This window comes from Eulemur rufifrons, chromosome 15 (assembly GCF_041146395.1).
Source record: "Eulemur rufifrons isolate Redbay chromosome 15, OSU_ERuf_1, whole genome shotgun sequence".
In the NCBI taxonomy this organism is placed as follows: Eukaryota; Metazoa; Chordata; class Mammalia; order Primates; family Lemuridae; genus Eulemur; species Eulemur rufifrons.
Window position 1 is genome coordinate 86422319 of NC_090997.1, and position 144179 is coordinate 86566497.

General features: G+C 38.0%; 2 protein-coding genes across 6 annotated transcripts; one reads left to right on the plus strand and one right to left on the minus strand.

Annotated features, from left to right (window-relative positions):
* Positions 1 to 442: 442 nt before the first annotated feature.
* REPS1 (RALBP1 associated Eps domain containing 1) lies at positions 443 to 75557 on the minus strand. 5 transcript variants are annotated; one of them, XM_069489168.1, is made up of 20 exons: positions 75203 to 75556; positions 37154 to 37277; positions 35416 to 35612; positions 35134 to 35287; positions 34533 to 34657; positions 33859 to 34021; positions 33514 to 33577; positions 32209 to 32363; positions 21990 to 22111; positions 18679 to 18759; positions 13377 to 13464; positions 12568 to 12669; positions 10105 to 10174; positions 8696 to 8814; positions 7777 to 7841; positions 6120 to 6305; positions 4904 to 4999; positions 3505 to 3653; positions 2687 to 2792; positions 443 to 694 (listed from the first exon to the last, which is right to left on the minus strand). In XM_069489168.1, the coding sequence occupies exons 1-20, from the start codon at positions 75353 to 75355 to the stop codon at positions 626 to 628; spliced, it is 2388 nt and encodes a 795-aa protein (XP_069345269.1). In that variant the 5' UTR covers positions 75356 to 75556; the 3' UTR covers positions 443 to 625. The 5 variants fall into 5 exon arrangements, with proteins under 5 accessions (XP_069345269.1, XP_069345268.1, XP_069345271.1 ...); XM_069489167.1 differs by having other exon boundaries at positions 10105 to 10177; XM_069489170.1 differs by lacking the exon at positions 18679 to 18759.
* Positions 75558 to 103664: 28107 nt separating this feature from the next.
* Positions 103665 to 115928, plus strand: ABRACL (ABRA C-terminal like). Its single transcript, XM_069488438.1, has 3 exons — positions 103665 to 103789; positions 108413 to 108479; positions 115338 to 115928. Exons 2-3 carry the CDS (start codon positions 108419 to 108421, stop codon positions 115520 to 115522), a joined length of 246 nt encoding a protein of 81 aa, XP_069344539.1. The 5' UTR covers positions 103665 to 103789; positions 108413 to 108418; the 3' UTR covers positions 115523 to 115928.
* The last annotated feature ends 28251 nt before the right edge of the window (positions 115929 to 144179 follow it).

The following is a 144179-nucleotide window of genomic DNA, read 5'->3' on the forward strand; positions in this document are numbered from 1 at the left end:
TTTGTCACAAGTTGACATGTGAAAGAGGTCTGAAAGTACCATGTGACTCCTGAAAAATGTTGATTGCTGCAGAGAAGAACGACTTTTCTAGTAAATTAGCTTACAGTGAAAACTGCCTTATCCAATATAGTTCTTTAAAACCAAAAACTAAATAGGAAACTCATTTTAAAGATTTTTTTACAGAACAAACATAGATGCTTTATGTAAAATATTAAACCTAAAAGCGGACAAATTGACAGTTTATGTTTCCTTTTTGCAAAGATTTCTAAGACTGTGGCTGGCTTGAGATGTAAATGGGACGCCCATTCTGTAAATCAAACCAGTGTGTGGTTTTGGCCATATAAATATAATTAACCACTATTACGTATTCCTGATGCTATGGAACAGCAAGGGTAAGGTGTGCCAACAAACACAATATACCCTCCAGAAAAAGTCATCCTGACCCTTTTATTGTTGAAATTAAAAAATAAAAGATACTTAAATACAATGGTGAACATATAGGGCAAAACAGAATCATAAAATTTAATGTTGAATTATGCAGTGAGCTGAATGTTTGGGTCTCCAAACTGGCTTTGAACCCAAAATCACTTAAAAATGGTTGTGTTCACAGTTAACGGCAATTGGCTTATAGGTGAGAGAATGGTCGAAGTTGTTCCAGTTGAACTTCCAGGGAAATTCTCTCCTCAAGAACATCCTGAAAAAGATGCAAAGACCAAGTTATGTTTCAAAGTATATAATAATGAAGGCACATCTAACAACAGCTTCACTTCAAGAATACAATTTAAATTTGTCAAGAAAGTTAAGGGAAAGCTGTTTCAATTTTAAAAAGTGTACTTCACTTTAGATAGTTTCTTTATATATTTATAATATTGAAATATGATCCTATTAATTTAAATCTTTTTATTATATGAATGAGGGTAATATTTTTTGTCTAATTAAAATGCCAATATTTGCAATGATGGGTATTAATGTATATGAATTTTGCATTAAGTTTGCCTCTGAATTAACTGTAGATAAATTGTTAACATAGATTCTTTTCCCCAGTGATAACATCTGGTTATAGCAACTCCTGGATCTCATTTTGAATTCCAGCTTCACAAAGAATAAATTAATTTTGCATTCAGAATTTTTAATCACTATTGACTGGGGGCAGTCTTTTCAGATAGCCATCAAATTCTAACTTATTTATTTTCCTTTTATTCCTTTTCTCTATCATAATGATAGTAACTTGTTTTAACCAGAATTACCTCTTCCTATTTGGTACCTCACTTCCTGTTTTTCATTCTCAGAGTTCATGAGAAAAGTGATTTATAAAATAGCTTCTACATACTTATTTCAATGGTTTTCCTTAGTTCTTCAGAAAAACATGCATTAACAAAATTTGCATCTTCAAGGTATGATACTAAGCAAGCTTGTCCTTACATTTTGCATTCTTCCTTTACAATGGACTAAATTCATAATCATACAACAACTATAAACATCTTCTCCTTTGATCAAAGAGTTATGCAAGAATGTAATTCATTCAATAGACATTTATCAAATGCCTAACATATGCTGGGTTTTGAAGAAAGACAAGATAGCCATTAAGTTTATCTGTAACAGTCCCAGTTTATGCCTAATGTCTTGACCTAAATACTAATACAACTCTCCCTCTTTTCTCTCAAACGTTTCTTGGTTTGGACAATATAGTATATAGTCTTCTTAAACAAAAATGATCATGATTTACCCTCAATGAGTTCAGTTTAGTAGGATAGAGACAAATGTATCATAAATAATAATTCCAAGACAGTGTGATACACGCTAGATGAGGGATATGAACTAACTCTGCATTCATTTTTCATTTCCATGGACTCTGTTCCTCATCTTCTGTGGTTTAGAACCTTGCTATATTCAAAGTGGGGCCAACAATCTTCCAGCATCTCCATCACCTGGAAGCTTATTAGAAATGCAGAATTCTCAGGTCCCACCTCAGAACTACTAAATCAGAATCTGCATTTTAACATGACCCCAGATTATCTATATATACATTAAAGTTTAAGAATGACTAATTTATAAGACATAGTCCTTAATACTGTTGATGAACCGTAAGTGATTCTGGGAGTAACTTATATTCATAGGGATTCAAAGAAATCATAGTTAACAGAAAACAAACTCATTCCTCTCAAGTATTAGATGACAGTGGTACACAGTATACATAAGCAACATTTCTTTTTAAGGCTGTCTTTTCTTTTTCCATATGCAAGATGATTTAAATCGCCCCCACTCCTCTTCCTCTTCAGACCTGTTTAAGTCCCTTTCATAGAATCTGAGTTGTCTTTGATAAAAGGACAAACTAACCACAGTCAAATCATTTAGAAGCTAAAAAGTGTTAGAGAGCCATCTATGTGATCTCGGGGGTACCTGAGGTCACATTTTTTCTCTTTAGGTTCCTTTATGAAGGCACATTATAGGAATATTAATGCCTTATATATAGGTAGGATAAAGCAATGTATACCAAAATTGAGCATAAAACATTCCTTCTAGTACTAAAAGATTGAAAGCCTCATAAAACATTTTAGATACACATTTCTCTTGCTGCATGGAAAGTTTCTTATGAGCATAAGAATGGTTGGATCACCTCTAAGTTCCCCTTCAACTCTGTCTTAGGCCATGGAATGTCACAAGTAAGATTCAGAAAGTATTTTACCTTTAATTGTTGTTGCAATTCACTATTCAATCTGGCCAAAACTGTGTTGGTTTCCTTATTGCGTCTAATTGATGCCTGAATAGCTTTCTTATCTTTCCCAATAGATCTGAGAACATAAAGGGGGCAAAAAAAACATAACCTTCATTTCTTATCTTTAAAATTTTTCCATTCTTCCCTCATTTATTTCTAGACATGGAAAGCAGAGGGAGCATCTTTTCCCTTATTAGCACAACTCAATCTCACATGTTCAGTTTCAATGGTAAACCAAAAGTATCTAAGCTTAAGTTTATTATTGTTATTATTATTCTTTTGTAGAGTTACCTGAGTTTAAGTTAAATAGTCTAGAGCAGGCATTGGCAAACATTTTCTCTAAATGACCAGATAGTAAATATTTTAGGTTTTGCAGACCATACAGTTTCTGTTGCATATTCTAGTTTTTTGTTTCTCTTTTTTACAAAAAAGTAGAAGTCATTTTTAGCTCATTTAGCCAAATTTGGCCCATGAGCCTTAGTCTGCTAACTCCTGGTGTAGATACACCACAGTTAGAACATTAGTTTTGCTCTACACTATCAACTTTAAAAACGTCTGCTCCAGGGTCTGCAACAAGGTGTTAGAATGGAATTGAGCTTAACAATAAAGGGGAAAAAGTGGAAAGAATAATCTACCTACTCATAAATGAGAAAGCTCTCAAAGAACAGCTAAGAACATCTGCTCAACTAAAGAACTAGTCTGATCATAATTTCTTTCAATTTGATATTTTTAATTGTTATGCTTTTTCTTCCTAGCAATTAAATGTACTTAGGAATAGCTTTGATTACCTAGGAATAGAAGGTTGTGATGCAAGAACAGCAGCTAAGACACCTGTCTTTTGTGTATGTTCATCAACTTCTGGCCTTAATTCATCTTCTGATTTTAATCTTCTTCGAACAGGTTTAGGTGGTGGAGCAAGAGGTGTTGTGCCTTTGCTCTGTAAAACAAGAATTCCACTGATAATAGCGGTTTTTTTTTTTTTTTAGGACATTCACAGTTAGTACTTCGCCAACACTATTTGCTTTCTTTAAGCCATTTGCTCTTGAAAATTCAAAGTCACGTGTCCTACTTTAAAATAATTTATGTGTCTGTGGTAACAGCTAACCTAAATTACCGTGGGAAAAGATGTTTCTAGTTGACATCACTATCATGAATATATTAAATACATACAATATAAAAATGCTAAAATACATCATCTTACTGAATAAAACAACTTAAAGAGGTGGAAAGCTAGGCAACTCTTTAAAAAAAACAACAAAATAAACTAAGATGCACAGTAATTATAACTCTTGAAAATGAGTGGACATTTTGTTGGAAATTGTGAATGTGCCCCCAAAGGAATCAAATATGATGTTTTGGTATTTGCCATAACTTTAAATAAATAAAAATAGTCAACTGCCATCTCTTTAGTTAAGTGCCATTTTAATTTGTCGTGAGTTGACAAAAATAAAACTAATCATTTAAAATGATCACACAACTATTAATGTAGTAAAAAATATTGTCCAGAAAGTAGAATTTAAGCACCTTCAGAAACACATGCTGTTTTAATAACTATTGGGACTGTCTGGATGATAGAAAAATAAAGTTACCAAAATTGTTTCCTCAAGGGGAAAGTGTTCTGATATGTGTAATTTGGAATGCATAAAACAGATAAGGAGTAACAGAAGGAGAGACAGATGTAGTAAAGCAACCTATAGTAAAAATGTAAATGGTGTAATCAAAGTGGTGAGTTTGTTGATGTACAATGTAAAATTGTTTCAACTTTTATGGATGTTTAACATTTTTCATAATAAAATGTTGAGGAAAAAATTATACCTAAACAGTTAAAGAAAAAGATAAAAGCACACAGTACAACAATAACCTTAAGGGCTTGATCATTTTTCTCTATTATACTCAAGACTGCAATAAAAGAAACTGAATTTGACCTATAAAGAAGTTCTACTTTATATATGTGAAAGAATGCAATAACCACTTTAATTTTTGGGAACCTGTAGCATGTACTAAAATCGGTTATAGAATAACATGTCGATTAAATATAAGTAGAATGTATTCTGAGATAGACTGAACATATAAGTTAAAAGCAGTGAAATGGGTTAGACGATTTCTAATTGACCTTGTTTCTAAAAATTATCTCATGTAACTTTTTATATGTACAAAATTATCAATACTGTAAGACTTTCTGCATACCACATTGGCAGGAGCACTAGTAGCTGTCTTTTCTTCAATTTTACTATCTGTTTTGGCAACTCGAAGAGAACTTGCAGGATCAGAAGCTTTTTCAACCTAGAGATGAATATATTATCACTATTATACATAACATATAATTCTGTATAAATATAGACTGTAACAAATCAGAGTAAAATATTAAGAAAATATTCATTCTGACAAGAAATCTGAGATGAAGAGGAGACAGAACTTGAAAGGCAGAGAGGAGGGAAGGTAACAGACGTGTGAAGGAGGCACGGGTGGGCTGAAGGGTGCAGCTGCTGCACTGCACCTCTAGGTGGCTGCGCCGGGAAGTCCTCCTGTTGGGGCAGGGGTGCAGGGGTGCAAGCACCCAGGGGAGTGAGCACAGTACTCTGTACACCTGCACTTGCCCTCAAGCCCACCCCTGCCTCCCTGGGTATGGCTCATTCCCCTAATGAGCCTGGCAGAAAGTTACAGGTTTGAAAAGGGAGCTAGTAGGAAATTCTCCATGGATCAGATCCACATGAAACCTTTATCTAAATTATGCCAGTCAAATAAACATGGATTTTTGGAACTATTATAGAGGCTTAATATGGGCTGAAACAATCTGAATAGCAGTTTCAGAATTCCTCTGGGCCCTCCAAGTCCACATTTACACTCAGTGATTTAGGTCAGGGATTCCCGGAGAAGTTCTCGCCACAAGAACTACAATAGACTCTCCTGGAATGCTATCTGCAAAGATTAAATGTTGACATCCTGTAGTCTTTAAGTCTGCCTCTAACTAAGGCAATTTACTCTCATATAAACTGAATGAAGCCATGGTAACTACAGCCTCTTATCACATGGAAATCTTCACCAAATCACACAATCAGATGCTTAGCATTAAGATGAAACCTCAAGAGCAGTGTTTCAGCCAGGGCCAGGTGGTTGTGTCTGTGTATTCTCACACTGTATCTACCTCTACTCTGTACCTGATTCTGATTGCATTACACTGCAACAGGGAGGTGTCAGAGGCCAATTAAAAAGTTGAGAAGCACTGATCTAGGGAATATATTAATTCTAGAGGATTAATAATAAATCTCCTAGAAGAGGCAGCAGCAGACATTTTACTCACTGATGTCCCCTCTAATATCTGCTCTGTTGATAAGACAGGCTTACGAGCACGATGTGGGAAGAAAATGCCAGCAGAAAATTAGCCAAGCCCTTGAAAACTGACCGACAAGACCTCTGGGTGTTTCTCGGCTTCATCATCTTGTTCTTCATTTACATTTGATGCAGCAAATACTTCAAATTGGCTGAAATCTGCAAAATTTGGTTGTTCTGGTATCTGCTGAGGTGAGGTACTAGTGTGAGTTATGAGGCCATCAGCATCCACTGGGCGATGCACAACGGGACCAGGAGCCTGCACAATGGTTAGAAGAGAAGAACAAACATTTTGTGGAGTATCAGTTTCACAGAGTCACCTTCTTTTTCTTTGAAAATATACCATAAAGATGCTCTGTTTTATTATCTGTAAATACAGAGAGGTGTACTACAGTAACACTTGACTCTACATAAATGTTTAAACTGTAAGTGAAAAGCTAAGACACTCAAAAAATTAAGATGATAAACCTCTAATAGAAAGATCCTTGTCCAAAATTTTTAATGCAAAGAAAGTACACTGGAAGAGAGGGGAGGGACTGGCCCTACCCTAATTCTCCACTTGCATGTATTTTTTTTTTTTTTTCCTGAATTGGGCTACTGCACAATAGTCTGTTCCTTAAAAAGTTATTTTTTAAAATGTTTCACTATGTTTCTTTAAAAATTTGTTATTTTTAAAGTGTGAAAACCACTGCTCTAACTATTCTTCCAACATGTCAAGCACACTTCCCTTCAAGTCATCCTCTACTCCTTTGCCAGACCAATGCTGCTAAAATCTTAAGTCTAAAAACACATTTACTGAGTATCTAACTTTGTGGAGGCACTACGGATACAATACTGAGCAAAACAAATAAGGCCCATGCCCTAATAAAACTGACAGTCCAGTGCAGGATCAGAGATTAAGTAAACAAGGAATTAAAACAGAGTGTGAGACAGTTTATGACAAAGGAAGTAAAGGATACTAAAGAAATAAATCTGTAGGCTCTTCCCTTTAGAAATTCTCCATCTTCTCTAAGAACCACCCTACCCTTCTTAGTATGATATGGGAGGTGCTCGGCCTCGTCCCTACCTCTCCAGGGTCATTTTCCATCATCCCACACATCTACTTCAGATACACTGACCTAACTCCTTTTTTCCAGGAATATGCCAGGCTTAACACGTATCACCATGGCTTTTGGATGCCATACCTTCTGTTTGGAATGCTCTCTGCCCAGTAAATACCACTTTACCTTTCAAGTCCCTGCTCTAGTCTCACTTCCTTTATTTTACTTGTATCTTTTCAATGTGATCCTTGACTTTACTAGCTACTAAGGCTGTCCCAGAGCATTTTATAAATAAATACATCTACTGCAGCACTTCAGTTTTGACCTGGAAAGGATGCAGGTCATTCACACTTCCTTAACTGATACAGTAACACATCCAGAGAGAGACTATGAGTCACTGCTAGACCCAGGACATTAATGGACATCTATTTCCCAATCCATTGTTCTTTCCACTAAACTCTCTGTTATTACATTATCATTTCACTTTTAAGGTTCTTTCAAAAAAATAACTTGGATCATTCTTGAAATTCTTATCTTCCAAAATAAGATTTAGCTTCATTGAATTAAACGCTCATTAAGAATGACCATTAGGTAATTCCTGACCTTCCAAATAATTCGAGACTAGAATTAAACACCTAACAGACAAATTGATCATGGGGACATTTTGTAATGAACACCTTGGAGAATTACCTGTGAGGGCTGTGGTCTTGGAGGCACTGCAGGAGGATGGGCAACAACTCCAGCCTGTTGTTGTCCTGAGTGAATATACAAGTCTTCTTTTTAGTAAATATATAATCACTTTGCCAACAGAAGAAACAGGCTGAATGAATGTGACCACGTACTAAAGACTTCTAAGAATGTTTGATAAGTATTGGAAGGCAGATTCCATCTGGTTAAATGGTCTATATGTGATCTTATGGCTAAATCTCACGGCCTTTAATCAGGCCTCATTCCTCGTCACCTCTATTATATGAGGTCCTCTTGACATGCTCCTGCTTGTTTCCATAGAAGTATATATTCTGGGTTTTCTTCCCATATTTCTGACGTGAAGACTTCCAAATTTTCTCTTTCACTTAACACTTCACTCTCCCATTTCTATGTAAATGATTCTCAAATAATACATCAATCTTTCTCAGCTCAAAAGTCCAATGGCCTATTGATTATCTACCCTTTCCTCACCATTCCAAACATACAATGACTAAAACATAATAACATCATCGCCCTCTGCCCTAACTCTTCTATGTCAGTCAGCATAATAACAATACTGCCAGTTACTCAAAAATCGAAACCTTAGAGTAAGTTACAACTCTTCTTTCTCTTTCATCGGCCAAATTAAGAGCTATTAGTTTTACCTCTGATATCACCGCATCTTTCTTTTTAAATTTCCTGTGACATCTCTCAGATCCCATCTTTTATTTATACTCAAACATACTTTTAGGTAGTCATTAAGAGAAAAAATTCCCTCTCATCTGGTATCTTTTTAACCCCAAATTTTCCTTCAGATAAATATTTTTAAGAGACATTAAAAGAAATAAAAATAAAATGTTTTGTATGTGTCTTTGATTAACGTTAAAAGCAAATACTGTACATTATGGTTCTCCGCCCCTACCTGTGGTGACTGTGAAGGTCCGATTCATATCTAACGATGACGATCTAGAATGAGAGGGCTGTGGACGCGGAGGGGGAGGTGGTGGCGCAGTGTTATCAGGCGACGTTCCTGAATGAGACCTGCAAAAGTCACCCCATCACAACTGGTCATGCTACTTACATTGGAGCTTTTTTCAGTTTAGGCATTCAAACTTGGTTAAGCAGCAAAGTATGTTATTAGCATGATATTTTCTCAAGTAGGTACATAAGCATTACAGTAAATAAAGATAGCACTGTTGATGTGTGCTAAACAAGTGGCCATTCAATGTGACAAATAATTTTTTATAAAGTTCTACATTAAACAAAACTTCAAAAAATTTGAAAAGAAAGTTGTCCAACATGATGTTAATATAGACTACAAACCTAGCATAGTGTTTTCCCATTCATTTAAAAGTAATATTAGTCTGAAAAACTATCTTCAAAAAGAGGAACTCTACTTTCCCAAATGGTTAGCTTTCAACCTACTGCAGTCTGGAGTTTGGTAAACTGAGGCAGAATGTGGCACTACTGTGTGAGGTGCTCATTCTTGTGTCCCCACCGTTCATCCCATTTTAGAGGTGACTACACTCAAGTTCAACTTGCCCCAGAGATTCACTTCTTTGCTACCAAAGTCTTCCATATTCTGAAAAGAGGACTCTGGCAATCTGATTTTCACATGTAGGGATAAAATGCAGAATAAGCTCCAAATGACTGAAAATGCTAAGAAACACAGGAAGAATCACATGAAGAATCAGAAGGAAGACAGACAGCCTTCTGACTCTAAGCTCTTTCGAGATTCTAGATTACTCGTCTCTACATCCTGCAGGCATGTGGCAAAAGAATACATTCCACGTGCAAAAAGCGAGGAGAGAAAGACGCTTCTGTCCCGCACATAGCGTTTAGTGGATGGGAAAGCCCTTGCAGACAAATCTCTTGCCATCCTCCACCCTATCCCACACCTTTCGTGTTTGCGCCTGGGAGATTATATGTAATGCAGAACTTCAGGGTGGGTAGGCAGCACACAAATGGGCTGTGGTTCAGGATGGCATTTTAGAAGAGAATTCTTTTGGTACTTGCCACAAGGCTACATACATCTATCACTTAACAGACTCTCGCTATTTAGCTACAATAAGGACTATATTAAACATCTCTTGCCAAGGTGTTATCAGCTCTTTTTAGACCTTGCACAAAACACCATGAAGAAAATCAGGATTCCTTTTGTTTTTCTATTCAAGTTGGAAAGAATCAAAATTACTTGTCTTTTACATAAATCAATAGGTAATCTAATAGTGCTCGGAGAACAAAATAATTTGTGCTTGGTTCTAAGTAATTTTTAAACATTAAAATGCGACAAGATATTTCAACATGCTTTTCACTGACAGAAATACTGACCTTTGACGAGTTACATTGCTCCCGATCTGTTCTGGGTCAGAAGTAAAAGAGTCTGAACTACTGTAACCATCTGCTGATAAATGGGATACATCCTATTTAATAACAATCATTTCTTTACTTTTTGTTCTATCTACCCCAAACAAATATAACCGATATGCTGTTTCAAGTCAGAGACAGTCAAAGATTGGCTAATAGGCTAACAGTTCATCACACTGTTATTAATTTCAAAATATTAAATATCAATGAAATAAATCATGGCATATTTATACAGCAGATAGAACAATTTATAGTCCAGAAAAAATAATATTTAATGATACAGAAATATTCAAAATAAGGCACAGAATGGTGTATGTACTGTCCGTCCTCCATAGCTGTTGTTCTGTATCTGTAGGTTCCACATCTGAGGATTCAATCAAGCTCAGATGGAAAGTATTTGAAAAAATAAATTAACATATAATACTAAATAATGCAAATAAAGAACAATACAGTATAACAACTATTTACACAGCATTTACATTAGTTATCATAAATAATCTAGAGATGGTTTAAAGTATATGGGAGGATGCATGTAGGTTATATGCAAATTCTACACCATTTTATATCAGGGACTTGGGCATCTGCAGATTTTAGTATCCACAGGGGGTCCGGGAATCAACCCCCCACAGATATCGAGGGACAACTATATTACAATTTCACACTACATGAAAATATAACTTACATATGTACAGAATAAGAACTAAGGTTGACAATGAATTGTTTAATTACAGACATTTGTGGAATAGTGAGAATATGAATAATTTTCCTATTTTTGTTTATTTATTACATTTCTACAGTAAATGTGAATTACTTTTGTAATAGAAAAAAGATCACTTTTGAAGAACAAATTAGAACCATTTTAAATAAAACTAATTTTAAAATTTTTAATATGAAAAATTAAAAATTTCACATGGGAATAAAATGTGCTTAAACAATAATAAAATTTATGAAATTAGCCAGGGGTCCTAGATTTTTCTCCAGAGGAAACATCATTTTCAATTTCCTCGAAGTCTTACAAAGCAGAAGAGAATACCAGAAGTAGATTAAGAGTTGTGACAGAATAAAGAAATTTTAACATAGAAACTCCAGGGACAATTTGAAGGAAGACTACAATACACGTTTAAGAGTTGCACACTTAAGGGATAGTTATTTGGTTTCATTTCAAAATGTATCCCCCCTTTCCTTTTCTTGTAAATCACAGAATTAATTAGTTGGTATACAGATAACACTAAAATGAACCTATCTCCATTTGGATATTCTAATAGGCATCTCAAATTTAATACAACTGAAAGTGAACTGCTGTTCTTCCCCCAGAGTCCTGCTGCTATTACAGCCTTCCTCATCTCTCAGTTGTACAGGCCAAAAACCCTGGAATCACCCTTGACTACTCTCTCCCTCACATCTCACATCACACAGGTAAGCAAATCCTGTGGTCTTTTCCTACAAATGTACAAAATATAGCCAGATCCAACCACTTCTCAGCACTTCCACTGCTACCACTCTAGACACTAAGTGCCATCTTCTCCTGCCTGGATTATTATACCTATCTCCTAAATTTTCTCTCCCTGTTTTGATTTTCCTTCTTCTGGCCTACTATCATTAGAACAGCCAGTGTGATTCTGTTAAAAAAGAAGGTCAGATCATGTCATTCCTCCATTCAAATCTTCTAATGGCTTTTCATCTAACTCAGTTGAAGGCAAAGTCTTACACTGCTCCCTGTTACTACTCTACCTCTGCCTGCCAAATTTAAGGAACTCTATTTTAGGTATTTGCTTGCTATTCCAGTAGAAGCAAGTTTCCTGCCTTAGGGCTTCACATGTGCTGGTGGCTGTGCCTTAATTATCCTTCCTTCAGGATTCACACAGCTAACTTCCTCATCTCCTTCAAGTTTTAATTCAAATGACATCTTTTGGTAAGGCCTGCTGTGACCTCCTTATTTAAAATGGCATTCACTTTCCCCTTTCCCAGCTTTATTTTTAAGCACAATGTTAATTACTTTCTAACATAAGAAGAGTTACTTTTTATCCTCCTTTTCTCTTATCTCCCTTACAGAATGTAAACTCAACAAGAGCAAAGATTTTTCTGTTTTGTTTACTGCTAAATCCCCAGTGCCTAGAACAGAACCTGGCACACTGTATCCAATTAATATTGGCTGAACAAATATACAATTTCTTGTGAGAGAGAAACAAAGGAACTAGTGGAGAAGGGCCAAAAAACCGAACTGGCTACACTTCCGAAGGACAGAAAACAGGAGGCCTGCCTTGAAGCAAGTGGCAACAGGCAACGGCTCCTTCATACATAGGGTAGGATGTGTAAAACGGTTTGCTATCCTCTATCCAGTGAAGAAAGTAGTAACTGAGTATATATTTGAATTATTCAGATTCTAAATCCATACTAAATGGAAGATGTAATGCTACTTTTACTCACCTACAGTATTTCCAGAAGCAAACTTCACTGAAGAATTTATCTTATTTTCTTCTGAAAGGTCAGATGGTTTTACAAGTAATGGGCTAGTGGGATTAGTATGATCTAGTAGAGAATTAATAGGTAAAAATATAAAGAATACAAGATAAGACTTCATTTAGATATCCAAAGAAGTATTAGGTAAATCCATAAGATATAAGACAAAATAATATTTTTTAATAGAAACAAATATAAGCCTGTTCATATAGAATTTTGTTTTCTGCCATAATAGAAGATATTGTATAATGAAAAAGTTTCTCTGCATGTTTACATTTTGTTAATTTTATCACTATAGCACAATTAAACAAAACACTACACATACAGGCTGTAAGTTAATTTATGATGCTGACTTATACAGAAAATAAATCTACTTCTGAGAAACCCTAAAACATTTTGTCTAAAATGAGGAGAAATTCCAAGAATTCAAGCAACATATACAATTTCAAAGCCAAAATTTATTTTAATATATACCTCTTCAGTTAAAGTTTGGACATACTTTAAATTTACAATAGTACTATAAAAACCCTCAGAGTATTTAGAAATGTCACATTTTCAAATGTCCTTATTTTAAAACTTTATAATTTAAAATCAATAATTTCCTTTTAAAAACTGCAATATAAATAAATAAATATAACATGAACACACACATAATTGTAGAAAGTACTAGGTTAAAAAATAAGCAATTATGAATGAAATGTGAACCCAGACAAAATAATTACTTGTATATTTTAGTTTGATCCTAAATGAAAATACCCCAGCAACAGCTTCCTTACCACTGCCAGTTCTTTTAAGTTCCATTTCCTGCATGTGGATTTTGCTAGGAGTCATACGAATGGGAACTGGATGAACAATAGCAGTATCCTACAGATAAATGGGAGAAAATACAGAATTTATATTAAAAATGTCAAGCTAATACCATGACATGATCAAAACTAACAACACTGTGAAAACTGGTGGATAGGCTTTCTTAATCACACTAAGGCAAGCATAAAAATAAAATAAAATAAATTTTTAGCTCTAGAATTATACTAAAAAAATCAAATTTACAAGTCTTATAATCTGATTTATTTTATAAAAATTACATTTAAAATTGATTATAAAGATTTACATGAAAAATGCTCCTATAAAAATACAGTTCAAGACAATATTCAAAATCAAACTGAGAAATGATCTAATAAAATTAAGCAAATGTGAACCTTTGAGGTTAAAGTAGTACACTATTTCATGAGAATCCAAAGACTAAGTAACAGACTGAAAACTCATTTTCACTAAACTGTCCAAGAGAATTTAATGCTTTTCTTTTTATGTATAAAACAAAGTTAATGAGATGCCTGTTATATTGCAATAGTATGCACAATACATATTTCCTACAGATTAGTTTGACCTGTTTAAATTTGATTGTCTCAAAATTTAGCATAAAACTTCCACGAAGGAATCCATTTTTTAAGAGGAACAAGTTAAGACTCACATTCTAACATGCTAATACTTTTCTTAAAACTTTTTCATGACTATAATACCTCTAAACTTCACAAGAGGCAAGTCTACAAGTCTAGTTAGAGTAGTAAAAGAATTGGTAGTACAGACTTTTCAAAAGAATGAAAATGCAAAGGCAAGGAAGAGAGGATGAAGACAAATGATAGTCTCTCAGAAAAAGGAAAAGAGACAGGTGTGCCTGGGACACAGGTAGGACTGGCCTTGGAGACTGAGACCCCCAGGGAGAAACCAGAGCCAGATCAAAAATCTGGCTTAAGAGCAATAGATCAGCTGAAAAACACCAGTAAGGGGGCTCAGCTCTTTCTGTGAGAAGTCAGTTCCTACTTTGTATGTGCTGCTGCTAAAGACTGAACTTGAGTCCTTAAATTTCAGATATCTACTAAAGAGTTAAGCTTATAACGATTTAGTGTGGAGGATGATAATGACCTTTCAGTCTAAGTAGACACTGTTTTGGTGACAGTATTGTTCTAATACCAAGCCCTCACTAGAGAGAGTTAAGTTCCAGCATACTATCTTTTATTTGACCATTTTCCTTGGCCTACTTCTCATCATTTCTAAATTCCATCAATTTATAACAAAATGTTTATAGCTATTCTACTGATAAATTCAAAGTAATCTGAATTTCAGATTTATAAAGCTTATAACAGTTGGAAATATTAACTGGCATTTTTACATATTTGCAGTATAATAAAGAGAAGTCACAATAAAGACTACAAGAAAATCAGGAATGTTCTAAGACTTCTTTCTCCAAATAATTCACTTAAGTTTTCGGTACCAACAAATCCATTTTCTATAATACGCTTTAGTCACACAATTACTGGATACTGCGATGGCTTTAGTCCAATGGATCCTGCTGCTAAAACACAAGGCAATTCTTTGATGAGCCTGACATAGATGACCAGGTCTAATCTCACACTAATGCATGAGAAGCTGTGTTTGTGACTGTGATGTGCAGCAAGATAGAGGTTTGACTTTAAGTATTTTAATATCCAAATGAAGAACCACTAATGTCTATAAACCTCGGAGTCCTCTGGCACACAATGTCAAAGTAACACTTTCTTTGCTCCAAACTAGTAGTGTTCCCCACCCCTCCCCCGCAAAAAAAAAAAAAAATGAAAAGAAAAAACACTGTAGGCTCTGTCCACTTTCTACCTATTCAAATCACCCAAAGCCTTCAGGAAACACATTCCTAATCACTCACGGCATATCAGTATCATATATTTGGGCACCTGATTTTATACAGTTCAGCACTTTATTAAATATTGTCTCATGCTCATTTATCTACATTTTCTTCATGCCTTAAATCCTATCATTCCTACCGGTCTGAATCCAGCTCTGCCTACTTTTCAGTCCTGTGTCACCAATTTAGTTGAAGTACTTATCTCCTCCATCTCTCTTGATCTTGTCACTTGTTCATACTGTTGCCTGAGTGACCTTCCCAGCTATCCCTTCCTTGTCTCCATCTTGTCATGGTATTCTGTGCTAGCTCCTGGTCCCTATGAGATGATGTTCAGCTCCTTAGTCTAGCACACAAAGATCTTCCCAATCTGGCTTCCACTACATTCTTTAGCCTTCATCATTCCCCACTATACTGAATTGATCCTGCTCATAATATTCTACTCGGAATGCCCTGCCCCCGTCCACTTCAGCCAATTCTTACTTTCATTCAAGACTGAGCATACAAATATAACCTCTTTTGTGAAAACTTTCCCAAATATACTGGGCTTAGTGAGCCAACTCTTACTCTACCCACAACAAGGAAAATTATCACAATTGGCTTTGTTACAATCATCAACTTTTGTAATAATTAAAACTGCGGTGCACTTAAGGCTGGAATCTTGGTTTTAACATCTTTGTACGCCTAGAGAACATCACAGGTACCTAAAAGGGGGCACCAACAAATCAGATGCATTGGCTAGCCATAATCAGTCATCAAACTAACTCTCTTTTCATACGCTGAATTGCTTACAAGTTCTGCAGCCTTCAAGACCAGGCATAAATCATGGCAAAGACCAGTATATTACACTTCTCATCAAGTCTAAAATTTCCCTGGTATTCTGATTCATGTAAAACTACCAGAGGTAGATTCTACCAGAAACTACTAACTTATAAGCAATTCAAGACAGAAATGAGTTCCTCAGAATCTCAACTTTACCAGAACTCTGGAAGCCTGATAACTAATCATTCCAGTTTGCAAGTGATGTCACCGCACTGTGTAATGGTAAGTGCTACAAAACCAGTTTGGAACTTTTCATAGACTTTTACTTTATTGAGCAAATGGCTACTTATCCACATTTAGCTTCCTTTAAATATTCCATCAAATATTTCCAACACTGTCAGGTATGTTAAATTTGTATTAGAGCTGTAGTATTTTTTTCTCCTAATCCGAATGGACCATATTTACTTACTTATATAATCCTTATTTACAAAGAATCATCTGAGACTGTGGCTATAGGCTGTGGCAGTAAAGTTCAGACTTAAATTTGCCACCACAAAAAAAAAAAAAAAAAAAAAAAGGTATTTCTAGGTATTAGATTATAAATATTTAAGAATGTCAATTTAATCAAATTCAGAGATCTAAATCTACGCTTAAAATGTCAATTAACCATTATTTTCCTAGAGCCTCCGGCCACACTAGAGATAACAAAGGAAAGTACTGAGCCATTTTATTTTATTTATTTATTTTAGAGACAGGGTCTCCCCCTGTCACACAGGCTAGAGTGAAGTGGCACGATCAGAGCTTACTGCAGCCTTAAACTCCTGGGCTCAAGCAAATCCTCTCCCCTCAACCTCCTGAGCAGCTGGGACTCCCAGAGCATACCACCACACCTGACCTAGGCCATATAATTTCAAACACTGGAACTGGCATTCATAAATTTGGATACTATTTCCAAGAAGTTCAAAGAACATCACTGCTATTCAGCCATATATTTCTCTCATTTCCTGCTGGTCATGAGTCAATTTATTTTGTTTCTGAGTTCTAGATTTTTTTATATATAATGTTATTGCCTGGCCTGACAAAAAATCATATTGAGTGACTGTTTCCATTATCTTTATATTTTAAGAATAGAGAGTTTCTTCATTGCTACATCAAGCCTTTCTTCCCATAAAGTGCTTTCATAAGTATTTTAAATAAAATTAACTTGACTGTCTAATAACAAGGAGATAGCAATAACACAGAGAATTAAAACTTAAAGATAACTTAAGCTTATCAGTAAAACTTTAAGCTTCAAAAAGGAAACTCAAAAGTAAAACTTTTAGTTCATAGAATACTTCTTCCCAAGAGACCTTAATTATAGCTGCTGATAAGCAGAACTTCCAAGTATTGCCTTTTATTTCTCCAACATTTTCCAGAGATTAAAATCAAAGATAAATGACTTAAATGTAACAGGAAAAGAGACGCAAAAGGCAAAGATGATCTACATATTAATTGGCTCTTGATAGGCTTAACAGATTATAAAACAAGCATTTAAATAACACCCATACATTATCTGTTGTAATTCAATAAATAAAACAGCATCCTCTATATTTCAAATAGATACAAATTTTTAAAAATTAAAAAACACACCATATCCATTAATTTAAACTGCTGAACATATATTTTATCTTTAAATGCTATTTCTCCAAAATCCTCATTAAATTACAAGACCATTTTTATTTTTAATTAATAAATGCTGGCTGTCCTTGACCAGAAACATCTAAAAAGAATGCCTTGTGTCACTTTATCTTTCTATTCAGCTAGTTCATTTTTAAGTAACTGACTGACCTTTACACTATTCTTCCCTTCCTACTTATTTCCTATTTTATTTTTGGAAAGTGGCTATTAGTCTTTCTCTTTAGTAGAAAAAGAAAAAGCAGAGAAGTGAACAGTAAGAAGAATGATTAACAGCTAAGATTTTGAAGTTTTCAAATAACTTGAGGGACAGGTAGGGCATATATAAAATTAACTCTATGGGAACAGAATTTATTTTTAAAATCAGCATGTGAACTTTGTAGCATTTTCAAAGCAACACAGTAAACCACAGGAAGACAAGACAGAGGCTCCTTTGCACAAGGGAGTCAAGACCAACAGCTCTGTATTGTTTTGCTGAACTTGATTCTCCCTAACAGAACTCAACAAATTAATTAAAAGCCATATCATTTGGAGTATCAAAATAAAAGATGACATTGCATAAATATTTACATACATAGAACATATTACATGATGCATAAAGCATACAGATAAAATAGTATTTACATAAGTGTCATTATACCGAAATAAACAGTATGTTTAATCATAAAAAACATGTACTTAATTAGCAAATGACAAGGTTAACCAAATCAATTGTGACAAAAAATGTTTCTTTAGACACATGTACCAGATTTTAAAAACATACTTTTCTTTCACAAAAATAACTAGAAAATACAAGGAATAGCAAAAAAATGTTCTTTCCACCATTAAGCACACAAAAATTGAAAAGCCTGCCACCACTTCCCTCTAAGCACTCCACTGAATCATGCATATCAGCTAAAAACCATAATGAATGGAAATTTGGGTTAATAAAATTAATTTCAAACAAGCAAGCTAAGTGATTGACTTACAGGATCAGCTGGTGCAATGTTAGAATCAAATTGGGTCAGAGTTTGTGAGCTTGAAGAGCGTTCACTAAATGTCTCCCACTGCTGAACAGACAGAGGAGAGACAAGTCAGCATGATGAGAAAGATGGAGTAAAAGATCACTGGAGAAGATTTAGCAAAGTAATTCAGAGGTTGCACTGCAAGTTGTGTTTCATAGGTCTAACAAAATTCTGTAATTTCTATTTTTCCTTCAACATTTTATACTTAGCTATTCTGGGTTGTCTCATAATGTAAAGTGAGCAGCTTCACAATCAAATACATAATAATAACTTATTCCAGTCTCTATGTAAGAGATTCAAACAAACCCTTACAGAATCAAAACAAAACACAATACAGGAACAGAGTCTAAGTAATGTAAATGACCACCAAGTAAAAACGTAAAGGGGTTTGTCTTGACTAAAGAAAAAAAGAGTAACTTCAAATTTCTTCATTGAACATTCAAGTCTTAAGGTATTGAGTTGGTGATGCTAATGAACCAAAGTTTTTGGCCAAAACAAAGCAAGTTAGTGCAACTTGCCAGTGCGACCCCTGAAAGATGATTCTATTATGTACGTGCACATATTTTATACATATGTATAGATATTTAATAAAATATAATTGAGATAAAATGCAAAGAATTCTGGAATTAATATATGTTTGAGCTTATGTCAATCTGTAGCAAGTCAACTCTTGCAATCAGCACTACAAACAGGGCCATGCCAGACCACAAGACAAAACTGCCAATCAGGCACCCCCCCGACCCCATGCTAGAAAAATCAGAATGCGGCCACAATGAGAGCAAATCAAGCATCTGAGCATGTATTATATATAGAAGATGTATTTTGATATGAAATACTATTTTTCTAAAAGAGGTACACAAAGAAATATCATACCTCTTAAAATAGGTGGAGTGGTAAGTCAATATTAATTATAGTAAATTCCATTTGTTTTGGAGATCTTAGTAATAAAATAGTATAGAATTTTTATATCAAAATTGTATTAAAATTATCATTTAAATTGGATTAAGAATCATTAGTTATCCTCTGAAGAAGGAAAAACATCTACACACATACAATATATACACACAAATGTTCACACACAGACACAACTACCCCATTAACCAAAACCACCTTTTCATAATTCAGTTTGGAAAAGTATACATTTTTATGCTTCAAAGTTCAACTTACTATTGAAAACAGTGACATTCAATTTGAGAAGATTATAGAAATTAAATATTAGCAAATAAGCACATTGTTACCAATTATCTACACAAATGGCTAAAGCAATGAATCATTCAACAACTTTTTCTACAGATAAGTTTTAATATGAAAATTAAGATATACTGAGAAATACTGATGCATTCAAAGTGTTTCATGAATAAAAAAGCCTGCAATAATTCACTTTTGTCACAGGGCATCACTTCAGGGAAGTTATCAGTATTTGGTAACACAGTTTCTTCTTCAATAATTATTGTTGAATGGATACAGAAGGAATTTTTAAAATCCTAATTATCTAACTGTGGAGAAAAATTTAGATGCGTAAGATTTTTGCCCCCAAAAAGGTATTTACCTACGTACCCCATTTGGGTGGCATGAAGTTTAACTTGGTTTCACAAGACTGAACATAAGCTACCTGGAGGGCAGAGAGACACTCTTATCTTCGTGACTTTAGTATAATGGTTAAGAGCACTGGCTCTGGAACCAGACTACTGGAATCCTAGTTATGCTGTACACCTTGGGCAAGTTACCCAACCTCTCTGTGCTTTAGGCTCATCATCTATAACATGAGATTAATAATATCTACCTCGTATAATTGTTCCGAGGATTTAAGAGGTTGAATGGAACTGGCATGTCAAAAGTGCTAAGTAAATGTTAGGATTATTATTAGTGTTATTCCCTATGGTGCTTCATCCATATCCACAGGTGCTGAATAAATATATGTTGAGAGAATATTAGTGTTTTGTGGTAGACAACTAAAATATAATCTAAAGTCTGTATCTTAACTAGATATTTTTATAAGTATCATTAGAATGTCTCAAAAACCAATGTTTTGCTAGCATTTTCATTTTTCACATACAGCAAAAAAATAATTATGACATTCATGACCTTATTACCAAATACTACAAAATAAAACTTGGTTGACCCTGCTTTTCCCCTCCGCTAGCAAATTCTTTCAAGGTTTAATCCCTGTCTAGAAAAATACTTATATTAATGGTTTTGCATCAACTGGTAGGATTGAATAGTAAGTTTTAATGCCTCAGACTCAGGTATCATGGCTGTGATTATGTCATAAGGCAGCCAGCAGTGTAAAACTCAAGTTACTTCTCTGTTTTCCAACTGTCCAAAATTAACTGGCATGCTCTAATCCATTACTTTTCTGGCTTGAAAAGACATGGAAAGCACAAAAACTTAGAACTTTTTCCTGAAAGTCAACAAACTTTTATTTTTGTAGCACTACCTAAAAGTGATACAAAAAACTGTAAGGGAAAAAAATGTAACATGTCACAAAGAAAACTGTTCTAACAGGCTAGAGCAGTGGTTTCCAAACTAAGTTATCCAGAGCACTAAAGTTTACACAGGGGCCCCAAGGGGTGTTTTAGGGGAGTCGGGGCCTCAGGCTATCTTCCCTTATTCTAATCAGAGTGATCATTTTATTGTTCCAAAGTTCCAAAGTAATGGGGGAACAGTGTATTTGTCCCAAATTCCATTTTGCATACTGTGTTTGGTCACATATGACACATCTTTAATGTATTTAATATGGTAAATAATTCCATTTTGTATTCAATAAAACTAATTATAAATAATTTGGGTTGTAGAAAATATTTTTTTCATATTGGAGAGCTGAATTAGTGGCTTCTCATATCACTTCCAATGCTAAGATTCCAAATGTATTACCACATACCTTGCTTACAGGACTGAAAAGGCAGTGTGACACAGTGGACATGGCAGTTGACTGGCTATCAAAGGACTCGTGGTCAAATCTTAGCTCTTCTCCCTGACTGGATATCAGATCTTTACCAAGTCATTTCCCCTTTCACTAGTAACTTCCTGCACCTGCCCTTCCAAACTCACAGGGTTTTATTTAGTAGGGCTGAGTGGTGGAAACCAAATGGCAGTATATACACTTTGAAAACCTCAAAAAGTTACATAATTAAATTTATTTATCATAATCATATTTGGTATGTTCTCAACTATGCATGCATGCTGAAGGAGCTATAAACTGCAATTACCTTGTTTGGAAATTCTTACCTTAAAAAAGTTAACTTTTAATGAAAGAAAAAAGAAGCTTTGCTAACCTCACTGCTCTGATTCAGCTCAGGCCAAGTCTGGTTCAGTGACGGCATAGATGGTGACTTGCTTGGAGGAGCTTCGGCAGGAGAGCCTGAATAACCTACCTCACCTGGCTGATCCCCAACATCTGCAATTTAAAAATAGAGAAATTTTCTAGAAACAATACATTTTAGTTTAGGAATATTTACTTATAAAAAAGCTAACAGATGATTTTCACAAGTACTAACTTATAATCTAAATTTCTTTTCCTCACATTCCCAGAATAAACATTTTAACAATCAGACATAACTTATTTCTGCTACTTATGGTCTACTTGCAACCACAGCTTTTTGTGAAAATAAAACCTAGTTAGGAATAAATAGAAGAGAGTTATGCATAATAATGCAATAGGTCACATGCTTTGAATCATTTTCTGATAATAAGAATAGATTTGTACCAGTTTCCCAAAGTGTATTTCATGGAATACTAATCAGTAAGGTGGCTTGGAAAAATTATGTTTTCTGCTCAAATAATTTGGGGGATACAGTAATTCCCTGTTGGAGCATCCCTATGCACAACTGTATATCAAGACTTGTGATGTCCCAGAGTAAATACACTTTATTTAAACCAGTTTTTCCCAGACACACATCCGTTTCATTAAATAAAACCTCTCAATATTCCCTTGGAATATACTTTGGAAACTGCTGATTTATACTAATTCTTTCATACTTTCTCTGCAAATCTCCCTTGCTACCAAAAAGCAGCACATGCTTGCAAGGCAGACAGCAAAAGAAGAGTCCCCAGCCATGGGCAAAAAGCAAAGTCAATGAGCCCATATGAAACTGAAACTTCTATCATTAGGCTCACCAGCACTCAGAGACCTAATTGAGAAAGCTACAAATCCATGATACTATTTCAAAATGATTTTTAAAGTATTTTGAGGTATCATATTCTACTTTTATTACAGTTAAGCCTTAATTTAAAATATTTCTAAACTACATTTAAAAATATAAGGAATTTCAAGGGAAACTAAATTCTCATTCTAATTCTTCCAAGTTTCACATGGCTTTGAATATAATCCCAGTCAAGAGGGAATACCTAATCCCTCTTTTAAAATATATGATTCCAATGTCACTGTCTCTCTGCTTGACCATGGGCAAGTTGAATAAAATAACACCTGAGTTTCTCCATCAGAAAGAAAGACATCAGACATTAAATGTTAGCACTATACTTCAGATTTCTAAATAGACAGCCATGTAACATTAATAGACATTAATAATATAACCTAGCAATGCAAGCTTCCAATCTATTCATTAGTAAATCCTTCAAGTTTTAGTGCCTAACATACGACCTAATACATAGTAGCACTCAAGTTTATTTATTAAGTTGCTTTGTTTATTCTTCTTTAAATTCATTCTCCTTTACTGTCATTTTCCTAGAACCACAATTACCACATTGCTGGAAAAGTTCTCAAAATTTTCCTGCTGCCTAATCTCTTATATGACTCCTTCCAAAAATATTTCCATTTTACTTACCCTGATATTATACCTTTATAATTATACCATACTGCAAATTCTAGTTTGCAGTCTAGCATTATATTTTGACTAATTTTTGTTTCCTAAGATCAGGAACTATTTCTTAGTCTTATACCTTCTCAATAAAAGATACCTTCTCAATAAAAGTATCACAGTAGTACAGAGGTACGAAGGCTTCAGATACTGTTCTACGAAGACCTCTTAACTCAAGTTCTCAGAGAAGAACTGGTGAAAAGATTATAACAAACAGTAGCAGCAAATTCCTCACTGGACAGTTTGGGGCTTTCAGTGGGAACAAAAACTATGGACCCTTTTTCCATAGTTTAATATGGAAATGATAAGTTTAATATGGAATGATAACAAAGGGAAAGGAAGTTAAGAAAAGGAGGAGAGTGGCTATAAATCTGACAGTTTACTGAAAGTCTGCCAGGAGGAATATGAATGAAGAAGTATCTTTGAGCAGATGAGTACTGAAGAAAATAAAAACAGAATTAAAATAGTATTCACTACAGGATAATTTTCAAAAGAACTTATTTAAAGCTATACTCTATTTTTAAACACCATTTTAGGGCAATCTGGGGCCTAGTTTGGCTTTCAAGATTGCAGTTCTTTTACTGACAAATTTAGAGACAGACTTTACCACACCACCAACTCAGAACAGTTATGATTTGGGATAGATTCTGGGAATGTCTCTGGTTTACTGGTACAAAGCTACAGTGGGTTAAATCTCTTGTGGCTGAGAACTGAAATGCTATTCACCCAAACAATTATACTTTGTAATTATTCTAATACAGTTGTTTTCTTAGGGTAGCAGTTCTCAAAGTGTGGATCATGGACTCTTTCTTAGGAGTCCCCAAGTCTCTTTTAGGGGGTCTGAAAAGATAAAATTATTCTTGTAATAACATTAATAATGCTTTTCCCCTGTGTTGACATTTGCATTGATGGTGCAAAGGCATGGTGGGTAAAATTGCTAGCTTATCAGCAAGAATCAAGGCAATGGCAACAAAATATACTAATAGTTACTGTGTTCTTCACCCATACACATATCGGTATAAATATAAACAAATACTCATGCTGATCTCACTGACGAATATTCATGAAGTAGTAAAAATTAATTTTATTAAACTCAGCCCTAAAAACGCATCTTTTTAATACTCTGTGTGACAAAATGGGGAATACAGACAAAGCACCTCTGCTGCATATCAAAGTACAACTGTTGTCAAAGAAAAGTACTGTACTTGTGTGATTCAGTTGTAAGCTGAACAGATTATTTTTCTTCATGAACACCATTTTTCTATAAAGAACAGCTCATAAACTATAATTATTCATACTTGGGTATTAAGCAGGCATCTTCCTCATAAATGCAGTGAGCCTGTCATGTCACTTCAAGGAAAGCAACTGTTTTCAGCATTAGTTTCTAATGACAAAGTTCAAACATTCAAGCAAAAATGAGAATTTTGGAAAATGAATATACATGTCCGTAATCTTGAGAACTTCTCAGTACCTGAAGACTTCTCTGATAAGACAGTTGTAATATTAGCATGTTTTGATATTTTATAATGAAATATCCCAACATCTGAAAGATGTGCATAACTCAATGAACTGATATATTGCCAATATCCAATGTGTTGCATTACAAAATCATAGGATAAAGGGTTCATTCAAAGTACAAGACAGACCAATAGATGTTAATGTAACAGTACAAAAAATTCATTAATATGGTTTCAGCTTGCACATCGCAACCAACCTTTAAGAAATTACCATTTGTGTCTTGATATAATACCAAAGAATATCCACAATATCTGAAAAAGCTATAAAATAGTCTTTCCTTTTATTGTGTGAGGATAGATTTTCTTCATGTATTTTACACAAGGGCTAGACAGTAAATATTTTAGGCTTTGAGGCTATGCTGTCTCTGTTGCAGCTATTCAACCCTACCATTATAGCACAAAGGCAGCCATAGACAATTTATAAAGGAATGACCATTGTTATGTCTCAATAAAATTTTATTTCTGGGCACTGAAATTTGAATTTCCTACAATTTTAATGTGTAATATATTATTATTCTTTTGATTTTTTTTTTCAATGATTAAAATGAAAGACGCATTCTTAGCTTGTAGGCTAATTGTAAACAGGCAGCACACTGGATTTGGCCCGAAGGGCTTAGTTTTCAGATCCCTAATGTACCTCAAACAAAGTAACATATCCAACACACTGAATGCAGGGGCAAATATGACAATCTAGTTGTCTTCTTTTAAGCCCAATATAATATAAAAAAAGAGATTTGCAAAAATGTAAAACAATGCCACCTTTTTCACAAATTTTACTTTTTTGGAGAACAGTTATTTTCCTAAAAATATTTATGTTACTACGTAGGGGTTATTGCTATTTTTAAATAAAGTAGTAAATATTTAAAACTTAATCAGTTTTAATTTCTAATAGGGTAATTATTGATAGATCTAACCCACATGAACAAAGGCTCTTGGGGTCCACAATTTTTAAGAATGTAAAGGGTCCTTAAGATTAAGAAGATTGAAAAATTATTGCCCTAGAGAATCCAAAAATTATTTCTGAGATAAATTAGTAAAATTATACATTGCTTCTTTCCTACGTTCTAGAAACGAACAGAGTCTGTGGAGAAGCATTAGGTCTGGAAATAAATTGTACCTCCTTCAACTTTGCTCCCTACAAATACTCCAACAAAGAGCTTCTTGCCCACCCACAAACATTAGTCTTTAAGACTGTATCCTTCCGGAGGCAGGGGTGTAATTTTACTCTTACCTGATGCAGTGTTCCAACCTAGCCTCCTGCTGGAACACTGTGTCAACCCTGCCTCCCTCCTGAGGGTTCTGCTCTGCCCCTGACATCATCAGAGCATCAGGGCTGAAAAAGAAGAGCATGAGCCTCAATTATTTGTTAAAGTTAACCTCAAAAGGGCTGTTATGCAAAAAGTATTTCCATGTATAAAAGTGTGCCTGGAAGAAACAACCCAGTATGATCATACTGACATATGGTTGTATTCTACATTTATTCTAGGTTTATAAACACTGGCAGAACTTTTCATCCCTCTATCCTTCAAAGAATCTGGAAAGTTCTTAGATTCAGTTCAGTACAGCATATCTGCTGAACAACCTCTTTCTTAAAGAGCTTCAGTTTTATTTTGGGTTTGTAAACTACTCATCGTAAATTTCTCTTATTTTCTTAGTATTTATTATAGTTGATATACTAAAAAATTATCTCAACAGTGACTGCCAGCTCTTCTTAATCTTACAGAAACACATATACTCCCCTAAAGTCTTACGGTTTAAAACTTATTTTGCTTTCAAGCAGGAAGTTCTTCAACAATGAATGTTTAGCTATATCTTTACTTATTTGAAGAATATTATTCTTACAAGAAAAAAGTATATAATAAAAAATAAACAGGTTTGGATGAATTTTTAAATCTTCAAGGAAAACTACAAAGGATAACTTTTTCATTCATACTTAAAACACAGGGATAAGCAATGCATACGAAGAAAGAAATTAAAGACAAAATTTAAGGTACGTTTTATGTTGAATGATATTAAATGCATCAAAAAACTAAGTTCTTTTTCCAAAACGAACTCCACTTCTCCTGAACACCTCACAAAATGGAAACTTATTCAGTAAGCAGATCTTAAGAGGGTCTATTACATAGAAATCTAACACTTTTAAATCAAAACCAAAGGTTTAAAAAAGTACATAATAAGGTTTGAAAAGAAACAAAACATTCATTCCAAATTCTAGTTAAAGTAGCTGGTTTTTTTTACCATGCTGATCAACATTTGATAGCACCTTCTATTTGACTCAGCTATATTATACTGCAAAGAATATTACCTACAGATACAGAGGAGGTTCCCATTATCCAAAGATAGCTAAAAATGGAAAAAATCTACTTACAGTTAATCTACTTTAAATAAGGACCAGAATTTCATAAACAGGAAAAAAGTAATGGGGGCTTTGTCTTAAAAACTTACACAGAAAATTGTGGAAATGAGTATAAAGAACAAAGAATGAAAGATGATGTTAATTTTGGGGGGGAGGTAATTTGGTGGCAAAATTGAACAGCACTAATTGAGTCAGTGAACATTTATTGGGGGCCTATAGGGTTCCAGGCTCTCAAGACACAGTACTGAGCAAGAAGACAAGGGTCCTATTCCCATGGAGTTCTCCTTCTAACAGAGGAAGCCAAACATGTCCATCCTTCATTCGCTTTTGACTTTCACAGCATAATCATAGAGGAAAAAAAACTCATTTCTGCAAAAAACTGAGGATATCATTAATTACGCCCAAAGATGTTTACTAATCCACTAACATTGAAACCACGGTCTCTTAAAGCTCCTACTGTTGTCATCATCCTTATGGAATTTTTCTCCTTCAAGTATTATCTAGCCTTGTTTGTCAATGTCTTTGCCAGGTTTTGAGGAGTTTTAACTACTTAGACCAATTTCATTAAATAGTGTATCTTTGTCAACACCTGTAATTCAATTTCACTGATTTGTCAGCTACAATACCCAACTCCCTGGAAAGAAATGGCAACAGTGTTAAGAATGTCTGTGTGTGCTTGTGTTGGGGGGAGAGGAGTGGTTTGAGAAGTAATTCCTTACGTGAAAAGTTAATGACAATTATTCGTGCGTATTTTCATTATTAAAGGACACTTGGATAATGAATTTTCAAGAACAAAGATTCTGGGTTATTTGTACAAAACAAAGATGCACGTATAAGCATGTTCACTATAGCATTGTTTTAAAGGTAAAGCCAGGAAACAATCCCAAAATAATCAATAAGAAACTGGTTAAATTAAGGTCCATCACAGTACAGAATACCTTGAATGATAAAGAATGTGACAGCTGGATATGTGACGAAGCGCAAAGATGTCCAACGTTTACAGAAAAAACCATTCAAGGATGTGCAGTATGATGGCACTTGTGTAAAAACCAATAATCTATGTGTGTAGGCTTTTATATATATGCTAAAAATTTCTGGAGGAATACAAGAGAATATCTTAACAATGACTGACTTGCATCAAGGTAGTTTCAAGTCTGAATTTACATGAATTTCTAGTAAACTATTCATGAAAGTCCCATGTGACTTCTCTTCCCTGGCTTTTAAAAATATTAATGTTGGAAGTACTGCTTATAGTCTGGAGATCTATGCTATGTACCCTAGAAACAACAATGAAACATATGCCCAAATCTACTACGTAAATGTAGTGATTACAGAGGAAGAGACAGGGAGCACACCCCTTTCTCTCTTTCAGCATCTCAAACAGGTACTGCTGAGTAGCTCATGTGAGCAGTGTGATATGCAGAAAGAAAATAGTTAAAAACCACTGCCTCAGACATTTAATCATTTCAAAAATGTGAACGTCTACTTACATACTCAATTTGTACCGTGCTAGGTGCTGAGATATAATGAACAAAACTGATCCAGTGCCTGCCTTCCTAGGAGCCTCTAGTCTAGTTTGAGAAAGATGTATTAAATAATCACAAAAATACATGTAAAATTGCAACTGTGCTACAAAGAAGATTCTTTGGACATTATTGTAGTAAGCTAGCAGGTTATCTTAATTTTTTTTTAAAGATAAACATTCTTTCTTGAATTCAGCTTCAGAAAGCTGTTTCTGCAGATGAATTTTTGTATGCTTTCTTTTGTAAGACAACAAAAACCAAGTTTCCCTTTCTATTTATTTTAGCTGCTAAATTCAGTGCTGATGGTCTACATAAGCACTTCTACCTATGATCCTTAGTTGTTCTATTTTATCTGCTATAATCCTGTAAACATATTCAAATGATTTTGGAAAAAATACATATACCCCACCCATATTTGCATGCCCATGGGAAGCCTAGCTTGTTATTCCAAGGAGCTGTAATGCAAGTGACCACTGTTTACCATCTGTTTACCCCTAAGAGTTAAGCTGTAAATATAGAATACTTGTGGAGGTAATATTTACTGTCCCAACATCACAAACTTAAGATAACAAATCACCTTAGTTTCAAAGATAGCAAGATGTCAAGAAAAATATCTTACTTTGAAAATGGCACACATTGAGCATTAATTCATCCAATAATTATTTACTGAGTGATTCAGTACATGCCTGGCAAAGTGGTAGGTACTGAGGATACCATAATAATATACATTTCCTTTTTTTCAGCGAGTTTAGAGAGTAGTGGTAGAAAGAGAAAAAATAAACAGGATTTAGCGTGATATGTCCATGATAAATACCATGTAGAAGTTGCTATGAAAGATCAGAAAAGAGAGAAATCACCTCTGCCTGTAGTCAGAAAGGATCCACAGAGGAGTTATTTATGATAAATTCTAATACCAGCCCAAATAAACTATTTTTTCCTTAACTGTAAAATTCTTAAAACACAAATATTTATAATGATTTTTACAAATAGTGACTGACTCACAGTGTCATTGGACAATTTCTATATTCAAAGGACTTCATGTCATATGAATCTCAGGTTTATAATAGAAAAAGATTTCTCCCCTCAATTAATAGAATTTCAAAATTTATCATTTATACACACGTAAAGTAGATTTGAATTTAATACAGTATGATCAAAATGTTTACAATAAACTTGATCATAAAACCATACATTACGTTGGGAGGAGAAAACAATTACCAGAGTTCTGTGATACCTTTTAATTGTTACAAAAATAGTACACAGATATATCCAGGCAAAAAATCGAAGTCTTTGTTAAACAGATCTAACAGGTATAAAATTAGACAAAAGACAAATGCCCAGAAAAAAAATTCTTCTGAACTATCAGCCTTAAAATTCACGCAGTACATCAAATTTATAAAGAATTGGATTTTATTTACATTAAATAAAGGAAAAAGAAACCCGCTAACTACATGCAAAAGTCAGATTCATCGATCTGAATGCAACAGATGACAGAATCAGACAAACCTTTACAAAAGACACAGAACAGATTAAAACTGATTTAAATTATTTTCTTATATTATTATGCTATCAGTTTTCAAAGGCTGGAAGTCATATAAAAACCCTGGGTACAAGGCTCAATTTTTAAATCAATTATGTGGAAAATGTGAAGCTACCACAATCTCTTCTCTTGCTCCTATCATATAAACTAAACAAAGAAGTTGTTTTTATTTCTTAAGTAGGTAAATCAAAGTGCTGTGAAGCAAAATGACCTAAAAAAGATATTTAGCTTTCAGCTCAAGTTAGAAGCTAACTGATGCTTCACAACTGCCTAAAATGATCAGGAAAATGCTAGGATTCTCATAGAAAAGCATTCCTAAAAAAATTAAAATCAATGCTAAATTTTCAAAATCAACCTATGGGTTTATATAAAGTCAAGTGTACAATTTGGGTCCTGAAATGCGAGTGGCATCAAATCCACATTTCAGGTGGAGAAACAGAAGGGAAAAATAGAGTAAATGGTTAGAACTTGCCCAAGGTCATAGGCAAAATTAGCAGAACTAGAAGCACACTCAGATTCTTAACTCCAAGGACACTGTTCTTTTAGTGACAGTCATTTCATGCATATGATTCCTTCTGTATAATTTAGACAACAAAGTCATACTATATACATTTCTGGGTTAAAGAGATGCTGCCTGATACAAAAATGCCCTATTGAGAGACAAATTGTTTTAACCTCCTCTTTTTTTTTTTTTGAGACAGAGTCTTGCTCTGTTGCCCAGGCTAGAGTGCCGTGGCATCAGCCCAGCTCACAGCAACCTCAAACTCCTGGGCTCAAGCAATCCTTCTGCCTCAGCCTCCCGAGTAGCTGGGACTACAGGCGTGTGCCACCATGCCCGGCTAATTTTTTCTGTATATTTTTAGCTGTCCAGATCATTCCTTTCTATTTTTAGTAGAGAAGGGGTCTCGCTCTTGCTCAGGCTGGTCTCAAACTCCTGAGCTCAAACAATCTGCCCACCTCGGCCTCCCAGAGTGCTAGGATTACAGGCGTGAGCCACCTCGCCCAGCCTTAACCTCCTCTTAAAACTATAAAATTCTTTCCACTATCTTATCCAACAGAGAATTTAGATAGGAAAACTAAAGACAATAATTTGCTTTTAATTAGACTCATTAAGAATTTAACATCAGATTTCCTTTTATTCACCCAGAATTTAAGAAAAATGTACTAATTTTTACCTTTGATATTCTTTTTCCTTTTAAAGATAGCTACCAGTAAATATGAACATAAGCATTCTTGTTAACGAAATAGCATTCTCTAAAATGAAAGACAAAATTTCCAGATTTCTTCAGAGTCTACAGAAGAGAATCTGATGTTTTAAAGGAAAACGTTCAAGATTTCAAAGGTCTAATGATGAACCAGGTTATTCTCCTTCAGTAAGTTAAGATGTATTAAATGGAAAAATATTTATAACGAAGACAGGTTATTTTACCCACTTTAGACAATATAAAATGAAATTAAAGGTGGCAAAATAACAAGACATTGTGAAATACTCTTCAAATCTCAGCACATCACAACTGTAAAGGCGAAATAGTGGCATATATTCTTTGTCTATTTTTTAAAAGTTGCTGAATAAAAACAAATCCAAGTTCAGCCCATATATCTTATTCTGATGGCAAATCTATGTATCCTTGATGAAATGTCTAAGCTATTAATAAGTGTTAATATCTATCTTGATTTTGCTTTCTGAATCAAGCATGTTTATCAAGTCATGCAACCAGCTCTCTACAGCTCCCAATCTTACCTGCTGAATCTTCCAAATCAATCAGTTTGGGCATTAAGCTTTCAGGGAGTTTTTCCGGTAAGTCATAGCCATTCTTCCTAGCAACCACCAGATGAAAAGCAGCACAAAACTCATCCAGTGTCAATGCACCATCTTTATCAAAGTCTGAGAGTTCCCTAGAAGACAAACTTATCATGAATATACTCTCATTCTGCTTTGGATCCCTTTATTTCTCAAAAAGAAGAGAGAGAAATACTTTCCCTGAGAAAGTGCAAAAAGTCAGTAATTTTCAAAAATCTCATAGGCAGAAAGATGAGTAACAAAGCAAATATAGCAAAATGTAAACTATAGAATCTAGGTGGTAGTGGGCACATGGGTATTCATGGTACAGTTCTTCAAACATTCTTGTGTGCTTGAAATTCTCACAATAAAATGCTAAAAAATAGCCCTAATAATTAAGGTCACCAAAAAATGATCTGTAGCCCATATGTATTTTTAGGAACAGGGTTTAAAGTAAGGCGTATGCAGTAAGTCATTGAAATTTTTTTAAATTTTGCTTTTTTATTATCAAAGTTTAACATATATGCATTTTAAAGCATGGACTAGAACTACAAGGCTTGACACAAAAATACAGCCACCTTGCCTTGCTCTCCCTACCATTTCATAGAAACAGAGGCAACCATGTTTATATTTATTGTCTTAAACTATAAAAAACACACGTATATTGCTAGTTCTTGATTTTTCACCTTTAGGCTTTATTTACCTACCTCCCATTATAGTACTCTATGCTACTAAAAATCTATTAATAATTTAGAATATAGAGAAACATATTGATATAAAGTAGAATTAACATTTATGTTTACCTGATAATTGTTTTTAAAAAGTAATTTGTGATGATACTTTGTGTTCTGATGGCCAATTCCAACTATATAGCAGCTATCCCGTGTCTCTGTTTAAATGGGAGCAAAGCACTGTTCCTAAAGTTTTGGCTTGGTATAGAACTTATTAAACTTGATAAAAACCAAATGGGATAAACATAATCACAGACAAAGTAGCTTTTATTCCATGCATTATGCTAGCAACAAGCAGCAGCTGATATAGCTCAAAGCATTTTAGCACTTTAGAAAGAACTACTGTACCTATATCACTTATTTCTTTTCCAGAGTGAGAGAGAAGCTGGCTATTATTGTAGGGCAATATTGAGTTGTTTGAGAACATTTTCGAAGAGATTAGTGTAATAGTTTATTTTTAAGGCTCTACAATCTACCTGCTAGAAACTCCTTTGAAGTAACCCACATTACCCAACTAATGATATACCACACTTACCAAATATGAGAAAGTTCAAGAATAGGAAGTTTTGATTTTGTAAAAAACTCTTTAGCTGCAGATCCTGAAATATTAAAACAGTGTTGTTTAACGTTATCCAGACTTACAGATCTAAGAACAGAATGTAAGAGTCTTAGACGTTTTCACTGGGAAAAAGGTAACCTTACTATGGGAGTATGTCATGATTTTGGCCCCCAGTAATTATAAACTTTTTAGACAAGTAATTTGAGAATTAATTATCCTTTATAATTAAAATCTATTACCAACAAAACAATGTCTTTGAGATTAAAAACTGAGATTTTTGTCCTGTCCCATCTTGAAGAACTTCTGTTTTTAACAACTCACCTGGAATAAATCCGTTTAGATCAGGCTGAATGGTTTTAAATTGATTTACATAATACTGTCTTTGTTCATCTGTTATTTTCCAGGGATCATCATAACTACTGGATTGCCTACGAATTTCATTGGCAGTTGTAGCTGATGCTACAGTTCGTACTGTTGTCTGGTCCTGTAATGAAACATTTTTTCCTCAGTACAATATCTATCTATATGATTATATGGACCAAGATTGCTAGGTTACTTATCTTTGAAAGTAAAACTTGCTTTTTGTGGATATTTAAAATGTAAGAAGTCATCAGCAAACCACATATTTATTACAATCAGGTTATTGGATATGTTTTTGCACAATGATTATATAAATGTGTAGAATGATAGCAATTATGTTAGCAACAAAAAGGTATGGAAAATGTGCTAAGAAAGCCAAGCAAATATATTCCCAGATGCAGAAACCTTTCAAAACTTCACTGGGGAATTAGAAACAGAAATAAAATCAGCTGAAACATTCCAATGATAACAGACTTGGAAAGACACAGAGCAGAGTTCTGTTTTTTGTTTTTTTTTTTTAAATAAAAGAGAAAACTTGCATTTATAAAATTTACAACAGCAAAATATAAAAACAATGACTGCAGCAATACTCTGAATGAAGCAAATAAAAATGCAATACCAATAAAATGTCACACCTGGGCAGAAGCAGGATGCATGGTTAAAAGAGTACTGGTTGGTGGAGTATCTGCAAAACTGACCCAGTTTTCTTGAGGTGGAGGTGGAGAATGCCCTGACCACACTGCATCACCAGCAGAACCACCTAAAAGAAGAATGAGTAAACATGCTTACTCACATTTGAACAAAAAAATAAAGTCACCGGTAAGTTTTCTTTCAAACTCTAACTTTGAAGAAATATAATAATTTCTAAAATGTAATCTTTTCAATTTAAAATTACACTTCATTTAAATCTTTTTAATTATTTTGTGTTCTCCTTGTCAATACTAAGACTTATATAATATGTACCTAATACTCTGGGAAGTAATTGTTCGTTTTACCTTCAGAGAATCTGGTATCCATAAACTTTTGTCTAAGCATCATAAATGTATGTAAATACAGTTGCCACTTTTCAAAGTGACATATCTACTTATAAATTTTCATAGTTGGCTTTTGCTTCTATTAAAATTTAACTTACAATTAAAAATTGTCTTGGAGACAACTCTTAAAGGAATGTGTTTATCAAGTTTTCTTCAATTTACAAATCTAAATAATTGTTACTTATAAAGAATCTTGAAATACCTGATTGTGCTTCACCAAAGGGAGACCAAAAAGGTCCAGGTCCTGCAAGAGGCCTCTCACTATTCCCCCCACTGGGATGACGGTTGTGCTTCCTCCATGTGTGTGGAGAAGTTGGTGGGGACTGCTGTGGTGAAACCACTGGGGACGCAGGTTCCTAGAAAGATCATTATTTTAAAATTTTAATTTTAAGGAGACATTTTAATTATTATGGTACCAACAAATGTTTTAGTGTAAGCATATACACAGGACATCAACTGATAATATTTACATGCATGTGATTACCTGTGGATCTGCAGTTGTACGAGGCTGAACCGTATCATGGCTTATGGATCCCTTTTTCACTTGCCCCCTGCCTGGTGGCGGGGGAATTACACCAGAATAAGACCCTTGATTTTCAGAATCTGAAGAATATGAGGCTGCATGGCGAGATTCCTGTTCATTCTTTGAAGCAACAAATCTTGGCAGAGGAAGGTCCTTTACTGTTAACCACAAAAACTATTATTATTTAAAAATAAAAAAGTACATAAACACAAAAACTGATACAGAAACAATAGATGCAAAATGTCAATCACAGCAAAATTTGGACCATCATCTCCCTTAGATAGTTTAGGGAGACTATTACTAGAAAGTAGTGGTAAAACCAAATTGTACTTTTAAAGGGTGATGACGATAACTATATTAAATGTCTACCGCATGTCTGGCCCTGTTCTTATCATTTTATGTTTATTTCATCTATAACCACAGCAATCCTACAAAGCCCCTAGTTACAGATAAGGGAATGGAAGCTCTGAGATGCCAAGGTCACACTAGTAGTAACTGACAGATAGAATCTGAACCTAGGTCAGTCAGACCCCAAAACCTAGGCTGCTTCTACTTATACTGAGTCTCTAAAACACGGAATATGTCACTAAGTTTGAGGCTAGACTTATTTTCATAGTGAAAATTTCTAAAAATATTTTCTTACTATTCACCTACCAAGGACATGGTACACAGTATTCTATCTGTCCACTACAGTCTGGCTTATGATTCTCCTACAACCAGATACTCTACATTCAATTTTAAATAGAAGAGAAAAATGAAAGACTAAGAACTTCTCCACAGGTAAATCATAAGTCATACTTTCAGATTAGAACAATACTGCTGCAGAATTATTTTCAGAGGAAAATGATTACCTTTATCTCTCTTTAGAACCTCCATACAAAGGAGGCAAACTATTAAGCTTATTCAGTATGTATGTAAAAGAATTCAAAATTACCTCAAAAGAATGTAAACTGTCAAAACTAGAAGAATGATGCATGGCAAACCAGAGGTCCACAATGAAAACTTCCGGCCAACTAGTAAACTGAGCTGGTACTTAAAACTATTTAACCTCGATTCTGTCTTTCCCCTCTTCTTTACACAAACTTCAGAATCCTCTGCATTTAAGTGCCCATCTTTATAGAATTTCTGTCTTCCTCCACATTAGCAAGCCTCCAAATAATTGAAAAATGAATTATCTGAGGTGACACTTGTAAGGTGGTCAGATTGTGACTAGGTTTTGGTCTGCCAATATTTTAATATTATCTCTATCAATCAGAAAGTTTGGTTAACTGATACTTTTCTAATTTCAAATGGAGCCTCCACAGCCTTCCCAAACAAAAAAACCACAAAGTATAGTATTTTATTAGAAAAGAAAACAAGGAAGCTATGTATGAAGACAGTCACTACAATTCATCATTTACCTCAATAAAATTATACATCTAAATTCCGCCTCAGCAATTTTTAGTAAATTAATTCTCAAAAATTGCCATTTTGAATAGTATGCATGAAGTCCATATTATATACCATAATGGATATAAAACAGACATCTCTTCTAATCTTCTCAAATGAGAAATACAAGGTAGTCAGAATAAAGTCAGGACACTTCACTTAAGGTCACACATGCCGCTATAATATCAGAAAGACTCTAGTTTTATTGACTTTACTTCATTTGTAATAGAAGCCCATTTTCATTTCAGCTACTAGTGTATTCCATGTTTACCTGTATTTATACTTTCCACTCTTAAAGGAAAACCAGACTGGGCAACAGCTACAAGTTTCAAAGCAATGTAGAACTGACTTCTTCCAAAATAACCAAGTCTTGTTGCACCGCAAAGCTCCATTATCTATAAAAGAACACAACGTTAACATTAAGATTTATGACAAAAATTCTGTTCAAAAATAAGCAACAATCCAACTTATTTGTAACTTCTCTAAAGTATGTATCTAATATAGGGTATAAATATAGGGTATATTACTCTCAACTGACAACCAACTTCCTCAAGTTTCAGGTTCATATGTTTGAAAACAAAAAGTCATTGACTTTACAATAAGGTCATCATTGTTTTTCTCAAAATCCAGGTGGTGAGATCCATTAGAATAATTGTTTCTTGTTAAGAGCCACATTTTTCCAGAAACAACATCTATTCTTCTTCATAAGCACTGTGCATACAAGGCCACATGACTAAAGACTATCATGCAGCCATTTAAAGTAATAGTCATAAAATGATACAACATGCGAAAATGCTAAGAACATATTAAGTGGGGGGGGGGAAGGAAAAATATATAATTTTAACCACATAAATACAAATGTGGAAACTACATTAAAAACCTACCAGCAATTTTGTTAGCTGAGGTTAAGAGTGGGGTTTTTTCCTCTTATTTTCCAAATTGTATTTAATGTGGTTACACTACTTTTCTTTAAAGCAGTAACAAAAATTTTTGTTTGTCCTTTCTTTTGGAAGCATAAAAGTATTAAAGGATCTGCATTGATCATTCTAGTTATTCAACACGTATTTCTAGGCTGGCTACTACAAGAAAATACCGGACTTGAAAAGGAGGATTTCAGGTTACGAGATTAAATTATAAATCCAAAAGGTGGAGTGGATTTCTACTATAAAGACATTATTAATTGATCTTAAAATAAAATAAGCACTAAGTATCCTTGCTGCGTCTTCTCAAATAATACAAATTCTTATGGAGAGGGAGTAGATTTAGTTCATTTTCCTTTCCCCAAAACACTCAAAGGAAGATAAGATACCTGAGATGCTATGGTACTAAGTCTGAAGAAAAGTATTCACAGAACTGCAAAAAAACCCAGCACCTATCAGTGGTTAAACAATGTACCACAACAATAATACCATTGTTTACATACATAAAAAAAGAAGACTCATTTTTGCTGACTGATCAGCTCTGGAAGAAATTCCTGTTCCTGCCGCTAAGGGGCATATGCTTTTGGAGAAATTTAAAAGGGCAAAGAGGATAAAGAGGCAGGTTAACACCAATAAGGGAACTGTGAGGAAAAAAGGAGTTAACTAAGGAAGGCTACACTGCCTTGCAGGCATTTTAATTGTGATTATTGGCCTTACCCACCACTCTTTTCTGCCCACCTGACACTTCTAGGGGATTATTACACAGCTTAGATGGCTCTGTTTACAAAACAAATCATCTAATACATGCCAGGCATTTGCTAGATAAAAGGAAGATCTGAAAGGAGACCACAGTATGCAGTTTGTGGACACTCAGGGGAGATACCCAGGGAATGGTTAGAAATGAGGAGGTAATGTTCAAGAAGGGAGACAGAATCTCACTGCTGTTTTAATTAGTGTTTATGAAAAGTTTTATGTTTGTTAGCCATTTGCATTTTTTCTCCCCAGAGTCTCACTCTGTCACCCCGAGTGCAGTGGTGTCATCATAGCTCACTGCAACATCAAACTCCTGGGCTCAAGCCATCCTCCTGCCTCAGCCTCCTGAGTAGCTGGGATTACAGGCTCACACCACCATACCGGGCTAATTTTTCTATTTTTAGTAGATACGGGGTCTTGCTCTTGCTCAGCTCGTGCTCAGGCTGGTCTTGAACTTCCTACCTCACCTTCCCAGAGTGCTAGGATTACATGCATGGGCCACCATGCCCAGCCTGCACTTCTTTTCCTATGAATTATTCAACTTGTCCTTTATTAACTTTAAAATGGGTTGCTAGTCTTCTTTATTCATTTTAAGAAGTGTTATTGTATTATAGATAGTGACCTGTATACTGCCATAGAAGATAGTGACCTGTATACTGCCATAGAATTAATTAATTTTTTCAATGACTATTTACTAAGCACCAATTATGTGTCCGACATTGAACCTACTATGTGTGTAAGTGTGGGGGGGAGGGGTTGGAGAGAAGGGGAATGGAGCAGCAGCAAGTGAAGCTGAACATTCAGGCAGAAGCCAATCATATTGTACATGCTGTTTTTCTCAGTTTATTTGTTTTTCGAAAAGGCTATTTTGGTGGTACAGAATTTTACAATTTTTATACAAATTTATCATTTTTATCCCTTTATGGGGTAAGAATGGGTTTGCCATACTTAGAAAGGCCTTTATAAATGTTTTCTTCTAGAATGTTTATGATTAATATTAAAATATAAAAGTCTGAGACTGGGCATGCTCATAGTAAAGTAAGAGTACAGAATTAAAGAGGCCTAGGCCTATAGTTCCTATCAGAACTAACAATTTCTCCCAGACAGAGCAATCAGGCAAGAGAAAGAAATATAAAGCATCAAAACTGGAAAGGAGGAAGTTACACTGGCCCTGTTTGCAGATGACATTCTCTTATATATAGAAAAACCTCAAAAGACTCTACCCAAAAAAACCTCTCATGTCTGATAAATAAATTCAGTAAAGCTGTAGGATACAAAATCAACATACAAAAATCAGTAGCATTTCTATACACAAATAGCAAACTAGCTAAAGAAGAAATCAAGAAGGCAATCCCTTTTACATTACTACCAAAAGAAAAAAAACAAGAATAAATTTAACCAAGGAGGTGACAAACCTCTACAAAGAAAACTACAAAACACTGATGAAAAAAACCAGAGGATACAAACAAATGGAAAAACATCCCACGCTCACGGATCAGACGAATTAATGTTGTTAAAATAACACTGCCCAAAACAATCTACAGATTAAATGCAATCCCTATCAAAATACCAAAGATATTCTTATTCTTCACAGAAATAGGAAAAAAATCCTAAAATTTGTACAGAACCAAAAAGACTCCAAATAGCCAAAGCAATCCTGAGCAAAAAGAACAAAGCTGGGGGTATCACACTACCAGACCTCAAAATATACTACAAAGCTATAGTAACCAACACAGCATAACCCTGGCATAAAAACAGACACACAGACCAACAGAATGGAATAGAGAACCCAGGAAATAATCCACATATCTTCGGCCAACTGATTTTTGACAAAGGTTCCAAAGAACATTCATTGGAGAAAGGACAGTCTTTTCAATAAATGGTGTTGGGAAAACTGGATATCCACATGCAGAAGAATGAAAATGGACCCCCCCACCTCTCACCCTATACAAAAATCAATTCAAAATGGATAAAAAACCCAAATATAAGACTTGAAACCAACAAAAAAAAACTACTAAAAGAAAACATAGAGAAACCACTTCAGGACATTAGGCTGAGAAAAGATTTTTATGAAAAAGACTTCAAAAGTACAGGCAACAAAAGCTAAAATAAACAAATGGGCCTATATCAAACTAAAAAGCTTCTGCACAGCAAAGGAAACAATCAACAGAGTGAAAAGATAACCTGTAGGATACGAGAAAACATGTTCAAACTACTCATCTGACAGGGGATTAATATCCAGAATACACAAGGAGTTGAAACACCTCAACAGGAAAAAAACAAATCTGATTAAAAAAAATGGGCAAATGATCTGAACAAACATATCTTAAAAGACATACAAATGACCAACAAATATATGAAAAAATGTTCACCATCATTAATCCTCAGGGAAATGCAAACCCCAGTTAGGATGGCTATTATGAGATAAACAAAACAAAACAAACAAAAATACTGCTGGCAAGGATGCAGAGAAAGAGGAACTCATACAATGGTGGGAATGCAAACTATTTAATATAATAGTACGGCCACTATGGAGAGCAGTATGGAGGCTCCTCAAAAAACTACAAATAGAACTACTATATGATCCAGCAATCCCACTACTGAGAATTTATCCAAAGGAAAGGAAATCATTATATCAGAGAGACATCTGCATCCCCATGTTTATTGCACCACTATCCACAATAGCCAAGAAATGGAATCAACCTAGGTGTTCAACAACAGATGAGTGAATAAAGCAAATGTGCTATATATACATCATGGAATACTATTCAGCCATAAAAAAGAATGAAATCCTGTCATTCAAAGCAACATGGATGAACAGGAGGACATTATGTTAAGTGACATAAGCCAGGAACAGACAGTTACAACACTGTGTGTTCTTACATGTGGAAGCTACAGAAAATAGTTGATCTCACAGAAGTAGAAAAGAAGATATTTAATACTAAAGGCTGGGGAGGGTGGGAGGAGAAGGGAGGGATAAGGAGAGATTTGTTAAAAGATATAAAACTATAGCTAGATATGAGGAATAAGTTCTAGTGTTCTATATAGCTGTATGATCACTACAATTAACAATAATATTTTATATAGTTTCAAATAGCTAGAATGTTCCCAACACAAAGAAATGTTAAATGTTTGAGATGATGGATATGCTGATTACCCTATACATTACTATGTACCCCATGAATATGTGCAATTATTGTCAATTTAAAAAATAAAATTAAAAAAAGAGTTAAGTAAGACAGGTAACCTTTTAATTCCAAGGTATTCTACTAGCTATACAATATAAATCTGAAAGCAACTTTATAAGATATGTTGGTAAACTTAAAGAAAAGTAACAATTCCTTTCATATGTTCTTCCAATTTTTTCCTACATGTATACAAACACAAAAGCACACGTAATACACACATTTTATACAAATAAGGTCATATTGCATATGATTTTTTCATACAATATTACTCAGATCTTTCTATATCAGCATACAGAGGTCTCTGGTTTTTTACAAGGTATTTCATTGTGTAGATGAATGTGTAACTATCACAAATTAACCAATCCCTTACTAATGGTTAGGTTTTTCCAGTTTTCTATTACAAATAATACCATAAACATTTTTGTGCACGTTTTTGTGCATTTGTACAACTATAGAACAAATTTCTGTAAGTGGAATATGTTTTAAAATATAACACAGTCAAGTACTAAAAATTGAGTGACTATAACATCTTACTGACCAGCACAGAATCCTGGATGTGTGGTCTGAGACAAGAGAGGGAGGTCGACATTTTCATTAACTTTATTGGCTTTACAAAAATCTATCAGCCCTAGATAAGTCAGTATTGAATCCTTTTCTAAATGTTCTATTCCACAACATTTACCAAAAAGTCACTAACTTCTAGGAAAAAAGATAAACTAGATTATAGTTCACTTTATTTTATTTATTTATTTTTTTTGAGACAGAGTCTCACTCTGTTGCCCGGGCTAGAGTGAGTGCCGTGGCTTCAGCCTAGCTCACAGCAACCTCAAACTCCTGGGCTCAAGCGATCCTCCTGCCTCAGCCTCCCGAGTAGCTGGGACTACAGGCATGCACCACCATGCCCGGCTAATTTTTTGTATATATGTATTTTAGTTGTCCATATAATTTCTTTCTATTTTTAGTAGAGACGGGGTCTCACTCTTGCTCAGGCTGGTCTCGAACTCCTGACCTCGAGCGATCCACCCGCCTCGGCCTCCCAGAGTGCTAGGATTACAGGCGTGAGCCACCGCGCCCAGCCTATAGTTCACTTTAATACCAGCACAGATCAATGTGGCTAGGGAAATCACTGTTTACATCATTCATATAGAACTTGAGCAATTATATAACTTTACTGAGCCTTAGTGTCCTCATATGTAAACTGAGGAAAATAGTATACTACCTCATTCAACTGCTGTGAGGATACAATGAGCCTGTATTCACTAAAGCACTAAAGCGTGTCTGGCCCATAAATACCATTATTACTTTCCATTTACTATCCTGATCATAGTGGATCTTTTATGGACTTTATAGTTAGGGACTTCAGAGACTAAGCCATTCTTGAAAACCACATTTTCTTGAGAGGCAAGAGTTAATATCTTTAACACATTTAACTGCCATGTCAGTTGTATTTAACTCACACTAGTTTTGAGCCTAGGGCCTCGTGAGGCATATATAACTCACATGTCTCTTTACCTTGGGAGCATATAAGTCATGTACAGAAAAAAATAAAAAAATAACAAATTTTTCACTAAATTAGAAAGGATCATTTTGTTTTCGAAGTTTTTATTCTATTTTCACAATAAAACACCATAGCCCCAAGGAAAAAAAATTTTCTAGCATGGCAGTTAATGTGTTAAGTACTAACACAAGTGTTGTTATAATTTTTTGATGGAAAGGCTTCTTTATAGGATACTCCCATGTCTTCCTAACTATTTGAAACTTCTGTTTTCAGACAATACATTGAGCACAGGAATTTACCTCCTCTCCCTTCAGGAATCTTATTAAAATGACAGTAAGGGAATAACCCACAATAACAAAGGGGAAGTCAGCTAACAGAAAATTTCAATAAATTTTATCAATCAGAAAACAGAGTACTGACTAATGAAGTAGGGTGGAAGAAATGAGTGCCATGAATACCCATCGAGAAGAACCAGTTTGTCCAGCAAAATTGAGACTCACCCAGAAATGCTAGGTATGATCAAGGATGGGATTGAGATAGAAGATGAAGATTCCCATCTCTGCTGTTGCTCACAGATACCAGTAACTAGACTCTACCTTCCACGCAAAAGCAAACGCACACTGCAAGGTATATCTCTAAAGAATGAAATATTAGAGAAAGACTAGCACAGCTGGTGCAGATAGGGCTTGTTGCCCCAGTGAAAGGTCTCTTTCTAGCATTTACTGCTCCCAATAAGAGTCGGCACCCGACCCTACTCCTCCTCAAAAAGCTGAGAAGCTATACCCAAGTACACAGAGGAAGTTTTTCTACTGCCTCATATCCTTAACACATTAACTGCCATGTGAGTTGTATTTAACTCACGATAGTTTTGAGCCCGGGGTCTCATGAAGGAAAACTCTGCCGTTGGTTTGTGAAAATCTTGTTGCTGTTCTTATTGTTACAATTAATACTGACAATTTAATTCTAAAAACGTGGATTGAGCTGCATATAACTCATGCACAGAAAACAATAACAAGGTTAGAAAGGATCGTTTTGTTTTAATAAGAAACTGTGGCCCCAGGGAAAAAAATTTTTTTTAGTGTGGCAGTCAATGTGTTAAATATGAACAGGTTACCAAAGATCAATATACAACTGAGGAAAGCCTATAAAGTGAAAGCAAACTGCCAAATTTACAAACAGAAAAAAAACCGAGGAAAAGAGATAGTTCAGGGAACGAAGAACATTTAAAAATACTCTACTGAGTATCCTCTGACAGATTTAAGACAATATTCCATTCATAAAACGGGAATAGGATACTATAGAAAAATATTTAATAACAATCAAAGAACAACATGTCTTAAAACAGACAAAGTTTAATAGAAATACTGGAAGACAAAACAGAGAAAAATCTCTCCAGAAATAGGAATAGTAACAATGAATTGGAAAAACATAAGAGAAAAAGAAACAGAGGATTAATCTACGAGGACCAATTCTTATTAAAATGAGTTCAACAGGCGAGGTGCATCCCAGCACTTCGGGAGGCTGAAGTGGGAGGATTATTTGAGGCCAGGAATTCACCCAGCCAGGGCAACACAGGGAGACCCTGTCTCTACAAAAAAAACTTAAAAAAAAATCAGCAAGGCATGGTGGTGCTCACCTGTAGTCCCAGCTACTCTGAGGCCGAGGCAGGAGGATGGCTTGAGCCCAGGAGTTTGAGGTTGCAGTGAGCAATGACTGCACCACTGCACTCCAGCCTGGGCAACAGAGCAAGACCCTGTTATCTGTCAATCAATCAATCAATTCGTTCATTCATTTGTTCACATTATTTTTTTTTAAATAAAAGAGGTCCACAAAGAATACAGGGAAAATAGCAGAGTAAATAATTAAACTAAGAAGAGATTTTGCCCAAAGCTAAAGGACACAAGTTTTCAAGATTGTGAAGATCTACTGAGTCCTTGACATAATGGGGAAAAAAAAAATCTTAAACACATTACTGTGGAACTTCAGAACAGCAAAGATAAAACAAAGATTGTAAAAGCACCCAGAATAGACTGGAGTGGGAGAAAGGAAGGTAAAGAAGTAGTAATCACTTAAAATATACTAACTAAACTGGAATCAGACTTCTTAATCAGCAACACTGAATATCAGAAAATAATAAAGCAACATACACAGGTGCTAAGAAAAAAATATTTTCAACCCAGAATTCTGTATCCAAACTATCATCCAGATGATGGAAAGAATGAACACTTTCATACATGCAGAAATTTTTAAATAGTTTATTTCCAGCAAACTCACTCTTGGGAAAGTATTTAAGGATGTCACTCAGCAGAATCTAATGACAGAGCAACCAGCAAAAAGTAGATACACTCCAGGAAAGCAGAGAAATAAAGCTGAAGGAAGTCAGCTATGCAGCTGGCCTAGAGCAACCAGTCAAGATTAGAGTAAAATGACATAAGTCTCCAGGAAGAAGCTTTCAGGAAAAAGAGAGAGGAAGGAGAACTCAAGGGCTATGAAGGCAAACAGTATGAGAAAAAAGGAAAGACAGTTGAGAAGCTCGAGGGAGGAATGCTGTAATCAAAGCACAGTACTGAATACTTGGAAACGCAGTAAAATACTTATAGTCATAATGCAAGTTCTTTTTGTTCATCTTCAACTTTTAGATTTATTATTTATTTTTATTTTTTTGGCCCCCACTCTCCTCTCCACCCCAACTTTTGAGTTTAACCTAAACTCAAAACATATTAGACAGTTAAGAATTATGGTTACAGAATATGAAAATATTATGAATATTAAATGTGTAAAAGTATGGCTAACAATTTGAGAGGTAGAAGAATAAAAAAAATGTGATGAGAAAAGGCATTGGCTTATTTTATTCTCAAGAAAAGAGTTAACAGGACAAGAAACAAGCAAATAAAGTTTCAAAGGTAATAGAGAACCTAAAAATAACAAAATTTGGGAGGAGAGAGGAATAGAGAGAAGCAATCTGAATGAAATCCTCATTTATTATAGTAGGATAATGTCTAAAATTGATAAACCAACATAAAGTGGGGTTTTAAAAAAGAGATACGGAAGTAATCACTGAAGAAAGAGTTTAAATAAGTTCAGGGTGGGTTTCTACAGGAAACAACACTAAGTATTAAAGGAAAGAGGGAAGGAGAAGAAACTGTTGCTTTTTATTATAAACCCTTGCAAACTATTTGATTTTTTAAAATCATGAGCAGAAATTATGTTGATGAAAACCAAAAGTATAAACCTTTAAAAGGTATACTAAATACAGATTTATATTTTTGACAATGCAGATTTTAGAAATAAATTTGTACATTTTACTACGGTGCAATTATGTATTCAGGGAACGAAAAAGTGATTTTTTTTTTCCACATAATGGAATAATGCTATTAACAGAGTTTTTGTTTCAGTCTTTGTAATAATTTGTGGCTTTTCTCTTGTTGCCAAGTTCTCATTTTTTGCTCTATCAGCAGTCTCTAGTTGTTGCCCTTCTGCCTTGTATGCCATAGGCTTAGAAACAGAAACAAGTTTTTGAAATAATAAACAAGAATAAACAGTTCTTTAATAAGGACCCAAAGAACTTTCCAATGAGCAAAGTATTAGGTTATTAAGTATGAAATGTCCAATTTCCCTAAGTACTAAGTTTGACAGTTGATATATCTGACATATCACTTTGATGCTTCTTGTTTTATATTTATTGTGAAGGTATATCCTCATTTTTTCAAATGCACAGTTTGGCTTGTGATTACCTTCCAAAAATTTTTTTAGAGCAATTTTTGTGAAACCATGGATAAATAAAAAATTTGTGTTATTTTTTAATATGAGTTTCATTGTGTAACCAATGAAGCACAGACAGCTTAAAACATCAACGAAGTGTTTGGAAGGACGTGGCTAATGGACACATAGTACATCAAATGGTTTGTGAAGTTCTGTTCTGGTGATTTTACCCTTGAAAATGAGCCATGTGGGTGACATAAGACCAAAGTGGATAATGATGAGCTGAAGGCTGTAGTGGAAGCGAATCCATCTCAACTTATGCATGGATTAGCAGCAAGGTTTGATGTTACTATTCCAACAACATTGGAACATTTGGAACAAATTGGCAAGGCAAAGAAGCTGGATAGATGGGTACTGCATGAATTAAACAAGCATCACAAAACAAAGCATTTTGAAGCTTGCCTTTCTTTGCTGTCACGACATAAAGACAAACCATTTCTACACCGTTATTGTTACGTGTGATGAAAAATGGATTATTTTTGACAATTGCAAGCGTTTCGCATAATAGTTGGATAAAGATTAAGTGCCAACACACAGTCCAAACTCGAACATTCATCAAAAAAAGCTAATGGTGTCTGTTTAGTGGTCCAGCGCTGGTATTATCCACTACAGCTTCATGAAACCTGGTCAATCGATTATAGCAGATGTCTACTGCAACCAACTAGACAAAATGATGAGGATGCTTACGATTAAGCAGCCAAGATTGGTCAATAGAGACAGGACAAGCCTCTTACAAGACAACACTCGACCACATGTCGCACAAACAATGTTGCTCAAACTACAGAGGCTGGACTTGGGAACTCTCTGTCATCCACTATGTTCACCAGACCTTGCACCAACTGACTCCCACTTCTTCCAGGCTTTGGACCACTTCTTGCAAGGAAAAACATTCAATTCTCAACAAGCTGTGGAAAAGGCCTTTCGCAATTTCATTGCCACTCGCTCTTCAGGCTACTTTGCTGCTGGCATAAACAAGCTACGATTAAGATGGCAAAACTGTGTCCACAGTTTAGGTTCATACTTTGATTAATTGTACTGCTTCTTGTTCGAGATATAATAAACTTTTGATTTGAAATCAGACATTTCATATTTAACAACCTAATACGTGAGCATCATTTTTTACTTCTGGATATATAAATTGGAGGGGTGGGTAGAGAATTAACATTTATTGAGCACACACGATGTTAAATATAGTGCTAAATACTCAAGGTGTTCCCATTTAATCCTTAAAAAAAATAATGGAGTAGAACTGGTATTATCATTTTACAGGGGAAGAAAGACAATCAGAAGACTAGCCAAGTAACTTGGCTAAGGCCAGAGCGCCCAAGAAGGGGCAGAATTACAATTGCAATGTATGCCTTTCTTTTTGCCACCATGACATGCTGTACATGGTACTTTTGCCAGGATAATGTCAGCTTCCTCAGGGTGAGTATTCTCAAGAAATCCTATCCAAATCATGTTTTATCTTCCACATAGTGACAATGAAAGAGTACAGGAAGGTTCTCTATTCCTGTATGCTCAGAATGCAAGGGCACAGGGAATGCTAAGAACAATAGAGGCGCATGGAAGCTGCTTCTTATTTGAGGTGAGAAAAGACCAAAATAAAGCAGATGCCCAATTACATGTATGAGCTTGAATTCATAAGCTGAATCACAAAACCTAACAACTGAAAAAAAAGAATAAGGAATATATTGAAACTATACATACACTGAGATGGGCTCATCCCATTAAACTACTGATATTCTCTCCAAAATGAAATTTTGTGAATAATTTTAACATAATCAAGTACAATAGAAAGTAGGATCCTCTCTTCTGGGTCATTATCAGGTTAAACATGAGTAAGTGGCTCTACTGCTTTCATTTTTATAAAAATTCTTCAGTTTAAGTGGGATTGGGTCAGTGGACACGCTAACTATCTTTTTTGATGGTTTATAAATCTGGACAGTTTGGTCTACCTATACGCACAACACTGGCTAGCCAGCCACTGTAAATTCTATTGTTCTACTAACTTGTAAGACAAGTCCCTACAACTCTGTGACTCATTAGCTTTAGTAACATGGGAACACTTGTAATGGAGATTCACATGTACTAGAAAGTGGGGAACAATTATACTGAGTACCTATTATTAGGAAGGGTGTTTACTTATTACCCTACTTATGTTCAGAACAATTCTCTAATGTTGGCTACCATTATTCCCTGTTCATAGGAAAGAAAACTGAGGCTAACAAGTAGCATAGCCAGGATTCAACGCCAGGGCGGTCCGAGTCCAAGGCCTGTTTCCAGATGCCTCCAGGACATAGCCAGACAGAACTCTAACTAACCATGGCTTGCTTATGGAGCAGCTGTTTCAAAATATATTTCAAAGAACACCAGTCAAATTAAAGGCTCTGTAGTCAAGTAAGTTGAGGTATATTAATAGCTCCTTTGGAGATTTCAGAATGCATTTTTAGCCCTCAAAAGGCACTAAAAGTCCTACAGTGTAGAAACAAACTCCTTTTATGTGTTAGAAAAGGGGGTATTTAAATAGCCTTTTCAGATAATTCTGATATTCTTTCATACTACATCAAAACTCAACAAGTGGAAGTTGCTTAAAGGTTAGTTTCAATATGGAATCCAAAGCCACATCAAACTATTCCCAAAGTGACACATTATTCATAAAATATTTTTAAAATTTTAAAATCACATTTGTTAATATCACCATCGATCTCAACAGAAAAGTCATTAAGTACTGGAAAAATATCTGTCCAATACCCAAGTCGGCTATTCTTTCAAGAAAAATGGTGTTTTGTGAAAAAACAAAATGGTTAGTTTAGCTCCCAACTCAAATAATATAAGTACTTTTCCTCAAGACAATCACTGTGGAGGAGAAGTGCCTTACGCACACTTATTTTATCACAGAAAACATTAAAAAGATGTAGGCGTAGGGTCAAGATTTTTAAAAATTAGTAATTTTTATTGCTGCACAAAGCAAATCATTAAGTGAAACTGGCCTCTTTACTGCATGGCAGTACAGAATACAATACTAGAACAGTCTGGTGCTACTGATTTGTGCTAAGGAACGAGCAGTCTTATCTACCATTGCTTTTACACCATTAATGCAAGTGTCAACATAGTAAGAAAGGCAAAATAGTGTCTTACTCTTGTTATGAAAATAATTTTGATCTCACAGACCAGAGTTTGCAGACCACATTTTGAGAAATGCCATTATAGAATACACCCTCTTGTTCCACAGAGTGAAAAACAGAATACAGTAATAAAAGGAACTCTTGCTTTGATGCCTCCGCTGTGCACCCCCTCAAAGCAGCCACTGAAAACACAATGCCTATGGGTGCAAGTAGTTAACATGAATTAGTGAAAATGGCAAGGTAAAGACAGTGAACTAAGGAGTGCAGGTATAAAAGAAGCAGCTGCTATTCAACTCCAGCTGACTGCTTTAGAATACTTGCCCAATGATGCCATCTTTAGATTTTTCTAAACTTGGATATCCAGAATTTTCTATGATATCTTCCCAGTTTCAAATGCTAATGTGGACTCAAAATAATTTTTAAAAAGTATGCAGACCAAACAAAACACTTGGACCACCTATGTGCACATTCTGTCCCAGAGACTATTCTGTAATACTGGAAAAATGGCAATAAAATAAATAGCAAAACTGCAATAATGTCCCCTTATATCCTCTAGCAAACAGGTATGGGCAGAGTAGGAAAAGAGGGTGGGTCCAAGCTTCATGAAAGATAATCATGTATAGAGATATAAGCATTATTATACATTAACTGGTCCTAATTGTTCAATGATCCTAGAGAGTTTCAGCTACCCAAGATTCTGGATGCCCAGAAAAAAATTATTCTCAGGCCATCAATAAAATTATTATATAATAGCTTTATATAAGATCTTGGTATCTGGCAAAGTGACTCAAGGTACTGAGACAATTGAACAGTAACCAAGGGAAATCAATTTCTTAAAAAAATTGCATTACCTCATCCTTCACTGGTACAGTCCTTAAATACACATTCCAACGTTATAAATAATACAAGAATTCTAAAATATATCTCCCCTTTTTTCTTCAATAAGTCAAGATTGCCCCTGCTTCAGGGACTTTGCATTTGGCTCTATCTTCAGTATGTTTCCCCTCAGAGGGGAAAAGCTTGGCTGGCCTGTTCTGTCATTCAGGTGTTAACTCAAATATTACGATCTCAGAGGCCTTCCTTGAACACCATACTATTAACTTATTTATTTTCAGTATCTCCCAGAAGAATGAGACTCTAGAGAACAGGGAAGGACTCTTATATTCCTAGCACCTAGACCAACTCCTGACACAGTAACAACATATATTTGTTGGCTGGATATATAAATGAATGAATGAAATGTTATTTATGGATTAGCTTTGCTGTAGTCTCTCTTCACTCCTACACGTAGACCACCAGATTAACAGTCCTAAAGTATAGCTCCAAATAATTGTATTAAAGAACTTCTAAGTCTAGCACTTCAAGGCTCTCCATAATATAACCGCAAATCCACTTTGTCAATTTAGAATGGGCCTTCCTACACCTATACTTTTGCTTCTCTCTCTCATGAGATCATGCTCTAACCTATGTTTGCCTATTAAAATTACACCCTTCCTTCATGACCCACCTTAAGCCCCTCCTCCTTCCCTTAGTAACATTTTCTATCCATCCTACTTCATAACCAAATGATCTTTTCTTTCTTTCTACTAGTATCCCAACTTCTATTATTTGAGGTACTGGAATTACCTGTGTAATTATCTACACCACACATTCCCTACCCCTCACCCCTCCACTAAGCTCCTTGGGGGAAAATATTATGGCTTAGTTACACTAAAATTCACTGTGAGGTCTGGCACTGTTCTTTGCAAACAGCAGGTATTTAATGTCTGTTGAAGGGAATTGTTCTCCTCCTGATTTACCAAATTCATACTGTTAAACAGTCTTCATTTGAATCAACTTTTTCTTACTTGAAAAGATTTTCACAATTTCTTTAAAAATTAAACATTTTCTAATAATAAACATTGTTTGCTTTGTCCAAGGTGGATTATACACAATCCACACACACTTTTGTATCATCTTCAGCACTGCAGTACATTGTCGCAAAGGGAAAAGGTCAAGGAAAAAAGTCAGTGACAAAGAGGACGGGGGTATACACCAAAGCACAGTGATTCCAAATTGCTTAACTTCCTTTCAGTTATCAATACAATGTTTGTTTTATGGACACACTAATCTCTAATATTTTCTTTTGCTACAAAAACAACTTAACTATTTAGCACAATCCAACAAGCAGGTAACTCATATCCACTACTGCATTCATGATCCATGTTTGTATTCCTAAATGACTTTTGCTATCCCTTAGTGACCAACTCCACTGCCAATTCCCCTCCTAAACTCAGGTCTGAAGAAAAATGTATTTAATAATCTTACCAACCCTTTTGACATACCAATTACGCTAGAGCAAATATCTCATCTCACTTTCATATTTCTTATCCAAAACCTTTAATTGCTTATTTCTCTGCTTACACAACTCAAATGATATGTGTTTTCAAGCCTGCCGGTCAAGACCACATTGTTTCTTTTCTTTTTCCTGTTATGATTTATCTTAATACTTATGTAAATAGACGTTCTCTTGATTTTTCTTTTTCCTTTCATCCAAACTCTTATCCTTGTCTTCCATTTCACATTTCAACCACTTTCCTACCTCAGTAAAGGTAAGTTCTCCAAGTCTTTTCCCCAACACTATATCCTTCAGCAAAACTGTCTATACATTGTGATGCTGACGTATGACATACCTTATTTTATAGAACTCCAAAGTAAATGTGAAAAATTTGTCATAGAAGAATTACTATAATGTAGCAATATCAGATTTTTCTTGAGGCACTGAAATATAGAAATATTAGAAGCACAAAAAAGAAAGTATGTAGGGTAATGCATATGTTAAATAGCTTGATTTAGTCATTCCAAAATGTATATATATTTTGAAACAATATGCACATAAGTATATACAATTTTTGTCAATTAAATAAGGAAAAATAAAAATGAACAAAGAAATATTACATAAATATCAGATAAATATTCATTTCCTTTCTATACAACTATTTGTATAGATATATAAACAGGTATATTTTTCAATACAAAGAAAAACTACAAATGCCTTCTATAACTTGTCAGCACAGAAAGTTCGAATATATATATTCTTTTCCACCTAATATTATCATTGAAATTCATCCAAAAAAAAAAAAAAAACTCACGATCACAATATAGGTTACTGCTTACGGACCCTCGTAATATTTAGAAGGCAAATTTTATGTTATCTGCTAAGGAAAGGAATCATAAAGAATGCATTCAGTCAAATAATCAACATAAAAGAGTACTGAGGCAACTTTTAAGTTTATAGAGTTCTTGACTTGAACTTCTGGAGAGTAGGTTGTTAAAGTGATTTCCCTTAGCAGTATATGACTCCTAATTCTTTAGCTATAAATTCTACTTGCTTTAGGCAATATAAGCTCCCATTGACAGTCTACTATGATAAGAGTAGCACATACAAGCCAATAAATATTTTACCGCTTATAATCAATATCACTGTCATTATTTATCTAAACAAATAAAACACTTCTGATAGCCTCAAACATAAGAACTCTGATGTGAAAAATGATATGATTACCTTAAAGTTTACCGGTAGTTCAATTGAGACTCCAAATCCCAATTAAAATAATTATTTGTATTATCTATATTAACAATGACAACCAAAGAAAAGCCTTAAAAAAAAAAAAAAAAGAAACAAATATAGACTAAATATAAGAAAGGAGAAAAGTCACAAAAATGCAAAAGTGGTTTGAAAAATACTACAACCCATCTAAGATTTAAGCATAAGATAGTACTATTTGCTTTTAGAAAATACTACTGGGGTTTGGGGACAGTCCAGTAAAATAAATCTGATCAGTATCTTATACTTATGGTGACCTAAAATTTACATCCAAACTGGGACATGTGTAAAAGTGAAAGGGGCACTATCTATAATTATGCCTGAACAAGAGGTATAAGCCAGGATTGTCTAAAGCAAACCCAGACTTATAATTGCCCTTCTAAAACTCCATTAAAGATAAATGATCCCATCTGACCAATAAAGTGCATAAGGTAACACAAAAGCCAATACTTGCAACCTATTCCCTTACAATATACCATATAAAATATTAATGTTTTGATTAAGGAATAATATTTTTAGGAACCAGTTACTAATAATCAAACCTCTTTGTTTCCTTACATGGAAGCCTGACTATTCCAGAGCCACACAGCAACTCCTAGTTAATCAAAATTTAAAAATAATAGTAATAAAAGTTTATAATAAAATATTTAAACACAATGGGCCAGGCATCATTCTAAGCACTTTATAGCTCATTTAATCTTCTTAGCAGCCCAGAAGGACAGAGATTTCTGTCCCTGTTTTACAGCTGAGAAAACTGAAGCACAGACAGGTTAAGCAATCCATTCATGGTCACAGTAAGTGGTGAAGGTAAAGATTCCAGAGTGTGTTCTTACCTATTGCACTATGTTGCCACTACTGCTCCTCCAGTGGGAGACCCAGGAGCCCACAATTTTTCAAAAATGCAAAGAATGGAATAGAGCCCTGAAGTGTCTGCAGTCAGTGAGTAGAACCAGGCTTAAAGAGAGTTACATACCTATGATATAATTTCGTTACCAGGATGTCAAGCAGAAGCAAACATGGGCCAGGGAAACATCTTTACTTATGATAAAGGGAAACCCATTTATTCCACTGTTAGGCTAATGCACTAACCTGTGCTATGGTTTACAACATGGTGAGGATGATGACAAAATATTATGATAATGACTACCGTTAATTATGTGTATACAATGTGTCAGGTACTGCTCCAAACTCAGAAACATATTAACTAATCTAGTCATCCTAACAACCCTATGAGGTACGTACTGTTTTACAGAGGGGAAAACTGACTCTTTGGTCACTTGCTCAAGGACACATAGCAAGTAACAGAATTTAAACTGAAACCCATTCTCTTAATCACTATGTTATTTTATAAGGGATCATATCTTCCCAGTGGTATATTAATAATAAGCTACATTATAACAGAATTCTATTATATTATAAAACAAGAGTCTTAGAACCATATTTGGATAGGTGCTTCCTATGTGAGTATGAATACAGGTGCCATATATCTCAAGTTTCCTCCTAAAAACCAATGCAACAGTGTTGAGAGCTGGTACCTATAAGAGGTGAGGGTTTTGCCTTTATGAATGGATTAATGTCATTATCAAGGGAGTGGGTTAATTATAAAAGGGAGTTTGGACCTCCCTCACACACGCATGAGTGTGCTCTCTTGCTTGTTCTCATATGATTCTTTTGCTGTCCATCATGGGATGACACAGCAAGAAGGCCCTTGCCAGATACCATCCCCTTGACCGATTTCCCAGCCTCCAGAACTTGTTTTTTTATATTTTTTTTGGAGACAGTCTTGGTTTGTTGCCCGGGCTAGAGTGAGTGCCATGGCATCAGCCTAGCTCACAGCAACTTCAAACTCCTGGGCTCAAGTGATCCTCCCGCCTCAGCCTCTCGAATAGCTAGGACTACAGGTGTGCACCATCACACCGGCTAATTTTTTTCATTTTTAGTAGAGACAGGGACTTGCTCTTGCTCAGGCTGGTCTCCAACTCCTGACCTCAAGTGATCCTCCTGCTGAGGCCATCCCAGAGTGCTAGGATTACAGGTGTGAGCCACCACACCTGGACCTCCAGAACTTTAAGAAATAAATTTGTTTTAATTATAAATTACCCAGTCCATGGTATTTTGTTATAACAACACAAAACAGACTAAGACAACATATAATCTTTAAAAATATATTTCTGTTGAAGTTCCAGACATAGATTAGATATGTGACTCCTTGAAAAAATTACATAGATATGTATTTATAAGTGTTATGATGATGATACAAGGAGTTAAATTCACATTTTACTCAATTAGAAAGTACTATAGCACACACAAAAGTTCATGACGATTCAACATCAGGTCCCTAAATCCATTGGGGTTTACTAGTGCCTTCCTTCTGAGTTAGTGCCTTCCTTATTGAGTGGTGTATCAGTACTTCTTTAAGACAATCCTCAAAATGACTATAAAAAATAGGTCCTGTTATTTTCATTATGGGCTGACAGAAAGTTCTTGCCCAAGGTCATAGACTAGAAATAAGCAGCAGTAACTCCAAAGCCTGGCTTTTTTCACCATACCAGTGTTTCCCAAACTTCAGACACCTGCCTACCACCTTCACAAATTCTGCAATGTGTATGGACCACTTACACTATTACGTACTTAATATTTCTTCTTTAAATCAGACATTTTTTTAAAAAGTAAAAAACTTATTTTACAAGGAACTTCATATCATGATATAAATGGAAAATAAGTATCACTTGAAATAAATAGAGATAAAAATAATAAATTAAATGAAAACAAAATTGTTATTCAATTTTAGCCAAATATTACTGTCTGCTAAATGTGCTTACAGCCATATTAAGGCCGACCTATCTTTTATTAAAAGAAGAGAGTAAACAGTGAGCGATATTGAAAACCTACTAGCACTAAGCTGAAACTTTCTCCTTAAATAATCAGATTTGAAAAACAATTAAAAAGGAAATAGCTTTCTCATTATGCGCTTTAGCATCTTGCTGGTTACACATCCCACACTCCGGGAAACAAAACAGAAGGCCACTCTACTGCTACCTTGATTCAAGTATGCAGCCATTTCTGCAGTCTTTCCTGTATTTTCAACACTGTAGAGAATGCTCTAACGTAAGAGTGGCAGATTGGTTATTACACTTAGCAGCACTTAGGAATACCTCATCAAAATGTTCTCTTCTAAAGTACTCAAATGCAACGTTCAAAAAACGAAGTTCTGACCACGACCCTTGTTCTCAAAAAACTTTATCTAGTTGCAAATAACACAACCTAAAAAGATAGGCCATGATACAAGGCTACAATTTTAAGCATCAAAATGGTTCATGTACTCAGCACAAGTTTTGGCATCAGATGCAGCTGGATCTGAATTGCAACTCATGTTGAGCAGGTAGCCTCTCTGGAGCTCCAGGTTTCTCAGCTGAAATAATGGAAATAATACCTACCTCTAAATTTAAAGTTAAACATATGTCAAGTAGCTTAGTGCCTGGCCCATAGTAGGTGCTATATAATTAGTAACTTGCAACTATAAGAATTAGAGAGAGATTACCGTGGGTTGGAAAAAAATTTTTTTAAAGGAGCCTAATCTGGACCTTAAAGAATGAATAGGTTATTGGTAAATCAAAACAGGATGGGCAATCCAATTAGGGGGTGCCAATAGGTCAAAACAAGGATTGTAGTGGTGGCTAGGTGGTAAAATGGAGCTAGATGGTGAGGGCTCTAACTACCAGGCTAATTTTCACTGAACAATTCTGAAGAGTATCATGTAACTTTTAATTCACTTATCTGTTCTTTAGCAATTACAGAAAAGCTCGTTAAGAGTTAGGACGCCACTGCAGTAATTTAGCAATGAAGTGATCAGAGCTAGGATTAAAGAGTAATGCCAAGAACAGAAAAGAATGATTAGCCAAGACCTTTCAAAGACAGAGAATCTGAAGGACTTTGTAGGCTGTATATAAGGAAAGGAGTCAAAGCTGACTAGAAACAAGAGAAAGAGTAGGAAAACAATTGGGAAGCTAAAGACCAAATACTATAGCCTCATGATGAGCAAAAAGAGATAACATCCACCAAGAAGTAATTCAGTAATTGCAGGAGAGGTGGTAAAACAGACTAAGATCTAAGAAAAGGTCCCTGGATTTGGTGAGTAGGATTAAAGTGAACTTTAAAATTATATTTGAAAAGCAAGGAATTAAAGGATTATTAGTGCTGAAGGAGAATAGGCAGGGTATAAGGAAGTGGAGAAGAAATCTGGATTATCTGTTATTTGGCAGTAAAAGGAAGAAGAAAAATAGGAAGACAGCTAGATGGGTGTGGAGGGTCAAATGAATAATACCAGAGGCAAAAAGGAACACTATGTAGAAAATAACCACGACATAATACAATTTAGTAACTATGACAATTCCATTTTTGCCATTTGTTAGGCACAAATGAGAAACACTAAGTTTGGATGTACTCCAGAATCAAGTCTTACAGGGAAATGTGATTAGGGAAGTAAAAGATTTCTATCTCTAAGGGCCCAAAACCGTGGGTAGTAAATAGAAAACCTAACCATAAACTCCCTTCTTCCCTTCCTCATTAGCTTTCTGAAGGCAAGCGGAGAATACAGTAGACTCTTAGATTTCAAAGGTTTAAATCTGCAGTTTCTACTATTCCTATGAGACTTAACCCTGACCATGACAAGTAGTATAACCTTGTAAGCCTTATGTGGCAAGTCTCAATGGCGTGCCAGGGAATGTGCTATAACTGCGAAACCCTACGAGTGTGACATTACCCAATCTATCACCCTCATCTCTAGATTGCGGTCCTCCACTTGCAGCCAGGCACACTGGAACTCTACAAAAGTTGTGTTTCATTACATTTTATGAAAGAAAGTATATACTACAGTGACAAGTATCCATAATTTATTTTTTTAGTCGTCAATAAATCCTAGTTTTTTTTTTTTAAAAAAAACTTCTTATAATCACTTTGCTATAAAAGGGGCGGGGGGAGATTCTGAAAGGGAGGAAGGGGAAACTGGCAATGTCCGTCAGCAAAGCAGCAAAGTCAGAGCACAGAGAATTCTGTGCTATTTGTTCCTGTTCTTGCTGCCTCCTTCTCTTCTCATGCTCAGAATGTTGATTGGGGTGGGGAAAGAGTACCCACAGTGCTAGGCAATACAACATTCAAGGCTGCAAGCGTCACCACCCCCACTTTTTACTTCCCTGGATGATGAGCCCAGAATTGCTGTAACTCATCATCCCAATCACGTCTATGAATGCACACCAACAGCAGAGCTAGGAAAAAGTTTGCTCTAAAAAGTTGCCTATGTTTTCTAAACATCTACTATATGCTTTTGCTGCTCTAGACATCATGAAGTCATGAAAGAAAAGAAATCTGGATTTTTTTTCTATAGAGATGTGTTCTCACTGAAAGAAATCTGAATTTTATTCAGAATTTGCTTACAATATTGTTGGGATTTAGACATGTACTGGAGAAGCAGCTAAGCAATGGCATAAATAAGCTAACCAATAGCATAAATGAACAAAAACCAATACAGTGCAAAACACATACACCAAAAGGATGGGTAGGAAGCAAATCAAAGTCTCAGAGTGAAAGTGAGGTTTAAATTAATTTCAAAGCCTACAAAGTCAAGTCATGTTTTGAAAAAGGGAGGGAAATAAACATGGAAGTGGGGAGAGGGTATTGTAAATGAGGAAAGTAATGTGATGAAAAGAGACATAAAGAATAAGTAAGCTGTGTGGAAAAACAGAAAACAGATTTGCTGGGTTGGAACATAAAGTCTTTATTAGGAGAATAATCAAAAACAAGTCTGTGAGATGCGGGGGTGAGTAGGTAGAAGGTTTTAAGGCTGGGTAGGCATGACTTCAGATTTGATATACTCTCTTTATGTCATTCGTTTTATAAGAATGCTATACTTCCCCTTCAAAAGAGTTAACAAAAATAAATGAGAAACTCCATTAGCCTGTTTCTTTTAGATTACATGCTTGTCTACCACTACTTGCTCGCTGTCAAGTTCAACAATTGAAAATTATGCCTCTGAAGGACAGAGAACTTGTGTGAGTTTACTACTAAAAGTGAATTATGATATTTAAAAAAAAAAAGATTTTAAGAGAACAGAGCCAGGTGCAGTGGTGCACTGCACGCACCTGTAGTCCCAGCTACTTGAGAGGCTGAGGTGGGAAGACAGTTTGAGCCCAAGGAGTACAAGACCACCCTGGGCAACACAGTGAGAGCCTGTCTCATTTAAAATATGTATATATATATATATTAAGAGAACAGTCTTCAGGTAACAATTCCTTAAAGTGATGAGTATGCATGCTCACCATATCTGACTAGTGTTACTTGAACAACTTCAAAAGCATTAACTAGAATACTCACAATCTAATTGAAAGCACTATACAATCTGGTCTCAGAAGTTCCATGTTGTTCAAAAAGGCTAATTAATTGTCATGGAATTTTACAAGTCGTATGATAAAATGAAGAAGACAGGCTGGTACCCATCAATGTACTAATGAGGAATGAAGTCCTAAAGTACCAATGAACCAGTCTAATACATTTTGGGTGCCTATCATGAACAAAGTGATATGAGTGAAATAAACAAACTTGCCCTCAAGTTGTTTGCCACCTATCAAGGAAAACAGATACATATGAAGAGTACATTTAAAGTACAAGTTGTACCCAAGTGCAAACATATAGATCAGTGTTGGAAGATTACAGAAGGAGGGATTATCTGGTAAAGAGGGATTATCTGATTGGGATGATCAGGGAAAAGTTTAAGAAGTAGGATGTCAAACTAAAAAAAAAAATGTGGTATTTTACATGAAAATTTTAAAAATTATTTCAAAGACCTAATTCCAACAGAGATAATACAATATTCTAGAGATATTCCTTAGTGAATCAGATTATTTAGATAAATATGACTGGGATAAAAATTATGACAGAAACCAAAGGACTATAAAATATGAGCCAGTTTGTAAATATAGAGAAGAATTCATCACTGAAAGGATTTCCTCTGGATCCCAAGAAAGAATATAGTTCAATAAAATCTCAGCAACAATATAAGGAATATTAAAAAAAAAAAAAAAACTAGAGTGAATTGGTCAAAAGTCTGAATCAGAGAACATTTTTGAAGGAGTAATATACAAACTTGTCAGGAAGTAATCTGACTTTGACTCTTATACATCCATGAAATATACATAGAGTGTAGTGGTTAAGAATAGGACTACTTAAATCCCAGCTCTAACACTTACTAGCTGTGTGATCTTGGAGAAGTTACTTATCTTATTTGTGTCATTTTAAAAATAGGGACAATAAACTGTACCCACCCGCTTCACATCATTGAGCATGAAATAAATAAACATATATAAAGGGATATGAATGATGTCTGGCATACAGCAGGCACTACATCAGCATTAATTATTACCATCGTTTGGACTGGTTGGCAATATGCACTAGGGTTAGTGATATGCAAACATACTTTGAGGGAAAAAAGGATACATCATGTTCACTCATTCAACAAATATTCAGTCCTGACAGTGTGCCAGATATGTAGTCGTGAACCAGACAGGCAAAGTGGCCCCTGCTAGAGTCTCAAGAGCTTAGAAGAGAAAATTAGGTTTTCCAGGACAGGAACCATGTCTCCTTCACTCACCTCTATATACCCAGTGCCCTAGGTGCATACTCTGTGGCACAGTAGTGTTCAATGGCACTTGCTGAATTCATGAATGATGTGACTATGGGATATTACATGGAAAAAATATTCTGAATATATGGAGAACAGGAATTCAATAGAAGTATCCCCTGAAGAAATGGGACAGCAATGCTACAGGATAACTAACTCTGAAGTAATCTGCCTGCAAACCTTTAAGAATCTACCAATTCTTAAGTATGATAGGAGCATACATTTTCATATTAACTAAACAGTAGCTGGTGGACTTATTATGAGGATTGAGACCCTGTGTTAAATGATAGCCACAAAACCGCAATGATGTCAAGAGACAGGTTAGACTCTTCTAGCTGCAAGGCTCACTTCTCAGCTAAATGCAATCACTGTGTGTCCAGGGGTTAAGGGGTTGCTTACAAACAGCTAAAACCTCTTACATTAAATAAATGTACAAATGCTTTTTGAGTTTAACACTTAAGGTTAAACATTCAAGGCTCAACTCTGGAAGCTGGACTAATATCACGTAAAGAGACATTATATTCCACATCTACCTTGCCTTCCTAACAGTCTCAAGAAAGTTTCAGAAAAATTCTGAGGTCTTAAGTGAGAATACAAACCTTAACCCCTCTGAAAAAATATAATTTACCATTAACTCTGAAAGGACCTTCCAAATATAATGAAGTCAAGTTTGTGTCCCTCATTTTTAGTGAATAGCTTCATTCAGGAACCACCATGAGTCTGCACAAGCCTCGAAAGCTACCCAGCTGCTTGCTACTCTCAAGCTTTCAGATGCCCACAAACCTTGCTGCCCAGATGGAGTGAACATGGCATCGTACTCAGCACATTCAAAATTCAACATAGTGTCTTCCCCACAAAACTAGCTCCCCCTTGCTTTTTTATTTGTTAATAGCATCACCATTCTGCAGGCCCAAAACCTCAGAATCACCCTTTACTTGAGTCTTTTAGTGGTAAACATCACTTCAGGAGTGCAAACCCTCAAATTAATTACACAGTAAAACGGCAAATCAAAAGGCATTACTGACAGGATCAAAGAGTTGGGGACAGCATTATTCAGTACACACTATAAAAACAACAAAAGGTATAATGCTAGGTTTGAAGAACAACAGATAACTTTTTCTGTTAAAGCCAAGACCGTACAAATTATGAGTTTTCTCATATGGGGCACAGCTTGAGTGAGTGAACTTAAGGGATCATCTTCTAAGAACCAGACACTATGCTAGATGTTACATGTTACTTCAGTTTTGTATTAACAAACTTTTGGAATTGGTATTATCCTCAGTCTACAGTAAATGAGGAAATGGAATCTCAAGAGACATTAAGTTACTAGCTCAGGGTAGGAAGTTAATAAGCACCAAGTGGAGATTCAAATCTGGAACTGTCACATTCCCAAATCTATGCTATTTTGACTAACCTTAATACTTGTTGACAGAAAATTACTAGGGTGTTGTAATTACTTTTCTATGGAATACAATTAAGTGCTTCAGAAAAAATATGAATTCTTCTACATCAACTACTAATATACAGTAAAAATAAATCCTCTCTAATTGAAATAGTCAAACCTCTGATACTTCTAGTCACAAATGACACACCAAGAAAAACCAATAACATTCTTAGTTTCTAGACAATAATCTCCTTTTTCAAGGATATAGATATTTCTATTTCCACATATACCATTTTACATAACCCACAGGCAAAAAGAAACAATAATCACTCTTAGATCAGCACTTTTTACAACTATTTTTTTTTGCCAAAGGAGCACTGGGCTCAAGATTTAGCTGTTTATGCCAACTCAGATTGAATACAGCAATTTAGAAATACAAAGACACCAAATCAATCCCTCTAAGTCACATTAGAGGCTTTAGCCCACAAAAAGATTCATGATAGTGACAAGGATAATTCCAGTGGAAGAAAGCAACCCAAAGTAGTCCTACAGATTGCAACTATTATTTCATTAAAATTATTACTTGTCAGGCACAACTATTTCAGGCTCACATTATTTTTGAGGTATTACGTTTCTGTAATTTCCCATAAATTAAGATCTCTGAGATAACTATATAACTAGATAACTATATATACCACCCAGTCAATGAATGGAAAACCATCTCAATTCATTCTAAATCACATTATTTTCAGCCCCTTCTAACGAGTAACTTATAAAATAAGTTAATACATGCAGAGCAGTCCCTGGCACACAGAAAGCAGTGAATAAATGTTAGCCAGAATTGTTTCAATACTGGTCTTTCACGTAAATATATTGAGGTTGTAATGAATCGTCATATGGCAATTTCCTCCACACACAAAATCTATCAGTGTATCACCTTTCAAAACATAAGTCTCATACCAAATGGCAGACTACCTTGTTATGTTGAGGTTTTATAATTAAAATTATATTATATAAGCAGTACAGAATCCTTCATTCTCCACCATACTCAACTTTTATATTCAAGATGACTACTTCATAATTTTTCTTCATTTACAGCTTTAATTTATAAATTTATAGTTTATAATTTATAAATTCAACCATGGTTAAGTGTACAATTCATTGAGTTTTAAGAAAATTTATAAAGTTGTGCACTATCACCACAATGTAATTTTAGAGCTTTTCTGTCACCCCAAATATTTTCCTCCTGATTGTTTCTCCTGCCCTGGTCTCAGGCAACCACTGATCTGCTATCGGTGTATATTTGCTTTTTCTAGACATTTCATATACATGCAACCACACAATATGTATGCTTTTGTATATGGCTTCTGTCACTTAGTATGTTTTTGACATTCCTTTGTTGTAGCATGTATCAGTAATCTGTTCCTTTTTATTGTAGAATAGTATTTCATTCTATGGATATACAAATATTTTATCTATTCAATCACCATTGGGATTGTTTTCCAGTTTTTGACTGTTGTGAACAATGCTGCTAACAATTTACATACAATTCTTTGTACATGTATTTTCATTTCTCTTGGACAGATTCCTAAGAGTGGAACTACTGGTTCCTATAGTAAATGTATATGCTTAACTTTTTAAGAGATGGACAAATTTTTCCAAAGTGGCTATGCCATTCACATTCCCAAAAGAAGCGTGTAAGCATTCTGGTTTCTCCACAATACCAATATGAGGTACTGTCAGTCTTTTTAATAATAGCCATTCTAGTGAGTGTGTGACAATACTATAGTGATTTGCATTTCCATAATGACTACTTATGTTGAAAGTCCTTTCATATGCTTACTGACCATTCATATTACCTTTTTTTGGTGAAATATCTATTAGTCTTTTGTCCATTTTTAATTGTTTTCCCTTTATAATCGAGTTGTAAGATTTTTTTTATATATTATAGATTATTCTAGAATAAGGACCACTATTATGTTTGTAATACAAAAATATTTTTCCCAAGTCCGTGGCTCACCTTTTTATACTTTCTTAAGTATCTTTTGAAGTGCAAGTTTTTAAAGAACTCAGCCTAATGCAAGGTCACAAAGATTTTCTCCCATGTCATCATCTAGAAGTTGTATAGCTTTAGGTTTCACAATTAAGGCTATGATCTATTTTGAGATAATTTTTGTGTATGATGTGAAGTCTATCCAACAATATGATTAAGGTTTTTTTTTGGAAACAGTTTTTTTTTTTTTTTTTTTTTAATTTCAGCATTTTCTGGGTGTACAAATGTTTAGGTTACATATATTGCCTTTGCCCCACCCAAGTCAGAGCTTCAAGCGTGTCCATCCCCCGGACAGTGCGCACTGCACCCATTAGGTATGAATATACCCATCCACTCCATTCCCCCGCCACCTGCCCGACACCCGATGAATGTTACTACTATATGTGCACATAAGTGTTGGTCAGTTAAGTCAGTTAATACCAATTTGATGGTGAGTACATGTGGTGCTTGTTTTTCCATCCTTCTGATACTTCACTTAGAGTGGGCTCCAACTCTATCCAGGATAGTACAAGACGTGCTAGATCACCACTGCTTTTTATGGCTGAGTAGAACTCCATGGTATACATATACCACAGTTTATTAAGCCACTCATGTATTGATGGGCACTTCGGTTGTTTCCACATCTTTGCAATTGTGAACTGTGCTGCCATAAACATTCTAGTGCAGATGTTTTTTTTATAGAATGTCTTTTGTTCCTTTGGGTGGATGCCCAGTAATGGGATTGCTGGATCAAATGGCAGTTCTACTTGTAGCTCTTTGAGGTATCTCCATACTACAGAGGTTGCAGAGACAGAGTCTTGCTCTGTCACCCTGGGTAGAGTGCAGTGGTGTCATCATAGCTCACTGCAACCTCAAATTCCTGGGCTCAAGCAATCCTCCTACCTCAGCCTCCCAAGTAGCAGGGACTACAGGCACCACCACCACACCCAGTTAATTTTTCTATTTTTGGTAGAGATGGGGTCTCGTTCTTGCTCAGGCTGGTCTTAAACTCCTGAGCTCAAGCAATCCTCCCACCTTGGCCTCCCAGAGTGGTAGGATTACACGCATGAACTACTGTGTCTGGCCTTAAATTCCTTTTTTTAAACATATGGATATTCAATTGTCCCAGCACCATTGGTTGAAAAGACTACCCTTTCTCCATTGAACTGTTGTGGCACTTTTTCAAAAACCAGTTGACACAAATGTAAGGAGTTATTTCTGGGTTCTCAATTCTGTTCCACTGATCTACAGCCTTACCTTTATGCCAACTGCACCATTTTCATTAAAGTAAGTTTTAAAAATGGGTACGGCAAGTCTCCTATTTTGTTCTTTTTTCAAAATTGTTTTTGACTATTCTGGGTCCTTTGTATTTCCTCATAAATTTTAGGATCAGCTTGACAATTTCTTAAAAAAAGCCTACTGGGATTTTGTTAAATCTACAGATCAACAATAGATGAGAAGAAGTGCCATCTTAACAACATTCAATCCTTAAATCTATAAACATAGACTGTCTCTATCTATTTAAATCCTTTCTCTAAGTAATGTTTTATAGTTGTTAGTAGAAAAATCTTGGTAATTCTTTTGTTAAATTTATTCCTAAGTATTTCACATCTTTCTGATGATATTGTGAATATATTTTTTTCTTACTTTTATATTCACATTTGTCAATCCTAATTTTGCAGAAAAAAATAAAAGCCATTAGGCCAGAACATCCTAACTTTTCTCCCAGTAAATCTCTATTCCTCTTTGCCTCTGTACCCATGTTCTTCTTTTTCCTCCCCTGTTGAAACTGAGGAAATATCCACTTCCTATCAAAGGATCTCTCTGTGCAGTCAGCATCCTCACCATTTTTGCTTTCTCAAGGACTTCTCTTCTTTTTTACTTCCCTTACCAATCCTAACAACTAAAATCATTCTGCAGTATTTCTTGTACTCAAACAAACAAACAATCCCAAAAAAACAAAAAAAGGTTTCCTTTATATCCCCATACACTTCCAGCTGTTACCCTCTATCTATTCCCTTTCACAGGCAAACTTCTTTAAAAAGCTATCTATCTACCCTATCTCTAGTTCCTCAGCTACTCAAATCTGGCATCCATCTCCACCAGTCCGTGAAACTGGCTCATCAGAGTTACCAATGACCTCTAGGTTGTCAAATCCAATGGCCACATTCCTGTCCACCCCTTCTCAACCTCTGCCAAACTCAATACAGTTGACTATCCTGTCCCTAAAATACCTGCATTATTTGGCATCCATGACGTGCTATACTGTACATTATAAATTTCCTGATTTCCCTCCAACCATTCTGGCTGTCCTTCTTAGCCTCCTTCCAGTTTACCTAATTTAGAAATATTCAGCATTCCTAAAGGTTCCATTTCTAGCCAATCCTTCTTTCCCCTTTATAATCTTTTCTTCGATGATTTCATACATTTTCGCTGCTTTAAGTATCACTAATAAATGGGCAATCTTGAAATTGACACCTTTAAACCAAATAACTCTGCATTCTTCAAGATCTGTAGATCCTCCAAATGTGTAGATCCTCTCTGGTGGAGGCCTATGTGACAATCTCACAGGCTTCTGAGAACTAAGATGGACAAAAAGGGAACTCCTGAATTCAAAATTACCCCTCCCCCAAAACAACCCCCCAAAACCCACTCCTTTTCCAACCATCCAACAATGACAATCTCCAGCAACATCCCTGAGTTCTTTCCTCTCCCTTATGTTCCATATCCAATCTATTACCATGCCTTTCTACTTCTCCCACCTAAAAAAATCTCCACTGTGTCCACTCCTCTCCATTCTACTACCACTTTGCTAATCTAAGCCATTGCTGTCGCCTGTCTGGACTACTGCATATCGCTGGCCAATCTGCTTCTACTTGCCCCAGTATTCTCTTTGTTTATATAGTAGTCAGATTAATCTTTAAAGATATAATTCAGACAACTCAGAAACAAAAAGTCAAATACTGCATGTTCTCATTTTTAAGTGGGAGCTCAATAATGTGCACACACGGTCATAGAGAGGAATAACAGACATTGGAGACGTGGAAGGGTGAGATGGTGGAAAAGGGGTGAGGGATGAAAAATTACTTAATGGGTACAATGTACACTATTCAGGTGATGGGTACACTATAAGCCAAACACTTCCCAACTACACACCATAGCCATATAACAAAACTGCAATTGTAGCCCCTAAATCTATAAAAAATTTTAAAAAGAGAAAAGAAATATAATTCAGATGACGCTACTCCCCTGAATAAAAACTTTTAGTACTTTCCCATAAAATCCAAAATCCTTATTACTGTATACAAGGCCTTGCAGTATGTGGTCCCTGCCATTCTCCCCTCTTGTCCATAATGCTCTAGCTTTTCATCTCCTTAAGCACATCAACCTCTTCACAGCTTCAGGCCCTTTACACACAGTTCCTTCTGTATGAAACACCTCATTCTCCCTTTCCTTGTTCCTTGTGCATGCTTCCTCTAAGGGGCCTTCCCTTATACCTAAGTCAGTCCCCACTGCCTCCTCACCCAACAATTCTCTGTTATTGTACACAGTTCTCTTCCTTTTTAATAGTAGCACAAATTATTATATAATCCATGAAGGCAGGAAAGATGTCTTAATTTTTCATGGCTGCACATATACTCCAAATATAAACACAAAGAAGTCTTTGTTGAAAGTATATAAAACCGATTTAAGAAAGACGTATGTTCAGCATTTCCCAGGACAGCTTGCTCTTCCTTAAAACTGTTTTAATGTAGAGGTCCATGGTACGAGCTTGACTAGATTGGGAGAAGGCTGGAAACCTCAAATTGCATGCAAAATTTTGTGTAACTATGTTTTCTAAGCAGATATCTAGAATGTGTACCAGAATCTAAAAGGAATAAGCAACCCAAAAGGTATATACACTGTTTGGGTTATGAGCACACTAATGGCCCTGACTCAAGCATTCTAAAAGCTATTCATGTAACAAAAACACTTGTACCCCCTTAATATTTTGAAATAAATAAAAAAGAAACCAAAAGAATAAAACTAACAACAACAACAAAAGATACATGCTCTAATAAATTCTGGTTTCATTATTTAACAAGATAGACTTCAAATTCAACATATGGTCAATTCTTGAAACAAAATGGAAAAGAGATGTAGTATTTTTAACTTTAAAAAGCCTAAGTCCTGTAATTTATCAAATCTCAGTGAAATATGGTATTAAATGTATGGTTTATCTTCCATCAGACAAATTTCTTACATAGAGGTACAGGGGAAAAAGACAAATGAAAATGCATTCATCACAGGAAATGCTACAGAAAATGAAATATATATGAGGGGAAACATCAGAAATGACAAGTCTTATCACCCATTTCAAATTCGTACTGGCCAGATACCTTGATGAACTAAGCACCATAACTTATAACCCTTTCATCAGTTTCCTCTCATATATTAACATATAGTCACTTCAGCATCCTAGGCTTAGTCTTTAAGTCCCTCAAAGAATGTAAAAGAAACCAATTCCAGTGTCAAAATAGTGGAACAACTAATCATAAGTCTGTCGATCACTTTCTTAGGGGTATGACTGGATAGAGGGGCCGCCCCTAAACAATGACACTCTCATGAGTCAAAAATCATGAAAATCCAATCTGATCACAAAACCCCAGACATCCAGTGATTTTGTTCAAGGTCACAAAGCTAGCTAATGCCAGGACTGGAATTTGCCTCCTACCTTTAGTGGTCCTCATACCAGCTTCTCATGCTCTTGCATAGCTCCACCAAATGCTTAGCATCAATTCCCAAAATACTAAAACACTAACTCTGGGCTATTGATTTAAAAAAAAAAAAAAAAAAAACCCTAAAACTGGCATGATATGAAACTCAGAAATTCAGAAGTAAATTTGACACTACCGAATGACATTAACTGTGACTTCTTTCACAAATGGTATCTTATTTGTGTACAGGACAGTGTCTGATTAAGGCAAGATTATTTTTGCAGTTTATTATAATTATTTTAGTGACTCAGAAATTACAAATTTAAAAAATCACTACTCCAGAATAATAAACCTGGCATTTATTTTTATTAAGTTTATAACTAACAATGTATAAATGAGGCTCTGTTTCCCAATTTTTAAACCTATCACTAAGGAACAGATCTTGTAATTGACTTGAACAAGTTTCAAGAGAAAGACAAAATGGCTTATGTTTCATTGTTGTTGTTTTTCTCCCATTAAATTTATGCCAGTTATTCAAATATTCTACCATGATATTGCTCAACACAAATGATCTAAAGATTTTCAGCGTCATTAATAGGGTACATTGCTTCCAAACGTCAATGAAAGAACAGTTAGTACTAGAACCTTTTACCAACCTATTATGCATTCAAAGTCTGTATGAAGTTTTAAGACATTTCCCAAAATAGAGGCTTTAAATGAAAGATAAGGAAATATACTGATTAGTGTAGTAAATAGTATCCCTTTCCTAATCTTTTAAAAATAAATTACTTCTGGAAAAGCTGACTTTTAAGCCACAACACAGAATATTTCCTTACTCAGCAGACAGCAAAATTCCTCAAGATTAAATCCTATGAGCCAGATTTTTCTCCGCCAGTACTGCTCCTATGTGGCATGGGGCATAATTTTATAAAGTGTTAACTCCTTCACTTGTCTATTGACATTCTGTCTTCAAAAATAAACCCTTAAACTCAGAAAATATTTTACTCTGCTATTCCAAAGCAAGTATAATGAGCATACCTTAAAACGTTTGACAGTTGCGATAACATATTATAAAACTGTGTCTGTATGTGCCTAGGATTACCAACTACAAGAATCTCCCTCTTTCTCTAAAGTGACTGTGTTTCAAGACACCATACATTAAATTATTTACTATGCAAAGGAGGAAGTCCATATGTAACTCAAAATCAAATAATCTAAAATCATTGCTCTTCTTAAGAATTATGGGCAAATCAAAATCAGACTGATTGAATTTTATTCCTCGCCTTGCTCCAAACCACGTGAATAGTAAAGGTAAGAAAGAGCTGGGAGGTGAATAATGGTAAAGGAAATACTATTCACAATCAAGTTATTTAAATTCTCTGCCCATCAAGTTCCTAGTTAATAAACAACAATAATACCCACTTCACAGGGTTGTTGCAAGGATCAACTGAGTTACTGCATGGAAATGATTTGCCTGGTAAAAGGAACATAATAGGCCCTCAATAAATGCTAGCTTCTTCCTCCAGTTCTGAGCCCTCTGTTCTTTGTTCTCTACACTCATTCCCCCAAATGACTCAGCCCTCTCATGACTTTTATTAACAAATGCTGAAAACTACTCTATCAATCAAGGCCCTGATGTTAATGTGCCTGCCCTCTGTCTGTCCCCTGTCCCCAAGATACTTAGGTAAGGAAGACAGAGGAAGAGACTCCAACTACCTGAACTTCACTGTAAGGACCAGCATTCAGGGTGGACAGATCTCCACTCATTTCCAACTGTCAACTGAAGATTTACATTGCCATCTCAAAATGCCTGAAATCAAACTCACCATTATCTCTTTAAAAAATGAGGCCCTATTCCTGCCCCTTTCTAATTGTGAGTGGTATCCAGTACAGAATAATCCGTGCCCCATTCTTCTCTCACCCAAATATTGCCAGATAACCCAGGCCTATCAAATTTACTCTCATAATCTCTACCATAATATATTTCGTTTTCTGTCCCACTGCCACCACCAGAGTCCAGGTCAGGGTTTCTCAATCTCAGCACTACTGACATTTTAGGCCAGATAATTCTTGTGGGGACTGGCCTGTGCATTGTAGGATGTTTAGCAGCATCTCTGGCCTCTACCCACTAGATGCTTACAGAACTGCTCCCTCCGTCCAAGTTACGACAACCAAAAACATCTCTAAACATTGCCAAATGCCCCCTGGGGGGCAAAATCACCCTCCCCATTGTCTCCCTCATTCACGCATTTGATTGCCACTGGCCCAGTTCCTCACCACTTTATGTGTGCCATACAAAATCAGCCCCTAAGTTAAGGCTCCAGTTTTTCCTCTAACTCCTGTGGCACTAAGACCTCCTAAAGCACTGCTATATGAGTCATTTCTCTTAAATCTACTACTCCCTGTTACCTTCACAATTAATTTCAAAGCTCTTCACCCAGCCTTGATAACCTGGCCTTAAACATTATTCTGCAAAGCACCTCACCTAGTGGCTACCCAGCAGTCCTTCAGTAAATACATCCAGTCCCTCCTTTTCTATTCCACTGCTGTCACCTTCGTTTGGATGCCCATTACCTAGCAACCAATCCAGGCCACTACAAGAGCCTCCTTCCCTAGCCTCTAATCTCTCTATCAGTCAAAGTCAAAAACTTTCAGTGCCTATTGAAATATGAACTCTTTTACCTATCTTCAGAGTCTTTCATAACATCTCTTTATGTTCTGTTGTCCCCAAAACATACGCTAGCATCAGCAAAACCTGATTACTAGTCCTTGAAAAGGCTCCTCCACCTTCTACCTTCCGTCACGTTTTTTCTCTGACTGAAAGCCCTTTTCATCCCACTCCTGTCACTCCACCCCAAATAAAGTCCATCTGAATTAAGTCAAGAAGCCTTTCTCGATCACACCTTTGTGTTTACATAATACTTTGTACCTGTCCTGTGGCATTCACATTCTACTTTATGTTACACATGAGTGTTCTAATAACTTACAAGATCCTTGAGAGCTTCTTACTCCTCTATTGATGCCATGCAATGCTTAGCCCAGTGCTAAACAGAGAGCTCAGTATTACATGTGAGTTGCCCCAAATGTTTCCCATGTAGGAAGCAATGGAGCACTGTGTTTTCAGACAACCCAAACTCCCTTAAGGGAATTAAGCCTGTATTCCCCTTTTGTCTCACATTTCTATGTCTTAGGACAATTTTTAAATAAATTGCCTCCCAGATATCCAGACTGCTATTTAGTGTATATTACCGTAAGAGTTCTACTTCAGGGAATTCCTGCCACAACTTCCAACTTGTAACCGAATCCTGAATACTTAGTTGAACTATTTAAGCTCTCTTTTTATATGAAAAAAACAGAAATTTATTTTTCAATCTTAATAAAATTGAGCAAAACGTGAAAACAACTTGGACTGGACTAAACATATTTCAAGTAAAGGTTAATTAATGCTAATTTGTTTGTCCTAAACAATACACTTAAAGTCCTAAAGTAGGTGCAGCATTATGAAGATTAAGTCAGTTTTATATATATAGAAAAATTAGCCGGGCATGGTGGTGCATGCCTGTAGTCCCAGCTACTTGGGAGGCTGAGGCAGTAGGATCGCTTGAGCCCAGGAGTTTGAGGTTGCTGTGAGCTAGGCTGACACCACGGCACTCTACCCCGGGCAACAGAGCAAGACTCTGTCTCAAAAAAAAAAAAAAAAAAAAAGTCAGTTTTATTTCAACTCCCCCTAACCCCAAACATAACCCAAACAACACAGAAGGCTTCTCCTTAATTCCAGTTCCTAACTAACTTGAAGATATATTCTGCTGGGCGCGGTGGCTCACACCTGTAATCCTAGCACCCTGGGAGGCCAAGGCAGGCCGATAGTTTGAGCTCAGGAGTTCAAGACCAGCCTGACCAAGAGCAAGACCCTGTCTCTACTAAAAAAACAGAAATTAGCTGGACAACTAAAACTATATATATAAAAAATTAGCCGGGCATGGTGGCGCATGCCTGTAGTCCCAGCTACTCGGGAGGCTGAGGCAGGAGGATCCCTTCAGCCCAGGAGTTTGAGGTTGCCGTGAGCTAGGCTGACGCCACGGCACTCTAGCCCAGGCAACAGACTGAGACTCTGTCTGGGGAAAAAAAAAAAAAAAAAGATATATTCTGTTATTTCTACATAAATAGCAGTAACATTAATGACCATGTTTTGACCACATCTTTCTTTAAATCCTATTGCAAAGCCCTGTGAGGAGAGTATAGCAGCCAACACTACCACTACTATTCTTTTTAACACAGGTCATCAAACTACAGGCCCTGTTTTGTATATCCCTGAGCTAAGAATGCTTTTCACATTTTTAAAGGATTATAAAAACAAAGGCTAAGAATAGGCAACAGAGACTATAAGTGGCTGGCAAAGCCTAAAATATTTACTAATTGTCCCTGTTTGGCAGCATGAATTTGGGATTCCTAGTTGTTCATTGGTACGTAAAACATTCAACTTTTCCTTCCAAGGTTTTAAAAAAGCAATATAAAACATACAAGATTATGCAAAAGATAGAACTCATTCAACTTAGTCATAGTTACGCACAGGTAACTTCTAAAACAGAGGCCTTTGTGTGAACATTTTAATACTTCACAGAATTTTTGTTTGAAGAAACTTGACTTTCATTCTATAGATGAACATTACTTATGCCTGAAGAGGAAAAGTGCCTGCCTGACCCAATATCACACTGCTAGTTAATAGCAGAGTGGGGTCAAGGACCCAACCCTCAAAACTCCCGGTCCAATGCTCCGCAGTCCACTACATACACCTATGCATGTGGCTTTAAGTTTTGGAGATTTGGATAACTGGCTTGGATCAATATAAAGATTAAAACTTAAAACCTATTCCTGATAAACTGTTTAGACACTAGCAGCTATGAATCATTAAACAGAGTAACATTAATGGTCACCACATACATCAGATAACTTCTAGGAAGCCTTTTTTATTTAAAGCAGATATGATAAGCCTTAAAACTTACTCTGCTTGCTCCTCCCGGGCTTCAGATGGAGGCAAATATGTATGTGTGACTTCCAGCCGCTCAATACTTATCTCCCAACCCAAATCCACAAGTTCCACAAATGTAATCGAATGCCCATCGGAAAAACCGTCCAGGTTACATCACACACGTTTTACAGATAATTACAAGTTCTTTTCACGTCTGCTTGCAAACTACTGGCTGGAAGTTCAAAATCTTTTAATCTCCCTAAGAATTTAACTTCCTTAAAAAAAGAAAAAACTGCTTCTTTTGGATTCCTAAATCTATAAAACTCACTTTACCGCATCTTCTCGGTTAATTCAAGAACTAGAAAAGAACAAAAAAACATTTTGCCCATACTGATAACGTTACTACTCTGCAGGGGATCCAAAGCACTATGTATATACCAGGATCTAAGATTCAACCCCAGTAACAAGCCAAGATCCTTCATATGAAGTTGCTCTTCCAGTGTTGGAGAATACAGATTCTCCGCGGCAGCCGAGGGATACAAGGCTTGGGCTCCTCAGACCCCCTCCCCACCCCCACCGCAGGAGTCGCGTCCTCTAAGAGACCCCCTCCCCCTCGACCGCGGCGCTAGTCCCGGGCGCCCGGGCACCTGCGGCCCCTGCCCACAGCGGGGGAGCCCGGGGACACCAGCCCACCGCCGGCCCTTCTGCCGGCCGGCCCCGGGACGCGGCGTTACCTGGAGGACCACGTCGTTGGGCAGCTGCGCGGCCCGGAACAGCTCCAGCACCCGCCCGTTGACCACCACCTTCTTGGTGCTCTCAATGTCGCAGTAGGAGAAGAGATCTGAATAGTATTTCTGCTCCGCATCGCTCAGCGTTAAGCCTTCCATCTTCGCCTCCGGCTCGCGGCCGCCCCGCCCCGCATGCAACACCCGGGGCCCGGCCCCAGGACCGCGGGGCGGCGGGGGCTGCGCGTGGCCGCGCGGCCCGGCCTCCTCCTCGCTCCCCGAAGCCGCCGGGAGCCCCAGCCCCGGCCTCACGCGCGCCGGGTGCGCCCGGGCCACAGGGCCCGGCGGTCGCGAAGAGGGGGCCCGGCTGGGCTCGGCGCACCGCCGCTCGCGAGGCCCTGCGCAGCCCTGGGCTCAGCTCTGGCCGCGGGGAGGGTGCGGGGAAGGAGGCGGGGGCCGCGGAGGCGCGAGGCACTAGCGGACTCCGCCCCCGCCCCCGCCGCGGGTTCGAGTCTCCCCGGCTCCCCGCCGCTTCCCCCAGACTTCCCGCCTCGGCTTCCCCTTCCGTCCACGCCTCCGGAGCGGCAGCACTTCCCAGAAAGTTGTGGGGCTTCGAGTCTAAAGTTTCGGGGGCTCTGGACTGAACGTGGCCGCCGCTCCGCCTCCCTCCGCCGCCATTTACAGCGCCCGGGCCCGGCCCCAACGCGCCCGCACTAACACTGACAGCGGCAGCCGCGCTCCAGACCCGGATGTGAGGCCGGGAGGAGAGAGCGCGAGAGGGAGAGAGAAACACCCACCGGGCTGGCTCGGCCGCTCCCGGGAGAGGGGGACGCAGCGCCCCCTGGTGGCCGGCGCCCGGCGGCTGGCTGGCCGAGCCGCCCACTGCGCAGAGACCTCAGCGCGGAGACCCCGGGAAGCGGGTCGGGGGCGGGGGCGGAAGAGCATGCAGCTCATTAAGACTAAAAGAACTTAGATTCGGGTTGCAGCGTTTACGTTTTGCAGTTTCTGGCCCTAAGCGTTTAATAACTATGATTGAAAGGGGAACATTGTTCAGGTTATTATTATTCTATCTGTACCTTTTTGGTGTAGATGTTACTGAAGGTAAATTCAATATTTCCATCTGCCCTGAAAGGCTATAACATCCAATCTATCCTGGAGCCCTCGTCATCAAAACGCTGAGACTTAACACACTCTTGCTCAAAGCCATGTTCACCTGAGAAACAAAATGCGCCAAATAGAGGGGGAAATTGGCAAAGTTGTCCCCTGTGTACAAGGTCACTCCGGTCATAGGAATTTAGTACTATAGATTTATACCATCAACTCGATAAGCTCGTGTAGGCCCTGGGCAGACCACAGAGGCTGCCACTCCTTAATTTCTTCATTTATGAAAATTATGTACTTGTACTGTTTTAATCTGCACCTATCTCAGAAATGGGATTCTTAAACTATCTCAAGTAGAATAACATAATAAGAGTTTATATTTAGCAAATATGAACTACTTCAAAGACAGCAGCCAAGGACAATTATACAGATTTTTTGGGTTTGGTTTTTATTTTGTCTTCTGCATGTTGTTCCCCAGAGTGCTGATCCTACAAATGGCACATAGGAGGAAACTATCATAGTTTCACTCACAATCGTTTATTTGTAATTCTAAAATTCAAAGAGCACTGAAAACCCAACGATTTTTTTTTTTTTTTGTAACGTTTGGTAGCAAAACCTGCTTTATTTGGAAGCAAAATCTTAACTAAACTTGCCTGAAGCTATTTTTATAGCCTTTATGGATGCCACTCCGTGTCAATATTTGTTCATTTTACTCCAGGCCTTAATAGAATTTTAATATATACACAGTAACAGTTACTATCTTTCTTTTTTTTAAAAAATAAGGGGTTGCAGACCTGTATATATTTTCTAACTAGACCAGTAGTATTTTATAAAGAGAGATATATATATATATGTAATATCCTATTAAGCTCATTTCCCTATTTCTATAACTTTCAGTTTGCTACAGCAGCACCTCATATCACCTGCCCAGAAGTGATCAGAGCCCCACAGACGGCCTGTCTTCCAAAGATGTAAAAAACAGGAACATAGTGGGGTAGGATTGGCTCACAATTGTCTTCAGCATCTGTTTCTCTGTAGCCTTTTCTAGGCCTTGCACCTCTTTTCTGCCCCAGGGCCTTTGTTCCTGCCATCTGAAATGCTCCTGCCACAGGTCCTGTTCAGGTACCTGTTCAAATGTCACCTCCTCAGAGAGGCCTTTCCTCAACACCTGATCTAAAGTAGTCCCACCATGCACTATCCCCTTGTCTGATTTTCTTTATAGTACTTTTCACTACCTGACATTAAAGTATATATCTGTTCACATTTTTTTTTTTTTTTTTTTAGAGATAGGGTCTGTCTTTGTCACCCAGGCTGGAGTGCAGTGGTGCCATCATAGCTCACTGCAACCTCCAACTCCTGGGCTCGAGCGATCCTCCTGCCTCAGCCTCCCAAGTAGCGGGGACTACAGGCACACACCACCATGCCCAGCTAATTTTTCTTATCTTTTGTGGAGACAGGATCTTGTTAGGTTGCCCTGGCTGGTCTCATACTCCTGGCCTCAAGTGATCCTCCTGCCTCTGCCTCTCAAAGTGCTGGGATTACAGGTATATGCCACCGTGCTTGGGCTGTTTACATTTTTAATAGCTAATAACCATTGAGTACTTACTGTGTTTCAGGTACTGTTCTAAAACCTTACACTTACTACCACATTAATCACAACAACCCTATGATGTAGGTACTATTAGTATTTTTTGACATATTAGTAAACTGAGGCAAAATGGGTTAAGTAACTTCCAAGTCATGTTGTTATTAAGTGTCTGGATCTGGAATTCAAAACCCAGACTATCTCAACTCTAAAATCACTACCCTATACTGTCTTTCTTATACTTGTTTATTAAGTCCCCTCAGCCACTATTCCTGTATTTACCAGAAAATATTTCTTCATTGCCACAGTCTCAAGGCCCAGTATGTGGCAACACAGTGTGTATCAATAATGATTTGTTGAATAAATGAAGGATCAAGTAATTTTAACATTGATGTGATAAGTCAGTCAATATAGTAAGTCCTGACAATGTCATTCATCGGTCCTTAGAAACTGTCATTTTAAGCAAAACAACATATAATGAAACTAATTTTATCACAGGCTAATTGGTATAAACAAGAGTTAAGTTCCTATGGCATAATTCTGGAGACAAAAACATCACCAAAATTCTAAATAAAGACCAAAACACTTCTAATATTAAACATTGAAGTAAATGTGAGCTATACATACATCTAAGAAATATTAATAAAAACGAGTAAGATAATTATTTACCCAATTTTTGGTGAATCATTGAGTGACGACGGTTGTCATTGTGGTGGGTTAAATCAAGGGATAAATGTTTGCAAAGTGAAAGTTGTCAGGATCACCTCCAACCCCACGCAGCTCAGAATCAAACGATCACAAATCTGGCAGGCCCCCGAGAGCTATCGTCCGACAGTGTTTATTGTCCTGCATCTCTATGATTTTCATAGGCTTTTAAATTTTTTATTTTACAATCATTTGTATTCATTCATTCATTTTACAACCTGCTTATTTGACTTCAAGGTCGCAGGTGGCTGGAGCCTATCCCAGCAGTTCAAGGGGCTGGGAACCAGCGCTGGACAGGACACCATCCCATCGCAGGGCGCACTCACACACACGCACACACACACACACACACACACACTTAGACTGGGGACATGTAGACATGCCAGTGAACCTAACGATCACATCTTTAGGATGTGGGAAGGAACTGGGGTATCCAGAGAAAACCCACATAGACATGGGAAGAACATGCAAACTCCACACAGACAGTGGCCCTGACAGAGAATCGATTTTTTTTTCTCATTAACCTTAAAACAAAACAACACTGAATGAAACAATGTTATTCAAGGACCTTCTGTACTCTCATCTCCTCCTAGCTTCACACCCTTAATTCTATAGTAGAAACCTCCAGCACCACTCCTCTTTAGCAACTGGAAATAATTACAGGATCGCTTCACTTCCAGCTTCTAGAACTCTGAAATTTTCTTCCTCAGTCCATAATAGGCTATCCTTTTACTCTCGACTTCCATTCCTCTAATAAGCGTCCTCCTTATATCCTTCAAATTCTCCTCGATACCAGCAGGTATTTCATGTATTCAAAAATATACTTTGAGCATCTTGTGCGGGTCTAAAACCAACAGCATGATCTTGTCCTCAGGGATCATACAATCTAGGGACCTTGTCAGCTCTATCACGGCTGTACTGCTAACACCGTTGATTCCTTCATGCATTCCTTCCTCCCACCCCTTGCCAACTGCTAATACAGAATGACCCACAACATATATGCTGTAGGATGTTGAGAGGGAGTCTTCCTGTGGTTCTTTTGCTCTGTGAGGCATTCCTAATATCACAGGACATGGAGTAGGAGTTTTCTCGCTGACAACCCAGACCAAACTGAGGACCAAAAGTCACTGGTACCACACATTCTAAAGAAAAACAATCAAGTCAGACCCCTTCCTTTAAGGGCTTACTGAGAAGCAAATGAATGAGCCGTATCGCCAGCAATCACTACTTCAGCCTGCAGACCCACTTCCCAGCAAGTCCCGGATATCACCGGTCTGTGGGGAGCACTGTGACTGTGTGAGAGCCCCTCCAAACAGACACATCCTCCTCTGTGGAAGCCGGAGCTCAGAAAGACAGGGAAGCCTGCCAGAAGAGAGCCTGCCTCCTCAGCCCCCAGCTGGGGAGTGGGTGGGCTAGCTGGTGGAGGGCTTACCAGTTTCACAATGAAGGAGCTTTTTCTCTAGATCTATCACTGAAATTTATATTTCCAGGTACGAAGGAAAAGAAATACAATTTAAAACATGAGCCCTTTGAGGTCAAGTCTAATTTCTTTCCCATACATTTTTAGAAATATCAATTTTAGAAGTGAAATCATGAGAAAGCTATTTTAAAACAGATGGTCCATATTATGTAGGTACAGATTTAAAGATACTGGTTTTCAGGTAAAACCAAATAGTTGGTTACTGCCAACAAATGCATCAGCTGTTTCTTAACTGAAAAATCTCTACTTTAGTTTCTAAAATAAATTATATACAATAAACTTTGACAAATGCAGATAGTTATGCAGCCATCACCAAAATCAAGATGCAGAACCATTCCATGATGCAAAAAAATTCCCCTGTGCTGCCCTTTTGTACTCAACTCCCCCCTCAACCCCCAGCAACCACCGATTTGCTTTCTGTTCCTATGGTTTTGGCTTTCCCCAAATGTCATATAAACGGAATTATGTAGTATGTAGCCTTTTGAGTCTGGACTTTTACATATAGCATAGTGCATTTGAGATTTTTCCATGTTCTTGCTTGTATCAGTAGTTCATGTTTTAATTGCTGAATAATATTCTGTTGTATGGATGATTATAATTTGTTTATCCTTTCATTAGTTGAAGGACGTTTGGGTTACTTCCAATTTTGTGTGATTATTAATAAAAGATCTAGGAGTGATAATGTTTGGTCAGTAGTAAGTGTGTGTTTAATTTTATAAGAAACTGCCAAAATGTTTTTCAAAATGGCTACACCATTTTGCATTCCCACCTGCAATATATATGAATTTTAGTTTTTCTACAGCCTCATGAACCATTCTAATGTCATTCTAATAGGTATATAGCAGTATTTTTCTGTGATTTAAGTTTGCATTTCCCTAAGACAAATAATATTGAACACTTTTTCAGGTGCTTACTTGCCATCTGAATATCTTCTTTGGTAAAGAATCTATTCAAAAATTTTCCCATTTCGTATTGGGTCATTTGTTTTCTCATTGTTGAGTTTTGAAAATTCCTTATACATTCTTAACACAAGTCTCTTGTCAGATATGCGATTTGTGATTATTTTCTAAAGGCTGTGACTTGCCTTTGTATTCACTTAGGAGTGTCTCTTGCAGAACAGAATAGTTAAAATTTGGGTTAAGCCCAACTGAGGGGTGGCCCTAAAAGACATTAGTGAGGGGAAAACCACTGGGAAAGGTTTCAGTTAATGTACTTGGTCATTCACTTTGTGTATGAGATGTGGTCCAAGGTAAGAATATACATTAAACCCATGGGCAGTGACAGATGGTTTGCCCAGTAGGTCAGGGGCGTGGAAGGATACAATGTGGAAGATCAGAGAGGAGGAGGTTTGGGCGGAAAGCATGTGGTTGAGCTTATGGGAAGGGGCACAAAGTGGGAATGTCTTTGTATTGCATGTCACACACACCAGAAAGCATCCACCATGGAGGAGGTACAAGACAACCAAGTAGACAAAATGCCCTGGCCAGATGCTGCCAGGCTGCCCCTGCAATCAGTCCCTCACCCCCACCCCAGTATTGTCACATTGGGTTCAGGAACTGAATGGCTTCTGTAGCAGCAATGGAAGCTATGCAAGGCCATAGGTTTCCACTCACCAAGGCCAAATGTCCAACTTGCCACCATCAGAGACCCAAGTTGAGTTCCTGATACAACAGCATTCCTCAAGGAAACCAATCAGACACTTGGTGATAAAATGATTTATCTTTACTGGCATCAAACATATTCTGGGCATACTTTTGTTTTACTGCCCACAGGGCCTCAGCTAGCACCACTATCAGAAGGTTTAAGAGTGTTTCTATCACCAACCTGGAATCTGTGTAGTATCACTTCAGAATAAGAGATTCATTTTATATCAACAGAAGTGCATTAGTGGACACATGACTACAGTATCCTCTGGACCTCTTCCATAACACAGCATCCAGAAGCTGTTGATCTGAGAGCGTGACAGAATGGCCTTTTGAAGGTGTCAGCTTGGAGATGATATTCTGCAAAGAGGAGACTCCGCATTCCAGAATGCAGTGTGCACCCTAAATTAATGACCATATATGCCACTGTGTCCCCAGCAGGTGGACTATATGAGACAGGGAACCCAGGGGTGAAAGCAAGACCGGTCCCACTTGCCTCTGTCCTCAGCAACCCACTTGGGGAATTTGTACTTCCTGTCTCTTTGATTCTAGGCTTTGAGCATCTAAATGTCCTGGTTCTCAAAGGGGAGTGCTTTCACTAGAAGCCTTATTTTTAGTTCCATTAAACTTTCAAGCTATGAATGCTGTCCAGCCACTTGGGGCTTTTTAGTGGGGAACAAAAGAATTAACATACTGCAGGGTAATTGAACTTACCCATCAGGAGGAGATAGTACTTGTTTTATACAATTGAAGCAGGAAAGACTAGGTTTCACATGCAAGAGAGATCCACTGAGGGGTCTTGTGGCACTTCTGAAGATTTTTTCTTAGTTAAACTTTAGTTAGGCTCCAGAAGCTTCTTCTAGGCCCATCTGTACACTTCCTTGTAAAATCCAGTTTTAGCATCGAACTCTGGTAAGGCAGTTTAGCAAGAACCCTGCCCCCCCTCAATATCTGATCACCCTGGATATCTGATCTGGCTCCTCATCTCCCACTCTTCCCCCAGGAGATATCTTATCACTCTGCCCTATCTTTAGCAAGAATCCAGGTAGGTCGGTTTAGCCAGAACCCCTCTTACCCTTGATGTTGCTTCTTAGTAATTTTCCATCCACTGACCCCACCCTGCTCCTTGGCTATCAATTCCCACTTGGCAATGCTATATTTGGACTTGAGCCTAACCTCTCTACCCTACTGCAAAATCCCATTGCAGTGGTCCCTACACCTCTCTTGATGGTCCTGAATGAAATCTGCCTCACTGTGCTTTAACAAGTGAATAATGTTTCCTTTAACACTTCTCTGCTCTCTGATGGTAAATGGACAAGTGTAACTGCCATAGTCTGAGAAGAGCATGGTGACAAGGGACTCAGACCTCTCCAGGACAAAAGCCTGGGTCACTCCACAGAGTAAGCCACCTAGAACAGCAGAGGTGTAGGCCAAGGGTGAGGAGAATCTAGAGTAAGTAGAAAGGAGACAATGAGTATCCGATTGCCATGAGCTGCGATGGTGGCAGATGTAGTTCATTCCACTAACCTTCCTCTTGTAAAAGTTTCCAGGAATAGAGACCAGTCAGAATCCTGGGGGAGTTCTTCCCATATGGGGTAAATATATTATACGAAGCAAGTGGCTCTGCGTGGTGCAAGCACGGGCTGTGGTGGTTGTACGCTGCCCAGATTTCCACACCCCTAGAGCTGAGGCACTCATTCTTTCAGTCACTGGGCCACTGGGAGTGTGGACATGTCAAGGGCTCACAGCTGAATCCCCCTCTAGGAATCTCCCTTGGGAGAAGGAAGTTGCCTTACTCAAGTCATACCCCTACCCCAGGGGCAGCCCACATCCAGACTAGTCGGTGGATTCAGGAGCCTAAAGGTCCTTGCATTGTTCTGGGACAACTTTGAAGAGTTATCTCAGCGCCAGGCTCTCCCTGGCATTGGGGAGGGCCTCCTCTGCTACCACATTACACGTTTCCCTCTGCCCAATTCTGGGCTTTCTTCACTTCCTTGTGAGTGTTGTTCTTGACAATTATCAGTGAACTTCCTGTCTCCAAGTACTCATCCCAGTGTCCATTCCTGGGAAACCTGACCTAAGCCACAGACACACTTCTGCTCCCATTAGTTGAGTTAGTGAGTGCTCACCAACCTCTTATACTTATTATTGTAATTATTATAATTGGATTAAATATTGCATAAACAAATTAATTAGGAAAACAGAAAGATGGGTTTGTTTCTATGAAAACCAAGAATGATGCTTTGGGAAGGCATCATCATGGCAAATTACTAAGAAAAGTTGCTGTTGAGTTAGCTGGGGAATTATCTCATGACAAAAAGACTTGGAAAAAACAACATGGTATCTGTGAGTTCAGTGCGTAGTATAGTCAATGTATGCTTCTTGTTTGATGTAGTTTAGAATAGAGTGTAATTTCTTACCTGTAATCATAATTTGTTTTTATTTTTGATAAATCTATTACTTTTGTAAAAATATGCACACTCACTGTAAAGATTTGAAATAACTCAGAAAACAATAAAGAAAATATAAAAGTTACCTGGAATCCTACCACAGGCAACCTCTATTAACATTTTGGTGAATATTCTTCTTGACATCATTCGTTTAAAATACACAAAAAAGCTATAGACATACAATATCAAATAAATGGATGTGTTATATATAAATACACATATATACACATTGCATTATACATATACCTTATATACAGATACATTATATTAATATAAACAAATACATTAAATAAATGAATGCATTGTATATATTACTATATATTATCACTATATATTATATTAATATATATAAAATGTATCCATTCATTTGGTATTATATGCTTATATCTTTTGTAGCAGGTCATGTTCAATCAAAAATAGATTTATTTATGGAAAAGTTGTCTTTTATTTTTTAAACTTAATTATGAATTTTATTTCTTTTCCTCTTTTGAAGCCATGAATAGAAATAACACAATAAGATTAACTTAAAAAAAAAAAAAACTGTGTCCTCCAGAAACCACATGAGGCAATCTTATATTACTAATGGGATATATTTTCATTAACCTAAAGAGAATGATAAAATTATTATTTTCAGATGTTGCAGTTGTAAATTAGTGGTTTAATAATGAGACAGAAAATGTCACATAAATTTAAGATCTCATATTAGTGTTAGGTTCATCGGGAGCAAAAGCATACAAACCTCTACAAAATTGTTGGCACGGCAAAAATAAATCAACTCTTTGTATAAATAGAATTCTCAGGAGAGAGTAATCAAAAGCAAAAAATATTTTTCCTTCAAATAAAAATTAAACCAACGATATTTATTACTTACCTACTCTATGCAAGGCAGTTTTCCCCTAAGTTTCCTCTGTTAATATTCTCAATTTAATGTGCTTTCAGGATTTTGATTTTTTTTTTTTTTTTTTTTTTGAGGCAGGGTCTCATTCTATTGCACTGGGTAGAGTGCAGTGGCATCATCAAAGCTCACTGCAACCTCAAACTCCTGGGCTCAAGCAATCCTCCTGCTTCAGCCTCCTAGTAGCTAGGACAACAGGGTTGCACCACTAAGCCAGGCTAATTTTTCTATTTTTTTTTTTTTTTTGTGGAGACAGGGTCTCACTATTGCTCAGGCTGGTCTCGAACTCCTGAGCTCAAGCAATCATCCTGCCTCAGTTTCCCAGAGTGCTAGGATAGGATTTCAAATTTTTAACATAGAATAAGTCAAAGTGGTCTTCTCCTGTCTTTATAATATTGAAGCACGCAGAAGTAGTTGTAAGAAAAGCTAAATGGATGTTTCTTACCACTGGTAGCATTTTCTTTTTTTCTTTTTCTTTTTTTTGAGACAAAATCTGACTCTGTTGCCCAGGTTAGAGTGCCTAGCTCACGGCAACCTCAAACTCCTGGGCTCAAGCAATCCTTCTGCCTCAGACTCCCTAGTAGCTGGGCCTACAGGCATGTGACACCATGCCCAGATAATTTTTTCTATATATTTTTAGTTGTCCGGCTAATTTCTTTCTATTATTAGTAGAGACGGGGGTCTTGCTCTTGCTCAGGCTGGTCTCGAACTCCTGACCTTGAGCAATCCTCCCACCTCGGCCTCCCAGAGTGCTAGGATTACAGGCATGAGCCACAGCACCCGGCCCAGCAGTGTTTTCCAAAGCAAAAACTTTGCATTTGGGCAGGGCCATTTCCAAACACCTGAACTTTTGAAACTATTAATTTAACAAAACCAACAAGAAGTAACCTGACCTTTGTTCTGCTTCTATAAACTTCATTATTTTCTTTAACTCCCTATTGCCCTGACATGAAAATATTTCACAGTGTCACAGGTTTTATAACCCTTCGTGGTGCTTAAGAGCTATAGGTTCTCTGCTTTGTGAAATCTATTTCCATTTTAATCTTATCGCATGTTTTGCTGTTGGCCATATATCAATATCTATGGATGCTTAGAGGTTGTCTCTGTGCAATCTTAAAAACCAAAAATGTGGAAAATGAAAATGAACATAAATCTTGATTGTTCATAGTAATAGGAAGGCAACAAGTTGAAAGAGAAACAGAATGGTCCTAGTTTCAGGTCAAATGTAACTGAGTTTGAAGGCTGATTTTGGCAATTATTAGCTGAGTAATGTAGGACAAGTTTAACCTCTCTCGGCCTCAGTGTGTTCCTTTGTAAAATAGGATTCCTTATTTGGTCAGTGTAAGAATAAGAGATGATGTATGTCAGAGGTTATTCTCTAACTAGTGTTTAACAACTGGCAGCTATTATCAAAGACAAATATAATCATTTGAAATCCGGATTCTTTATATTTTTTTCTTGCTCATTGTTCTAATAATTCAAACAACCAGGAGAAGATCCTTTATGAAGACAAAATAATTATTTACAACATGTCATTATCAGCTGTAATATCCATTTCCTCCTAGTCTTTAAGTTGTTACTGTTCTGTAAATCCGCTGCACAAAAAAAGCCTGACTATGTCTAGTAATTTGGGTACTATCAACAAGTATTATAGCCAGTAAGCATTTAGTGCTTAAAATCTACTTGACTTTTTTCCTTTGTTTAATTATTTTGATACAGATATATAAATATACTTGAATCAAACATTCTAAACACTATACATGGCTTTTTTATTTTATCTAATAAATATAATCTTCCTCAGTAGCAGCAGGGGGGTTGAACTTAATTTTGTCAGTTATCTCAGGATCTTTCCGTTAAAGTGTAATCATTTAAGTAATACAGGCTCTTTCACTTGCATACTCAGCCTTTAGCATTTCTTCCTCTTTTTTCTTCTCCCAGATGTCACGAGGGTTTATGGGGCTGCGTGGTTGAGATCAGCGTGATTTCTTGTCCGTGAGGGAGAAGAGGGCTCAAATCTACAGGCAAAAGTCCTTGTGCTGTCCTCTGGCTCCACTGCAGGATGGCTGGTGTGGCCTGAACCCCAATGTTGAGGTGTCTTCAGAGTTAATTAATCTAGTCTGGCCTTTTGGGGTGTCAGGCTGGTATCATGAAATCATTTGTAGTCTTTAACCTCCAATTACTAAGTATCTGCCCTTAGTAGCCTCTTTCATCCACCAGTCCTCTTATTAGGAGTTCCACTGGTCCATATCGGAATTCAGGAAGTTAATTCTTGGGATTGAGAATTTAGTCTAGGTACATGGTTTGGTTAGCTATTGCTCTATAGCAAATTACCCCCAAATTTGGCAACATAAAACATGATTCTGTGCATCAGGGATTTGGAAAGGGCTTGGCTAGGCAGTTATCTTTTGTGGTGTCTCATGTGTGCAGTCACCTGAAGGCCTGACTGAGCTGGATGTCCGAGATGGCTTGCTCACATGGTTGGCCGTTAACGCTGGCTGTCATCTGGGAGCTCATCTGGGGCTGTTTCCTGGAGGACCTCATGGCTTGACTGGGTTTTAAGAAGGAGTGTCTGGCCGATTGTGGTGGCTCACATCTGTAATCCTAGCACTCTGGGAGGCGAGGCAGGAGGATTGCTTGAGCTCCAGGGTTCGAGACCAGTCTGAGCAAGAGCCAGACCCTGTCTCTACCAAAAATAGAAAAATTAGCCAGGTGTGGAGGCACACACCTGTAGTCCCATCTACTAGGGAGGCTGAGGCAGGAAGATTGCTTGAGCCCAAGAGTTTGATGTTGCAGTGAGCTATGCTGCACTCTACCCAGAACAACAGAATGAGACTCTGTCCAAAAAAAAAGAGGAAGCATCTGAAGGGCAAGGTTTCCAAGAGATCAAGACAAAAATTATGCAGCATCATCTGAATGCATTACAGGTGAATCATGAAGGCCACCAGATTTAATGAGAGGAGAATTATATCCCACCTCTTGATGGAAGGGTCCACTGTTTTTCATTATAGTGTATGAGCCAAGTAAAATTATTTGTCCTTCTAAACCATTTATACAAATGAAAGCAACTAACCAGGAGATTCACATAGGTTAGATATCTCCCTGTCAGTCAATTTCACATCTTTCTATTCAGCAACAGTTGGCGTTGTCCCTGTGCCACTTCCCCATCAAGAAAGGTTGCTTAATTCTCCAAAGTAACTGGATAGTCTTTTTCTACTTAACATGGGAAGTACTTACCCATAAAACCATTTCATATTTTGGGGTGGTATTTCTTTGCCAGCTTCATCAGTTTCTTTCTAGATTATTTGCCTATTCAGATTTTCTTTGTCTTGTTGAATAATTTTTTTTCTCAGAAATTTATCCATTGCATTGAGATTTTCAAAATGACATCAATCTTTTTAAATATGGTTTTTGTAAATATTGTAAACCCGGAACATAATTAAGTTTCAGGATAGAAGATAACTTTAACTACTTTCTTGGATTACTTAAAAATAGATTTACACTCTCTTTTTATATTTTTAAAAATTCTCATTGTGAAAATGTCCTATTTAGTCAGTGGCAAAGTTGATTTTACCAAGATATGGTAAAAACTATATCTAAGAACTATAAAATTTCTGCTAAGAGTTATAAAATTTACCATACGCTATTTTCAGTAGCAAATCACAAAGACACTCATAACGGTCAATCCAACAAGAAGCTCTAAGTATCCTCTGTCTCAGTGGCCCCAGGATTCACAAGACCCACAGTTCCTGGAAAATTCTTTGACTTAAAGGCAGAAATTTATTTTACTGAAGTCATTTCTTTAGGAGAATTTTCTCTTCTAACTCAATAAAACAGTTTACTCATTCAAAGTCAATCATTTTCAAAGGATTATTTGTGAAGAAGGCAGTCGTTAAGATAGCCATTATATGTGCAAAGAGAAATAAAAGAATAGAGAAATGCAGCTATAAAGCCAAAAATAAAAGTTTCCCTTAAGTGGCCCGATAACCAAAATAAAGTTTGTTGTTTAATAGCTTACGTTAGCTTATTGTTTGTTGTTGATGGCTGTATTTGTAGAATTTGGGACTCTTACAAAAACCAAATAATTGCTTTAATTTCCTACCTTACTCTGCAGGCTGGAACACCTCCTCCTTATATGAAGTTGGCACGTTCCACGTAACTCAAGCTATGCTCCCCAATTAGCCAGGTCATTTCAAGTGATAGGCTGAGGAGCACTGATTTTGTTGTACGAATGCCTATGAATAATTGGTTTCCACAAACTTAGCATCATATTTTTCTGTCTATTATGAATAGAATTTCCCAACTAATTAACTAACTTCTACCCTCCTCCTTCCTTCTTCCTTTTTCCCTTTGCTCCTCCTTCTCTCTTCCCTCCTCTCTTTCATTCATCAGTTAGTAAGTACTTACTGTTTGTTAGGCACTGTGCTAAGTTGGAAGATTTGAAGAAAGCTTTGCTTGCCTTTAAAGAGCTAAAAAGCCAGTGAGGTGACATTCACTACGAGTAAACCTGTAATTACAATACAGTGTGGTGCACAGTCTACTAGAGAGAAAGAGTAGTCTTAGAATATATAGAAAAGTTGCCCTACACAGACCTGGAGTGGTGAGAAGTAGGTCGATTTAATCTTTTGACCCCTCCTTCAGGAGGGAGCTGTAGGATAATTCTTGACACTTTGGCAGATCGAATAGACTGTGTGAGAGTTAATAAGATAAAAGTAATGACATTTCAAATTGGGTCACTGGAGATAGGGAAGTAGAGAATGGAACTAGAGGTGGTGTTGGTGGCAAAGGAAATGAAAGATAGTGAGAAAAAAGGAAAGAAAGATGTAAGAAAGAGAGAAGCAAACCAATATTCCCACAACACAAATCCTCGTGCTGACCAGGCTGAGACTTAGCAGAGTGACGCCCGATTCTCCGGTCGAACTCCGGTATCTACTTGACATTTTCCCTTTTGTATTTCCTGCCCCATTGCCTTCATCATTTTGAGGGAAAAAAATGCTTTTTGGAAATAAGACTATTATTCCATATTTCTAGCTGTGCTCTAGTTAGATCAACTAGAGTTAAACTGAAGGATGACTGGCTTTGGAATAGGAAAGTCACCACCTGCTTTAGTTTTCATACCCAGGTACTTTTCTGCCTATTTCCTTTATCGTTGTCTTTCTCCTGGTCCTTCCGAGGACCTCCATTTATATACATTCATTTAATGTTTTGCTGTGTCTTTAACCCACTGAAAGTTCACGCGTGATCTGAGACGTGTAGGGTTTTTTAAGACATCCTGGAGGATTTGCATGTACCTAAAAATTCTTGCCATGAAAGCAGTTTGGTAAGTTTAGTTCATTTCACAAATATTTATTGAGCACCTTCTATGTGTGAATAACTGTACTAGATGATGAGAACAGAGGTTCAATAACATGATCCCTGCCATTGAGGAATTTACAGTTTAGTGAAGACAAACATATACTACTTACCTTTTCTTTCCCATGTTGTATTTTTTATCTATACATCCCCCCACCCCCACTTTCCACTCTGAGTCCCAACTTGGTTTTGTTCCTGGGTTGAGAATGTCTGGTTCTCTTCTAAAGGCCTTTGATCCACTTTTTTTGTGAACATGTTTTGGGAGCTTATGAACTTTCAGTTTACCCTGAAAACCTATCTTCTCTTTTCTTGTCTGCCCTGGAGAGATAGAATGCAAATGTTTCACCTCACTGCCGGGGAGGATGAGAACTTAAGCTTTCCCTGCTCTCAAGGAGAGTGAAATTGTCAGTTTTTAATTAATAAATTAATTTCTAAATTCCAAAGATCTGTTGTGAAAATGCCACAGGAAAAGAAGGCAACATGAAGGGACACAATAGGCAATGCCTCGGAGGGAAACAAAAGCAGAGGAGAAGGGATTTGCCCATGAGAGGGGCTTACCAGAGGGCCACATGGGAGTCTGGGAATTGCTTCTGGAGAAGAGGCCTACGAAGGCTTTGGGCCATTGCTCATGGGACGTGGGGTGAGCCAACCTCAGAAAGGACTGCCAAGAGGTGCAGTTATTGAGGGCCCCCGAGTAAGAGGCTAAATCTCAGAGCCCCTGATGTCACTGGAAAACCCCTTTGCCTTGGCTCAGAGCCCAAATCAGTCTTTCTTCCCGTCCACAGCAGTACGGACTTGACTTCACCCACCGACTGCCCGGCAGAGTGAAGTTCATCCAGGCTTACTCCCCACGTGATTACCAAGGAGGACCCCCGCTTCAAAACTGCAGTGACCTAGGATATCCACCTACCCAAGAGAAAAGGGCAAGGGCTCTGCTGTTACTGGGGAGGGGACAAGGTGGGAAGTTCCCCCATACTTGAATGGGAGCTGAACCACAGAAGTTTAAAACCAGCCTGAGCTAACAACTGACCTCCCTTGTCACCTGTCTGCTTTACCTAAGACCCAAGCTGTGCTCACCCATACACCATTTGCCACCAACACCTCTTCAGTCCCCATAACAAGTCTTTAAATGATATTCTAGAAAATTTTTTCAGAAACTCCATTTTTTTCCTTTCCCTTCTTGTATCCCCCTACCACTTTGATTATACCTTTTCTCATATCATCTGCCTTTTCTCTGAACTTGACCTTGATACTAGACCCCCCAGATTTGGTGCCGTCTATACTTCTGGTTTTTTTGACCTTGGCTATCCTGCATGATTTTGACTTTTCCTTCCCCTACAGCTTCAGTGTGTCCTGCCCTAGAGAAGCCCCAGCCCAGCTCCAGTTCCTTGGCCAGTGCCCTAATCAGTCTGTTTTCCCCTCTCCTCACCAAAGGGAAGGGAGAGATTCAGACTGTCCCTGAGCCTTAGGACAAAGTCCAGGTTACTGGTACCACTGTCCTGTTTTCTGTTAAGCCTACCTGTAGGGTCCACCTGTCAAGTCCCTTTGACTTACCATGCAAGTCAGTTTTCTGAACCATTCTAGCTTTCTGGCAATTTCAGAGGAAGAACTTCTTATATTCTGCTCTAAAGATGGAAAACCAGGCTCTGGGTAAGCTGCTGTGGCAAGTAACAATGAGAACTTACAACACACCCTGACTTGTCCCCTTGAGCACCTGGTATGATTTGAAAGGATCCCTTTGCAAGTCCTGGGATATCTCATCCAGCTGGTGGGAAGAAGGCACACGGGATTCCTTTATACCCACACAAGGTTAAATTACAGATTAACTCCTAGATAGCTAATAGAAAATTGGGTTAGCACATCCCATATTAGAAGTGCAAGAGCAGAAGTTTCTGCTGGGATGGCATGACAATTTCCTTTAACCTCCTGGGTCCCTAGAACATGCAAGCCAGCACAAGAGACACGGTACCCACTTTCTTATCTTGGACCTAGGCTGCAAGACACACATCCTGCCCATTAATTCCAGAAGAGCCTGCCTGGCCTCACCCTAGACAAGGTGTCTTCCAAGGCCTGCACAGACAGGCTCCATCATTTAATCACACAGTAGGTAATGATAATGGCTACTATTCATTGAATAATTGCTTTGAAGGGCTAGGTACACCTAAGCCTTACAATTACTTTACACAGAAGGTGCTATTATTTCCATTTTATATACGAGGGATCTGGGTTTTACAGAAATTGAACCTGAGGACACACATTAAGTGGTAGAGCTGAGATTCTACCCATGGCCTGCAGGGCACCAAAACATGTGCTTTAATATTTTCACAAGCGTTGGATGAGGGCACCAGCTTTGCCAGACCCATTTTTTTTCCTAGTGAGAAAGAACTTTTTGATAATAAAAACTTAGAATGAAAAGGCTACAGTAAACTTCTAGCTTGAAACATTTAATTTACTTTATAACAGGAATAAAGACATATATGTAATTTACATATCTTAAAACAACAATCTATAAATTGCAAAATAGTACAGTAAATTAATAACTTAGTAAGTATGACGAAGTTATTTAAATAGAATAGATCCTCTGGGAGCATATAATGAATTAAATGTTACCACACAGCAAATTTGAGGTGTTTTTAGTACATGTCATTTGGCAATAGCTTATTGAAAAATTATGGGCCCAAAATGAAACTGATACAAATATACAGTGATAAACAACTAATAATGATATACTTAACTAAAAGTCACTTGTAATTAATCATAAACATACTTAAATACACATTTATGTTCACTAAAAAGCAAAATAACAGTAACTGAAAACAGTAATTTTCACAATACTGATACCTCACTGATAATAAAATGGTCTTTCTGATATGACCAGAATTCCAACTCTTTGCATGTGGAAATGCCAAGTAGATGCATGGCAGCTGGTATTTGTAATAGAATCTTTTTTTTTTAATTTTTTTTTTTTTTTTGAGACAAGTTTTCGCTCTGTTGCCCTAGCTAGAGTGCAGTGGTGTCATCATAACTCACTACAACCTCAAACTCCCAGGCTCAGGCAATCCTCCTGCCCCAGCCTCCCAAAGTGCTAGGATTACAGGCATGAGCCACTACACTGGGCCCTTAGTAGAATTCTTATCTCCAGTCTTACCACACTAATGGCTGCCTACCCCACGTGTATATTAAGGCCTCTTTACCCTTAATTAGTTTGAAAATAAGCCTGGATTCAGCCAGCTGTCAGAGGCTCTCTACCCTTGACGGAAACAGAACAATAGTTTAGCAACTACTATCAAAAGCTTCCGGAGATCATTGTAAACTATTGAAAAAGGAAAGTTTGATGAGACTTACACAATCTCAAGTCGAGCATTATCTGGTAGATATTCCTCAATAGAGTGAATAGTCCTAGATATCAGACTAAAAACCCCTTAATAGGGGGAAAACGTGATCTATCAAGTTCATAGCAGGTACTCAACAAAAATATTTGTTTAATAAATGTTTGTTTAATGGTTATAATTACTACTGACAAATATAACTGTTTGAACTGTCAAATATGAGTATTAAATTCATGCAGTGCTAGAATATACCTATTTACCTTCTTTCTTTCTCTCCTAAGTTTTGAATCTTATTAATGTGCCAGGACTTAGATAACCTCTAGGATAATCCAAATTATTTTGTCTTTAATTCTGTGATTATTAAAGCCACTTTTTTGAAAACCAATCTGATTTTGCATGTCCAGCAATACTGTTTGTAAATTATAGATGACCCAAGGCGGATAACTAATCTAATTTTTCATACAGTTGCTGTTCTTACCATATACTAATATTGAAGTTTCAAAGACAGTCTTCTACGTAGTAGGTTAACATTAGCCAGTCTTCCTGACATGTATCATACCTGGAGGAGCACCCTGAAGCCACCTAAATACTCAGAAGAGAAACCTATCTAGAAATACCTAGCTATATGAATTTTTAAATTGAAATCTGTTTGAATGACATAACCTGTCAAACTCAATTGGACTTCATGAGCGCAAGGAAAGTAGTTAGCTATTTTAAGGAAATTTGTGGAAATAAAAACCATGTTCTGTGTTTTTAAGAAATCAGTGAAGAGACTGAAATTAGTCACAGAAAAAAAATCTCTGTTTATCAAAGAATTCCTATGGCTTCTTTAAAACATCCCAAACAGCTTTAATCAACACTGCTAAGACCAAGAAGAAAAAAATGAGGCATATGTGCCTTCCCCATGTATTTTTCTTGTTTTATCTCTTAATTAAATATACAGAAAGAAACTGCCAAAAAAGACTTTTAAATTTACTCTTCTTGATAGATCTTTTAAATTTATGTTCATAAAACATCAAACCATATTTCTGCTATCTCTGAAATTTCTCTGAGGAAGAGTTAATAAATGTGTATTAGGAATACTTAACAATAACTGATGGTTAAAAGACAGTTGTTACAAAGAATTTTATATGCAATTAATAATAGTTAAAATTCATATCATATTGTAAATTATAATATCAATGGAAACTTTCCTTGTGGTGATTACTTGTCACTTTAGCCCAATAAAAATGTATTCAATTAGTTGTTTTACAAATTTTAGTGGTTTATTTCAATGGAATGTGGTCCAGAGACAGCAAGGACAGAGATACTGGTCATCAATCTCACAATAAAAAGACAATATCAATAGAATATAAATGATGCTAATTATATGTGCACAACACATACTAAATTTTTTTATATTACCTCTTCCCCGGAAACTTGTTTAAATTTTGGTGAAAATAAAAAAGATATCCAGTCTACAATTTCTAAGATAATAATTGGTTTATACATTCAATCTTTCATTTTAAATAGCCGTGAGGGGAGTCAAGAGGTTATATAGCCAAACCTCATGTCCATTCAATTAAACAATTATGGAGCGCCCACTCCCTGCCAGGCGCGGTGCCAAGCATTGCAAAGCATACAGAATGAATACGACACTCAAGAACTTTCCAGTCTACTGAGGGGAAATCACTATGGTACAAGTTCCAATACAAATTTAAATAAATGTGTTATTTAAAGCAACAGACTGTAGCACTTTTTCTCTTCTAATTGGGTTGTCATAATTCATCACACTGAGAAAAGAAGTTGCTATAAAGCTTACTTTCATTGATAGAGGTTAGTGCTGGAGAGGGACAAGAAAAACAAAAGGAAGAAAAATTAAAAAAACAAAAGGCCGGGGTGGGGGCTGGAGAGTGGGAGGCAAACTTTAAAGCCTCTGCCACATGTTCGAAGCTGACCAAGGGTCAGAGGCAAAGGTTCTTTTTTCAGCAGAGCACATTAACGAGGCTTTGGATTTTGGACTAGAAAGCTAAACTGCTCTGCATAACAAAGGAGGGAGCTGGAGGTTCTGGCCCCTGAGGGGAGGACTTTGGAAATTAGACAAGGGGAGGCAGAGGATAGTGCCAGGCAGGAAGAGGTGAGGACAGTGCCAGGCAGCAGGTGGGAGGCTGGAGCTAGGAGCCGGCCAAGCAAGTCCAGAGGCAGGGCAGCTGGAGGGACTTTGAAATGGGACATCTCACATTCCACTGCAAGTTGCTTGCGTTGCTCTAACATAAATTGCCTTTGGTAAAGCCTAAGAGTTACCACACATGCCAAATATTAGGTTTTTTTTTTTCTTTTTCTTTTTTTTTTTTTTTTTAGGTGGGGAGGGATTGGTGTGGGAATGAATTAAGGAAATGGAGCTCTTCCATGTCCATTTTAGGAGGAAATGGTTTAATATCCATGAAATGTGAGAAGTAATTGGAATTAGAGAACTCAGAACCAGCAGAAAGCATGAGAACATACATCCCAAGAATTTGCAAAAATATAAGGAAGAGCATCAGGCTTCCTAGAGGATACGAAATAGTGAACTTGAGTCGATTAAAGGTGAAGGTGATACTAGCATTACATAAGGTGGCATGACATAACTATCCTAAAAGAGGGGCAAAGTGCTGGAGGACTCCCTAGAGGGGGCAATGACAGGAGGGGAATGGAACAGAGGAAGAGAAGCAGGACTGAGCATCCTTCTTATATTAGTTCATTTCCCCTCAAATCCCTTTGGAATGAGGAAGGATGCCTAAATAAGAAACACAATTTTATTTTGTCATGACAACAATCTTGCAAGTAAGTTTTATTATTACTAATTTCTAGATTAGAAAACTGAGGCTTGTTGAGGTTGGTAACTTTTCCAAGAATGCACATGACTGAAAAGCTGTCCTTTCAGAAAGTTAGCCTGGCAGTAAGGTGAAGGGGGGCCCAGAGCAGAGCATCTCAAACCTAACGCAATGTGGCTCTGTTGTCCTCAGTCTGGAATTCTACATTTCAAACAAACTCTCTAGAGATTCTGACACAGGGAGGCTGAGACGGGCTCAGGACACTTAAGTTCAGAGCTGTGAGGACTTCCTTTGTTTAGGGCCTCAGGGCAGGAAAATCGGCCAGGGGAGGGGTTAGAGCAGAGACAGCCATGGGAAAAGCATGGCGGCTCTTTGTTACACCCTTGCACACAAGAAAGGGGCTGAGCTGGGGCACTGTTCTGTCCCTTCCAAGTGCTTCTGTGCATATGCTCAGTGATTTCTGGAAGGAAGTTGAGGCTGTATGACTCCAGCCTTTCCCAGAGTCCCCTCCAAAGGAGAGGGGTCCCATCAGCTTGGCAATATTCAACGCATCTGTTTTGAGCCCTAGGTGTGCCTGTTGGGGGTCTGACTTGTGATTTCCTCTGCCTGATCCTCACAGCTTCTCACTCTTTCCTTCCCTCCATCCCCAGTCCTGGACATCTGATCCAGAGTATAGTGAAGGGTTGGGTGGAAGATCGGTTTTGTTCTGTAAATGTTTGTTTAGCACTGCGTTCTGTGTGCTGTGCATACAACCATGTACCTTCTCTCCCGGCCGGGCCTGAAACCTCCAGATCAAAACCCCAACTCTGAACTGCTGCGGCTGGGCTTCTTTCGTACTGAGCCTTAGAATATCACTTCCTTCTCAAGAGACCTGTCTCCTGCATCCCCTACCTGCAGCAGTTCATGGTCACCCTCTTCCTGATCTCCAGCAGCATGGATTACAAGCCAGTAGTATGCCTAAGCCACTCATTCTCCTTGTTGGGGGATGACTGTGACTAGGGGACAGGTGACAAGGTCAAATGCTACTGAGAGCTGCAGCACAATGAGGGCTGGGAGCAAACTGTCGTGTTTCCCAACTGGGAATCATTAGTGACCTTAGACTGGGGAGAACAGCTTTAGCAAGAAGGTGAAGGCAGAAGCCAGATTACAAATCGTGAAATTAATGGTGGATGATGAGGGACAGAAGCAGCAAACTTCAAGTACTCTCTGATGAAATTTGTCAACAAAAAGAGAAATCAGAAGCTCAAGCAACCAGCAGGATGGAGGGAAGGATTTGTCATAAGCTGGAGGAGTCGTTTGGTTTGTAAATAGAGAAAAATGTTCCAACAGAGATAGGAGAGAAAAGAAACCCTCTGTTTCTACTCCAAGGGACGTTTACATTTTTGAAGGGACTTTTCCCGCCTGCAGAAATATTTCATTTGGCCTAGACAGTGTTTTAAAAACATTTCAATGCGTTGTCATATTTTTTTAAAAAGTGGAAAATTTTGTTTAAAAAAATTCCAGATTTCTATCTTCTCTTGAAAAATGGTGAAATCTAGCAACGCTGTGTGTGCCCACTCCCATGTGCAGTTGAATAATAGCTACCCTCTTCAAAAGGGGTGATCAACCTGGCTTATCTTACTTATTTGCCTGACTCTATAGACACTTGATTTTGCAAACTCTATAATTATTTTATATATATTTGTGTGTATACATATATATGTCACCTATACTAATTGGAATCCCAGGTAAAGATCATGGTGGTGGAAATATTTTGTGGGGAGAGACTCTCCTGAGAATTCCTTGAATCTTACAATGTAGCTGGGCCCCTGTCTTGCCTAGGTATAAGACTGTCCTCTGCTCATCCTGGGAATGTGCCCCTACCACTTTCCTATGAGTAACGGAGCCTGGGAAGAGACCCAGAAGAAGCCTTCACATTCTGTGGGATAGGCAAGAAAGGCATCAGTCAGCTACCCTACCGACAAGCAGCAGATGTTTTCTCGAATTCTGTGGAGCAATCGCTGCCATGAGCTTTCGCTGGCTGATGGTTTCACAGGCTTGTCTAGACCAGTTATTCTCAACCTTAGTTGCACATTAGAATTTCCTGGGGACCTTAAAACATGGGTGTCCCAGAGATTCTAGATTAATTGGTTTGGGTGGGTCCAAGGTACTGCTTTTTAAGCTTGGCAGGAGATCCTAAATGTGTAGCCATATTAACTACCACTGTCGTGCTTTGTGGCATTAACCTCTTCTGCTCCAGAGATATTGTCTAAGCCCCCTAGACAGCATCTTGTGCATTTGGGTTAGAAATTGTATTTCTTGGTGCCCTCCCTGACACTGACTCCGCTGTGATCACCACGGCTGCCTGTCTGGCTGCTCTTTGCACAGAGCCCTTAACCCCTCATGACTGAGTTTAATGATCTGGAAATTTACTCTCCACTGGCAGCACTGACCATTTGTCCTAGGCTCAATAAAGGATAAAGTATCCTCTCTCTTACTGGAGCTACAACAAAGACTTAGGAAAAAGAAAGTGGAAGAATTGTACCAAATGAAACAAATCTACAAAAGAGAAGGGTGAAATATGGGTAGGGTGACCAGTTGTCCTAAATTGACTAGGACAGTCCCAGATTTTATTGTTTTGATTATTTATTTGGGGGTTATAATTTAAGTTTGTCAGAAGACTAGGTGGCTTAGAACAAAAGTGACTTGTAACTTTGTTGGTTGGTGGGTTGAAAGTGGGGAAAGAATTAGAAAAATAAATAGTAGTTCTCATCTTATTAGGGTTTTTAGCAATTTTCCAGATTTTCTTGATTTTTTTAACGACCTGGAACAACTCCATCCAATAGAACTTTCTGAGATAATAAAAAAGATTTGTGTCATTTAATACAGTAGCCATTAATAACTTGTGGCAATTGAGCACTTGAAATATGGCTACTGTGACTGTGGAATTTTTAATATTATATCATCTCAATTAATGTAAGTGTAAATGAAAATACCCATGTGGGTCTAGTAGCTACTTATTGGACAGCAGATCTACAGAGTTGCTGTTACCTGTGGTAGAAATATTTTGGGATAATGCCTCTCCCATACCTCCTTCACAGAGCATCTGTCTTATTTGCCTCTTGTGGTAACAGCCCTAGTAATGGACATAGCAGATTTGATTGGGAGTAATAACCAATTCAAACTAGGTCAATCAGATTCTCTCTTTAAAGAATCTGGAATTGAGATATCGAAAACTGAATCCATTAGGTAATGGCGAGTTGAACAAGTAGAGCTGGCAGTAGAGACTGAGCCATAGGAAGCCAAAGGCATATGCAGCCTGAGTTATGGGGGAGTGGGTGGGGATTAGAACCTGTATGAAAGATGGAGAGAGAGGGAGTGGCATGGGGTGGGGGGAAAGAGAGAGAGACTGTGTTGTCTCATGAGAGATGATAATACTTTGGTCCTAACTTTTCTATTCTAAGGCCAAAGTCACTTGCATATATTTTGTTTCCTATGCTTGGATATCCATGAAAATTTTTGTTGTAGTCTTTCAATAATTCAATTACAGGAGCTAGTTTAATATGTTTCTATTTCTTACAGCTAAAGAGCTTTGTTTCTTGATTTTTTGTTTTTTTTCTTTTTGAGACACAGTCTCACTCAGGTGCCTGAGCTAGAGTGTCGTGGTGTCAGCCTAGCTCACAGCAACCTCAAATTCCTGGGCTCAAGTGATCCTCCTGCCTCAGCCTCCCGAGTAGCTGGGACTATAGGCCCATGCCACCATGCCAGACTAATTTTTCTATTTTTAGTAGAGACAGGGTCTCGCTCTTCCTCAGGCTGGTTTTGAATTCCTGACCTCAAGCGATCCTCCTGCCTTGGCCTCCTAGAGTGTTAGGATTACAGGCGTGAGCCACCGTGCCTGGCCCATGTAAAATTATTGGCGTATAATATCATGCTTTATCCTGGAATTATCCAGGATATAATTATCCAGGATATAATTATCCAGTCTATAATTATGCTGTCCAATACAGTAGCCACTAGCCATATAAGGCTACTGAGCACCTGAAATGTGTAGTAAATGTAAATACACAGTAGACTTATATATAAGACTTAGTATAAAACAAAGACTGTATATCTAATTAATAATTTTAAAATACTCATTACAGGTTAAAATAATAGTATTTTGCATATACTGGGTTAAATAAAACATGTTATTAAAATTAATTTCACCCTTTTCTTTTTTTAAGATGTGGCTACTAGAAAATTTTAAATTACATATGTGGCTCACAATTATATTTATATTGGACAGTCTATACTATGCCATTATATAAATGGACAAAGATTACCTTAATATTTTATACATACTTTATTATAAATTCTGTTTCACAAAGATCATGCTTTACGCTACTCTGTACCTTTCACTATGGGCACATTGTTGTTGGCGCATCCTTAAGATTTCATAAATACTTTTTAACCATTTGACAAACTTTATTATTTGCTTTCTACGTTAAACTGCCACACTGTTTATGTTGTACATGATGGTAATATTCCTAAGAGAACAAAAAATGATGGCAAAAGTCTGTATGGAAACTGAAGGAGTATAAATTGGGTATGTAAAATATTACTTGAAAAAAATTTAATATTTCTTTAATAAAAATTTTTTTAAATTTGTTTTTTAATTTCAGCATATTATACGGGGACAAATGTTTAGGTTACATATATTGCCTTTGCCCCACCCGAGTCAGAGCTTCAAGCATGTCCATCCCCCAGACGGTGCACACCGCACCCATTAGTTGTGTATATACCCATCCCCTCCTCTCCACTGCCACCTGCCTGACACCTGATGAATGTTACTATTATATGTGCACATAAGTGTTGGTCAGTTAAGTCAATTAATACCAATTTGATGGTGAGTACATGTGGTGCTTGTTTTTCCATTCTTGTGATACCTAACTTAGTAGACTGGGCTCCAGCTCTATCCAGGATAATACAAGAGGTCCTAAATCATCATTGTTTTTGTGGCTGAGTAGTACTCCATGGTATACATATATCACGTTTTATTAATCCACTCATGTATTGATGGGCACTTGGGTTATTTCCACATCTTTGTAATTGTGAATTGTGCTGCTCTAAACATTCTAGTGCAGATGTCTTTTTTATAGAATGTCTTTTGTTTCTTTGGGTAGATGCCCAGTAATGGGATTGCTGGATGAAATGGCAGTTCTACTTGTAGCTCTTTGAGGTATTTCCTATTACTTTCCACAGAGGTTGCACTAGTTTGCAGTCCCACCAGCAGTGCACGAGTGTTCCTATCTCTCAGCATCCACACCAACATTTATTGTTTTGGGACTTTTTGTTAAAAGTCAAAAAGCAACTTTCTTGAATTGCAATTCCTTATAGATTAACATGAAGTTTATATAATGCTTAGTTAGCATATATATAAAGCAAGTGTTTCTTAAGAGTGAATTTATTTTTCTATTACCTGGGACATTCATTTCTTTAAGTAAATTAATCTATTTCTTTCTTTCTTTTTTTTTTCTGGTTGGCAGAATACTGGGAAACACCAGTTGTTAGCCATAACAGAAGTGGCAAACCACAGATTCATTATTTCCTGTCATTGGATATTATCTGACTGAGGAACTGTGATCACTTTCATAGGCCAAAGTAACCAGGTCCTGCTTGGGGAATTGCTAAATATGATATCTTTCTTGAATCACAATTTTTGCATTATGTAGACTTTGAAAGATAAAAAGTACAACTTCTCAGCTTTCCTTTAGGGAGGAAAAAAATAAGCCTCAAAGGATCCTGGAGTCACCTTAAACTTCATCTGACATGAGACATTTTAGAAGAATCAGACCTTTGTTGAAGATTACAGAACAGAGACTCATTCAGGGTCACACCCAGGTGTTTACTATAAAAGGGTAACTAGAACGCAGTTTGGGAAGTGGATGGATCCAGGGCAGCGCCAGGGACCTGGATACTCGTGTCCCCCCTGGGATGCAAGTTTTTGTTGCCCTCCTTCTATCTCTGGGTCTCAGCTTCTCTTAGACTCCGCTTCTAGCACTTGCGCCCTCGCCCCCATCTGCCACTACATCCTTGTGGTTTCTACTTACTCAAATGTTTTGCTTACCTGAAGCCCATTTTGGCCCCTTCAGCCTCACACTCTCTCAGCTTCAGCCTTTCTGTGAGAAGACTCAGCAGTCTCCGTGTTCTTCTCTTTCAATTTCCCAGGGAGAGTCCGATTAGCTTACTAATCATCAGAGGTGCTGTTAGGTGAGAACTGTATGTTCCAGGTCACCTCACAGGATGATGGCCAGTTTATAATTGTGCGCTTTTAGGTCATGTGATCATTCTCAATTCAATCAGTGGGGATGCGGGCGGGGAGGAAGTAGGAGACGATTTTTTTTGTAGTTATTTGTGCAACTCCTGCTCTAGAAATGGTTTGGGTAACTTCTCAGCAGGGCCTCAGGTTTCCTTTTCAAAGGGACTCTGCTACAGCAAGCATCTCATCTCTTTCACTCACACACACACACACACAACACACACTAAAATAACGGCGACTAAAATAAAGGGGGTATGAATAAATCGAATTATGAAGTTAAATGTAGGAAATAATGGGTGAAGAAGAGAAGAAACCAACATTGACCTAGGATCGAGAACTAGCTTTGTCCAATAACATTTTTTTTTGTCCAGTAAAATTTCTTTGCAGTAGAACAAATTGGTTTTCAAGAATGCATTTTGTTTTGCGAATCAGACCATTCTCAAGCCATGTGTCGTAGTCTTCAGGAGGCTCCAGCTCCAGGCATACAGAACCAATGAAAGTCAAGTTCTTCTTGAGAGACCTCAGCATTCAGCATGTTGGGGGCGCTTTGTTTCTTATGTTGGGAGAGAGATCCTGGCAAGAAGTCAACGCCCAGGATCAAATGCAGGGGGCTGGGGATCGTTGGCGCTGAGCGGCACGGTGGAAAGGTGGCGGTAATCGAAGCTCTGCGCGCCTTTTCCTAGAAGCCTCAGCCGCCCCACACCTGTCTGGAGTTTGACCCCTTCTGGGACGTCTCCTCCCCTGAGTTTCCTCCTCATAGGCTTGTCCCTGGGAGTGTGGGCGGCCCCCTTCCTGAGAACATAAACTCTTACTTTCCACCCCCCCCCCCAGCTCCTCCTCCCCTTCCTCCTCCTCCTCCTCGGCCGTCTTTCTCTTTGCTTCAGCCACTTCCTTCCTCAGCCTCTTCCTCCCTAGTGCATTGAAGATAACCGGGACCGGACCGACGCGGCGCGGGTTCTTCATAGGAAAAGAAACCGAGGCGGAGAGGTGAGTCCCCGGGGAAGAGGTGGCCAGGTATGAAGGATGGACTGGGGTGTCCGGTGGGGGCCGGGCAGCCGGCGATCGTGGGCTGCGGGTGAGAGCCGGGGCCGGGATTGGGGCTAAGGCGCACAGAGGTTGTAAGTGGCAGGGGACACCGTGCAGGAGGGGGACCCGGTGGGCGCGCGCCTCCCACGCCCCCACCTCTCGGGCAGACTTCCGCACTCGGCTCACGTGACGTTTTGCCGGCCGGGGGCGGACAGGGAAGCGAGCAGAAATGGCACGATTTTTACCAGAAATGGCATGATTTTTACCGCGGTGCGACGTGTAGCTTTGCACTTGGCGGTGGTTCAGTTCTGCAGAGCCGGGTGGGGAAGGGCTGGGGGCGAGGGGAGAGACGCCCCGAGGAATTTGGTGGCCTCAGGGCAGGGGACTTTGCAGCGCCGGAGGTGGGTGCGGCTGTTTGCGCTCCAGGTCGGGAAGTAGGGGGTAGTGAGGGGCCCCCAGGGGCTCCTGGAGCCCGAGGCAGGGTCCGTTTTAGTCGCCAGGATGCCGGGACCCTGGGAGAGGCTGGCGGGTGGCGCTGGCCAGTGAGTTGCGGAGACAAAGGCTTCCGGGACGCCTTCCAGGGAGCCAGCTGTGCCGCCCCAAAACGGGGGACTGAGCTCGGTGTTCCCCATCTCTGCACCCGCGCCGGTGATGACCATGTGATGCCCTGCAGGGCACAAGGTTTGGGGACCCCTACCTGGCAAAGCCCCAAACTTGGAGCAGGGATGGCCAAATATGGAGTGTGCGCGCGCCAGCGAGGAGGGAGGAAGGAAGCCAGACATCCTTTGACCCACGCCAGCTGCAAGTCACTGATTGTTAGGGCTGTAAGAAAGTGCCCTGCCCTAGTGTGTCAAGTTGGCTCCTAATTTCCAGAGGTCCGTACTCCACCAGTAGGCTTTATGTCCTTGGACATTAGGAAATCTCCGTGTATCGTCTCCAAACTTTTAAAAAATAACAACGCTAAGAGGGTCCTTAAATACGTTCTTAAGTGCATTTTGATGGTGGGGCGTTTCAGTATATGCCCAAGTCCTCCAATATACTTTCTTTGTGATTTTCACGCACAAAGCCTAATTCAAGTCTGCGACAGACTGACATCTGTCGTCGCCTTCCTTGAGTCCCTCTTCCTTTCTTCTGATTCAGCCACTCACTGACAAGCTCTTTCTTCCCTAGAATTACTCTGCTATGGCCTCTCCTCATTGTTCTTGATCTTCTTGCTCACTGCAGTCCCAGGCATCTGTCCTTCTCATGAAATGTCATGGGCCTTCCCAGGATTGTGTCACAATGGGTATTTTCCCCCTTTGTCCCTCTCCCCCTTAAATAATACATAAAACACGCCAAATTATGTATGCTAGCAATTGTTTCTAACCCTATTATATTATTTTCCTATTCATAGTAGCCTAGGCAGGGAGCCTTTCTTGCCTTGTAAGTGTTCTGCCTTAATAAGCACTCAGCATGTAATATTTCATACAAATACAACTCATTATATTTAGTGAATTTACATAACAGCAAAAGAGGAAGAAGAGGAGAAGAGGCAGAATGATATGGTAGAAACAGCATTTCATCGTGGGGAATTCACCCCTCCGAGCCTGTTTTATTACCCATAAAATGGGAATAAATCATAAATACTTTGCAAGGTTCTTAGAATTACGTAGATTGAAATAAAGAAGTTGGTGTGTGATTATCAAGAAATGCTGGTTGCCTTCCCTTCTTAAAATTGGCTAAACATGCGCCTGCCTAATATAACACAGGTATGCATGCTATACATAGTAGAAGGATTTCCTCTTTGATTCTTGTTACTAAATGAGAGCTCCGTCTGCAGTGTGTGGCTGGTGGTGGGTGGAAGGAGTGAATAAGGGTGTGAACTTGATATATTTTCAGGGTGGGGGAAATCAGAGAATCTGAGAATTGGAGAGATCCTTAAACTCCTTGGACATTCTGTTCTTCCTTCTCTCCAGTGAGGCTAATTTCCTCATCATCCCTCACAGATTTTACTACCTCTACGTTAATGCTTCCAGGAACAGGTGTAAACTTTATTCATTGTTAGGCAGTTTTGATGGCTAGAGAATTTTTTCTATATGGCTCCCAAATCTGCCTTTCTAGTACATCTATATCCGTCCAGCCCAATAGAGCAACACAAAGCAAGACTGTTCACATAAGTACGTAAAAAATCCTTTAGTTTTTAAAAAATAGTGGCAGATCTTCTCTATGCTAACTTTATGGGTCAAGATTCTTTCAAGTGCAAGTGAGAGAAACTCAAACCAGCACAAGCAAAACCAGGAAAGATACCGGTTCTTTCTCGTAGCTGGAAAGTCCAGGCCTTTCATGTATGGGCTCAGTCTTTGTTACATGGCTGACTTTTCTTTGTGTTAGCTTTATTCCTGGCAGGCTCTTTCCACATGGTGGCCACTGACATCAGGGACTGTAAACTTAACATCTTAGAATCCAGTGGAAGGAGAGTGATGTTTTATTAATAGTTCTAGCAAAATCTCAGGGCCGAACCTCATTGTTCTGGATGGGAACACCTACCTTATGCCACAGACCAATCATTCTAGCCCTGTACCACTTCTGGAGCCCAGGGTGAGGCTCTACTCAAGATACATGGGTTAGAGTAAGGAGAGAAAGGTTCTAGCCAAAGAAAAACTAGACTGCTGCTGCCAGAATGGGGAATGGGTGTGGGGCAGGCAAAAGAACAGCTGTCCGCCACACTGACATTAACAGGTTTTTCCTACTGTTATTCTCATGGCGTGGTGTTCAGGACTTCAGTGTAGTGGCTGTGTATTCTGGGTATATTTTAGATTTTTAATATGTCTCTTAAATTGTCTTGAGTCACGTATAATGATTTTGTCAATACAAAGTCCCTAATATTTGGACACTATAATTTTTGATAATAAGTTTTATGAAGATGCATTTAATTGAAGATTTTGCATTTTATTGCAATCCGAGATCCTTAAATTATGATATGCACACAAAAAGCATAGCAGATGGTAGTGACACTTTTAATTATTAGCTGATAGAAAATCTGGTGTCCCAGTCAGTATCATTTAAACAGGTGGTATATAGTCATAGATGTCACTCTTGTTTTTAAAAGCTACCAGGAATTAGTTACAATCCATCTGGATAAAGTTGTTTCTTCCAAATCATCACCCCCAAAAAACCCATACACACAACTCCACTTTTTGGGGCCTTATTTGATTTGGGAAACTTGTAATTTGAAAACAAACTGAACTGATGCATATTCTGTCCAGTTGTTCATACTTTCTGACCCTCCTGCAGATATAGTTCCATCCTTTCTCATGAAACCAATATTTCTTTAGCCCTACTCTTGGTGCCAGACACGATGCAGCAGTGAGCATTTGTCAGACTGCAGAGAGGAGCTTACCTGCTAGTGGTGAAAGCTTGAAAACCAGTCATTCCAATGGGGTGAAATGAAGAGGGGCACACGGTGCTGTGGGAACATGCAGTCGGGGAGCTCTCCTACTCCAGGAGTTCAGGGAAGGCTTTCTGGGGGAAGTTATATTGAAGCTGGGACTGGATGTGTGGGAGTTAGCTCCAGGAAAGAGGAATAGTGATAGTCTGGGTTGAAGCAACAGTATTTGTGAAGCCTGGATGTGAGCTTGAGGGACACTTGTGACATAAAAAGAAGCCCCATGTAGCTGTAGCCTAGAGATCAAGGGGGTAGGGTGGAGGCTGCACTGAAGGGCAGAAACCCAGCCCATGGAGGACACAGTGCGTCAAGGAAGGCTCAGCTCCTGTCACGTCCTGGATTCCTCCTTATCCTCAGATGAATGGTCTTCACTGCAAGCTTTCCACTGCAGTCAGATTTATTGGCCAGAGAAGGACACGATGCCCCTGCATGTGACCCAGAAGTTATCACTGCACTGACATAAGGGTATTAAAATTGCCTTTGTATGAGTCTACCTCCCCCACTAGACTACAGGCTCCAGAAAGGCAGGGAATGTGTCAGTTTATCTTGGTCTCCCCAGCTCCTAGCTTAGGGCCTGCCTCAGGTGTGCTATACTTTTTCTCCTTGGCTTCTATGCTTTTGCTTTTTTTTTTTTTTTTTTTTTTTTTCCCTCTTTTCTACTTGCCTACCTGCTCCACTCCTCCCCACTGACCTCCAGGAATCCGCCTTCTGTAGCTTCCTCCTTTGTGCTTCCATAGTGCCTTGGACCCACCACTCAAACAGTGCTTGTCACGTTGCTATTCACTGGAGGCCTTTCTCTGCCTTTGGAAGGTGAGCTCCCTGAGGGCAGAGCCTGTGCTGCTCCCTGGTTGTATTTTTGGTGCCTAGCAGGGCGCCATGAGAAGACCTGCTTAGAGTGGAGAGTGGGTATAGGAGAATGGCTGCATTCTCCCCACTGTGGGGACCAGGAGTGGGGGCAGCTGAGAGGGCAGCTATAAAGGTAGAGGGACAGTAGGGATACTTCAGTGCCACATCCATCACACAAGTATTTTTAGGAAGAGGGATGTGGTAAATTAATGGTGACAAATGCAGCAAGAAAAAAAGAAAAAGCCCTTGGATTTGGATGTGTTTAATGGAATGTAGAAACGGTAATAATGGAGACTTACTTTTTGTTCTCTCAGGTAGCAATGAATGTGGATCATGAGGTTAACCTCTTAGTGGAGGAAATTCATCGTTTGGGTTCAAAAAGTAAGTATTCTAACACAGAATATTTCTTCCCAGTTTGCCTCAGGGCAGGCAGGACTAGCATTCTGAAGGAGCCTGTGAAGGGGTCACCCAGGGCTTCAGACACATTTATGGCAGCTCTGCCTACAGCCCCTCAGCCTGAAGTGGCATCTGGAGATGCGTGAAACTCCTGGAGCTTTTGGGGTATTGTGATCCTGATGCAGAGAATGGTTGAGGTATTTCATTACCCTTTGAATGGGGAGGAAATTGCCAGGCTTCTTTCATCTGACTGCATTGAAATCTGGTAATTGAATCATGTTCCAATTTTTATTTGTCACACTATTAAAATTCATGTTTTCTGCTTTACCCTGCCACCATTTCACAAACTTCCAAATGACTAGGGACTTAGATTGAAATAATACTAAATTGTCTTTACTTCCTCCAAATTCTTGGGTTTTAGAAAATCAAGTATTTTAGTACATGTAACTAAAGTAAACCCTCCCTTAGGTAGTTTTTTTTTCATCATCTTTTTTTCCAGCAACAACTAAGCCGCTTCTGTGAAGATAGTGACATGTAAAATTGGTAGTATTAGTGTCTTTTTCCTAAGCTGTAATGCAAACTGCTATTATACTTAAAATTTGAAGTATTTGGTATCTCTAAGACAAGATATACAAGAATTTGGGGAGCATTTTGAAAATCATAAGAACAATAGACATATTCAGCAACAACTAGGATAATGGAACTCAAAGTTTTAAAATTACATCATATGAGTAAAAAACAACTCTAGAAAGTACCTCATAGAGTTATTTTATCATTATAGCTTGATTGTGTCACAAATCCTTTGAAGTAACAGGACACATTTTGAAAATTCCGTTAAGTCATTAATATCACATATTCCCTGCATTAATTTTCTGTTCTTACCGTAACAGATTACCACAGACTTAGTGATGTAAAACAGCACAGTTAGTATCTTAACAGTTCTGTAGGTTCAGAAGTCTGAGAAGGGTCTTGCTGGGTTAAGGTCAAGGTGATGGCAGGGTACAATCCTTTCTGGAGGTTTGAGGAGAGATCTGTTTCCTTGCCTTTTCCACCTTCTAGAGGCTTCCCACATTCCTTGGCTCACAGCCCCTTTCTTAATTTTATTTCTTTCTTTCTTTTTTTTTTTTTTTTTTGAGACAGAGTCTTGCTCTGTTGCCTGTGCTACAGTGCCATGGTGTCAGCCTAGCTCACAGCAACCTCAAACTCCTGGGCTCAAGTGATCCTCCTGCCTCAGCCTCCCAAGCAGCTGGGGTTACAGGCACGTGCCACCATGCCTTGCTAATTTTTTCTATTTTTAGTAGAGATGGGGTCTCGCTCTTTCTCAGGCTGGTCTCGAACTCCTGAGCTCAAGCAATCCTCCCGCCTCGGCCTCCCAGAGTGTTGGGATTACAGGCATGAGCCACTGCACCCAACTGCCTTTCTTAATTTTCAAAGCCAGCAACAGCTGGTTGAGTCCACATTGCATCACTCTGACCTGCTCTTCTGTCTTTCTCTTCCCATTTTTAAGGACCCTGACATTGGGTTCACCCAGATAGTCCAGGGTAATCTCCCTGTTTCAGGGCCCTCAATTGAATCACACCTGAGAAGTCCCCTTTGCCATGTAAGGCAACGTATTCACAGGTTCTGAGGTTGAGGACATGGGTATCTTCTTCCTGCACTTCCTCTTTTTGGTCTGCTGGAGTCACTTTATTTATTAAAATAAACCTGAGTCATCATTACTGAAATGTATGAAGGAAAGATAAACGAGGCATATGGAAGTTGGTGTGGACTCAATAACCAAGTGAGTTTAATTCATTGGGTTAGTTATTATATTTGTTGAGCCTCTACATATGCAAGTATAGGTAGTATAAGGTGTATTCCTTTTCCTCAAGGCTCTTACTTCTTAGTTGATGAAAACAGATAGATACTCATGAGGCGATTATCAGAAAAAATGGTAAGAACTGGGCAGTGCTGGCATTCAGCATAGTCCCAGCGAAATAGATTATTGAGAGCTGTAGTAGTTGGGGGTATTACTAAGTCCTAAAGCTCAGGTAGGACTTTGAAGTGCAGGGCAGGTCAGTTTAGGAGGAAATGCATGAGCTGAATTTTGAATGGGAATGAATGTGATGTTTGCAGAGAACACTGAGGAGACATTGGAAAAATGTAATTTATTTAGTTTTGTAATCAAACAAATGAACAAGGTTTCCTAACCCCATTTTCCTTCCCCTCACTTCACCATAAGCACTTGATGGACGTTTGGTGAGTCTTATTTACAATAGTGATGCTCCTCCTTGTGTTCCTCCTCCCGCATCCTCAGTTTCTCCTGAGCTCAGCAAGGTCATGTTACTTTTTTTTAAGTTATTACTTTTATTCATTAGACAGTTTTTTAAATTAATTTCAAATTTTAAAGAAGACCTTGTTCTATTCAGGCAGCAGCAATTAGAAATGTCAATAAAATTCTTAAATTAATACTTTGATTCTGGAATCAGACTTGATTTATACATATCACATAAATAAAATCCCAAATGATAAATTAGCATTTTCACACATAAATAGCAAATTTTACTTTTATCATATAAATTGCCATTACTTAATTAATATTACTAGTGTTACTATATGTTATAGCAATAGCTAGATACACACAGTATTTCTTAATTTCATCTTCCTCCAAAGTTTTCAGTGCTCAGAAAATATAAAGAATACAAAAACAGTAATATACTACTCAGTCATGACTATACATTGAACTACATTGGTTTTAAAATAATTTCTGAATATTAGTTTGGAGTTTACATGTGCGTGTACTGTTGTTCGGATTAGTAAAGCTGTTAAAGGCATAGTTCCAAAGATTTGTAGGATTTCCTTTTCTTTATCCATGTCAGCCTAGTGTTTATTGCTCAGATTCAATTGGTTTTTAAAAATTCTAACCTTTATATCACTAGAAGAATGTCATTATTCTACTAGGGCAAACTGAAATTCCACTTCAAAATTAGCAGCTTTACAAATTAGATTTAAGGTAATTATCATAACTTCTGTAGGCATGAAACAACTTTTAATGTTGCGGCTTCATCAGGGCACCTTGCCTTTCTCGTTTCTGATAAAAGACTTACTAAGTTAAAAAGCACGTATAGAGATATGTTATCTTCTGACATGTTATGGTTAATTATTTAAGTTGTATCTGGAGTAGTTTTGACTAATCTACATATGATGTATGAGTTTAAGTTGGAAAATGATTAATTTAATTTTTTCTTTTTCATTTAAAGTCAAATTCTTCAAAGTCTCATTTCTCACCTAGTGAAAAAAGATTAAGTGGAGAAAGACGATTTGGAGATTTAATTTCTTTTACTCAACAAATATTTCTCGAGTGCGCCCTTTGAGCTCAAGTGATGGAGATGCAGAAATAAACAAAATTCCGTCTCAGCCCTTCAGGTCCTCTTTAGGTAGCTGAAAGACAGACACACTGGAAGCATGCATAGGGAAGTGAGTAACAGCAGAGGTTCTGGAGCCAGACTCTCTGGGAATGAATCCTATCTCCTCTACATGGTTGCTCTGTGACCTTGGGCACATTACTAAGCTTTTCTGTGCCTTGGTTTCCTTATTTGTATAATAATAATAATTCTCTATTTCAGTGATTCAAAGTCACTGTTTTTGCATTTTAAAATCTCTAAAATAGAGCCAGGGGAGGTGGCTCATACCTATAATCCTAGCACTTTGGGAAGCTGAGGCAGGAGGATTGCTTGAGGTCAGGAGTTTGAGACCAGTCTTAGCAAGAGCAAGACCCCGTCTCTACAAAAAACAGAAAAATTAGCTGGACATGGTGATGTGTGATAGTAGTCCCAGGTACTTGAGAAGCTGAGGCAGGAGGATCACTTGAGCTTGGGAGTTTGAGGTTGCAGTAAGCTATGATGATGCCACTGTACTCTAGCGGGAGCCGACAGAGTGAGACTGTCTCAAAAAAAAAAAAAATCTATAAAATAAGGATACATCTTATAGTACATGGTGTGCTATAGTTAAATTGGTAGTTTAATTGTAATATCAAATAATGGTGCTTCTTGCAATCAATTGTGTCTTATCTTCCATGAAATGAGGATTGAGTGAATTTTAATGACTGTAAAATACATTGAACAATTCTAGGAACATAGCAAGTACTCAATAAATGATAGCTATTATTACTGTAATTGATAGTGAGTACTTTGATAGACATATACTCAGTGTTATAAGAGTTACTAGATATTAACTCAACAGAGGGAACCATGGGGGATTCTCAGGGAAAGTGACATTTGAGTCCGTTCTTCAATAAAAAGAACTTAGTAGGGGAAACTGTCTGCGATGCTGGGCAGATGGCTTAACAGGGGCAAAATTACAAAAGCAGGGTCTCTCTTGTCACCTGGGCACAGCCAACAGTTCATTGTGACTGGATCAAAAGGTGCATGGAGTGCGATGGCAGAAGACCAGGCAAGCGACAGATGTGAGGCCAGAGGATGAGGAGCCTTATCTGTGAGGCCATGGACTTCACTTTAATTTGACGGTGATAGGGAGCCATGGAAAGATTATAGTAGAAGAATATCAACAAAGATTGCATCCTATAAAGTTTCTTCCACCCCAATGTGGAGGATTAGTGGGGGACTAGTGGGGGACAAAAATGGAGAAAAGGAGGCTGGTAAGGGGTTATCAGTTACCAGCTTGCAGTTATCTTAGATGAGAAGCCACTGGGACCTAAACCAAGGAATTGTCACTGGAGAGGAGAGGCTAGAGCGACAGGAGACACGAAGATGGTGGGAGCACCTGGACATCCGTCAGGGTGAGGGGTGAGGGCTCAGGAGAGTTCCAAGATTACTCTCAGGTTTCTGCCTTTGGTGCCTTTAGAAAATGTAAACTAAGTTGAGAATTTACTACGTGCTGGGCACTCTATCAAAGGCTTTATGTCTGTTATATACGTTCATTCTCGCAACAACCCTGTGAGGGTATGTTTACCCTCATTTGATGGATGAGGTAACTGAAGCTCAGAGCGATGCCAGGCAAGTCCTCCGAGCTGTGCTTCCTCACACCCAGCAGCTCCACCTGTGTCTGTAATCGGTGGCACCTGAGACAGGTTACTCCGGGTGAGAAAATGACTCACGCTAGTCACCGCTTCCGTGGCCACCTGGCTTGGCACAGCATCCTCTCCCCATTCGTCTCATCGTTAAGGGGCCCTTATCACCGACAGAGCAGCCGGTGTGTATGTGCTGGACACTGTGCTGTGCGCTTTGAACGGTGTCCCTGACAGCGTCCTGAGGAAGGTACTCAGATCCCCACATTACAGAGGAGGAAACCAAGGCTTAGGGAGCTTTGAACAGGCTGCCCAAGGCCAAACTAGTAGGTGGCAGAAATTTCGACTGAAGACTGTCAGGTTTTTAAAAAGCTCCACATTATCATCCCCTTTAACGTCGAGAACAAGTGCTGCCTCCTCCACAAAGTTTTCCTTACCGTTTTAGCCCAGAGACATCTTGCTCCCCTCCAAACTGTAGGGCATATTGTCTTCGCTACTCATGTGGCATCCAGTCACATACTGCTTTGTACTGTTGCTTTATTTGTTATGAGTATATTTCTTATTTCCTCATGGGAATTGAAGGCCTTTCTTTAAAAGCAATTTTATATAGAAAGTGATTCTATGTACTTCCTCATACCTGCCCCTAGTGCCTAACACATTGCTGCGCTGGCTGCTCATAAAAGTCTAGGCGGAGTTTGCTGAGCGTCCGGTTGGAAGTTCTCGCAGGGGATCATGGGGACTCAGGAATCCTCGGTCATGGCATGGTCCTCCCCTCACTGTGGTGGCCATCTTCTTAACAGTGGGTGCGGCTGTGGGAGGGAAGGGCCTGCCGCAGAGGGTAGGAAGAGGCTGGGGGTTCAGCCAGGTGGTCAAAGGAATCACCCAAAGATGGGAGATGTCCCAGCTTACCCTTATCTTCAAGTTCGGTGTATTGATTTTTAACAGCAGATCCGCTTCTTGTATATCTTAATTTTCAATGTCTACGTTAAAAACTGGCGTCCAAATAAGGTTATTGAAGCCTCCTGTTAAATAACGGATGTCTGGGCCTACTACCAGGAATTCAGATTCAGTAGTCATGATGAATGGCTGAGGAATATGATTTTTTTTTTCTTTTTTTTGGCAAGGTCTCATTCCATCATCCAGGCTGGAGTGCAGTGGCCCAATCACAGCTCACTGCAGCCTCAAACTCCCAGCTCCAGTGACCCTCCTGCCTTAGCCTCCTTGGTAGCTAGGACTATAGGCATGTGCCACCATGCCTGGTTAATTTTTAAAAATGTTTTGTAGAGATGGGGTTGTTGCCCAGGCTGTTCTCAAACTCCTGGCCTCAAGCAATTATCCTGGCTTGGCCTCCCAGAGTGCTGGGATTACAAGCGTGAGCCACTGCATCTGGCTGGAATATGCATTTTTAAGGCACTCCCACCCTGGGGATCCTGAGTGTGTTCAGAACACAATTAAAGGAACACTGCTCTTGGAGTTCTCTTTTATTTGTTGTATTTATTGATTTGACAACTAACATAACAATTAAAAAATCAAAATTGAGAGAGAAGTTCATCTACAATATCAGCACTGTAGCACATTTACATTTTTTAAAATGTTTTTTGGTTCTCTTTTAGTGTTTGTCTAGGTAATACTAGGGGTAAGAGGTGTATAACACATTGTATTTATTCCATCACTTTTTGGATCTGGGAAGAGGATACATTGAATTTATGTCTGTGAAGGGTTAAATTATAATCTTGGTAAGCCCATAGTTAGATTTTTATTAATGATTTGTAAATCTGCCATACATGAGGGCAAGAAACAGACTTTGCATTTGCTAACATTATGTTTTTTCAAATTAGATGCTGATGGAAAGTTAAGTGTGAAATTTGGGGTCCTCTTCCGAGATGACAAATGTGCCAACCTCTTTGAAGCATTGGTGGGAACTCTCAAAGCTGCAAAACGAAGGAAGATTGTTACGTACCCAGGAGAGCTACTTTTGCAAGGTGTTCATGATGATGTTGACATTATATTGCTGCAAGATTAATGTAGTTCATGTATTTATGAATTGCTATTTTTTGTTTCTGGTAAACTGGAATATAAGTCAAACAACAAATGTTTGAACCTACTTAATGTATTTTTATAGAACTTTGTAAACAAAAGGAGACTCGTATTTTAGAAGTCTGTCCTTTTTTATATCTTGAAAGAAATTTATGTATTACACTGTAATATAAACAAGTCCTGTTATTTTTCTTAGGAATCTGGTTGGAAAATGTAGGCAATGAGGCTTTTTTTTTTGATGGGGATAGGGGAGTATTTGTTTCATAAATCATTCTTAGATAATTTCTACAGATACTTGACATTCTGTGAAAGCAAGAAGCAAACTGAAGACCAACTCCCATGAGAAATATTATAATGTTTATGTAATAAAGACATGTAACTGTCTTAAAATTGCCTTATTGCCTTATTTTGTCAATTAAGTATTTTTATGCCTCTTGGAATTGAGTTTTTTGCATCAAGATTAGGTAATTGCAGTAAAAGTTATTTTAATTTGAAAAAAAATTCTCTTAAAACCAAAGAATTAAAAAAATAGGCATGGTTAGTGTCAGGGTTGGACCTCACAAACAGTATTTATTTTGATGCTGAATATGTGCTTATTGCTGAGCTAGGAAACATGCCAAAAAAATGGAACCCCAAAACCTCACTTTCTCCTTGGGTTAGACCTGCCCAAAGCAGTATCGATTACCTATGATTGCATATTGCAGCCTGTAGTACAGAATTTTAAACGATTCGGAATATCAAGGAGGGTAAACTCAGTGAAAGTCATGGTGGTCAGAGGAGGTATCGTAGAGGAAGCAGAACTTGCATCGAGGAATGATTGGAACTAATGATCTTGAGGGAAAAAGATGGGCCAAATGAAGACGATGACCAATGGAAGGACAGAGGGACATGAATCAGCAAGGTCTGATCTTTCAAAAGGTAGGCTATCAGTCTGACCAGAATGTTAGGGAGAGAAGTGATTCAGACTGAACTATGAAGGTGGAACCTGGAAACCAGGAAATGGAGTCTGAACAGAAATCAGGGCAAGGACATTCCATGGTGAAAGTGATGTTTAGTGCAGCTCACTTTGGCACTGGCAGTTCAGGTGTGTTGTAGAGTGAAGAAGTGGTCAGACAACCCAGCTAAAACACTGCTCAGGAATCTCATGGGGTGATGATAATGGAAAGACAGAGGAAGGAAGGGCTCCAAGCACGTTTTTAAGGAAATTGAAACCATTTTGCCAGTACTCTTTCTGTTGTAAGTGACCGGACCCCAATTCAAACTAGATCGAACAACAGAATTCACTGGCACTTGATGGTTACTGCTCACATTTATTGAGCATTTACAATGCTAATTCTCATATAACCCTGTGAGATAGGTACTAATATTACCTCCCGTTTTATAGATGAAATAAGTGAGGCACAGGAAAGTTAAGTAGCTTGTCCAAGTTTACCCAGGTAGAAAGTGGTAGAGTCAGGATTTTGAAATTTGACTGATCTAACTGGCAAGTCCAGGGATGAGATAGATTTTGAGCATGGCTAGCTCCAGGCACTTAGACAATGTCAGAACTCACTGCCATTCCATATTTGCTCTGATGCCTTCTGATTCTCTTTCTACTCTAAATAGACTTCCTGCTTATAGCTGGGAAGATGTCTGCTGGTAGTTGCAAATTCACTTATTCCTAGATTAGCAATCCTAGTAGAGAGAGAATTTATTACAATATCTAATCACGAATTCCAAGAAAGGAATTCTGCTTGGCCCTACTTGCAGCATAAACCTACCCCGGTGACCAATAACATTTGCTGAGGGATGAGATGCCATGCATGAATTGACAGGCCTCAAGTCACATGCTAGTTTCTCAGATACCGTGCTTGACAGCAGCCTCACCTCCAATACGAGAGGGAGGGTTGCCCAAAGAAAAGGATGCTGGCTGCGTGGGAACAACATAAGTTCACTATAGAAATGAGAGACCTTTGGAAGAATGAATCCGCAGAACTATGTGGCAAAAAGTAGAAAATAAATGAGGAGCAGTGGTCAGAAGCCAACAGCATATCGGGCTTCGGTGACAGAGAGAAAAATACATTAGTTAACAGAGACAGGAAAATTGGGTGGAAGAGGAGGGTAGTTTTAGGGAGTTTCATTTGGTCTTGTGATCATGGTATCTCCCCTGCCAGGTGAGTACTGGAAGTTTCATTTGGGCATGGTGAACTTCAGGTAGTTAGAGTGGAAATGTGTAAGTAGGTGAGGATTTGGTTCTAGAACCCAGGTGAAGGTTTGGGAGTGTAGACAGAGATTTGAAAATGATGGTTCAAGGTTGATTTTCATATTAATTTTGATTTGTGTAGATAATCCTACTTCTGCCTCTTTTATTACCATTAAATTGAAATTTCAATTATTAGGGACTTAGAAAACACAAAGGACACACAATCTATAGGCTTTATAAAAGTCTAGGCTGGGAAATTGAAGCAACCTTTAGAGGAGAGCAATCTAGGAAGCCCAAATATGTCTGTTAGAATTTTATGAGGCAGGTGACCTCACATTATCAAAGAGATTTTCTTTAAAAACCTACAGAAATTGAAATTGTTACTCAGTTTGTCACTACTATTTGTTCAATGTCTTCTTGGTGAGCATCAGATTAAATTTCAAAGTTTCAAACCCTTCATAATTTAACGTTTAATAAATATCTTCCAGAAAAGGTATATTCATGGGATTGTTTAGTTATTTTAAGAAAATTGACAGAAAAGCATTCCTATCTGTCACTGACATCCCTGATACAATTTTATGTATTTTCCTTTAGATTCAAGATGGTCAATTCCTTTGTAACAAATTCCTATATGGATAGTTCCTTTTTTTGGATCCTGGTCTTAAAATTCGAAATCATAGATTTGATTTTTTTTGAGCCAGATTGACAGTGAAAATAATCTTTCTTGGCCATAAACTTCATTCCAGTTAATTACCTGAGTAATAAGTATATTGGCTATAGCCAGGTGGGAATTAGAGATTATGAACAGTTGTACACAAACATTCCTTCATTCATGCAACAAAAATATATAACATCTACTGCATTCAATTCATTGTACTAGACATTAGGAAATACTAAAGCAAAGCAAAATAAAAATAAACAAAATTTGATTCCAGTCCTCAAAAGGACCCCAATTTGTACAATATATATTAAATATTATAAAAGAGGCTTTGGGTAAATGACATAGGGGTATAGGTGCAAAAATTGGCGAATTATTCCTGGGGGAACCAGGGGACTTTCATAGATGAAGTAAAGTTTGTTTGGGCCTTAAAGCAGTAGAATAATAGGGCAAGACTTCAGGGTGGAGTCGCTACTGCATACAGAGGCAGAGATGGGCAAGTGACTCGAGGTAAGGCGGGAAAGAGGTGTATGAAGAGCTGAGATGGGAAAGGAAGGTTGGGACATTATTTTGAACTCTTAGGATAGAAGAGATAATTCTAAGTGTATGTCTTAATAATGATGGATTACAAAGAACTGTAAAAAACTTACATAAAATAATTTGGTAAGTACCATGAATTATGCAGTAAGTTTAATTTTTAAGTTCTGTAACAGTGCTATTTTATATATGGAGATTATTAAGACAATCTATAAGCATAGCCTATCATCTTCATAGCGAATGACTGTTAATTAAAATTTATTAAAGTTATCACTTTTGCATACTCACATTTCCTTAAGTCATGTCATAGAGAATCCAGGCACCCCTCAGTGTCCTGGAGTCACAATTTAAAATAAGTTACAGAAAGGTTGTCCTGAGGAATTTGTCTTAATTGAACACTAACATCCCAGATTTCCCTGGTGTCTGAGCTGCTTCCTATGGTTCCAAACAATAAGGAGAAATAGGCCTGTGAACTGATAGACAAAACACAAACACATGTGACGGCAAAGGAACAAGCTGGCTTCCTTGTGTGGCATGAGATATTGGACTCATTAATTTATAGCCTCATGTATCTAGAAAACGTCAAGAGAAATGCATGTGCCTTTAATTTTTTATAGGCAAATAATCTTGGGGTTTCCTCTTCCATAAAACAGTTAGAAATAACTCTTCAAAGAAAATCAGCTCCTCAAGAGCCTTTTATGATGAGGCATCAGAAACAATCATACTTTTCTGGAAGATGACTCCATCTGAAAACCTGTAGTTTTTCTCTCTAAGCAGCCTCAACAAAATGTTCCTTAAAATATTTTTTTCTGTAGTCCTCCTTTTAGTGAATGCTTTAATTAAGACACTTTGAGCTAGAAGGAATGGATATTCACTTAGCTACTAGAAAAAGGGGGTTAACCGTCAGATGTATGTGGGACAATGAGGAAGATACAGGACCCCACTGAAAGCCAACAGAGGGAAGGAAACGCAGCATGGTGAGACCTCTGGAGACACGGGACTCCTAGCCAGAGAGCATCACAATGGCTTTTGTGTCTCTTTCAACATTTAAACACTGGAGGTTCTGCACGGGGCCCAGCGTATCCAGGAGGAAGCATCTCTCAGGCTTGTTCTCATGGGCAGCCCTGGTGAAGAGCCACCCTTTTTTGCACTGGGGCTTCCCAGTTAGACCACACCGCCGTTTTCATGGATCCAATTCATTCTTTTTGCTTCTCCTCATGCTTCTAATAAGCGTCTTCATCCTCTATCTTTTCTCTAATTCATAGCTTCTACTTAAGAAGACATTAGTTTGTTCCCTCATTACTTTGATTTATTGGCGTCAGTTCTTGCTGCTAGCTGCCTCAGGCTGTACGAGGTCTGAATTCAAATGCCTGATGGAAAGAGTCTGCGTAGCTCAGTTTGTCCTTAGTTGACAACTTTTTGTGCCAGGCCACCTCACAGGTCATTGGCCAACCCAAGGACCATTTGGGTCAGCTGCCTCCCCCTAGTCCTGTGAGTTATGGCTGTGGATGGCAGGCGGGGAGTTAGGCGTATGGCACAAAACACGGCTGTCTAGCGCTACTGCGATGGAGTCTGTGAGCTGAGCAGCCATATTCATAGCAGTGCCTGTGGGTCTGGCAGGCAGTGTGCCTGCGTTCTAACAAGCCAGTCCAAAGAGACTTGCTGTGATTTACAGTAGACTATGAAGACAGTAACTTTCCATTTGGAGGATCTGACCATCCTTTTTAAACATAAAAAAAATCACCCTTATGTGACTAGTTGTACTTGCAGTATTCATGATTAAGCAAATACATAATACAAAAAATAAAAAATACAAAAAGCTATTTGAACTTCAGCAAAGATTTTACATGTATTTGCATGTGATTAATCAATAAAAGCAGTACTTACACTTTTAAACTAATGATAACATTTATTTATGTATACAAGGCACATTATTCAATCTACAGAAAATACTTGGTATACGTATGGTTTCCTGGATGGCTTGAAATAACTCTATGGCTCCTTAGGGCTGCTCTGCCCACAGGTTAGGAATGATTTTGTGGGGTAATAAGCACCTTTCCCACACCAGGAAAGCCTGCATTTGAGCCTCAGAATCTGCTACTTGTTCCTTTTATTTCTCAGAGCCCATGGTAGTTCTACATTTCCTCCCCTTGAATCTAGGCAGTCTTCTGTGACTGCTTCAACAGATAGACTACAGTAGAACGACCCTAGTGATTTCTGAGGCTAGGTCATAAATGGCCATAGAACAACTATGTGTTGAGAAGGAAGGAGGGTTTTGGGGATGGTTTGCTCAAACAACTCAGTGATGTCCCCAAGATCCTGATTTTTTTCTGTTTCTCCATTCTGCCTTCTGCAATATGTTTCATTTATTTCTTTCTAAATCTAGCTTTCTTCCAGATCAAAAAATAGCTGCCAACAATTCTTGGGGGTAACATGACTCCTTGGACAAAGAGGTAGAGGGACAGAAAGAGTTTAAGGAGGAAAAAGTAGCATCAGTAGCTCCATCCATCGCCAGCTAGCTTCCAGTGCTGCTGCTGAGAAGTCAGATAACATTCTAATTTCTTATCATTTTTATGTGACTTTTAAAAAATTGTGGGAACTTTTAGGATTTTTTTATCCTTAGTGTTCTAAAGATTTGTCAGATTGTACCTGGGTATAGATCATTTTTTATCTATTATTTTGGGCATTGGACTGACTCATTCAATCCAGAAACTTATGTTCTTTAGTTTAGGAATGTTTTCTTGTGTAATTTCTTTGATACTTTATTTCCCTCAATTTTTTTTGTTTTTTTGTTTTTTTTTCCTTCTGGAACTCCTGTTAGTTGAATGTTGATACTCTAATTTTCTAATTTTTTCCACTTTTATCTCTTTTTGTTCTCTTTTTTAAGAGATTTACTTGACATTCTTGCTAAAAATTAAAAGTTAAAAATCTATTTTCATATTTTAATTTCCATTACTTTTATTACAGGATAGTATTCTGTTCCTATATCATGTACACAATATTTTGCTCATCTCTCTAAGGATATTAATTATGATTTCATTGATGTTTTCTTCTGCTTCCTATATTGTCTCTTTCAAATGAGGTCCTTTTTTCAATTTGTTTGTTGTATCTCTCTTTTTATGTGTTTATGCTGGGTATTTCCTCAAATATCTAGAGATCTTTGGCTCTCTATTCATACTTAACAGTGAGTCACTAGAAAACTGATCAGAGGTTCTGTGCTGGTGGGCAGTTTTTGCTAACATGTACTAGTGAGTTTTGCTATATGGTCATCAGATGGTAAGCAACCTTTTTATTGTGAAAACCCCAAACATCAAAATTGGAGGGTTTTTTCTTCTCTGTCTGAAGCCATTCAGTTTCTTCTGAGAAGAATTTAGCTATTTTCTGCTTGAATGTACCTCATGGGTGCTGGCATTTCTGGAAGAAGGAGAAGAAACTGGGGTCCTAGTGTTCAATCAGCAAACTTTATTCACGCCTTTGTTTTCAGCTCTGCTCACCGCCCTTGCTGTTTACTATACCTGGGGTTCTCTGGGGTGGGACTGCTTCCTCTCTGTTTTTTCAGAGACCTTGGTCTCTGTGTATGGGGAGGAAGGGTAGTTATCTGGATTCACGAGAAGGGAGATGGGGCCTGGGGACCAGCTCATATGATCAACCAACCACCCTGATTTTAATCACACACCTTATTCCTGCCTTAAGGGTTCCCTGGAAATACCATGCTCTGAGCCTCTCTGGGCTTCTGCAAGGGTAAGTTGGCTCAGTTTCCTGCTGGTATCCCTACCCACAGGTGCTTAGGTGGCAGTTTTCCCCAGTCTACTAGTACTCTTCCATTTGTTTTCCAACCTCCAAAAGATAATCGATGTTGCTCATCAGTTGTTGCCTCTTCTTATATTCTCTTTGTTCTTGTAAATTTGTGACTTTCTTCATTTATTTGCTTTCATTAAGAGTGGGTTCAGGAGTAAGAGAATATTAAAAAGCTGATAGATTTGTCGTATTTAGCTGGAAAACCTTTCTCTTTTCCTTAGTTCTAAATTGTTTTCTCTAATCTTTTTGCTTGAAGACTCCCAGATCACAAATGCAGAAAATCCAGAGTTCATTTTTAGCTCCACTTTGCATTACCTGTGGCGCAGATCACTGTCATACTGATTCTTCAGCACACTGTGCATCTGTAACCCTAAGGCAATCTTTGTCTGACTTCTGCTATCTTTCAATCCTTCAGCCTCTGGGGCATCCAGGCAGAGAGGAGGATCAGGAGAGAAGGTGGGGTATGCCACGAGAAGCCCAGAACGCTCTCATCATTGAGGAATGTGGGATTTAAGCTTTTAGGGAATACAGTCTAGGTTTGTCATATTTCATTTCACATGAATGTATTCTGAAGAAACAAGAAGAGGAAGTGTGGGAAGAAAAGGAGAAGAAATAGCACATCGCAGCAAGAAATGATAGATCTTGCAAAATTAAAAAACTAGGAATAAAAACACAAGACAATGATTTGGGGGCTGATTATGGAATTTATTGGAATAGCTTTATCTAATTGCCATGCAGTTTAATAACAATTATGTGTCCCCTTAAGTAGGTACCAAATTAGCTTTGTGGAATGCACTATTTGATTAGAGTACTAAATAGTTTATACATATATTCAATATTTGTTGTCTGTTGATGTAATCAGCAGAGAAGGAGCTTACTGACAGCTGGTTGCAGAGAGAAGCATCAAGTATTAGCACAAAGGGCCCATCATAAAGACGAGGTATTTTGGAGCTGGAGTCAACCACAGAGTTCAGAACCCTACTATTGGAGCCAGGAGGCATTCAGCAGATCGAGGAAATAGATCCTTGGCTTGGAACGGTGGGCAAATCTAATAACTTCTATGACTTGGTCTTTTCTTATCTGTAAGGTGAGGAAAATAATAATAAATTTTTTCTTGTACGAAGCCATTCAGTTTTTTCTGAGAATGCTAACTCTTAGGATTATTGTGAGGATTAAATGTTTAAAGTATGCTAATTGCTCAATAAATGTTAGTTGTTGCTATTATTATTTGTCTTGGTGGGACATTGTTCTTGGGGTTGTAATTGTTACCATTATTTATTTCATGAAGTACTGAAAGTAACCTGAACATCGAGGATGACTTATGGCCAACAGAGAAAGTGGTCACTGGCCAAGGTCTAACTGCCTCAGCCTTCAAGGGCAGGAAACAAAGCTTACTGAAAGTCACAGGACTAAATCCAGAGACAAATTTATAGTTGATGTTTCTCCTTTAATGGATTTTTGTTTGAGGGCCAAATCTCTGCTTTCATAACTCATGATACCTTTGTCTATCCTACAGAGATTTTGTCTTTTTGTTTCCTGATGAGTCTCCAATGACTACAACATTGCTGACACTTAATAGGTGTTTAATAACGAGTCATTAAATGAATGAATTTAGAAGAGGTTGGTTGCTGTTCTGAGCATCAGAAGCTCACGTACCATGGTTACTTACAGCTTAAAATAATAAGCAAGCATATGAATTGGCAATTATATTTCTTTGATTGAAGGGTGTGCTATAGTTTTTTTTTAATTAGTGTTTTGGCAGCTTTTATTCTACAGTGTTTGGATGATAAATGAGTAGTTTTTTACAGAAAGGTAACACATGGCTCCTGTATTTTGTGAAATAACAAACTCTTCATTTCATTGCTGGATTTTTAGAGTATGTTTATAATTAGAGAAATAAAAAGGAGACTTTGCAAGGCTATGCCAAAAGTGAAACGTTTTGGGATGAATCCAGAACAATCTAGTCTTAGGTTTGTGCATCTCAGGGAACTAGAGCTCCACACATGCAGGAGCTTGTGCTGCAAGGGGATATAGGACGGCAGCTGTCTTCCCAGAGAGCTGTGGCCCATAGAGGGCTCCATGATGGATAGGGTTGGCTGATGAGGCTGTTCTTGAATGGAACACTCTCCAGGTAATTAAAGAACAAGAGTAAAGAGCGGTACATTTGGATAAAGGTGAAGGTTTGGAGAGGCCTCAAACTCTGGGTCGAGAGAGAGGGAATGACAATGAGAGGACTAGACAGTGAAATTGAGAAAGCGGAGCCTAGGTAGAGGGTGTGGGACAGAGACATCAATAAAGGAGAAGCAGAGCAACACACGGCCTCAAGGCACAGTTTGCATATCCTAGGTTAGTACCACGGTTTTCAAAATGGGGTTCATTGCAGGATCCTATCGAGGAGCCCAAAACTGATCTAAACATGCCAGGTATTTCTTTGGTGCTTTAGGTCAAGTGACTTTCATTTTATGTAGGGCCAAGAGATCCTAACTAGTAACCTAGTAAGAAAATTGAAAGTTGTTAAACTTAGCTATTTATAAACTAAAATTAAGGTGCTATTAGAGTTGATGAAGAACCTAATTCAGTAGTCTACTGACAAGTCTAGTTGATGCTCAATACCATATATGTATATGTTGCAGAGCTTGTATTGTATATGTACATTACTTTTTTGTTAACAGTTGTATCATCAATGTTTTATTGAAATTGTTATGATTTTAATTGCTACCATTCTGGCTATTTAGTGACTGTGAATTTAGCTTCATTAGAACATTTGCAAGTAGCAACATGTATTTGCAGCAATGGTATTTTTTTTGCCCAATATTTCCCAAAACTAGACCTTGAGATATAAATAATCCATCTTCTATTGCTGGAGCACATGTATAATATATGTAAGACCCTTGGTATTGCTTATGGAGTGATAGTTTATTTTTATGTCTTAGTTCTTTCTCCTTCTGAAAAATGAGATGTAGGGGTGCTGGAGGTCATTTTCCTTACTTAAATGAACTAGGGTTCAAAAAGTTTGAGATACAATGTTTAAGCAAATAGTTTGATACAACTTTTAACAAAGGATATCTACTTCTTGTATGTGGATGACATTAAGGTAGATGTCCCAAGGGGCCAAAATTCCCTGAAAATTATTAGGTTATAATAAGAGTCGTAACTTCACCTGTATCATGAAGTACCTGGAAGTGTAGGCGTCTTGATTCAGGAAGACTTGATTGCAAAATATGCTGATAGACAGTGCCAGACAGAAGGGAAAGAGAGTGAGTAAGGAGCTGGTAAGCCTAGGGCTAAGGAAGCAAACATCCTTGTTGCTTGGGTTTCTAAGAAGTGGTGAGGATCTGGATAGGTGAGAAATTTCAAATTGATCTAATTCGGTTGAAGATCTCAATCTCTACAATTCAGAGAGGCTGACACTGTAGGCTACTTGAATCCAGGATTCTAGTCCAGAATCCTAGATCGTTAGCAAAGCAAAAACATAGATGACCCTGGATTATGTATATTCCAGGCTTGACTCCCTGCAGGTCTACAAGACCCAACCCAACCCAAATCTAAACGGGACAACATGAGAAGGGAGGGAAGGGAGGGACAAGAAGGCTGGGAATGAAGGTCTGAGGTGGGGAGTGATTTTCTGAGCAGGTTCAGGTGTTCTCAGAGGCTTTCTATGAGTGACTTATGTAATGGGAGAGGGGGAGAAAGGGAAAGACTAGAAAAAGGCCCCCCAAAGCAACTTACTAGTCTCTCTTTTAGGATCTGCCAAAATCCAAGATGACTTTCCATTTGGGGCTAGACTACGGGTTTCTTTCCAGTACAGTAAGAGAAAAGTTGAAGAATACCAAGAGATAGAGGACTGTTGAGAGGATTTCTTCTTTTATTCTCATCAGATCAAAGGCTAAGTATTCAAGTATTACCTGCATTGCTTTCAGCCCTCTGCCAAGAGTAGATAGCTGTGACGGGGTGGCATCCCAGGGCAGGTGTGGCCTGTTTAGAGAGAGGGTGGACACGGAGTAGTTTTGCCCACCTGGGCAACTGTTCCAGGTGTGAGGGGAGGAGGACAAGCCCTGTTATCACCTCCCCTGGGGCAGAAATCATGGGCCCATGGGACATTCTATCATTATTTTAGATACAAATGGAGATGTTTCTTCCCAGTTTATTTATAGAGACACAAATATCAAAAGGACAAGAAAGATTTCCTTAAAAAGAATTTTTTAAGCAAGAGATTTGCAGGTGCTACATTTTCTCATTCATTGGTGCAGTCTGTCTCCAGGGAAGGTGTGAAAAGATCTTGGCACACTCCTTTCACTAACGGTGGTCACAGCCCATCTGGGAGGAAAAATCAGTACACAGTGGTGCCAGATACCTCAGGACTCAATTAGGAGATTTTCCTGACAGTCTTCTGTATTCCTTTCCTGAGTGTCTCATCTGCTACACAATTACCACCCTTCACACCAGAACAGGGTCCCCAACAATGCAGGGCTTTTTTTTGGTCTGTTTTGCTCAAACTTGTGCTCCCTGTGTTTAAAACAATGCCAGGCACATAGTAGGTGCTAAATAAAATTTGTTGACTAAATGAACAAATGCCCTTCACCTCATTTACCATGGATAAAGGTAATAATAATGGCTAACATTTATTAACCTTTTACTGTGTACTTGGCAATGTATTAAACACTTTATATACATTATTTTATTCAATCTTTACCCAAGAAGTACATGTTAATAATAACAGTGTTATAGCTGTGGGTGGTGGCTCTGGCCTGTAATCCTAGCACTTTGAGAGGCCGAGGTGAGGGGATCACTTGAGGCCAGGAATTTGAGACCAGCTTGAGCAAGAGCTAGACTCCTTCTCTGCAAAAGATAGAAAAATAAGCCAGGCATCGTGGTACGTGTCTGTAGTCCCAATTACTCAGGAGTCTGAGGCAGGAGGATCCCTTGAGCCCAGGAGTTCAAGGCTACAGTGAGCTATGATCATGCCACTATCCTCCAGTCTGGGCGACACAGTGAGACTGTGTATAAAAAAATTGTTTTTATTATTCCTACTTTATATTCTGAGCCTGAGGGAATCAATCTATTAACTTCTCAAATTTACTCCGCTGGGAAGTAGCATAACTGGGGATCTGAGCTCCCAACACTCTTCTATACTGTCCTCAAGAAGTTTACAGTCTAGTTAGGAAGATAAAATCGATGCATGTGAAACTATGAGTGTTACTATTGTCTCTATGAGTGCTTTTGTTTTCTATCCAGGGCATATAAATTAACTGAGGATCTTGTAAACTGCAGATTCTATTTCAGTAGGTTTGGAGTGAGCCACAAAATACTGTAGATGTAAAAATCTCCTAGGCAGCTGGGTGCGCTGGCTCACACCTGTAATCCTAGCACTCTGGGAGGCCGAGGAGGGCGGATTGTTTGAACTCAGGAGTTCGAGACCAGCCTGAGCAAGAGCGAGACCCCGTCTCTACTAAAAATAGAAAGAAATTATATGGACAACTAAAAACATATACAGAAAAAATTAGCCGGGCATGGTGGCACATGCCTGTAGTCCCAGCTACTCGGGAGGCTGAGGCAGGAGGATTGCTTGAGCCCAGGAGTTTGAGGTTGCTGTGAGCTAGGCTGATGCCATGGCACTCTAGCCCGGGTAACAGAGTGAGACTCTGTCTCAAGAAAAATAAATAAATAAAAATCTCTTAGACGATGCCAACACTGCTGGCCCCTGGACGACAATTTGAGAACTGAGTCTGTCTCTCCTTTCCCTTCCCCAGACATTGCTGTTGCTAGAGGCTGCTACAGATGACATGTCCCACATGTCTTTTATAAAGTCACTCCCAACTTCCGGGTTATTAGCAATATTCATGGAACACTGGAATTATTCTTAATTAAAAATTTTTGATTAAATAGATTCACCTTTTGAGAATAAAAATGCATTTATTTATTTCAAATTGTATTGATTTTTCTAGAATATTTGATAAAGTGCTTAAGTCTATGTATACAGCTCCATGAATATTTACACTATATATATGTACACACACACACACACAAAGATGACTACCACCCATATCAAGACAGAAAACACTTCTAGCCCCAGAATGCTTCCTTGTGCCCCTTCCCTGTGAATATCACCCCTTCAAATAACCGCTGTTCTGACATCTATCACCACACATTAGTTTTGCTTCTTCTTGAACTTTGTAAAAATGGAAGCTTATAGCATGTATTCTTTTGTGTTTGCCATCCTTGCTCATCATGATGTCTGAGAGGTTTGTTCATGTTGTTGGACATAGCAGTAGTTTGTTGGGGTTTTTTGCTGTTGTTAATATGTTGCATCCCATTATTTATTTATACATTTTATTGTTGATGACTATTTAGACTGTTTACACTTTTTTATGAATGAAACTTGTACTTATGTTTATTTTTTGGTGGATATGTACATACGAGTAGGTTGCTGGGTCGGGGGTAGACATATGTTTAGATTTTGAACGATATCTATTTTTAAAAAGGAACGTCTATTAAGGGTTTGATATACTAGTTATTTTTTCCTAATACACATTAAAATAAAAGCATAACTATTACTCTTGACCCAAGTATCACATAAAATTATTTCACATATACTATTTTTGGAAACATTGGTACAGCAGAAAAAAGGCATGGGCTTTGGAATGTGACACTCCTAGGTTTGAATCATGGCTCTGCTGCTTACTGTAGCTGCATGTGTGTGATTGTGGTCAAATAATTTATACAGTTTAAGTGATGCTTTACAGTCTCTGAATCTGACATTAATGAACTGCAATTTTATGTTAACAACGTGGGTGAATCTTACAGTGATAAAGTTTGAAGGAAAAAAGCTGGATCCAAAAGAGTGTGCATTGTATGAGTCCATTTAATTTAATATAGAGTATAAAAACAAGCATAACTCACCTTTGCTGTTGGAAGTCAAGAGTGTGGATACCTTCGAGAGGAGACAGTGACTAGAACAGACTTAAGGGAGGTTTTCTTGGGTGCTGAAAATGTTTTGTATCTTGATCTGAGTGGTGGCTACATACATCTGAGGATCTTATTAAAATGCAGGTTTTATGTGTTTGTAGCTATATTTACATGCATAGACATACATTCATATACATGCACACATACATGTTTATATGTACATATATGCAATGTAATACTCAGGGACAAATTCGGGGTGCTGCTTATGTTCTGTTTCTTTTTTTTTTTTTTTCTTTTTTGAGATAGAGTCTCACTCTGTTGCCCAGGCTAGAATGCCATGGTATCAGCCTAGCTCACAGCAACCTCAAACTCCTGGGCTCAAACAATCCTCCTGCCTCAGCCTCCCAAGTAGCTGGGACTACAGGCATGCACCATGACACCGGGCTAGTTTTTCTATTTTTAGTAGAGACGGGATCTCGCTCTTGCTTCGGCTGGTCTGGAACTCCTGAGCTCAAGCGATCCTCCTGCTTTGATCTCCCAGAGTTCTAGGAGGCGTGAGCCACCACGCCCAGCCTACATTCTGTTTCTTGATCTAGGTGCTGGCTACACAAGTGTGCTTGTACTATGGAGATTCATAAAGCTGTACATATATGATATGTGCACTAGAGATGATTTTATTCTCTGTAACAATGGAGATAATAACAAAAATAATGCTTACTTCAGAAGTTTGTTGATTAAAATATAAAAAGTGTCTGCTGAATAAATATTAGTTCCTTTGCTCTTATTTCCTTGTAGACTAAGAGACACAGCCAATGGTAGAATTAGAACTTGTAATGCAACATGAAAACAGCCACATGATAGAGTGTTAACTTTACCATATTTGCATTTTATCAGAGATAAAAGCCTTACACTAAAGAAATGATGCTTTAGAGTGCTAAACAGTTGGGAGAGGCTGATGGGAAGAAAGGGTACCAGTAAGATTATATATATATAATTGGCTCATATGATTGTGGGGGCTGGTAAGTCTGAAATTTCTAGGGCAGACATGCAGGCTGGAAACTCAGGCAGGAATTCTAACAATTTCAAGGCAGAATTCCTTTTTCTCTGGGAACCCCCCCCTTTTTTTTTTTTGCTCTTAAGCCCTTCAACTGATTGGATGAGACCCATATACATCATAGAAGGCAATTTCTTTATTTAAAGCCAAATGATTATAAATATGAATAACATCTAAAAAATACCTTCACAGCAAGATCTATTTGGGAACCATAGCCTAGCCATGTTGACACACAAAATTAACCAACACAGTGTCTATAAATCCTGCTTAAAGATAGCTTTGTACTCATCTGAAATGGCCCTGACTATATATTTAGTCAGAACATATCAATCTTCTGGATGGTATTTATGTCCTGTTCCAAGTGATATTTGATCTTACGGTTTAGTGTTGCATGGGCCACAGGCAATGATACTAATCTTGGCTGAAGTATCTTAGTTATAAAGGAGACCAGATATTTATGTTATATCAAGAACATCAGATAACTAGCTAAGTCTTCAGGAATTCTCCAGAAATCTTATTAGATCATATCTCATAGAAAACCCTCTCTTATCAAAATACTAGATATAAAAGCATCCTTTAGTCAATGAAGGGGTTGAATTCTAAAAGGTTGTTTCTTTTCGTTGCTGTTATTAGAACTTTGAAACATGTTTTTCCCCCCACATAATGTTATAAATGGTGGTCATTATGTTCCCAGGTGTGCACAAAAACCTAGATAGTAGCTCCATTTGTGTAATTTTAACAATTTCCTTAGGTAATTCTTTTCATAATTAATTTCCTGATTACCTCCTCCCCTTTCCCAGACTTCCTGAAAATATCAGAAGTGGGTAATCAGGTGCTTTTGCCACAAAGTTATATGAACAGAAAAAAAGTGTTTACTGACAAATGGACATATGGATTACATCTGGCCCACAGACGTACTTCATTTTGATCCACATGTTTAAAAACAATAAGAATTATTTGTTGACATGTAAAAATCAGGAGATTTCTCAAAAAAACATAGACTCCAGGGTTCTCTTAAAAAATAAAACAGGAGATCTGGCGGGAAGAGGGTAATGACAGCCGTGGCTTGGACTCCCCAGGTCACCAGAACCACCCCCTGGCCAGCTTCACTGTCATGTTACCATCCTGGCCCTGTAGGCATTTGACTTGTGACCTCTGTCACAGAGAGCTTGTAGCTGTCACCTTGCTAGGGCTACTGTCACAGACCCAGTGTGTACCATTGGGCTTTAAGGCCTTTACTTCTATCTTCCTGCCAGCCAAGACGATACAGCCTACATAGTAGCCCCTGCTCCAAGGGACACATGCCGCCCAGCACATGAGTTGCCAAATCCTTTTCTACAGTGGCTGGAAGAAGATGACTTAATTCCTTAATTCCTTGGGGATTCCTGTCCTTCCTTCCCTTCCCTGCCCGCCTGCCTACCTATCTTCCTTTCTCTCTTCCTCCTTCTCTTCCTTCCTTCCTTCTTTCCTTCCTTCTGAGACAGGGAACCAGCAGGCACTGTTTAACACAGAGTCACAAAGCCCCTAACCACCCTGATCAAAGACAGGATGTGGTGACAGAACAAGTTAAGACTGGTCAAAACCAAGATGGCAAGGAAATTGGCTGCTGCTTAACCTTGCAGCTCCTTATATGAATACCCAAGTTATAACACATGAGCATGCGAGAAGAAACTCCCACCAACACCATGCCAGTTCTGGGAGGGAGGGACCTTATAAAGTAAAGAAAGGGGAGGGTTCCCAGTTTTAGGAAATCATCTCCCCTTTCCAAGAAATAACATGAATGTTCCTCCCCTACTTAGCCTAGGATTAAGCCAGTGCTTAAATTAAAAAAAAAAAAAAAACACAAAAAAAAGACCCCCGCAAAGGTACTGCTCTCAGCAGGGGGAACTAGCCTCTACTCTGTGGAGTAGATCTTCTATATTTCCTAAGTAAAGTTTGCTTTTGCTTTACACTGTCAGCTCGCTTCTGAACTCTTCCTCATGCCAAGCCAAGGACCCACTTGGACTCCAAGTGATTCCCAACTGGAAATTACTTTCCTGTGCCACTTCCTTCCCTCGCTGCTTCCCTTTCTTTCTTCCGTTTTCCTTCCTCTTCTCCCTTTCCTCTCTGTCTCTTTTTTCTCCCTCTCCCTCTCTTTCTCTATCGCTATTGAGCCCTCCTTCCTATCATGCTGGCTGCAAGTTTGCTCACCGACAGGGCAGTGAGAGCAGGTCTTCCTGCCTCTGACCTCCTGATGCAGTTTCATCCTTAGTGGCACAAGGCTGGGCGGCCAGGGCTCTGGGACGGTGTTTGGAGCTGGGGCTCTGGGATTCGGGCCTGAAAGATAGGGTAGGAGAGGGGGAGCCCGGAGCAGTTTCCCCTCCTTTTCCAGCCCTTTCTCACTCTTTGAGAGTCACATTTCTTCATAAAAACGGTGAACGGGGAGAAAGATTTGGCAAGGGGAGGATTCTCTCTTGTTCCCCCTTTTTGGCCCGTCTTCCTTTCTGGTCCACTTCATTCTACTTCTTCCTCCCATTTCTCCCACTTTCAAACAACCCTGCAGACTCTGTTTCCAAACAGGCACTGGATGGGGATGAAAAGCAGAAGACTGTGCTTAGTGGGGAGGTTGAACGATGGCAAAGCGGACACTGGGCTGTGGCCCTCTTTGGAAGAAAGAAGGAAGAAGAGAAAGTTCTGTATAGCATGGGAAGAAGAAGCCCCTTCTAAAGCCACTTGATGAGACTCAGTTTCATATTATTTGTGCTGAGGGGCAAGGGCAGATGCCTTTATCCTCTTTATATATCTCATACCACACTCCTGGAGCATTGTGAGCTGTCCATTTTTGCAGGTGTGTTATAATATAACATGAATTATATGTTAATTAAAAATAAATGTCCAGCAAACTAAGGAAATAAGTTTCAAGTCCCATCTTCTTTTTTTTATTGGTATATCATACTAGGGGTTTTAGGCATTATAGAAAGAGCCTTTAAAAATAGTTACTAATCATTGTATATTATAGAAAAACAAAGACTAGCCAGATGTTTCAAACTCAGTGATTATTTTCATAGAGTCAAACAAAAATCTGGGCATCACTATCTCTTCTCAACTCTGAGTACACAATCGACACATAAAGCATTATGCTGTCTGTACTGTAATGATTAAATGGACAATTGACATTGTTAGTATATAATTATCTTCTCTAGGTGTTTATTAAATGCTGACATATTGATGGAGCTGTTGTTAGACCCTACATAAAGCAAATTAATAGACAGGTAACCACCCAGGCACCGTTCACTATAAAAAATTAACAGCAGTGCTAATAAGACACACAAAATAATGACACTAGTCTAATAGGCAATTTTTAGAAATTACTGGGCTGATTCTATCTTACCATTAGCTTCCATGAAAACATTAATTTCAGCTGTTAAAGAAAAATAAAAATCAGAGGCCACAGTTTAGATATACCTCAAGGCCATTTACCCATAGCCATGTAGCCAGAATTTAAGTCATCCTGATTTTCCCAAAATGCTAGCTCTAATCATAAATGGAACACAAAATGTAAGCTTTATACCCTTATCAACATGATTCAGCGAAACTGAACCAATTAGCTACAGACAAATCAGCTTAAGCAGTTCTGCTTGCCTGGAAAAGAATGTTTATGTATAACAGCCAATTAAAAAAGGTCAAAATACTTCCTACTTTATGCTTTATATCTGTTCTGCAACTGCTGTGAGTGGGGCTTCTTACTATGTTTGGTTTGAGGTCTCCTGGTTCTTCAACTGTTCTTTTGTATGGACAATAAACTTCCACAATTTTTAATATTTTTCATCTATTATTGCTCAATAAAGCAAAGAAAGCCATGGCTTAAGGGGGAAAACATGTAAGGAAAACAGGACAATATTTTTTGTGAGAGTTGCCTTTTACAAAAAAATTCTAATAAATCAAACATCCAAAGTGTATGCACACACTGCACATGATTTCCAGTGAAATTGTGCCAGTGATAGAAAATGTTCTCTGTTAACAACAATGAACTATATGATAAAGGGAATACTTGAACCTTCCCCAGATACAATTTTTAAATTTGATCTGATTTTATTTTTAACACAGCAAAGTTATGAAATCCACAATTATGTCAGTCATAATGGGATTAATTTATGGTATCGTTTAGGTTTAAATTAATATATTTATTGTCATATATTCATAAATTCATGAAATTAGTAGGTTCATAAAATTTCACATTTCTCAAGTAATATAGATCTGTAATTAACACATTGACTACCACACTACAAAAAAATTTTTTTTCCTTGGGGCCATGGTGTTTCATTACTAAAATAGAATAAAAACTTAGAAAAAATGAGCCTTTCTAATTTAATGAAAAATTTTTTATTTTTTATTGTTTTCTGTGTGTGAGTTATATGCAATTAAATTGTCAATATTAATTGTAACAATAAGAACATCCTAGCACTCTAGGAGGCCGAGGCGGGAGGATCACTTGAGCTCAAGAGTTTGAGACCAGCCTGAACAAGAGCAAGACCCCATCTCTACTAAAAATAGAAAAAACTAGCTGAGCATGGTGGTGCATGCCTGTAGTCCCAGCTACTCGGGAGGCTGTGACAGGAGGATTGCTTGAGCCCAGGAGTTTGAGGTTGCTGTGAGCTAGGCTGACATCACTGCACTCTAGTCCAGGCGACAGAGCAAGACTCTGTCTCAAAAAAAAAAAAAAAAAAAAAAAAAAAAAGAACATCAACAAATAAGATTTTCATGAACCAGCAGTAGGGTTTTGCCCAGGGGCCACCCATCACCTAACGTATATGCTACAGTGTTGCAGCATGAGTTGCCTGTACACCATGGCTCCCAAGGTAAGCAGACCTGTGAGTTACATATGCTTCACGAGGCCCTGGGCTCAAAACTAGTGTGAGTTAAATACAACTCACAAGGCTGTTAATGTGTTAAGTAATGTAATATGAAATTCTGGCTGAGTGAGGGTCTGTCTTTCTTCTTAAACTGGGAGAAGGACTTTTGGGAAAGTGAGTGTCAGAATGAAGAACCTTCATAAACATGGTGGCCAGTTCTCAGGCAGATCAATTTTAAGTAAGAATATGATTTCCTTAAAACTATGTGCACTCAGGCCGGGCGCGGTGGTTCACGCCTGTAATCCTAGCACTCTGGGAGGCCGAGGTGGAAAGATCGCTTGAGCTCAGGAGTTCCAGGCTGCAGGGAGCTATGATCACACCACTGCACTCCTGCCTGGGCAACAGAGCAAAACACTGTCTCTTAAAAAAAAAAAAAAAAAAAAAAATCTTTGATATGCATTAGCCAGAATAGCATTTGTATAGCTACCCCTGGTTGCAAGGGAGGTAAGGAGGTTCTTTTTTATACAAATGTCTTTATTTGTTTGCTTTATTATCTTTTAAAAATAGAAATTGTATATATTTGCAAGGAAGTTTTAAAGCTGGGTAGATTGCCTTTCTGAATTACATAGTAGTTCTGTTAGTGAAGAATGCATATTGAATGGACAACAAAAGTGTTTTCCACAGGTCATTAGGTGGATGCTAGCTTTCTGCCCTGAGACAGGAAATACAGGAGGAGTAGCAGGTCTCAGCGGAAAAGCAATGATTCAGTTATGAATTCAGTTGCCTTTGAGGTTACTGTGAGTCAGCCAGCTGAGATATTCAGTTGAAAAAGCATGACTGATGATAATTTGGGGTATCTTTGGCCTATAAATGACAGTTGGCCCTTCTCAGCGTAATAATAATTGTTACTCATTATGTGCCTGTTTTTTTAGATGTCAAAGCAGGTTGGTGATTTGGTTCTTGATACCAGCAGTCTTCAAACTGGAGTACTCCTGTGGGTATGTGAAAACTTTCCAAGGATCATATGAGCAGAGATAATTTTAAGGGAATCAATTTCTAGGTTCTCAAATCCTGTACATACTCTTACTTAAATTGATCTGTCTGAGAATTGACCGCCATGTTTGTGAAGGTCGTTTACTCTGACCCACTGTCCCCAAACTCTTCTCCCACTTTAAGGAGGAAAATTGACCTCCACTCAATCAGAATTTTATATTACATCACTTAATTATAGATTTGTGGTAAGAAACAGCTTTGTGTTCTTGTTTTGTAACTTATTATAAAAATAGGAAAATTAGTTACATTACCTCTACATTAATCTTGATTTTACTGCTTTTAGCAATCTATTTTATGAAATGTGCTTTATAATTTATTTTTCAATGGTTTTCATAATGTTCCTTAAAATCAATATTAGCATATTTTCTCGAATTGGAAACTAAAGTCAGAGTTTTCTGAAGAAAGTAAGCCTGATATGACTGTCTTTCCAGTTAGGTTAGATGGTAAACATTTTCCACAGATTCAGAGCTAAATCTGTTTTCTTAGCTCAATGAAGTTTTGACACACAACAGATTAAAAACGTGATAAGATAGAAATAATCTTATTAAAAATTTTGAGTTGGCTAAAGTACATTAAAATGAAGAATTCTTATTTTCCCAAGTCCTTTGAATATATCTTACTTTAGAAAATACTGTAAGTAAAAAGTAACATATATAATTAATAGTCATTTGATAAGTCTTGGCAAAGCTTTCTTGGAGAAAAACATTCTTTTGCAAGCCAGGTGGTTTCCAATTCTTTTCTTCCAACAAAACTGAAGGGAAGCCTAATCAAGTTGTCATTTGATAGAACATGAAAAATAATGTTATGACAAATCACTAGGTGATTTTTGACATAAAATTTAGAAAGAGTTCAAAGAATTGAGTGGCTTCATTTCAGCAAAACTTTTTCTATCCCCATATATTTATTTATGTAAGCAAGACTTCTTAACCCTTACATTTATAAAATGAAAACATGGGAGCAAATATTATGCCAAATCATTTTCATATTAGTGATAAATAATATTTATGGGTAGATATATGCACCATGTTTTATAAACAAAGCATCACTCATTTCATTAAGAGCTGCACTTTCAACAAAAAATTGCTTTTTTGTTTAATAATTATCTGTCAAAAGTGTCAGCATTCTAATGCTGTTTTGATCAGCTGTGTACTAGTAATTGCAATGACAGAAAATGTTAAGGGCTAGAGCATTATGAGCACATAAAAAATTTTCAATGTATATACACAATCGTGCAGATAATATAATATGGTGATCTATAAAAGATTTTCAGGCATAGAATTGTACTACACATTTGGATAAATTTATGTCGAGGAGTAGAATGGAGTTAGCAAGAGACAAAGTAAAATTTTTGACTGCTAAAAGGAACTTCTTGCTCAGATCTTTTAAAAACAGATACTTGTGGGTATTAAACTGCTAGGATATTTAGATTCCATTGACTACTTTTTTTTTTTTTTTTTTTTTTTGAGACAGGGTCTCACTCTGTCACCCAGGCTGGAGTGCAGTGGCCCGATCATAGCTCACTGCAACTGTAGCCTCAAACTCCTGGCCTCAAGGGATTCTCCTGCCTTGACCTTCAAAAGTGCTGGGATTACAGTTGTGAGCCACTGCGCCTGTCCTCCGTTGGCAACTTTTAAAAGAACAATGCACACTGGAAATGATATCCATTGAAAGTATTTAAAATTATAATAAATTTTTTAAGGTTGTGGAGCAAAACGTAGTTTGAAAACGACTACCATATCCCATTATCATACATGGAAGCTGCTGCCCTTTTACATGCTCCCAGCACCAGGCCCCCACCTCCCCCACCCACACTAGCTCTCTTGGGCCACCTCAAGAGCTGTCCTGAAGGCATTCTGAGACCATGAGGACTAACCAGAGTAGCCAGAGAGGGGGATCCAGGACCTCCATGGATGCCACTCCACAATGGGAACTCCAGGCCTAAGACTGAGTGTGACACCCAAAGGCATGAGAACAGGTTAGGAGGAGCTTGCACAGGTGTCTGCAGAAGGATGTCAGGCATTCTAAAAGAGTGGGTGTTATGTTGACCCTACGCATGGCTCAGGTCACTTGTCTACATGGCATCCACTTGGGACTTAACATGTTCAGCGTGTGTTGTAGTAGTTTGCTGGTATTGTGACAAGGGGATCCCATACCCCTTTCAACTAGAATCAAAGGATTTCATATTTGTGATCACGACCCCCAGCAAGAAATATATTTTTTATTGACTCAGTACTCACACACACTATATTTTACATATATATGAATTTTTTTAAACTGGGTTGAATAGTCTCCCCAAAATGCACATTCACCTGGAATCTCGGAATGTGACTTCATTTGGAAATAGGGTTGTTGCAGATCTAATTAGTTAAGATGAAGTCATATTGGAATAGGGTGGACCCTTAATCTAATATGATTGTAGTCCTTATAAGAAGAGGAAAAGAGACACAGAGGCAGAGGTACACATAAGGAGGAAGGCCATGTGAAGGTGGGAACAGAGGTTGAAGTTATACAGCTGCCAGCCAAGAAAAATCAAGGATTTCCAGCAACCCTCCAGAAGCCAGGAAGAGGCAAGACTCTTCTAGAGCCTTCAGAGAGAACATGGCCCTGCCAACACCACTCAGTTTGTAATAGTAATACTTAGTTATGGCAGCCCTAGAAAATTCTCTCTCTCTCTCTCTATACACAAACACACACACACCCCATTCCAATATTTTCCCCAAATAATGCTTACCTATATTGTGTACAGTGTATTCTGATATTTTATTTCTTAGTGTAGTCTATTCTATTTTGTTTAATTTTTATTTAAGATTGGGCTATGATAAAACCAATTTCATTAGGTTGCTATGCTCTCTTCAATAAATCTGCAGGATGAAAACACTAGATGCTCCTAAAGGAAAGAGAGAACATAATAAAATGGAAAATACCTAAAGTGTTTAATAATTAATGCAAGAAAAAAGCCACCAATGTCACTTGCATTATATTGGCATCATTACCACATTAACTTAAAGTCCCCCCAAAAGCTGAAGTGTTCATGCGCTTCCTGAAATGTGTAAATATTTATGTGCCCTGATTCAGGGGCTCCACAAAGAACACAAATAGGAAACTCACTTTTCTATCCAACCCAGTGACAACTGAAATTATTCTAATAGAGCTATATAGAATTGTATATCGCTAAGTTTTAAAGTCAGAGTTCTGAGTTTTAGCCGGGTCCCATCAGTTACTAGATAAGTAACTTTAAGTGAAATTATTAAGCAACTTGGAGCTGCACTTTTCTCATCTGAGAAATAGTGATGATAATACTGTCTACCTTGCATCATATAAAGTGCTTAGCAAAGTGTTAGGCATGGAGAAAGTGCTCGCCATGTGGAAGCTGTCTTCTATTCCCCATCTATATACAGAGAAGGGAACAGTGGGAAGATCACGAGGACACCAGCATCTGAAAAGAGAGAGGAGGAGATGGAAATGAAGACGTCTTAGGGATCACCACACTCACCACACAAGTGCAAGGTCCCAGGAGTTATAAACACTAATAACTGGTAGTTATTATATGTGCTTCTAATTTCTATCTCTAGTTTGGCTAGATTGTGCCCTAGGTTTAGCTATCATTAACTTTTCTATTTGGTTCTGCATTGGCATAATAAAACAGATGTTACAGTACAAGATAAGATTAACAGCAAAGCAACCCAAATATACAATGCTTTGAATGAGACAACAGTCTTAAGTCTGTCACTAACAGTCCAGGATTCATCAGGTCAGTTCCAGCGGGGGGCTCTGCCACCCTCAATAAGTGTCTTCTCTTCCCCAGAGCTCGTCATCTCCCACACAGCGGGGCGGGGGAGGGCAGGCAGTGCACACACCTTCCTTTTGGGGGCGCCACTCTGAAGAGACGAAAATCACTCTCTCACATCCTCTTGGCCAGAATTTAGTAAGATGACAACACTAAACTAACCGTAGGGGCTGCTGAGAGAGATATTTGTTACTTTGCCAGTCATATGTTCCCTAGTACTCGGGAGTTCTATCCTTAAAGGGAAAAACGAATTTTAGTGGACAATTAGTCTCTGCCATGTTTCTCCCCTCTTGCTTTCCAAATATGCACATTCTTCTTCCCACACATTGAACATATTCACTCCATCCCTAAAGGAGGACACAACCCAAACACCCTTCCAGGTACCGCAACCAGCTCAAAGTCCACGATCCCTGGGTGATGTGCAGGACTCTCCAGCAAGGCTGGAAGTGGATCATTTGATTTTCTGGCTCATAAATGAATAGAAAAGTGTTCTGCCCTCCACCCCATGCCCAAGATACGATGGAGAAGTAGAAACAGGGTAACTTCAATACATACTTTCATTTAGAAAAGAGAAGAATGAGAAGCACATGTTGGTCACTGGTTAGCAGGACTTGTGAATTCCCACTAGGTAGGAATAGGGAAAATTTGTACCCTGGCAATGAAGGGAGAACCCTGATTAGACCCTGGATCTGCTTCCTGGAAGGAATGTTCCTGTCTACTGTCCTCCACAGCTCATGCCTTTGCTCTCTTGGTCCACTAGCCTCACTGGTTGCATCTGAGCGGGTGCTGGAGAGTGTGCACTCCCTGCAGCAGACAACTCTTACAGCTGCCCCTGTTGATGCAAGATTAGAGCAACTGGGGTTGCTTTAAAGGTCCAAGAATCTTGGAACTGACACCCTGGGGAGGTCCTCTTCCACAGACTGCTGCTAGAGCCATGAGTTCAAGAACGTAGCTTTGCAGCTGTGTTCCAGTGGTCAGAAAGCGAGAATCAAGACATGACCATTGCCACTTCAACTGCCCTCGACACCCAGGAAGCTGAGAACAGGCCCTGGAATATTGCTGCAGGAAAAAAAAAAAAGATCAAAACATTGGCAGCAATATGGCCTCTGCCTCACTTCTATCTTCTCCTCACAAGATAGCATCTACTGGGCAGAATACCATTCACGTCCAGAACCCTAGCTGTAAGGGAGCTTTGGAAGGGCTCATTTTTAGGTTTCTAGTCTTACCAACCAGAAGGAGAAGGGGTTGCATGTTGAGCTAGCCAACCTACAGTCGCTATTACAAGGTTTATGAAAGAGTGTCTACTTTGATTAGGAAGTTCACTGTGAGTCTCAATGATGTTAATTTAAGAGCTCTTGGCATACAGTTAGAAGGCCTTGAGTCCTATAACTTAAGGTGTGTGAGTTTTGGGAAAATTCCAGAGCCCCTTTATATACTCAAAGGTAATTTTTGTGCATGGCAGCATGCGGTGGTTGATGCACCCAAGACCTTCAGCCAGGGTAGGTGACACAGATTGTAACAATGCAATTCTCCAGGGCCAGTATTGATTGAAATGGCAAAATGGGAAAGGGATTAAACATACCCTATCACTTTTCCATCAGTCTAGGGGCAAATTAGAACTTCCTGGACTTACTCTGGGGCTGAACAGGAGTCATTCACTTCTTTCCAGATAGATGGCAAAATGATGAGATGAATGTGCCATGTTCTGGTTTTGTAGCCTTAATAACACCATCCCCATGTAATAAATATAGTATCATGATTGCTGCTGCTGCTCTTGCTTCTGCCACAATGACTCACTGCTAATGCTATTATTAACATCACAACCCTCTTTTCAATGAAATCTGGGTAGAGTGGTTGCCTATTTGTCACTCTGAAGTGGCAATGAACCAAATGGTAATTTTGTAGACTGAAAAAAAAAAAAAAACTTAATTCAACTTTCCGGGCACCTTACCATTAATACACGATTTGGACATAAGGAATTAGCTGACTCATTTGCTGTTTGTTTTTTGTGGACCACATTTAAATAATCGAAACAAATCTGATTGTTAGTACTCTGTCTTAAGAAATTTTGTAACAGTGTAAAACTATATAAATGATGGGTTATGTAAAACAAAAATACCAGCATATTTTTAAGCTTACTATATGTAAGTGTTTTGAATCCAGAATGAGGGTTTCTCCCCCGTAAACTATTCTGGTGAGACCCTGTGGTTTGTTATGTTCTGGGACTCTGATTCATTCTCTCTCTCCCTTCCTCTCTCTCTTTCTCTCAGACACACACACACACACACACACACACATATATACACACACATAATTTTTATCTTTATCTAGTTTGGGGAGGCAATATCATGTGACGGTTATGGTAGTTATGACCAAGCTCCATGGTGGCCTAGCTCTGAGACTCTAAAGTTATTTAAGGTTATTTAACTCCTCTGAGCTTCAGCTAGCTCCCTGGCAATTATTATTATAGTATCAGTCTCTTACGGTTATTGAGGAACTAAATGAGATAATTGTCTGCAAAGAACTTAGTTCAGAACATGGCACATAGTAAATGCTCATTGAATGTAAGCTATTCCTTTTATTTTTAGCCACAATGTGAAATTTTGTTGGACTTCTGTTTAAATTTTTAAAGAGTTCATTTTTGGAGGAAATGGCATTAATAAGCATATGCCAATATATTATCAGAGCATTTATAAATATCTTATGATAAAATAACAGGAAAATGGTGTTTACTATCAGCCCCCAAATTCCAGTCTATATTTTATAGTTTAACTTAGATATTTAAAGAGCAGGGTCAGCTCTTTTAGTACACTGTAATTATGTTAAATATATTAAAAGGTACGTTACATAATTTATAATGTGGTGATAACAATGTGTAACTTATATGCAAAGGGGCAGAACATGAAAAAGTAAACAATTTTACTTTAGGTATTGAAAGGGTTTTCTTCAGGAAAAGTAGTTGGAAAGCTGGTTGCAAGGTCTGCATATTAAGTACAGATCTTTTTGTCACTTGCCCTGAAGCTGTGGAAGAAGACAGATCTTTTCAAAAAGGATTCAGGAAGCAACCACAGAAAGAAGTCATGTATTCCTAAGGAACTTAATCCTCCCCACCAAAAGCCATAGGGATGGTAGAAATGCCTCTTCCCAGGATGGTGTGAGCAGAGACACAAGATTCAGGAAGTCAACAGAAACATCGAGAGCTGAGAAACAGAGTGAACCATAAAGACACCCAGGAGGAGACCCTGTGTCTCCCAAGGCTGGTGATGAGAATGGGCCAGAGGGCAAAGAGGACCAGAAAGGTTCCGGACCTTGTGGTGCTGGAGCCCAGGTGCTTTCCTTGGAAGATTGTCTTCAGGGCCTGGTGGGCACAGGGAGATCACCGCTTTGAGAAGGCAGAGCAAAGAATAAAGAATCACAGATCAAACCAGGAGTCCTATCTCCTGGACCTGACAGAGAAGGGGCCTGTGCTGAATGACATATGTATGAATGCACACAAATGCCAACAGTGATAGGAGCCATATAACAGCTCTGAAGTTACTGTGGTCACCCAAGGCAAAAAGCCTAAGGAAATTGGGAGAGAATCATGCAAAGTCACAACCACTTCGAAATAGTAATTTGGTGCGGTCAGGTCTAGAACTGGGGAGGGGGCAAGGCTGGGGACCATGACAAGGATGAGGCTCTGCCCCCACTTAGCTGTGCCTAGAAACACTTACCAGTCTTTTAATGAAAAAGCATGCAGTAACTGCATGGAAACCGCCCCTGCGTATTACTCCTTATTAATAGTGGGGCACAAATATTTGCCCAAGCTAAGAGCATGGCAAATCCATAGTGTAGCC

Excerpts from the sequence above, each read along its gene's own strand:
- REPS1 (XM_069489167.1), bottom strand. The coding sequence starts at position 75,355 with ATGGAAGGCTTAACGCTGAGCGATGCGGAGCAGAAATACTATTCAGAT. Across the intron at positions 32,364-33,513 it reads CTTGAACTTTCTCATATTTG|GGAACTCTCAGACTTTGATA; the intron begins GTAAGTGTGGTA and ends TTTGTCTTCTAG. Across the intron at positions 6,306-7,776 it reads CAAGACCACAGCCCTCACAG|GCTCCTGGTCCCGTTGTGCA; the intron begins GTAATTCTCCAA and ends ACCATTGTGCAG.
- ABRACL (XM_069488438.1), top strand. The coding sequence starts at position 108,419 with ATGAATGTGGATCATGAGGTTAACCTCTTAGTGGAGGAAATTCATCGT. Across the intron at positions 108,480-115,337 it reads TCATCGTTTGGGTTCAAAAA|ATGCTGATGGAAAGTTAAGT; the intron begins GTAAGTATTCTA and ends TTTTCAAATTAG.